This window comes from Phaenicophaeus curvirostris, chromosome 2 (assembly GCF_032191515.1).
Source record: "Phaenicophaeus curvirostris isolate KB17595 chromosome 2, BPBGC_Pcur_1.0, whole genome shotgun sequence".
NCBI lineage: Eukaryota > Metazoa > Chordata > Aves > Cuculiformes > Cuculidae > Phaenicophaeus > Phaenicophaeus curvirostris.
Window position 1 is genome coordinate 58,766,666 of NC_091393.1, and position 106,590 is coordinate 58,873,255.

The window sequence follows — 106,590 nt, forward strand, 5'->3', positions numbered from 1 at the left end:
CCTCCTCTCCACAACCTCCTTTCAGGTAGTTGTAGAGAGCAATGAGGTCTCCCCTCAGCCTCCTCTTCTCCAGGCTAAACACCATGCTTCACCTTCCGCACTGGAGCTGGTTTCCCTGCACCCTTTAGTCTGCTGAGGCAGCTTGTTCAGTCTGGGAACTGGGAGGAACCTTGCATGTTTTTAATTCTCTTTTGTAGCCAGGGAAGGCTGCCTTCCCTGCAAGGCAGGGTGGTTGGAATGTCTTTTTGCTCCCTCCACTCCTTACCCCTGCAATACCCAAACGGCAGCTCCCTGTCCTGTAGCTGCTTGTGTTCCATTTTTTGAGATATGAAACGTTCTGTCTCAATGAAATTTTGAGGATTATGTGGGGTTTTTTTTTCAAGAAATCCCAAATTCACCTACAAATATAGTTTTCACTGCAAAAATGGGACAATTAAAAAAATAATAATAATGAAGAGTTCAATTAAACATTTAAAAAACTGATTTTCTCTAACAATGGGAAAATGTTTTGGTTTTGTTTCCATGGGTATTACAACACCTCCTCTTGTTTCACCTCCTCTTCAAATCTGCTCATGCTGAAGACTGTGAAGTGTTCCTTGGTAATCTCATGTAGTGATTTGCAGTCTTTACAGTCTTGATAAGTCTGAAAAACATATTCACCCACAGAGTGCATCCCCTGGGGAGGATCTTGTAACTAAATTCCTGGGTTTCTGAGCTGTCCTACTGTTTCTGCTTTCAACTTGCACTCCCTGTCCCGTCCTAGGCTCTCTGAAGGGCTCTCTGAACGACTTCTCCGAGCATCATCTTCCTCCATCCCCCAACAAAGTAGGAGACTGGAGGGTTTGTGCTGCTGTTGGTGATGTTGAATGAAGCAGGAACTTAAATGAGCTTGAACGATAGCAACGTAAGAGATCTGTGTTTCACGCTGGTTTCTGATGAGGAATGCTGAGATGGTGGTAACGATGGTAGGGTCAGGCCTCATTCGGAGGCCTTTTTGGGACACTGATAGCAAGATCAGACTCAGGAGAACCACGAGGCAGGTAAAAGTTAGGAAATTTTTGTCAGTTGTGGAAATAATAATTGCAATGTTGCTCCCAGGTCCCTCAGCGAGCAGAGATTGTGTGTCCTTCATCTGATGAAATCCTCCTTCCCACTAAGCAGACAAGAGAGGCTTGGAAAATGAGCATGTATGCGGAATGAGAGGGGCTCAGGTCAAATGCATGGGTGCTGTGTGGGGACAGGACCCTCTGCACTGTGCTGTCATCTACCAAAAGGAAGGACCAGCATTGTACCCAGTGGAGGAAACCATGCCCAGCACTAAACTGAGATAGCTGAGAAGCTCCCCTGAAACAGATGACTGCAGGACCATTAATGTTAGGGTAGAGATTAAATCAATGATGGCTTGATTTAGCACATATAGAGTAAATTTGCTCCTTTTCATTCTGGAAGACAGAAATCAGAGGATGATACTGTTCCCACTGAACCCCAAAGAAGTGGTGGGAAGCACTGGCCTGACAAAGACTCTTCAGTAATAATATGCTGTCTTCCAAGCCCTTGGATTTGGTCTCGTTAGACTTTGCTGGGTCTGTAATGTGGGCAACACAGTGTTCGACCCTGTCATGGTGTCACTTCAAGTATGAGCTCTTTTCCATCAGCAAATGGGGTTATTCTGCCATCAGTTTGCATTACTGAAGCTGATGGAAAAATATCAGCGTCTTATCATCAAATAGGTATTATAATTCAAAGAGATTACAAAGAACTCAATTTCTCATGAGTCCAGTGTATGAGGAAGAGAATAGAACCTTTGCATGCTACTTTAATTAAGCAAGTGACTTACAAAGGAGAGATGTGTTTATCAAAAACCTCAGAATTAAAGCCAATACACATTTTGTACTGCATATTCCATGACAGCTGTTTTACTGAGTGATTCTTAGTTCCCCATTACAGCAGGGTTACAAAAAGCTCAGGCAGAAAAAGGGGGATGAAAGATAATATCTTGCAGAGATAAAGCTGCTCATTGGAGAGGACTTCTACAAAAGTTAGGGATAAAATTCTCCTTGTTGTAAAACCATCCAAGCTGACAGTATTGAGCTGATGGCATAGCAGAGATACTGCTTTAATTAGCACTGCATGCAAAGATATAACTAGAAAAAGATCTTACTTTTGTGTATGAGTATTAGGAATCCAGAGCCTCAAATCAACGAAGAATACTTCTCTGGTGATAAAAACCCAGCAAGTGTGACCATGTTAGCAAATCCTCTTTATTATAATACGCTTGGTCACCTACTAAATACTTTTTCATGGAAACCAGTCTGATAAAATCATAACTATCATCAAAGAAAAATATCACCACAGCTAAATAAAGTCTTGTTTATGGAACTAAAAGGTTTGTAAATTTTTAGAACACACAAACTCACCAATCAAAATTATTTGTGTCCCTCTGTGGCAAAAAGGCAATTAATACTTTGTGTTAATACATAAATATACACTGTATATATACATAACTCACAGTATCGCTTGATCTTGCAGCTTTTGCTATCTAGTGTAGTTTGCTCATGTTTATATAGGCTTGGGAAAAAAAGTACCAGTGATAATGTACCAAGTGTCTTTTACCCTGTTTATTGTAATAACAGCTGATAATACTCAGTGCTTTATGGAACTAGGGCCTATGTTTTTCACGAGTCATGAACTTCACTGTAATTTATCTCCAAGGATCTAACTAGGGGTGCAACACTGATCTCTCCAGTTCTGGTGTGCTGCTTTCTGTTGTTCTCTATATCCAGCTGATAAGGGGAGAGCCTGTTGGTGCCACAGGTTTGTGTGACACAGCCCCAGTGTCTGTTGTGAGGAAGGGCTGGGGACTCAGCCCTGTCACTGTGACCTTCCCCTGTGTGTCCTGGGCTATCTCCTGTCAACAAAGGTGAAGCACTGCCTTATCAGTCTGCTTTTAGACAGCTAACAGCAAATGACTGTGGGTACTTTAGAAGTCTATAATTAAGTATAAAACCCCTTTAAAAATGAGACTATGAAAGCTGGTGGGGGGAAAAAATTACGTTTGGGATGAAATCTTTATTCTGGTCCATTTAATCAGTTTTGAATGAAATGGCAAAACCCCTTTAGGCTGTTTAGACACCTCTTTGTATACTCCAATAATTAAAAAGGCTCAACAGATTTGAGTACTACATTGCACTGATTTAAAACAATAAGCCAACCAGTATTACAATTCAAATTATTTTTCTTTCATTAGCAAAGTAGGCTATGAGGCATTTGCTAAGACTCTTGTTTTATGCTGACAACACCCTAACCTACCATCCCCACGATGTCCTTCCTGGGGCAGGACATAAGCCTTGTGGCAGCCTCGTGCTTTTTTTTGGCTCCCTTGAAGGAGGAACTGCAGGCACCAAGGGCCATTGCAATTGTTTAAGGCTGCTCTGGTCTCCAGGGAGTTGCAGGAGATGGCTGCCTTCTTTTTCAGACAAGTCTCTTGCTTGCAAGACTTGCAAACCCAAGCAAATGGGATGCTGAAGGCTCCACTGGTTGTACAGGAACAGAAAGTCCCAGACATACCCATGGACTAGATTAAAGCTTAATAAGCAGACTTTATTAGTACCACTGCTGCAGACACAGCACTTGAATCTGGAATTCCCAAGAGCAGAACAGATGTAAAGGAGAAAATGCTGAATTTTTTTTTCCCTAAACTGAAGTGAGATGAATAATGTGCTGAAATAAGTGGGAATGCAGGACTAGAAGGCAGCTCTTACTTTCCAAAGCCCGATTGCTTGTTATTCCGTAGAAAAAAAATCTGCATATTTAAGACAATCATGCTTGTTCCTAAAAGTATTTAGGATTTTCTGCCCATTCTTATTGCAGCTTGTCCAGAAAGCACGGTCCTCTGGTGACCAGATCATTTTCCAGCCCAGGTGCTCTGTCAGGTTAGAAGAGATAGAACCTTGTCGGCCAGGCCAATGCACTCTGGTGCTTTTAGGTACTGTCTGACATAAGTAACCATGTAATTTCCTAACTGGAGGAAAAAAATGTGCTTCACAGGCAGTTTTCCTCAGTTTTTCAGTGAAAAAAATAAAAGTTAAGCTGCAGACAAGCTTCAAGCTGGGTCCTGTTACCAGTCAAACGGAGGGGTAAGATTTCCAGAGGTTTCGACGGGAGCTGTTGCAATAATTACAGCGTCGAAGATACATGCTTAAAAATAATTATTTTATCTTCAATAATGTCAGTGTGCTAATTTTTGATGGAAGTGTGTAGTTGTGCATATGAAGAATTGCACGCGTTCAGTGGCAGCCACTATGCTTGTGATGAGGGGAACCCTGGTTAATCCAGCTCACGAGTTCTTCACCAAGCAGGTTAGTGATGTCCCACGATCTGCAGACGAGCCATGTGGGAGGAAAAGCAAAAGGCAAGGCTGTGGCAAGTCACCACGTGCATTTAGACAAGCTCCAGGGCTGATATCATAACGGGGGGAAATGCACAAAGCCCCTAAGAAGGTAGAATTTCCTGAACGGTCAGTAAATCTAAAGGGTCGCGATGAAAGAGAAGGCTTCCTCTTCTGCCTAAATTAGGAAAAAGAGGAAACTTCTGAGATTCCCTGTTTCGTGCATACGTCTGTGTCCTGGAAGACCTGTACCAAATAAAGATCTCCTGTAAACAATTGGAGAAAAATAAATTCTTTCTCTGAGGTAGAAGGTCCACATTGTAAGAGGGGGTGAGGACAGCCCCCTGGAGCTGGTGGGTGGTTTTGGAATGAGTATGTAGGGAAAGAAGAGCTTTTGTTTTTGGTGGCGTGTCCAGAGAAGGGCATGAATCAGAGTATGATTAGACTGAGTGTGGAGAGCTGCTGGGTAGAAATGCAATGATGGAATGTTGCAGGGAGATATTGAAGATGGATGCTCTCTGTACTAGTTCTACTCGTGCATTGAGGGCTCTGTCTGCACTGAAGTAAAGGAAGACGTTACGTGGCTTTTTTCCATATTTGTTTTCTTTTCATCATTCTTCTCTTTTCATTTTCCCAGTGTCTCAAGCTTTGTCTGGCATTTCTAGTGGTCACAAGAAGGAAGTTAACCTCTCAAGGGAGAGCTACAAAGAACATAGATGATGTGAGTAAGGGCAGAGCAAAAAAAGAAAAAAGAGTCAAAAAACAGGCATAAAGGAAGGAGGGTCCACTGGTTGTATAGAAACAGGAAAGCTGTGGACATTTGAGTGATATGGATGACAAAGGAGGCAGAACAGCTGTTTTAGTGCTGCTTATTCTGCCCCTTTTTCTTGGTCCAATTAGATCTAAGGCTTAAAATTTGAAGCCAATGCAATAGCAGAAATACTATTTTAAGGTTTGTTTGTTTTCAAATCAGCTGTCAAACAGACGATTTGGCAGCCCAGGCCTTTGCTTAGCCCCAGGAGGACAACTCTGGCTTCCACATCCATCAGATTGTGAAGTTATCCAAGAGTAGAAGGCACCAGGGCAGAGGCCCAAGAAGGAAATGCTTCCCCTCCTTTCCCCACAACTGTTTCCAAATGCCCATCTCAGAGAAACAGCTTAGCTTTGGCATATGAGAAAGAAATGCCCCTAGAAGGGAGGGGCCACCAGAAAGATTTATTCTGTTATGCAACGTTTTCAATGGAAAGAAAGGCTTTTCAAAGCACAAACATGTAATTGTAGTGCTACAACAGCCTCATCCAGCAGTGATACAAGGGGTTGATCTACTTGTGATACAAGAGTGTGTTTGAGATATGTGAGGAACAAGCAAAACTAAAAGTATTGCCACTCTGGGAGATCGTGCCAGTTACTGCAGTCATGGAGTGCCCTTGGCAGAGAATATATCTCCTGTTGCATTAACATAAAGACCTGATCTGTGAAGCCAGGAGGTATAATTAAGCTTACTCAATCACGTTTCCACTGGGGAAGTGTATTTCACCACTGACACAAGGGGATGAATGCTTGAAAAGCCTGGCCTTGTTTTGTCTGGCACACCATGCCTTCGGGAAACCCGCACCTACCGTGTAATGATTGTCATGAGAAAATTTTGCATTTGCAATTATGGGACAGACAGTGCCGCCTCCTCAGCTGTTTCTTCCCAGGTGATGACATGTGAAGACTGAAACGTTTAAGCCTTGATTGAATGAAATGCCTGGACACAGGCTTGAATTTAGGCGATGTGTTTTAAACTGTGAGGTTACACCATGCTGAATTGAGCTTGCCTTTCAGAAGAGTTAGTTATTTGTATGCCATACAAAGCCTTTGTTTTCAGCGGCTCCACCCTGATCCCATCCTCAGGTACACATACCACCTTGCTGAAGTAGCTGAGAAGATGCATAAAACCCTTGTAAAACTAGTTAGCCGGGAACAGGAAGCACCCTATAGCCTGGAGCTCATTCCCTATTGTTGGGCTCACAGATTCTGTACTGTACTCTGCCAAAACAGTGTTAGTAGATGTACATGGAGACTATCACAGGTGACAGGAACAAAAAAAATGCGTGTTTACAAGTCCTGGCCAGCATTCTCCCACATTGTCCTCTGTCACAGTGCAGCCAGAAAGCTGACAGTCATGATCCAAGAGACATGGACTCCAGTGACTTGTCTGACAGATGAGGGACGAACCCCACTGCCTCCTCGTCCTGACATGGTGCTGTCTGTGGCTCTCAGGATAACTGGCCATTGTCTCCATGGCTCTCCGGGAGCTCCCTGTCACACACAGGTCATGACTAGCCTATAGTGGCAGGAGAGGGTGAGTGCCATGACCTCCCTCATAATCACTGTGCAGTAGAGCCTTTAGCACCAGCTTCAGAAATCCATTCATCTGCACAGTCCCTAGCACCAAAGCAATCCAGGGCGGTAGAAAGCAGGGCGGGCAGTGCACACTAAGGATGCCAGGGCAGTTCTGCACTGGCTCTGCCTGCCTGCACCTTGTCTACAGAGCCAACAGGGTGCTGCTGGCCCAGAACAGTGCTGACCTGCTGGCAGCTGACTGCTTTGAGACCATTTCCTTGCTCTGTGTTTTTGCAGTTCTGCTTCTCCCCTAGTAAACCAGTATATAATTTATTTGAAAATGAGGGGGCAGCCCATCACCCTTCTGGCATCTCTTTCAGGACTCTTGCCTCTGGAGTCACTTGGCAGCTCTGAAGGATGACACTCAATCTCTATCCAGTGTCAAAAGGCAGCTCTGATTATGGTCTTCAGCCATCACAATGTCTCCAAATCTTTCCAGTAAACGAATGATATGTAGTTCACCTAGTTATTTTACTAATTTATTTACCTGTCTTTTCTGACTAATATGGTTTCTACAACATCAATTATATTGTAGTCTCTTACTGGTTCTTCCTTCCACCATCCCTATCTCCCCCAAAACAACACCAGAAACTAAGCCTTTCTTCATCTGGGAAAGTAGCAAGTTTAATTTTGGCAAGATACCTGTATGTGCATAAATATTATGCATATTATATTCCATACAGTCCTTTGGAGTATTGGTATATTCAGCCTGAAGAGGAGGCGCTGTATAGCTCTGTGACTGACAACATGTTATCTCCTTCCATCAATCCATATTTGAAGGGCTACTAAGGAAATACCTTTGCTGAGAATATATCTCAAATCAGAGTCTGATTTCTTTGTACCACAGCAGAACAGCCCACACGATAATGTAGGTGGAGAAAATTCAATCTGTTACGGGTATTAAGTGTGCCTTGAGTCATGCTTGTAAACTCTGCTCTTAAATGAGAAGGCATGTTCCTATCAGTGGGAACGCCAATGCATGCAAACCACAACAAGGTATTAAGAGATTAGGCCAGGAACTGGGAGAAAACAACATGGGACAGTGAGGCAGAGAAACAGGATAGATGATACAGAGCTACCAGCCGTCTAGATTTTTAATCAAAACACCTCATGAGTAGTTAAAGTGTAGTCAAATGCTTCCCTGCCAAGGCTATATCACATGTGTGTTGCTATATCGGTGTGTTGCTTTGTAGGGCAAGAAAAATAGTGTGTCCTTGACATCGAAAGATAAAGGGAAAGCATGACAAGGAAGAAAAAACATAGTCCTGAGAAATGTGTTCAGCAGGAAACAGAGGCAGCAATAGAGCATCTCAGGTCTGAGGAAAGTATATTTTATTGACAAGACTGAGACTTAAAGTGTGTCTGAACACATTTTAATTACAAGTACAGCAAGAATGTGGTAGTGTCTGTAACCTCTCCACCTCAGAGGAAGAAGGAATGTGATGTTTTGATGCAGGAAGAAGTGGAAATCCTAAAAAATGCAGAACTTCAGTTTCTTTATCTCCAGCTGCAGCTCAGTTGATTGTTGTTCATTACCCAACTTATTCTGTGTTATCTCACCTCCGCAGAGCAAATGCTGTTACCAAATCAACCTATGAATGAAAGAGGACAAGTCAATACTGTTTCTGGAAGCAAACTGATGACCCAGCCAATATTGATGTCCATGCTGAAGCTTTGGCAAGATGTACCACCACACCACTGTGGGAGATGGAAAGCATGAACCTGGCATGCTCGAAAGCAGCCTTTATGCGTGTCCATGGACTTCTAGACCACTTTCATAGTTCAGATAGAAATTCCTTTATTTAACCCCAGCATCATATAGCAATGCATAGCGCTTTCAATCATGTCACTACAAAGATCTTGTTGTTTACTGCTTATTACCCAATTACATCCACACACAGCAGTTATATTTGTAAGCATGCCATTAAATGACTTGTAAAGGTGTTGCCCTGAGGAGTCACAGACCTATCCCAGCTGAGTATAAAGCGTGTTCTGAGAAGACTGTCAACAATTCCTGCGTCATCTACTTAGATTTTTTTAAGTAGTGGTGCTTCCATAGAGCAGTTATCATCCTTTTAAATAATTTTCAATAGAAGGGATCCTCAGCACCATAGCTGTTTCTCTTGTGTGTAAGAGCAGAGTGCAAGGAGATAGGTGGACCACCAGACCTCAGTTGAAAACCCAGTGAACCCAGCCAAGGAGACTAATGTTTCAGAGTAACAAGCATCCAGGATTTTACTTAACCACCTATTCCTGCCATGGAGAGAGCAAGTAAAGAATAGTGGCTAACTTCTGTGATAAGTTGAAAATGGATGTAAATCATAGAATAGAGTAGTTTGGGTTGGAGGGGACCTTAAATGATGATTATGTGATACAGAATACAAATTAAAAGAGGGTTAAAAAAAAAAGGAAACATGCAGATTAGTACCATCAGGAATAAAGATTTTTTCAAGGCAGTCTTTCTTACTATGGCAGGCACTTCATACAATTTAGCCTGAGGAGCAACTCTGCGTCAAGAAGGATTTGAAATGGGAGTCTCCAGAAATAACACAGGTTGAACCATGGTACCAGACCCTTCTTTCATTATCTTCATCAGTAATACAAAATGTCTTAGTCTATATGAGGTAACTGGACACGACCATCCTATCTTATCTCAACCTAAACAAAGGAAAAGCTAAATTTCCTGGCTACTTGGTGCTCAAACCACTTCTTCCAACCTTTTATCATGGAAAGCTCTGACTCCTCTCTGTCACGCATCTCTCATATTTTCTAATCCTGTAATATCTGCTTTGCACAACTGAAGATAAACCGTTTCAGCTGCCTATCCTAGTTACTCATATATGCCAAGTTATTACTTCCAATCTTATCCTATTCTCTCCCCAATGGTTTCCTGTATTGTCTTGCATACATAGAATGAAAATGTAGAATGAAAATACTCTTTCCTGTATTGTCTTACAGTATATAGTGGTGGTGGTCCTAATGCTTGGAAGCTGGTGGGGCTGCCAACAGGCAGGTGCGGTGTATTTTCTCTTCTGATGTGTGACGATGCTGGGTTTGGTTCTGGCATTGGTGCTATTTGTGACTGGCCAAGAAATAAGACTCGGAAGGGTTTTAGCGAGGGCAAATTTCTGCTGGGGACAGACTCCACTGCCCCCAAGGTAAAAGCTGCCATCTGCTATGCATGTTAGGACTAAAGGGTGGGTCAGACCACTGAAGAGCCTCTGAAAGAGACCTCCTCGAATTCAGTGTGGTTGTAGATAGGACCTGTCTGAATAAGAAAGGTTTTGGGAAGGAGTCGTTACAATTTCTTATGCAGACAGGGGAAAAAAATGTTGTGAGGCTTTGCAGGGAACTGAATGATAATGGCCAAGGCCTCAAACAGTCAAAGTGTAACCAGGAGTGGATTAGAGTGCGGAGAGATACGAGGCTGGCTGGTGAAGAAAGAAGACAGCTGCTCTGTATTTCATTAAGGCCCAGGTTCCCCTTCTCCATGACTTGGTGGGACACAGGCCAGGTGTGGGAACACATTTCCACTTGCAAAGGACACTTGTAAACCAACAGATACAGAAATATGTTATGGAGATTCTTTGAGAGGTGAACACTTGTGGGTTTCAGTAAAGACATGCATTCTTTTCCTTGCCCAGGGATACCTTTTCCTTTCATTTTTTATAACTTTAAAAATCTACTTTTATTGCTCCCCATTCCAAGAAAAAAAAAAACAAATGGAAAGATGGGCAATAGGAAATCTTGTTATTTTATATTGGTTTCTCCTACACCCACAGCATCACTAAGAACTCCTTGCTTTCCCATACTCTCTCTCAGCTCCTCACCCATCTCTGATTTGGGAATCTCTCTGCAATTGTTCTCCAGCTGCTTCCTCACCTCCACTATGATGGGACACAGAGTTGTAAGCTCACACCCAGAACACCATGCGTGCTGCACCCAGGCAGGTAAACGTGTCCACTTGCTATATGAATACGTCTGTGCAGCTTCTGTACCAAACTGGCTGATTTCTCCTCTGGTTGTGGGGTTGCTCAAGTAGAGTCACCTTGGAGTTGTCCTCCCCCTGGCATAAACGTACCCAGGCAGCACACACCTCACCCTGGCGTGGCAGAGCTGAAACGGTGCTCCTCCTGCTCTGTGACGTCGCCCCTGGGTGCTGGGTCCTGGCATGCCACCCAGAGATGTGCAGGTGGGAAAAAGAAGGTGCGGCTCAAGTCAGGAGTAGGAATATCTCCAAATCCTCCCATGCTCACGTGACAGCCATTCCATGAACTTACATGTAAACAGTTCCTCTAATTTGCCATCTCACTTTGCTTCCAGAGATTTCCAGAGCCCTGTACACTGTTTTTGGGCCTGTCTACCCCTAGCTTTCTATCCACTATTAACTGTCCTTTTCTCATCAGCTGTTTCGGAGCAGAACCTGAAATGCCTGAAAAGCCATCTCTGACAAAGAACAGAAAAATAATCTGAAAATAGCTTTGCCAAACTACTTTATGGGTCTGTATGACCCCAACAGTAACTATAAACTGCCCATCTTACTAGATGCTTTATTCTTACCTCAGACAAGATTCTTCACAGGTTCTCAAAATGCACCTAGCTTTCAGACCAGCTGCCATAGGCACTGAATTGTTCATAAAAAACATGCGGTAACCACTCAGAAAAAAAGTGTGATTAATTCATTCCTACCAACTTGTTAGATGTCAAAATCTCTCAGTAGGATTTCAGAATGAAGCAGTAATCTTTGATTTTGGAGTCTGTTGTTTCCTACTGTTGTCATAAAAAGCACAATCCCACCATTACCACTAGCAGGATTTTACAACTGCCTTTATAACAACTGAGCAGCCACCAAGGAGTCTTCATCGCAACCCTGATTCTGGACAGAGTCTTCTTAGTCTTTATTTTCTGTTTTCTTGAATCTTAGCTCCTATCATGTGTTACTTTTACCTACGAACAGATGAGCTCTGCTGGTCTCGAAACTAGCTGGAGACACATACTTTCACCTTGCTTTGCAGAAGCCAATAATAAATCTAGTTCTCATGCCTATTGCCTGTAAAACACAATCCACCAATTACCACCCTTTAGGGAACTGGGCATACGCTAGAATGATACGAACAGAGTAAAAGATATCTAGCAAGTTCTGTGGTGGGTTTTGGGTTAGGATAACAACCCTAAAGTTTACCCTAAGCCTAACTCCTACTTTAATCATACTTGCATATCACCTGTTGAGGAGTAATCATAAGCCATTCTGGCTGTCCTACTATCCATGAGCCTTAATGCATCTTCAGACACATACAACCTGTGTGTTTGTTCCCAATGTGCCTCAGAGTCCTCTGCTCCCCGTGGCACCTCAGAATCTCTGTCTGGGCTTTGGTGATCTTACAACCACCCCTCAGTTTTCCAGTGAGCCTCTCCACCTTCTGTTAGCTGTTCAAACCCAATTCCTCAGCCCACAATCCTCTGAAACCTAAGCACAATTCCTAACCTCTCTTTCAACTGAATAATTGTGGAATGAATTTCATCTGGAAAGTGGAGATGACTGAATGACCATCAGGAAAAATTGCACTGCCTGAAAATGCTGCCAGAGCTCATTCCTTACGGATTTTCATGATGGCTTGTGGAAGTACATAATTAGGAGATCTGACTCCCAGGTACTCAGACGCTCTTTTGTATATTGACATCTACATCAAGCACATAAACCCCTCTAATTTGGTTTATAAATCCTAAGTTATTGAGTTTTCTTTAATGAATGAATTGTAAGTTCTTGCCAGGTTGCTTTCTGCTTTCAAGAATTGGAGATATAAGAACATGGAATTATTCAAAGGCTCAAAGCGAAATGATAACAAGGTAACACCGCTAGCTTCATGCATACTAGATATTTGAAAGTGTTAGCACATTCGATTTACATCCACTGAAAGGCTGCTCTGTCCCACCTGGTTAGTGTATGAGAGAATTTTTTTAGGATAAATTGTCATTCATGTCATATCCTGCTGTATATTCAGTTTAGATTGAAATTAACAGAATATCTATATGGCCCATAAGGAATTTATTGCTAATACGAACTTCTGGTCCCAAGGTCTGTTGGGGTTCCCTGCTTTGTTATTGTAGTCCCTTTGTTCAATGTCTGAATAGTTAATCTGATTCAGAAACAGTCACTGCATTTCTTGGCAGCATCTGATATAAACACTTCAATGGTCAGAAGGCACAAGATCCCCCAGGGCTATTCAACCTTCCCGTTACTCCTGAAGTCACTAAGGACAAGCTGTGTTCGTGAGCTGTTTACCCTCAAGAACAGGTTTCACTCTGGTGCCCTGTCCTTACCGATGATGACTGATGGTACCCTAGGACCTGTCGTGAAGGAGGTGCTGTGCATGTGAGAGAAAGGGATCACAAATCACCCACCTCATGGAGAGACAGAGGCCAGGGCATCCCCAATTTTGGACTGTGCTTGCACAGCAGACTGAGTGGGCTATGAACCCAAGTAAGCGGTCAGTCTTGAAATATCAATATGTTCCTACAATGACCCTTCTCATTACACATATGCATGCCTCATTCTACAGGAAAGGAACATTTTTTTGTTCTATTTCAGAGGTAATTTGAAATTTTTGGTCCCATGGCTGTTGAATGTAAGGTATATTACAGCTTAAGCCAACAGACAGCAATTAGACGTTTTTATTTCACTCTGTTTCTTTCCTTACTTTATACTGACCCTCCCTTTTGGGTCATTTATTTCTCACATTAGTTAGTAGTTTCTCCCACTTGGGGATTTGGTAGTTTTAGTGAAACATCTAAAGGAGAAGACCAAGCAAACTCTCTCCTTTTTTGGCTAAGAATGTTTGTTCTGCTAATATCTGAATATAAAAACAACCTAATACTTGGGGTAAAAGCAGGAGACATCCTCAGGGGACTTTTCAAAGAGTTTCTCTGCTCCTAGGCCTGTTTGAACTTTTCAGGGCAGACTGCTTAAATCTCAAGAACAGATTTTCCCTTCACGTGGCTGTTTTCTTTCTTTTGGTAGATTATCTCAAGATACATATTTTACCAAGAGGAATGGATGCATGGGACTAACACAATGATGTGCCTATTTTCTTTCCTCTGTGATTTCTTTGTATTTTTTTCATTCTGTGAATTAGTTCTCTTGCCTTCCTTCCTTCCTTCCTTCCTTCCTTCCTTCCTTCCTTCCTTCCTTCCTTCCTTCCTTCCTTCCTTCCTTCCTTCCTTCCATTTCCTTTCCTTCTCTTTCTTTTCTTTCTCTCTTTCCTTCTCTTTCTTTCTTCTCACCTTCCATATTTTTTCTCTTTCTCTTTTTCTTTCTTCTCTTCCATTCTTCCTTTCTTGCTTGCTTTCCTGTTTTCTCCTATTAAAAATACAAGACAAATTTACGAATCAAGTTGTATTACTTTACATGGTATTTTGTGGTACAGTTCTAAATAGAGATTTTTTCCTTCAGATCTTATCATCCCCAAATAGATTTTCTACTCACTTCACGTTTGTTTGTTTAAACTATGTCTCTTGGTATTGTGGCAGCTCAGGACAGCTTTCCATATACTGCCATTCAGTTCCCACAAGAGTTAACTCCCAGGCTTTCAGCTAGATGACTTGCCAGTTACTGAGTGATGCCATTTGAAGCACGGCCCCAGTTGATGAGCCTGGGGGCCTTTGCTTGGCATGCCTCAGACGTGGAGCAATTGGAGAACTGCACATTTCTTTTTGAGGGAGTCATAGTCAGAGACACGATTTGCTCCCCTCTTACCAAAGGCAAATGGTTGGAGAAGGTAACCATCAGCTTCTTCAAGGACATTTTTCAGCAGCTTCAGGGAAATCTGAACAGACCATGGATGTATCTGGAAGGAGAGGATTCTTGCCATTCTCATCTCTGAATGTTCTCACGTGGGAATGACCATAGTAAGTCCAGAATTTTTTCCTTGTTTTACTCTCCAGAGAGGAATGCTCCATTTACACAGGGATACAAATCAAGACTCATCTTGAGTCTTTTCATACTTTGAGTCTTTCTTTCATACTTGAGTCTTTTAATTCTTCTTTTCCTTTCCCATTTGTTTTAACACTTGAAGTAGATAACCTCTTCTCTTCTTTTCTCTTCTGAAGCTTTACTGTACTCCACACAGCACAATGTTTGAGCACCTTCCCTCTGCAGTTTTTCAGAACACTGCTTTTGGGAAGCTTGCCACTCAGTCTGGTCATTGCATTCATATATTGCATTCACATTTTGCATTCACATTGACTTCTCTACCACACTTTCAGCTATGTTTTTTGTTCTCTCTGTCAGAGTCTCAGATGGTGTCACAGTCAACGCAATCATCACTAACATTTTTCTGCAGGCTTAAATGCCAGCAAGCCCTGAGGCTGCCTGGGTTGTTTATTGAATGCTCTTTTTTAGACTCTGGTGTTGTGTCTTAAGAAGTTGTTTCAAACCCAGGAAGCCTAGGGCTCATGAAGGAAAATTGATGGGTGAAATGAATGGCTCAGTTTAAATAATCATTGCACACATTGCTCCATTAAAACTTTTTATTTTGCATTTGATATTCTTAACTACTTGAGGATATGGATAAATTTCCATTATGGCACGTTAAAGAACCAGGCTGCTTATATGGATGAACCAAGCCAGCAGAGTAAGTTTACTGCAAAGATATAGTCCCTGTTAACATCAGTAAATCAGCAGGGGGCCTGAATGTGACTCTATATTATCACAGAGGCGGTCTGGAAGTTACATGGAAGGGGACACAAAATATGCATGTGAAAATCAGCTGAAAGAAGACATATAAAAGGAGAACTTGTTCCATGACTCAGCAAAACAGTTAAAACCACTATAACAAAAGACAAGGAACCCGAACCACTACTCCTTGTGATGGGTTGGATTTTTAATGCTTGCAGGTTATTTGTAGTTGTGCTAAGTGTTCAGAGTGTATAAACATTGTTAAATTATGTTATGCTATTATAAATGACAATTAAAGCTGATAAGAAATTACTGTCTCAAAACAATTTTTCTTTCCCTCCACCTCTGTACTTGGAGGGAATATGATGCTGAATAGCTACTACCTATTAATTTTACTTACTTAATTAAAGTTCTTCCTGTACAAAAGATGTTGGTATCAATTTTTTTAAAAAAACAACCAAAAACTTATGAGCCAAATTCACTTGAGATACACGTTTAACTTAAAATTAATATCATTAGCTTCAACGGGAGCTGAATAGACCTGTCTGGGAACAATTCAGGGCTCTAACAAGAACCGCTAATGCAACCTGTGACCCTGTATAATGAAACTTTGCAACATGATGGGAGATGTTGCTTGTCCAAGAGCTCTGTAGCTGTGGTTTAGCACTCATATCTTAAACCTCATAGAGAAAAAAGTTCAAGATTTCTGCTAGCATGATGAGCTTAGCAATCTTTAACACTGCCAAGAGTAGTTCCAGTTGGGTTTCAACTAGCATCATTGAATCAAAGCTAGTTTTCCTTTTGCTAAGGCTTTCAGATATGATCAGAAATTGATGGACCACAAAACAGAAAGACAAGGGGGAGATGAGGAGCACACAACACTCACAGTGTATTTTTATACATGTTTACAGAAGGAAGAGCTGTGCTATCCAAACTTGAGCTTTCCCCATGGATGAGTCAAACATAATGTTTCATCCCAGCGAAGGCACAGAGAACATCTCAATGCACAGAAACATTTCTACACAGGAAAGGGTCTGGGAGATATTGACCCCACTTTGGGTAATTGTGATCATCTCCTTCCTGGGTTTTTGTGAAAATGGAATTGTCCTCTGGTGCCTCTGCTTCCAGATCAAAAGAAACCCATTCACTGCGTACATCATGCACCTGTCCATTGCTGATATCTCCTTACTGCTTTGTACTTTTATTCTGTCAATTGAGTACATTGCCGGTTTTGGATTCGCATATGGATTATACTATTATATAACCACCACACTATCTATTATCTTCCTTCTTGGATACAATACTGGTCTGTATCTCCTGACAGCCATCAGTATTGAGAGGTGTCTGTCTATTGTCTACCCCATCTGGTACCGATGCCACCGGTCACAGCATCAATCGGCAACTGTTTGTGCAATTCTGTGGACTCTGTCTTTTCTGATGACAGTATCTGAATACTTAACATGCAAAGATGATTCAACGAAGGAACAATTCGACGATGGCAAACATTGCCAAGCACTGCTCATCTTCACATGGATCCTGACTTTCATGATTTTCATTCCTCTAATGATTGTATCCAGCCTGATCTTGGTTATCAGAATTCACCGTAACTCCCTGAGACCTCATTCGTCAAAGCTCTACATCATCATTGTGGCCACGGTCATTGTCTTCCTCATCTTTGCCATGCCCATGAGGCTGTTGTATCTTCTGAATTACCACCACTGGTCGTCTTTGCTCAGCCAGCAGAACCACGTCACCATTGTTCTCTCCACCGTTAACAGTAGCATCAACCCCCTTGTTTACTTCTTCGTAGGAAGCAGCAAGAAAAAGAGGTTCAAGGAAAGTCTCAAAGTGGTTCTTAGTAGAGCACTCGCTGATGGGTTGCGGCCGAGAAGCCAGGAAGTTGGCATGAGTTTGGATATAGCTGAAACAATTTTCTAAAGCTTAGCGGGGGAAATCTAGGGCCAAATAATTGGGCTTGGGAGATCTAATAAACCACTGCAAACCTAAAAGTATTTTTCTTCCATAGAATGTAAAAAGCAGTGGTGAAACAGTACTGTTACCTTTGGTGGTTGAGCAATGGAAAAATGTGGACTAAAATAAAGTTAACTTTTATTTATATTTTCTCAATTATTCAAACACATGCTACATCCTGATGTGACTATGTCAGTCAAGATACCACAGTGGAAAAGAGACAGGCCAACAGAGAATATAAAAAAAGGACACAAAAATATATTAAAAATAATGTGACATTTATACAAGCACTAAGCACCCATAAATGCTATTGAAGTCATCAGGGCCTGTGCGTATTCGCATTTTTGAAAGTCAAACCTACTAAATGCAGGATTCATGTTACAAAGCGCAATTCAGTTTCAACTGTTTCCAGCTTGTTTAAGTGCACAAAGGAGCTGCTCCCTGGGGACAAAAACAGGGAGAAATCCACGTGTGAGAGTAAGTCCCCATACATATCCACAAACATATAGCATAGCTTTGGTCTAGTAAGGCATTTAATAGTATATTAAATGGTCAAGTTCCTCTATGATTAAGGGGCTTTTTCAGAGTTTATTTTCAAAATATACATTGTGCCATTTTGAGTGATATCAACATTTCTATAGGTCCTTGGATAATTCAGTACCTGACACATGGGAGTAGCTGGCCACATATGGACGCTGTCAACTCAGAGAGGGCTTTTGCCCTAATTATGAAGGGTGGGGCTGGCTTATCCTCAAAATGTCAGTGATCCTGTAGGTTTAGTTATTCAAGGAGTCTATGAGAAAGTCAGTCCCAACACTTGCTGTCCCAGCCACTTATTTAGTATTTAGTTGTTCTCTGGAGAATATAAATTCCTTTTATGGTCTCTCTGTTTTATAACAATCCGTTTTGGATAAAGAGTGAAAAAGAAAGATGCCTTATGCAATGTAGGACTGGGGCTACACCCCACCCACACTGTTCCAGCTGATTACCTCCTCCTGTTGAAAGCCAGGGTACTGTGACTGGTATTTTGTGTTTAACTCCCCGGGCCATTTGCCCAGATGCAAAGTGCAGAGGACGACAACCGCAAGGAGGGGATGGGACTAGGTCAGGTTTATCACATAGACATGCAACACAAAAGATCCGGGCAGTCAGAGAGCTGTGGCACTTTCAAAGAGACATCTGGGAGATACATTTGTTTCTGGCCCCCATGGAGCTCCAAATTCAGCAGTAACAGAGACCTCCTGCCACAGGCAGAAGCAACATCTTCAGCTTCCCGCCAAGTTTCCATTGGCACATTTAATAGCTAACTGGGGAAAGAAAAATACAACCTACTCCTCCTTTGTTGAAAGATTGCCAGTCCTAGAATAAGGAATATGGTAGGTTAAGATTGAGGACTGGATGGGAATTCACATAGAGAATAGATCTCTGAAGGATAAATACTGTTTCTACGCATGTGCCCTTTTCTCCTTACATTAAAGTGTTGAAGTGTGTTACTGCAGCAAAAACTCAGGAAAAAGGAAGAACTTATCCTTCTATCTTCCTAGTTCACTCACTCCATCAAAACCTTTATCTATGACAGCCACCCTACTTGTTCCAGTTTTTTACTTTGAAGCTCTAGTCCCAGGCTAATCACCTCTATTGATTCAGGTGGTAGATGAGAGCAGCTGGCTTCTTTCTTAGGGCACTGATCTACTGTATTGCTGGAATGAAAGATCAGCAGAGCAGCTCCCCAGTGACAATGGTGAGTGCAGGATGGGGCAAGCAGGTCTGTGGACACCCTGGCAGGGTCGGGGGGAATGGGGTATGTGGGATGTGCATGCCACTCCTGAGGGTCTGTTGGGGAATTTGTCAACACTGATAAATGCTATAAACTTGAATGCTAGTGGAGATCTAGCACAGAAAACCCCCAGACTCTTCTCCAAAGCCATTCCCTACCCTTACCTCAAGACCCTTTAGAATAATCACATGCAGAACCAGAGAGAGGGACAAAGTCACAGGAAGCATGCTCAAAACATGCTTCCACTGTAAGCATGCATGTAATCAGTTCTCTCAAAATGAATCAGGTGAGACAAGGTATATTATTTACAATGCTTAAACATACCTAGATTATTATTAATAGGTTTGGGGTAAGGATCACTATGCATGCAGGGCAGTAGATCTGAAGAGTCAATAATATGGAGCAGGGCAATACAGATGTTCATGAGCTCAATAGGTGCTCAGGACTATTAGCTTCTCATCCTTTTTCACCTGTGTCTGGTCACAGCTTCAGAATTTGGACAATTACCCATAGATCAGTTCACAGAGCAGACAGAATAAACATTCAGCATGAGATAAACGTCCAGGAGGATGAATAAAAATGAACAGCTAGTAGCTGAAAAATGATTAATGTTTCCCGGTCCACAGATATAAATATCTTAGAGATGTTCCTTTCTTCTTTATTATGGCGCCTGATGACTTTTCTCTGTGCAGACAGGCTGCAGTACAAGGGGAACTGATAAGCACATTATTCCATGATTAAAAAATAAAACAAAAGCAAACCAAGCCAGGAAAATTTTGACACTTTATTTGTTGCAAAAGAATGAGGCTCTCCAGAAGTTTGCATTTTTCAAAATTATTTGCATTTGTGGAAGCGGGGGAAATAACCCTCTGTGGATCACGCAGATTTAATAAGCACATTGCAGTGGTCTTGCAGATAAGGTACAAACCACAGAGTTTAGAGATGTGGATTAGAGATGTTTGAATGCAGTCTTGGCATCTATTTTTTCTGTTCCTTCCTTTCCTGCCTGAAAAATGAGGATTACATTATTTTGTTTTCAGCATTGTGCCTTCACATTTATACTAGACACATTTCAGAACAGCAGCTATCTCTTGGCTAGCTCTTATAATGTTCAGGGCAATAAAGACTCAGTTTTGCTGTGCAAGCAAGACAAGGAATTATTCACGGAAGAAATGCCCAGTGTAGTCCTTATTTTAGTAAAACTCTCTTTACCACACTTCTGTTCTATTTCATAGTAATAAACGTTGTGGGATATAGAAGTGTGGTCAGAAATGCAGAGAGGGAAATCACTTCCCTCGGTACTGCACAGTCTTTTTTGCTGTCATAACTAGCTCCTGGGTGGAAAGGATAACAGGGACTAGGTTGCTGTGGGGGTTCAGGTCCACAAGGATGTGATGAGTTTATGCATCAGTTTTCCTCTAGAACTCACAGACTTTGTGAATTATACTTGTGACAGCAAAGGCAAAGCCTGGAGCTTACCCTGGGAAACCATGTAGGGGAAGTGGAAATATTTTCCAGTTGTTCTGGTCACTGACATAGAATAAAACTTCCCCTTTGTCCCCTTTCCTAGCATGAGAACAATCTATGAGTGCACAGCATTTCCTAGTGTGATGTCTCAGGTCATTATCTAGGGAGAGGATTGGAGGGACAGTTGAAGTGCAGGGTCCTCCAAAAAACGCGATATAGATGTCCAGCAAAGTCCTAGCCAATTTCATTCTTTTCATCCTCTAGGAGCCCGTGATGCTTGGCTCTGCCTGTACCTGTAAGAGGCTCCTTCCCATGTCCTCATGCTCAGCCCATTGCAACAGGAGGGTGATTCACACACTGGGTTTTGTGATTAGAGAAGTTCAGCACAAGGGATCTTGTATGACTCTTTGAGTTCCCCATAACATGGATGCCTGATGAGACAGTGCCCAGAGAGACTGTTCAAATCCTCAGCTGAATTTCATCCTCCACATTCTGCAATTCTTTTCCTGCACTGCTTTCTTGACCTGCAAATACCCAGCCTGTTATGCTAGACCTGGAAGGCATAATCCTGTGCTGGTGGTGGGGTGTGCATCCCTTTGGTAGCCCCAGAGGGTATCAAGGTGAAACCTAGCTGTGCACCCCCCTCTCCTTCCCCAGCACTGCCTGGTTTCCAGCAGAAAGGACAGCTGCTGCCTGCCAACTTCCAGTTACTCCTTGAGTTCAAGCAGTGGCATTCATGGCTGACTGATGTTGCAGTGATGAGTGGTCAGCAGAGGATATTCTCAGATGGTACTCATGTCAAGGGAAAAGCAGAAAATCAGTGTGAGCTTGTGTGTAGCTCCCATAATATGGGAGCTTCCACATGTGTACTTTGCTGCTTCTCCTCCTAACTCCATGCAGAAAAAAATTATTATTCTAACAACTGCTACTTGGAGCTTCTAGCTACCTATGCAGCAGAAAGAACAGTTTACTCTCCATTTAGTTGTCCGGGTGCTTATGTGATGGCTACGTGGAATTATTTTGCTTTTCTAGTTGACTCCTACAATCCTAAAAGATGAAGCACCAGAATGTACATTCACAGAAAAGTATTGTAGATCCAAAACTCTGAATTCAGAGAAAGAGATACTGAGACGAGGTAGCCAATGTGAAATATGGAGGGTAGAAAAGGAGAGGAGAGGATGTGGCAGTGTCCATCTGGCCCCAAATCCTATCTCCAGCAGTGGTCACAAGCAGATGCCTGCAGAGGAAAAGAAACAGGGCAAATATATCACAGCTCCTTCTCATCCTCTCCAAGCCTTCAACAGTTAACAGCTTGGAAATGTCCTGGTCTAGAAATCTTTGTATTTGGTAATTTTCAATAGATTTCTCTTCAATAGATATATCTGACCTCCACTGGAGATTTTTATGTCTTCAGTACTGTTTCAGCTAAATTAAATATTTCCTGAAAAATATCCTCCTTTAGCCTGTTTTGAGCTGCAACTTCCTAGATCTTTTAATGCCCCCTAATTCTTGTATTGGAAAAAAACTGTGACCAATCTGCTCCAACCAGTCTGTCTGTGCCACAGTCTGATGGAACAGATTTCTGTTGTACCACCCAACAGCTACTTCCTCTTCAACTTCTTTCTTTACAAGAAAACCTCCTCACATTAAAGGAGCTCCTTTCTTGACGCTGAGTACAATTGTCTACAGTTTTGTTACTCCTGCAAGGATTTATATGTATTATAGTAGCTACTGCACTGCAATGCTTTGATAGTGGCATTTTGAACCAGGTTCTGCATGTTACTTAGCAGAATTAGAGGATGCTTTTCTCCTTGTCAGCCCCTGTGTCAGCTACTCCATGGAGAGTCATTGACTAACTGAAACAGATGCCTTGGCCCCATGTTCTGATAAGACAGTCACTCTCCCATGAAGTGGCCCTGGCCACATATTACTGCCCTGTGCTTTGCCTTCACAGCACCTTTGATCTCCCTCAGCACCTTAGCTAGACAGTCAGTGATACAGAAAATAGAAAAAAAAAAGTATTTTACTTATTCCAGCCGGAATTGTAGTCCATAGGTTTGAAATCTAGACTAATACGTTAATTCATTATAGCAATTTTTACCCTAAATATTCTCCAATTTTCTGTAATTATTCCACCACTAACACTGTCTACTTACCCTTTATTTGTAGTTGGTACCTTAGTATTTCGTGGTCACCCTGAAGGATTGCCCTCAAGGGTTGGAGGATTCTTACTTGGATTCTATCATTCTAACACCACTAAACAAGAAGAGACACTAAGCAACTAATCTTGTTGTGGGTTTTTTTTAGAGCTGGACACAAAGTGTGTCTGGAATAGGAGTAACTTTAAATTACATATTTATTTATCCCATTAAGTATTTACTTCATGACAAATATGGTCCTTGACAATTAGACAGTATAGCAAATAAAAAATTAATTTTAATTATAAAAAGTAACAGATTGTTGAAGTAAAGAATAAAATAAAATATTTAAAGAAGCAAGTATTTTTATGTATAAAGAGCCTATAAAGAGTTGTCAATCTTTTAACTCTTATGTGCAGAAGATGGAGTGAACACTGTGGTGTCTCTCTTCTATATCAGAAGAAAAAGACGTTTGCCTAAATGCATTTGAGGAGGGTATTCAATGTTCTGTGTTGTCTTTGGTCTATCTGGATTTATTTTTTTGACTCAAAAAGTGAAATGTGTTTCAGATGTAACTATTTTATATTATTTATAGGAAAAAAGTTCTCTTTATTACAAGTGAAGATTTTCAGATGAACACATCCTCTAAAGTCACTGAAGATACTCAGTTACATACTACAGGAAAATGTAATTATTTTGGTGCAAATAAATATATACAACCAGCAATTTTTGTTTTGGCTAAGTCTGATAATTATTGCCCTGCGCTTGGCCCAGGAGGGACCTGTCTCTAGCCAGGGGACAGGCTGGGCCAGTCAGACTAGTGTCAGAGCAATGAATGATGTGTCTATCACTAACCTTGGCATGGCTGAAGTCCTCTGTAAATACAGCTCGACTCACTATATTCTTAATTATCAGCTCGCTTCTCATTCATTTATTGGTTAAAATATACCTTTTTAAGCATGACATTCGTCTCTGTTTCTTCGCAGTCTTCAACACTGAGAAACTTTTATCTGCACTTTTCCCTGTCCAGATTTGATATTGCCTCCCACAGCGTCATTCGGCCACTGCATGTGCCATCCTGTGGGCTCCCCGTTGTTTAATCCCTATAGCAGAAAACTTTAAGCCTACAGGACAAGTCTTTAAAGTCCTCAGACAGTCAGAGGAAAATATATGCCATGCAACTCTTACCTTTCTATCTTCCTGACTTTCCTACTGTGTACTCCACTCATACTTCCCTCCAGTTCGATCCTTAGCATAAGACTTATAAAATTATGCAGAGATCAGATGTCCCTTATCCTGTCTACTCAGAGTCACTGCAGCCATTATGTTCTTCTCTTGACTGTGCTCATGAGATGATGCATCTCCTGTAGCATCAGGATAACAAAGAGGATTGAACGAGCATTCAGAACTGCTGCCCATCATCAAACACGGTGTCAGTCTCTTCATTATTGCGTTTTGTGGGGCAGCAAGAAGAAAACAAGCAGTAAATACCTCCAAAAGGTTTCACTGAAGCCTTCGAGATGAATTAGTTCTAGAACATCAGAAAGCAGCAGCTCCTCTACCACCTGTTTCTGAGCGCATGAAGCCCATCAGAACACTGTGAAGGTAAAAGTTAAGGCAAATGATTTACAGAGAAAACTGTTTTCTCTCTTGTGTTGTACAAACCTTCCATGCTATTTAGGGAGAGAACATAAATGGTATTTCCCAATTTTACTTTATTTCAGCTGCTAAGGAAATAACTATCTGGAAATATCAATACTTATCACTAGTATATTTTTCACCACAGCCTTTATTCACTTTGTAATGGTGAATTGTAAGATTTTCTTCCCCCAATAATATTTATCATATCTTTCAATTTCATGCCAGTACTTGAGAAAATGCCAGACAACTCTTCAAGATAGTTGTTATTCCATGTCCATCTGATGCATATTTCCCAGCACATTCACTATGATATTTACATGTGTTCTGTTCATTTAATACAGATTCTGACTGAAAAAATGTAAGGAAGATCTTGATTACTTCCACTGACTGAGGTGGAGATATTACAGATTCAAGATAGTTCAGTTTGGAGACCTCTTTTGTGTCTTATGACCTATGTGTGCAATCCATTATTATAACCTAATGTGAATCTTTAACTGAACCACTTATACAATACTGTTATTTGGCATTAATTCTGTAGTGGCTTAACTGGGCCTTCATATATAAATTGCTACTGATATTTATCTTTCTCTCCTCTATCTCCTTCAGCAATTCGTGAACATAAAACATATGTGGAAATGTGTCTATCATTAAAGAACCATATTGTTAATCTTCTAAATGAATTTATATGTAACCTCATTTCTTATTTTTCTACTTCAGATATCTTAAAATGTTTTACAGATAAATGTAATAGAAATAAAATGCATATCTAGAAGACACTTAATACAGGTCTAAAGATATTTATGAATGTGGCTATAAAAACAAATGTGTATACATGGAGAGAAAACATAAACATATTCCCAGAATATACATTCTAGCAAGACAGGGTGATATAAGAATCAACTGAATATATGATACCACATATTTTAGTCCTCCACAAATAGCACATTATGCAAGAAATGTCTTGCATGGCTTCTTTCCCTGAGAGAAATATGAAGAAAGAAAATGTAGGTTGAGCCTTGATGCTTTAAGCAAAACCAATCTGATCATTTCTCTGTTGTGTATGAAGTTCACTAATTATTAAGAGTGATGATAAAGATGGCATTGTCATTTTAGTGTCTTTCAGTTACAAGCAGAAGTTGTCACGCTACATGCAGCCAGGAAAAAATGAAGCAAACCAGAAATTTATCAGCTGCCTTGTAACAATCTAGATGGAACAGATGACAACTTATTGCTGTACATAGCACTAATGAATCAGGCGGAATAACTCCTGAATTAGAAAAAAAAAAGTTGCTTATTGCCTCACAAAACCCACAACATGATGCGGCAGTAAGTTTCATTTACTCACTTCAGGTCCACAAGAGATACCTGCAGGTTTTTTCCTTTATATGCCTCGTACTAGCTTGCACTTCCCACAGTGGAGGAACCACAACTGTTTCCAGCTACTCTAGGCGAGGGAGCAGGAGGTTATCTTTTCCCATTATCATATCCTGCTGTGCTGAACTGCTTACACTGAGATAATCATATGACAGGTGAGCTCCTAGATGCAGGGAAGAGAAACACTTCATACCCAGAAGTTAAAAAGTGATTGTAAAAATCATGTTACTGGAAAGCAAAACATGACAGATTATGATATTGGGAAAGAGTTGGTGATATTTTTGGAGTACATGTTTAATGACAACAGATACAGCCTGGGAGACTGCTGACAAATGTAAGTCAGGGAGGGGATGGAGGGAAATGTAAAAAAAATATTCTAAAGTAACAAACATATTTTAATTTCTAAAGCTTGCCTTGCAAGTGGGGGCTGTGTTTGTACCACCACACCTATATCTGCTTGCCTGACAGAATGCTCTCTGGGAACACAGTGAGATCAGCAAAGGCAGGTTCAAATTGTATGCCCATCATTATTGGTATAGGTCACAGAACAAAAGGATGGTGGCTACCTCAAAGATGGGGGACAACAAAAGACCACAGTTACAAAAGCTCCTAGGAAAATAAGAGACAAAAGTGGGAAGACTAACACTGAAGTAAAAGTGCCCAGGACTGTGTAACAAGGTTTAAACACTGAAGAGTCTTTCACTCTACATTAATTTGAGGTTAAATAATTCAATTTCTAGTACATGCTTTGAATGAAACAGGATAGCAGAGAAATCAAATCACACTCCTCTGACACAAAAAACTTGTGCTAGAGAAATTTCATTGATTAGCAATGAAAGTACTATTGGTTTACTCTGTTGAAGTAGTTTGTATTTTACAGTTCTTGCTTTACTTGTTGCAAGTCCACCAAGTAACATAGGCCCTTAGTTAGTGAATCACATCCTTCATCATTATAAAATGTTGAGTTCAGACCCAAGCATAAGTAGCCAAGAGTCCCATTCCTTGCAAGTTAGATGAAAGATGTGAAAAGAGATGGAGAAATACAGAAAAGCTACTATAGACTTGCTCAGGGAATGACTCAAGAATGGCCTTTACTAGGGCTGTCTTCTAATCTTCTAAGCCATGGTACAAAACAGTGCCCTTTTCAGTGCACAGTACATCAAGTACAGCATGTAAGGTCTTTCCCAACACAACAAGGATTTCCATTAAAAGAAACATGTTTAGACTAAGTCAATATTCTTTCACAGTTTAGTTGAATAATATCAGCTAGATTACGCAATGTCATTAATTATCTCTCTAACCACATTGGGAAGCCTAAACCTAAGTCTGCCAAACAAGGTCATCAGGCACTGTTTTCCTCAACAGTCTCATTTTAAATCATTATAAAACAGGATAACTCATTATGACAAATCAGGAGGTAACTCTTCTCAAATGCTTGCCTCTGAAAAATGCTAGAGAGAAAGAAACAGGGAAGAGCAGAAGGGGAACAGAAAAGAAGGGTAAAGGAATAGAAATTAGAGAAACAGTGAAAGACTGAATCAACAGCAAAAAGAACAAGGAGTACTCATAAATAATTGCATAAGATGACGAAGACTAAAGTTTAGGTGCAGCGAGCAAGAAAAAGTCATAGAAGAGAGAACAACCGAGTGAGTGGTGCCTCTGTGCTTTCTGAAGAACAGCATGGCTCCACAGAAAAGCCTCACGAAGAGTTCTGACAAAGTATAGAAATAATCAGCTTATTATAGTGGAGCTTACAGACATCTAGGAATAAACCATCCAAACCTCACTGGAGAAAGAACTTCCCACAATTAAATGTAAAACCAGCTTTAGATTCTGAGAGGTTTTGTTACTATTTATTGAAAAGTTAGAGATCAGATATGAGTGTTAAAGGGAACCAAGACATTTACAGTAGAAATGAGCTGCCTCTCAGCCAGTCTGTACTGCACAGCTGATACTGGCCACATGAAGAAAGAGCGTGAATTGGAAGAACATGAAATGATGTGACATTTGACATCTGGCAAGCTGCAAGGAAGAATCGTAGAAAACCTTTGTACACATCACTTATTCACGATACTCTGCCTACTGAAACCCATCCATAACTTGGAAGTTTCAGCATGAGTTTCACATATACTGGGATTTAGTGCAACGTAACTAGCAGTCATCATGCTGAGCCTCTCCTGAGGAAAACAAAAAGGTAAGATTATGAGATTACAGTTCAGCATATTTTAACATTGTCTCATGTATCCAGTTGGCTGAGACGCCAATATCACTAAGCACAGGTGGCAAGTATTTATAAATGAAATTCAGAATGGAACATGGCTGCCTATTGGCAAAACATATTTTAGGATAAAAAAATGACTGACATACAGCTCTCATCAATTTTTATGTATTTACTTAGTTTTAAAGATGGGAGAATCTCCATGGATCTCGAGAGAACCACTGCATCCCCCAGAATATAAAAGTTAAGGAAAATATATGGGAAAGGGAAACAGTCCCAGGATTAGAATCTGCATGCTTTGTCCAGGATTGGAATCTGCAGCTTTTTACTTTATAATTGTATTTACAACATATATTTCAGTATTTCTGCAACTCCATAACGATCCTTGCTATGCTGAAACTTTGATTAACTGTATTTTACTAGTACTGCAGATGAAAGTAGAATTTCTGGGGGTTTTTCCTTTCTAACTGGCATTCTTTTTTCCTGATGTTTCAGTTTCTTCCCTTTTGTTAGGTAGCTGTTCAGATACTTTTCAGATACTCCTCTGAAGTCTCTGAGCCTTGTGCAAATATACAGCCCTACGCATACAAAGAAGTATGCAGAGTGAAGAATGCAACTCCTATAAGCTTCTCCATTCTTTTGTCGGTAAACAACTTTGAAGTAGCTCTTATCAGATAACTGAAATTAACTGTTTATATGCTGCCAGGCCCCAACACTGTAGATCTTTATGTGCATTCATAATGTTAGCAAGGTGAGCAGTCACATTCTCTTCATTGGAGTCACTCACATGCTTAAATGTACACAAAGATCATTTCAGGAATAAAACTGTTTGCAGAAATGTGAGTCCCTAATCAGATCAGAACCCACACCATGTCTGTCTGTACTGCTGTCTGCAGTGAAGTTTCCTGGCCAATATATTTTTAGTTCAACTTGCTAAGCAGAGACAGAATTTACCAGTGAACCTTATGTATTTGCACTGCTTTGTCCAGACTGAGCGATGCTGGTATTGCCAGCAGAGCAACAATGTTTAACAAACATAAACACAGAATTAATAGACCTGGTATTCCTTTAGTCTTCTGCTTTTGTCTTCTTTTGAGCCACTAGATCAGGCTCCTCAAGGCCCCATCCAACCCGACCTTGAACACTTCCACTTTTTTCTTAGGTTCTGAGCAGAGATAGATTAATTATTGTTTCATGTCACAACTCTTTTCCCAAAATAAAGAAGACCTTCCTCTTTCATCAGTTGAGGACATTGCTATTAGGTTAGGCTGTAACAGCTCTAAAAGCTAAGCTGCCACCACAGCTGAACAGAACAACCAAGGCACTCCTCTTTCTGTTTTACCTTCCTCTTGCTCCTCTGCCCATTTACCAGGATTCATCACTTCACTAAATGGCTACAATTGCTCAGCCAGCAGAAAACTATTCCTATTTTTTTCAGCAGATGAAGTTTCTGTTGGACTAATGAGTTAAACTGAGCTAAGTGGCTTTACACAAGTATCAGCACATCTTGTGCAAACAGACAGGCAGGGGGCACTGGGGGCCAAGACCAGGCGTGGCATTGGGGAGCCTTTGGCTTGACTTGAGCTGTAACTTCTGGCTTCTCTAGTTGGGGGAAATTTCACAGCAGCCAAAACTGATCTTACTTGGGGCCTCGTCCCCCTGCAGCAACAGCTATGCCTACCTGTCCCCCTTCTTGAGCTGGTGTCGATATTTGTGCCAATACACAGTGAGCCACCTAAGTCAGGCAACTGATACTGCTGAAAACTTAGCTGGAACAATCAAAGTAGTACATTAGGTTTCAGCGAGATCAGCATCTATAATCAGCTGACTGCCCTGTTGCAGAAGAACTAATGCTACTTAAAAGAAGGGAAGTAAAAAATGTAATGGGAGAAGAAGGATGAAAGTAGTAGATGGTGGCAGCCTGGAATCAGGTTAAACTGCCATACAGCCAGATCTTCAGTGCTGTCATACTCCTTTAGATGTCAGAGAATGAGGCAAAAAACCCAATAAACTATTTCAGGTGCGGAGCAATTTATTTGTCCAAATGACTTTTGGAAAGTATTCACCATTAGTGAACAGAATTACTTCACACAAATAAGACTGTCTGTTTAATAGGTGTAATTTTTATTTTTCTTTCACTCCTCCCACCTTTATGTCTCTTCCCACCCTCAAAGGTGCTTTGCTTCTTAACTGCAGTTTCATAAAAATTAAATCTTAAGTCCCTCTTTTGAATCTTAAGAACCCCAGTTAAAATTTGCTAAATCCTGGAAACAATCTGTTGCAGAAGCTCTGTGCTGTCCTGCTCTTCACAGTAGTCTAGGAGGCAGAGATGGTAGGCCAGTATCTCTTCTACTTCCCTCTGATGAAGCTGCTGCCTTGTGCAAGCCTCCCCTCCTGCCTGCTGTTTGAAAGGGGGGAAAATTTCCACACCATGCCAGCTTCCCTGTTTTAGTAGTACTTCTTGCAATACAACTAACCACATTGCTATCATTGCCTGCTCAGTTTCCATCCCTAATGGGTTTAGTTTGTTGCTCTCTCCCAAGACTTCAGAGCACATTTTGAGTAACTTATTTAAAATCTCATTTAACTTTTTCCAAACAGCATCCCTCTGATTCAGCCACCATGGCACCCGCAGTGCACTTCACAGGGTGAGCCTGTGCACAGGTAATCCAACCAAAACTCCAGCCAGTAGCTGGCACAGCAGAAGGCTTCAACTCTCCCTCCCAACAGCAGACGGCGGGGCAAGCAGTCTGCCTTCCAAGGCTGGTGCTCCAGAAGAGGGATGACTTTGCCCTGGAGCTGCGTGTGTAGCAATGAAGGGAGGCAGCAGCTCTGCCCTGTGGCCCCGCACACCACACCAGGGCACACGGAGCAGAAGCATTCCAAGCCACCAGTTTCCTGTCCACGGGTGGCAGGGATCCCACGCTGTCCGGCAGTGGCAAGGTCCGTGGTGGTTGCTGGTGGCTGTTATGTGTCCATTCTTGTCCTGACTGACTGATGGACTGGCTGATGGACCAGCTGGCTGGCTGACTGACTGCCTGGGGGACAGACTGGTTGAATGACTGACTGACTGGCTGTCTGGCAGATTGACTGACTGATGGCCTGGCTGGCAGATGGATTGATGGACTGGCTGTCTGACGGGCTGAATGGCTAATGGACTGGCTGACCAAGGGATGGACCGGCTGGCAGGTTAATAGACTGTCTGGTTGACAAACTGACTGGCTGGCTGATGGACTGACTGGCTGGCTGACAGACCAACAGATGGACTGGCTGCACGGCTGATGAAGCGATTGATGAATTGTCTGAGAAATGGACTGACTGACGGACTGGCAGACTGATGGACTGGCTGAATGGCTGACAGACAGACTGGCTGACCAACAGACAGACTGGGTGGCCAGTTAATAGACTGTTGACAAACTGGTTGGCTGGCTGACAGACTGATGGACTGGCTGGCACGCTAGCTGGCACGCTGGCTAATGAACAGTCTGGCTGACTGGCTGACAGACAGACTGACTGGCTGTGACCGACCGACGGCTGGACCAGCTGCACAGCCGACGGACTGGCTGAACCGCTGGCCGACTGACGGACAGAGGGACCGACTGACGGCTGGACTGGCTGGCTCGCTGACAGAGCGTCTGGCTGAGGGACAAACCGGCTGGACAGACCGACAGACGCGCCCTCCCCTACCCCACCCCGGCCCCGCCCGCGGCTTCGCGCGCCCTAGCGGGGCGGCGGCACGTGGCCAGCGCGCGCGCCCAGCCCGCGCCGGGCCGGGGGTGTGGGGGGCGGTGGCGGGAAGCCCCACCCACCCCGCGGCGGGCGGGGGGGGGAGGGGGAGCATCACGTGAGCGCCGTGCCCCCACGTGACGACGCTCACATGACCGGGTGGAAGGGCGTGCGGGCTGCGGTCACATGATACGGGGGGGTGGGCGCGCGGCGGTCACATGACGCGCCGCCCGTGGCCGGTGCCGCCTGACGTCCCGGGGCAGCCGCCTCCGCCCGGCCCGGCCCGCGACCATGGCCCCCGCCGGCCCCACGCCGCCCCGGCCTAGCCTCCTCCTCCTCGTCGTGCTCCTCCTGTCGCTGTCCGTCGGGTCGGCGGCGGCCGCCGCGGCCCTGAGCGACGCTTACCGGGACCTGTGCAGGTGGGTGGGCGGCCGGGTGTAGGGGGGCTCTCCCTGCGCCTGGTCTCGGTCCTCTCTGCCGCGGGAGCTGGGCCGAGCGGGGCTTGCGGTCGGGGCGGGGAGCGCGGGTGTTCCCGGGCACCGGATCGCGCTGCCCCGGGGCCTCTGCAGAGGCCGGGCTGAGGGGGGCTGGGTCGGGGGGGGACAGTCCCCGCTGGGCCCTCGTCGCCTGACTCTCGGCGGGCAGGGCGAGTTCGCGGACTTGCTCGGTTAGAGTTACCCGTGGTCAGGACTGCTCCGTGTCGCTGCATCGGTTCTGGTGTGGAAAAAACGCGGAGAGGTGTGGGAGGGACATCACTTAAGAGTTGTCTTTGTATGAATGATATTGCCGGTTTCCATGAAGTTACTCACAGGGGAGTTAAGAAAGCTCTGAGTAATGAGAACTGCTATGTGGAAATGGCACTATTCTTCGTGTTTTGGCACGTTCCTACTCTGAATTCAGCCATGAACTTAGTCTGGCATCTTCTTGCTTAATTTATTCGTTGTATAGACAGAATATGCAGTGTTACTTGCGGGATTACACTATCTCTATCAACAGCGCTGGGCGGGCACCAGTGTAACACAGTGTAGGACTGAGGGCAGAGGCTGGATCACAGGAGGGAATGGGCTCCCCTTCTGGTGTAAGATGGGGTGTGATACCCTTAAATGAAGGGAAGGAGTAGGTTTGCTTGCAAGGTTAACCCATGGCAAAAAACGGTTTTGTCAGATGACCACCCTAGTTGTAGAATTGAGACAGAAATGCAAAACTGTTGTGTGGCTTCTGGAGGGAATTTAACTTCTCTGATTCTAATGATTTTTTTAAAAAACCACTATCTTAAATGACTTGATTCTTAAGTAGTTCCTATTTTGAGAATAGTGTTAAGACCTATCAATGTCTGTTTTGTATTTGTTCCATGTGTGTGACTAGAGGAATGTTTGTAAGTGCTGTGGATTCGATGCAAATTACTGAAGCTAGTTTCATTTTGTTAATGGCAAGTGAAGATAAATTGTGAATAAATGGCATAATTGACAGCTTCCATTTTAAGATGAACTGCTTCAAAGGTATGCGCTTGCTGTTATGTCATGGTGGGAAAAAGTATTTTGACAGACTTATGCCTGGTCATCTGGAGTGGGTAAAGGAAAAAACCAAGAACTTGCACTCTGACTGGTGGGAAGACCCCATAGAGATCAGTGGTGTGTCATGTCAGGCACAGTTGCAGCAAAGCTATCAAGTGGAGGATGATGCCCATGGTTAGTGTGAACACTGACATCTCAGCCAAAAGAGACAATGTTGGTGTTAGAGGTCCCTGACTAACCTGTTTTTGCAGTGCCTTAAGACAAGGTTTTGATTTCTTTTATAACTGTTAAGAAAGCAATGCCCACGCTTTGTGTGGCATAATAGAACTGGTAAAAGCTGATAAAGCTGTAGCAGTCTCTGTCTGGTGTGTGGATGTCAAAAGGTAGTCAGGAAAGGAAAATGTTGGGGATTGGGTGAGGCACTGACACTCCTTTAAATAAGAGTAGAGTGATACTTGGGTTAGGAAGGTGGTGTTGCAGAGGAGCAAAGGTATCAAAACTGTTGGTGCAACAAATGTGGCAGGAGGTTACTTAAACTTGAGTTAGTGGTTTTCACTGCTTGTTTTGCGTAGCCTTACTGCTGGTATGCTTGGGCGGCCTGGGGAAAGAAGGAAAACTTAATGTTCTCTGAAACTTTGTCAAATGTCATGGCTTTTAGTGACTGTATTTGTCATGCTTCCTCCTTCGTTCTTGTATGCTGTGACAAATGACTGTGCTGTCCTGTGACTTGCAATTGGAATTCTCTTTTTATCTTCTGTGTAAAGGTGTTTCCAGGACTGCTGCAGTACAAGCACCTAGGAAGGAATACAGGGAGCTGGTTGGATATAGGAACTTATTAATCAGTTTTGTCTCTTTCTGTTTTTCCTTCCCCTTACATCTTTCATGTGACAACATGGGAGAGAAATAAATTCTGAAGTTAGAGTTAATTAAACCAATTTCCTTTGAAAACAAAAGAAAACTTGACAGTTAAGGTTCACCTTCTGTGTAACATCAGGGTAGTTACTGTAAAACTTTCCTTTCCCTCTAAAAAAAATGTAGGAAATGTTTTGAGTGTCATGGTAGAGCAGCAAATAGAAACTGTCTTTTCTGTGTGCTGGTTTGCCTGATAATCTACTGTGGATGAGAGGTGATTTGAGAACAAGTAGTGTTTTTGTCTCCTGTGCAAGGATAGGAGTTGGTGCATAACTTTAACTTTTCGACTCATGAATGGAAGGAAAACTCCTCTAACAGATGTGCATGACAGGATTGCTATTATGCAGACTTTCTGGTTTGGGGTTGTAAGTCAAGTCTACTTTACAGTTAATGCTATAGTTTTTAATAATACAACTCCTACAGCTGGCTGTGCATACAGTTCTGTTCATTCAAACGCTGTCTTTTCAGCCTTTGTTGTGAAACCACAACTGCTCTTGTGTACCACTGGAAACCCTCGGTTTAGCGTTCAGCTTAGCACATGCGTCTTCACTGAGGCTGAGTACAGAGAGGTGACCTTTAGGTGAACTTGCTCAGCCTCATTAAGTGCTTTGACATTTAAGTGGGAGATGTAATAAATAAGTCATTACTGGACTTATTTGCATATGTGTATGATTACTTCATGTGCCTGGGAAGCTGCCATTATAATGGTTTGAATGCGATTTCTCAGCACATGAGCTTCCTATAGCTCTTGTGTACTTCAAACTGCCATCCCTTTCCTTTAGTGTTGTGTAAAATGATGTAGTAGATGTGGTTTAGAGAGTAGCATGAAAGACCAAATGTCTTTTAGATGGAGAAAGCTGAACAGCTTGCGGTGTAACTGTAGGGCTATTACACATGATGCATGTGCAGGAAAACTTGCCTGAAGACGAACAGTGTGTATGAGGATTGGAAAGGGTGACAGGTGAGCTACAGTAGAGCTAAGCATGAGTAGGGATGCATTAAAAAGATCTTGGAGCATGACGATAGATGTGTACTATGTGCCACTCTCCCTTTCTTTAAGGAGAACTTGCTTTGACATTCTTCAGTGCATTCCCTAGAGAGCAAATGCATCTTTCTTTGTAACTACGTTTTACAGTTGTTACAAGTAGGGTGTACTCTTCTTCCTAGCGGTTATTCTTTGGGTAAGATTCTGAGAACTCAAAACTTGAACATGGTTATAGGAATGTTTGTAATAGTCTTTCTGGTTCTCTGTTGTGTTTGAAGTGGCTCTGGTGTGGGGATGCAAATTCTGTGACGGCTGTTAGCTATCTGTACCTTGTCAGACTTCAATGCCTGAGCTCCTGATTTTCAAGGTGAACTAGTCTTGCTTTTTCTTTTCATGTTAACTTTTCCGTGAGTTGCTTCTTTCATTTGTCAAAAAAAATGCAGAGCTCTTTTTGTTGTGACTTGCCAAAAAGTAGTTTTATTTTCTTTTTCATGCAATCCCTTCAGTGTTTTAAACAAAGCTAGGTAGCTGGAAAAGCTAACCAGTAGGCACGGTTATTCCCAGTAACTCGTCTGGACCTTGTTTGCACAATTGGTTTTGACAGTGGTCTCAAGTTGGTGCTGCCTCCCTGCTGCTTCTGGTGCAGGGCCAGAAACTGCTGTGAGCCAGACAGGGAACTGTCTAGGTTCAGTCCCCTCTCCACACACATGCGCAGGCACCTGTTGTTTTTGCTGAGTTAATTTTGAGAGAGGGCAGTCCCTGGGTCCATCTTGTGTCAGGTGTTGGGCCCAGCAACACGCAGGGGAGGAGAAGGGGAGGGGAGAGAGAAGAGCCTGCCTTGGAGTGTTAGTGTGGATGTGTTTCGGATCTCTCACCGTGGGACAGTCCATGGTTGGGTTTATCTGGAAACAGGTGTGATATTGTGTCTTTAGCAAAAATAACTGTGACAGTTTCAATCAAGGCAGGTTGATCCCAGATCTGGAACCGGCTGCTTGAATGGTGCTGTTTTGTGAGGTGGCAGCTGTATTGAGACCCCTGGGTCGAGGGCATGTCACACCCCACACCATGACCAAGTCTGGTGCTTTTTAAAGCTGTTAGTATAACAGCTCCTTAAACTAGCTCAACTGCATAGAATCGAGGATATCTTGAGTCCTTCAAACAAGTAAGTTTATCTGGCACTGGCAAAGGGGTAATTACATGAGGCATCACTGCTGGTGGAGTTGAGTGCTGAGCAGTTGCAGAAATCCAGTCTGTGTGGCTCAACCATAGTCAGGAGGGATGATGTGATTGCCAACAGACTGTTTCTGTTATGGGATACGATTGGAAAGTAGAGAACATGTGGCTTGAAAAACTGTTCCCAGGCACTGATTTAATGCCAGCAGTCTTACTTGTGAGAAGAATAATTCTTGTTTTTACTCTGAGAACAGCTGCTTAGGCTACATCCAACCTGCTGTTACTCCCAATGAATAAATCCTTCCCTGATCCTCCCACCCATTTAAAAAAAAAAAAAAAAGTCCCTCCAACATTCTTGAAAGTAATACTTCTCTGAAGCTGCATCAGATTTTCATTTTTGTGTGCCATTGAAGTTGTGCTTTGGAACATGATTGAATGTGGGGTTTTGTTATTTCCTTTCTGTGGACAGTTTCAAAGGACTCCCCAGCTTTCCCTGTTCAGGGGCCTGTGAAAGGGCAGAAGAAAGGGCTGGCTTCAGTCACTACTTTACTTCTGTAAGCTGCTCATCTTGTTTCTTTTTTGCTTCTGGCATGTGGGTGAACTGACTTGATGTTGATTTCCTCTGTTTCATAACATGGAACCGGGAAAGCAAAACCCTTAATCTCCCGGAATGATAATTCTGTTGCGTGAAGGACTTAGATTCTCATTCAGTTTGCAAACAGATTTCAATTTGCAGGTAAAAAAAAAAAATCACATCAAAGAGAACTTCAGATTGATCAAAACTGTTGTTCCTTAGTATTATAAGTTGCCTTCTCATAATCTTCCAGAACTAGACAAAAGAGAATACTAAAGCGGTTGGGAATTTTTCAGTGAAATACTAACTTTTTGGAGCTTCATTGTGAAAAAAATTGTATTTTGATTGAAATGCATTTTCTCCTGAATGTAAAAACGGTTTTAGTGTTAATCTCTTGCTGCTTTCTGAGCCCTTGAAGGTAGAGTTAGATCCTTCTGAACTATTTTGTATGTATGATAGTGTGTTGTCAAGCTTTATCCTATTCCTGGCTTTGGTTATTCTGTGCTGTAGCTAATTCTCATCATCCTGCACTGAGATTTTTTTTATCCACTTCAGAAATGCAAGAACTTGGCTCAGTGCTCTGAGCCAGTGTGACTGTAAAATGTGAGCTCTGCCTGCTTATGAGGAAACAATAGTTGCAAGTATTTGTCTAGGATTGAGACACAGTACTTGAATCTGATTTTAAAAGTAATTTTATTTGTATTTTGGGTATGATCCAGTACCTGGTAAGTTATTTTTTGAGCCTTATGTTATTTTATTTGAGCTTTCATATCCCAGTGTAATTAGGATATAATTTTTTTTTTCAGTTTGCAGAAAGAACTCTCTTGTAGTTGTCCCTAAATTGTCCCAGTCATTAGTAGACTGGAATTAATAAGACTGCTGTAGTACAAGGAAGCAAAGAACCCTATAGTTAGTAATTAAATGGAAAAGTGTGTGGTACTTCACTGGCGGCTGTTTGATTAGAGATGGGATACAGTGGATTTGTGGAGTTACTGGCTGACTCAAAATCTAGAGTAAAGTAACTGAACGGTTGTTGCCCCTTCCTCACCCAAGGATTGGGCTTCAGAGTGGTGCAAAAAGGAATTCCTGTCCTGGGAGGATCTGGGATAGAATAATGTTAAGTGGTGCTAGAGCTCAAGGCTAACAAACCTCATGGGTGAAGCATCTAGTCACCTTCTAGTTTATCGATAGCTGAGAGCAGGGAGCTGAGGACCCTCACTGGATTTGGTATTCATTTGTAGATTAAGACAGATGCTTCTATGAGTCAGGTAGGTTTATTAAATCTGGTGTGAGCTGTGAATAGGGAATACCTAGTAAGTCACCGTGCTGTCCTCAGTTTTCTGATGTGATGACTTTGTATTAAATCCTACTGAAGTTTCCACTTGGGATGGAAGGGAGGCTGGGGAATTTCTTATGTTGCACAAATCATTACTGTCCAAAGGGTGCCAGCTGGTGCTGGCACCAGAAGAGGTATAGCTGAGTCAAGCTGACAGCAGATGTTTACTGAGCTGTGCCTTTTTAACAGCTTGGCCACAGCACCGTGCTAGTAAGGCAGGCTGCCTAAAGAGCTCCTGGCTCTAACCTAGCTGGCCTGGGCCTGCCTCGAAACTGGGTGGTGCTGTGTCATGCGGCTGACCACATCTCACTGCAGTCTTAGCACCCGCTATGTGGGAAACGAATCCTTGCTCTGCCTCTGAACTACACTGAATTTAATTATTTTTCTTCTGTATACTCCAATTTATTCCCTGTTGTATTTAACCAGAGTTTCATGTTCCTCTCTCAGTTGTTAGATAGATGACTTTGACATGCCTGTAGCTAGCTAGTATCATCTTTCACTGAGTCTCTTGTGGATAGCTCGTCTTCTGACACCATCCTTCAGATGCTGTTCTTTCAATATTGATATATATTTTTATATTGTGTATGTAAATGCATAAATGTGCAACTGGGTCCTGATAAGCATTATTAGCATAATTCAGTCTGAATGCTGTGAGAATCTCAACCCCAGTTTTAACCCTGAAGTTGAGTGGCTCTGCTCTTGGCAGACAGGATATTGCTGGCTGCTCTATTCCACTTAGTCTTAGAACTTCTGCCACTCTTATTGCATGTTGATAAAATGCAGTAGTGTTCAGCCTGCCAAAAATGTCTTTGAGAGCCTCCTAAACTTCTAAAACAAGTGTTCACCATCTGCGTTTAGACCTAGTCAGAGTGGCCTTCACAGAGATTTGATGGGGAAGAATGGATGGTTGAGCCTTCAAGAAAAGGGAAAATGAACGCCATATGCACTCCTCAATTATTTAAATTGGTTTTATTCTTTACTCTGACACAATGGGTTTTTTTCTGGTATTTATGGGTATAGAACACAAATATGCAACTCAAGTTAGTGATGTTCTTAGCTTTAACTCAGTTGATTCAGGAACTTATATCTAGAAGATGGTGGTGTGTGTGGTATGAATACAAATTCACAGGCTTTTTTCTCTTTTCAGTTACACATGGGAAGCAATCGATACAGACAAGAACGTGCTTTACAAAATAAATTTCTGTTCTGGTGTTGAGAAGTGTGGAAAATCAAGTGCAGTCTGTGCATTTGACTTCAATACAAAGAAATATCTGTCTGTGGGTAAGTAAACAAGTGTCCTTCCTCATAAGTAGTTCAGAATCATGTTAATTGATGGTTGTATAACTATTGCAAACTTTGATCTGTTAGCAAAGATTTTTTCCTTTTCAGAACAGCATAAAACTTTATTCTGTTGTAGGTTTACTGAGGAGATTTGGGAAAGCTGATTTGATTGCAGATTATCACTTCACAGGACAGTGAAACTTATCGTGTGCTTTAGTTATCTGTACCCTAGTGTGAAACTATGCAAGGCTTTCTCAAGCAGAAATAATTGCATCTACCTGTGGCCGGATATGCACTGTGCACAGCCTTGTTTGAAACTTGATACTGAACACAGAATAAAGCTTGAGTTATATCTCTGAACTATACCACAGCCTAGCTTGATGTAACGTCAACTCTTTGTTCAGAGTCATGTTACTCTTTGTAATGCAATATTGGACTATTGCTAAGCTTCAGGGATGTCCACCTTACATTGATACATGCAGAATAGAAATCAATTACCTGCAGTCTTCTGTTTTCACTTACACTTGTCCAATCTAGTGCCCGCTTCACTAGTCTGCAAGATGTCCTTGTTATTCTGAGAAGTGGTGAACTTCTGCATGCTGATCTAAATATGAAACTGGCATATTCCTGTACACATGCTTGCACGTGGTTTCATCAGTTGGAAGCAGTTTGTGCTCTCAACAGTATATGCGTATTTTCATGGATGCTTGACTCTTTCAAGGTTGCTTCTGTACTTCAGCTAGTGCAACAGTGATATATGGATACTGATGAAGAGGTTTTCTGGTAGTTGACTGTTACTTCTAACAGAATAAAGCAATAGCTTTCTGAAGAGTAATATCTCTTCAGACTGCCTCTTAGTAGCTGCAGTTCTGAAGTCTGAATTTAACATGCTTGCCAGTCTTACCTTCCCTTAGCAGACAGCTCTTAAACACTATGACTCTTCAGTAAAAGTGTCTAAGCTTGAACTGCTGGAAGATGGTGATAAGGAAAATGTTTCTTGCCTGTATGCAGATGTACAGCAGGTGATTAGCTGCCATTCTCCCCATCCCTCTCCATTAACTGTAGCAATACTTTATTTTCAGGCTGCAGTCAATCTGTGCTTTTCAGACCAATAGTGTTGTGACCCAGGCTTATAAAATCACTGAGTGCATGAATAAAAGGATATCTCAGTTCATGACTGCATGTTTTTGGTTTTTAGTGCAGTATGTTCAAGGCCCAGAGTTTTCTGTAATAACTAGTTAGATGCATCTGAGTTCAAACTGCAATTGCACATAGTAGCATCTTTTACTCTGAGGAGCATATCATCTCAGGGGGAATGCCACTAATGTGTTTCATTCCAAAAATGTAGAGCAAGGAGGCTCTAACATTAACTAACATTAATGTGACTAACATTAACTGTGTGTCAATTTGATGTATTAGTGTTGGTTTTAGGACCCCAAAGACTTCTGCTAGAAAAAGCTCTTCAGCTTCATTGATTGACCTTAGAAATTTTCAAGGTACAGGCAAATGCTTAGGTCTAGGATGTCAGTGAGGATGGAAATGACATAGTACTTATTTAATTCAGTGTGACGTGTAATGACTTGTGTGCCATTTATCTGGATTAGTGGAAATATTATCATAACTGTTTGTTAACCAGAGTGGTGAAATATGAAGTTTGTCCAGCTGCAGTAGGAGGACTGAACATGAAATCGTAGCTTCCACCTAAATGCCCCCTTCTAATCAACTGATCAGATGTCTTCCGTGATTGACTTTTTCCTTCCAAACAACTGGACAGATAAAGGAGTGAATAAGTAAATAGTTTTGTGGACAGTGCCTTTCATACTGATTTAGCACAGTTGTGTAACGTGAGGTATCTGGTGCTAATTTCTATAAGCTGTACTGGCTAATTTTAGGGTATTGCTTGTGGAAGGAATGCGTTCCTAAAGTAATGAAGAAACACGAGTGATTGTTGAAGAGAAAGCTTAATATTATGGAAAAGGTGGTTGCAGGACTGGGGCTTTGGAAGGAGGCTCATGGGAAGCTGATAGTATGAAGGGGTGGTTCATGAGACTACTTGCTCCATGAGCAGGTATGAGAGGAGTCATGTGACACTGAAGAAAGTCTTGCTAAAACTTTTAGCAAGTTCCCAAACTAGTTTCAAGCATGCAGGGGGGAGGAATGCATGCATATTGGCCTGTAGTAAACAAGATATACTGGCTTAACTTGATTTTTCTTGAATATCACTTTGAGGAGACTGGAGTTCTCAAAAGGCCTTTAGAGCAATGTACTGCGTTCTCAGAGTTGAGATAAAACTAATGCTTATAGAACATTGAGGTAAGTCCTCGGGTGGTGCTGCTGTAAGTTCCCTGGTAAGCCGGGGCTTAAAACTGTAGACACTTGTAATCAGAGTTTTTAATCACGTATGTGTATTGTTACCTATATATAGCTCTTTTGACTAGAAAGTTGTGCTGGCTTCCTTCTGCTAATATAGGGGAGGAAGGATTTCTTGCCAACATCTTCTAAGCAGTGATGTGATAAGTAAAAATCTTGTTCTCATAGCAGCTACTTAGGTTTAAGAGGGCTGCATGGCATCTTTTTCAGCATCAGTGCTGGAAGTCTTAAAAACCTGAAGATAGCCTTTTGATAATGAGAGTGCCAGGAAATATGAAAGCATGAACCACTGGCACCCTCCAGGTGTCTGAAAGGTGGCCCTGAACTGCAGTGGTGGTAACATGTGCCGCTGTTGCAGGCTCTCCGTCTGTGCGCATGCATGTGCAGGTTTAGTCTGCACTGTTGTTCTGTGCTGGCGTATCTCCACTTTTACCTTCCTTTGGGAAGGTGGAGTTTTATTTAGTGATCTGTAACATTGGTCATTCCCTTGTTTTACAGGAAATGGCTGCTTCAGTATGAGCATCTTAATGTACCTTCCTGGAACGCAATTAGCATAAGCATGTGCACCATGGTAAAAGCTCTGAGCTGCTGAGGGGATGCTGTGTTTGGTAGCATTTAGTTTCTGTTCTAACCGCCACTGTTCCAGCTTCACCTGCGAGTTTAGTGGCTGTAGTTGCTTTCTCCCTGCTACAGTTCAACACAGTCTATGATCATCAGAAACAGTCACAAATGGATCTCTGCTCAGTTCCTTTGCAGGACTGGGTTGAAAAATAGTGCTGGGGAGCTTTTTGGAAAGATGCCAAACAGTGCCTGTCACTAGGAGAAGCACAGGCAGTTGGTAGAAGTACGGGTGCCTGGAGAGGTGTTTCTGCAGAATATTGCCTTGACTGTATTTTTGAGGTTCATGTACCCTCTTCCTGCTCAGTTCTCTTATGCTTCTTTTGCTTTCAAGACTATGTTACTTGGGTGTGGTGTAGTGTAGGTTTGCTAGCCTTGAGGAGATAACAGGCTGCATCAAGTTCCAGCAAGTGTGTTTTTAAGATGAAGCAACATCTGGCCTAGGTGCAGAGCTGGTGTCTGCAATGAATACAGATTTGTCTTGCTTTCTCCCTAGTGTAGACATCAACAAAAATGGGAAGGGGGAAGCTGGTCAATCCTTGCATTTTATAGCATTCTCTATAATTCAACCAAAACTCTTTGCAGAATTAAAATCTACCTATAAAAAATGGACATAGTGGAGTTAGCATGCTACTTCTAAAGCGCTTGGTGCTTAACACCTAACAGACTAGGTTTGAGCAGGAACGTTTCAGTGGCCTGAGCTGGTGCTCATCGTGACTTGAAATGTGCTCCACTTTTCCCCCTCTTTGAGTTGCTGGAGAGAAGGATGCACAGTGATGCAGCACTGACCCTGACCTGCATGCAGCATGCTGGCTGTGCTAAAGGAGATGGGAGCTGCAGGGAGATATGCTGAGGCAGTGGATCTGTGTTGGGTTTGTCTGCAGACGGTGCCAGTATAGTGGCTGTGCCCAGGCACCAATGGGTTCTTCATTAAGTAGACTTAAGATTAAAATGTGCACAGAGCTGGCAATGTGTGCACATAGACGAGAAGGCCAACTCTATCCTGGGCTGCATCAAAATACGCATGGCCAGCAGGTCAAGGGAGGTGATTCTGCACCTCTACTCCATGCTGGTGAGACCCCGCCTGGAGTACTGTCAGTTCTGGAATCCTCAGCACAGGGAAAGACAAGGACCTGTTGGAGAGGGTCCAGAGGAGGACCACAAAAAATGATCGGAGGGATGGAACGCCTCTCTTTTGAGGAGAGATGGGATTGCTCAGTGTGGAGAATAGAAGGCTCTGGGGGACCTTATTGCAAGTTTTCAGTACTTGAAGGAGGCTTATAAGAAGGATGAAGAGAGAGGCCTCTAGTGTGATAGGACAAGAATTAGTTTTATTAAACCAAAGGAGGGTAGATTTAGACTAAATACAAGGCATAAATTTTCTGATGAGGGTAGTGAAACTGGAACAGGCTGCCCAGAGGACTTGTGAGTGCCCCATTGCTGGAAATGTTCAAGGTCAGGTTGGGCAGGGATTTGAGCAACCTGATCTAGTTGAAGATGTCCCTGCTCACTGCTGGGGGGTTGGATTAGATAAGGTTTAAAGGTCCCTTCCAATCTAAATAATTCTATGATTCTGTTATAGACTCTCTGTGTGCTAATGCTATTTGTAAAAATGACATAAAGGCTAAAAAGCTGATAAATAGAAGCTGATGCGAGGAAGGAGTGAATTGTGGTACTTGAAAGTAGTTGGTAACAGTTCCTGGTGGAATCCTTTGTTCCTAAGACTGATTAGTTTGTAATGTCACTTGCTGTTGTGCTTAACATTCAAAGTGTTAGCTAAAACTTTTGAGAAAGTAGAAGTGTAATTAGAGATATGCAACACTACCTTAACTTGGATCTAGTGTTCCAGTTGCAAGAACCACAAAGAAGGTCTTCAGTTGTACTCTGATAAGGACTGTCTTCAAGTGAACTGGTATGTCTTGTACTGCTCGGTGCTTGAAATTAGAGTCTGGTACTGCAGTGTGATAAACTCCTCCTTTTTTTTTTTTCCTTAAACCCTAGGTGATGTAGGCTTGCAAAAAATTTCTAAAAATCTTCTGGAACTCAACACTACAGAAACCTGCTTGCAGCAAGGCAGTCAGCACCACGTTCAAAGCAACATTAACTTCCTGTGTGGGAAAACATTGGTAAGTCTAAATTGAATGTTCTTATCTTCAATGGAAATGGCATGTACTTCTAATTTGCTTTTTAAGGAGACTTGCTATATTCATGGATGTGCAATAATTACTGAGTGTCATAGCATAAGGAAGAGCCAGTTACGTTTTAGTACCAAATTAAAGTTGTGATCTACTCTGGCTTTAAAAATTCAGCCCCTGTCGAAAATAATTGCAGATCTACAGGTTAGCTCTGATCATGTTTTTTTCTGGGCCTTTAATGTTTTTACAAGGATTGCACTCTGGTATTGTAATGTGAAGAAATAAGTCAACAGTGTACAGGGTGCTGGAACAACAAGAGCTAGTGTTTAAATGCTGGCTGTGCTCAAGCTGTGGACCTAACAGGTCAGTTTAGTAGAACAGCATTGAAGAAAATGACTGACCTCTTATAAGTCAGCGTAGCTGACAACAATAAGCATTGTTTTGTCTGCCCATAGTTGAACTAACAGCACTTACAGATCCAGCTTGGCTTCTAGGGGAGTAGTTGTTTGTGAGAATCTGCTTGAAGTGTGAATGGAAATCCCCTAAAAGCTCCTAGGGGAGTATGTGTATGCAGTTCACCTCCGCATGCTTTTGTAGTTATGCTTTCCGCATGCTTAACTGATACCACAGCTTGTTTTTCTGTACAGGCTGTGATCAGTTTATGTATTTGGGTATCAGAGATAAAAGCTTGTTAGTACCACTGTTGATTGGCACCAATGATGCTGTTGCACACCCCTTTTTGGAATTCTAGCCAATTTAAACAAAATGCCAGTGCAGTGGAGATACTGAAATGCTTCCTGTTCTGTTTCAGCAGATGACTCTCTAAACTAAATTAAAGATGATTGCTCAACTCAACAGCTGTAACACCAGATCCTAATGATCTTCAAACTTCTTCTAGTTAGCATAGTTCTCACACCTGTGTTTCATGTGACATACTAAAAGGATTTTGTCTGGAACAACCTGTTTCCAACACTTCCATGGCAGGTTTAAACATGGAGGGAATCAGTTAAAATATGCTGAAGTGCTTCTAGCTGAGGTGATGGAGGGAGAATGGAAAAATCTACTTCTTTCTCGAAGCAGAGGCTTTCACTTGAGTATCCATCCCTCAACTCTGGTAGCGCCCCCATCTTGAAACAGATACAAACGTGTATAACATGAACCCATAAAAATAAGTAGCTGAGGTTGGAGAGAGTGTTTTCATGTAGCAGCAGAGATTGCTAATCACTCTTCTTCGTAGGATAAAAGACATCAAACTGGTAAGCTGTACATTGCCTTGCTGTTAGTCCATTTCTGTATATTTGTATTGGCTTTTCCTTTCCAGAAACTATATGACTGATGCTTCTGCCAGTATCAATTGGCATAGTGAGCACTTCTAAAAGATGTAGTACAATTACTGCATATCAGGACTGGCACATCTTAATTTGAGACTTGTTATATATGCAGACTGAGGAGGATTTGGCTCACTGCATTTTCCTGAGTTTATCAACTAACAAACTTGGTGCCAAGAAGTGCTTGCTCTGTGACGTGCTGTATTTTGTTTTTCTTAGTCTTGAATGAAATTCTTGCTGTGTACAGGGGTAAAATAAAATGTAAGTCTGGTTTTCAAAGCATTATTTTTTTTTTTCTCCTTTAAATAGGGTACTCCTGAATTTGTGACATCAACAGAGTGTGTACACTATTTTGAATGGAGAACCTTTGTGGCTTGCAAGAAAGACTTGTTTAAACCCGTGAAAGAGGTAATCTATGTACTGTCCATGCAGAAGTTATGCTTCACACATCTGGCAATTTTACTCTAACCATCTGCCCCAACCCCAAACAAATCTGAACAATCTTCATAGACCTTACATTTTCATAGGCATATAATGCATCTGTTGGAACTTGGTGGAGCGAGCTGAAAATTTTGAATAACTCTTCAAACTTTATGATCTGGATGTCTGTTTATAGTAAAACTCTTGTAAAAGCTAAAGCAGAACAGTCTAACTTTGAATGCCACTTAAAGCATATCTAGCTTTAAGTATTTGAACTTCCAGAACTGAAAACCTTTTCCGCATATTAACTTGGTTTGATATACTCCCTACTTGTGTACTGTGGATCATGTGTAATTTTTTGTTGTTGTTCTAGGTCCCTTGCTATGTGTTTGATGAAGATTTGAAAAAACATGACTTGAATCCTCTCATCAAACTTTCGGGAAACTACTTGGTGGATGATTCTGATGATGATTCCTTGTTCATAAACATCTGCAGGGACTTAGGTGTGAACACTTGCTTGTGTCACCTGTTGGTTTATAAATTTCTAGTAATGTGGTTCTTTTCCAGTGCCTCAGTTGATGTCCTATGGCCAAAGATCAGTATTTTGGGACTTGCACCCTTGTTTCAAGTTACCTTTGATGATCTGAAGGCTGCTTCCTGTGAAGCCAAGTCTTACTTAAGCCCCTTCTGGATGGGCAAGTACTGTTATAAAAGTTGACAAACTGGACTGAGTGAAAGAATTCAGCTGCTTCTCTTTGCTCCCAAGTAGGACTGAGATAATGCATAGCATTTCATATGCTCTAAATTTATTGCTTTGGGCTCCAGTTTCAGGCAGTTACTTAGCTTAGTTCCAAGTGAATGTCCTGAGATGCATCTAAAAGAGTGTTTAGGTGGTTGGGCACGTAATGATGCATAGCAAGCACTTTCATGTCATTTGGGAGCTGTATGTGGAAGGAAGTAAACCGGCAAAACAGCTCATTTGAAACTTGCTGAAAAGGCTAGTTTAGCTGTATATTCCCATTGTATTTTTTACTTTCTAGATAAATACGTATTTTATACCACTGATAAGGGTTTATGATTTTAGTTTTAGTGGCAGAACTATTCTTTTAAAAATCCCATTAGTCTGAAACTTTTTGCTGATAGCTTTGAATAAGATGGTTTATAGCAAACAAAGGAGGGGGGGAAAAAACCTTCCCCATGAGGAGGGGTTACCCATTACTTGATATCATTTTGTTGTTGTGAAAAAAACCTGAACTTGACAGACTTCTAGATGTTCTTAAAGCCCTGGGCATCCAGCATCTGTACTACCAACTGGAAACTAGCTGCAGTTACTTTGACAGGAGGGATGAATTTGCTGTCTCTGAGAAGAGGGAAGCATGAACTTCCCAGTGTATATCATAAGTGCTTCAGGTTCTGTCTAGCTTATCTCACATTTTAATGTAACGCGTTCGAAAAGGTTTTTTTAGAAAAGGGCAAAGCAATGAATGGTGAACTCGCAGATAAAATGGCAAGGTACTTGAGGTAGTGCAGGGTTTAGAAACTGCATCCTATATTCTATTTTCTATAATCTATAACAGGAAGGTCAAGTGGAGAGACCAGAGACTGCCCTTCTGGCAGTGCTGCGTGCTTGTTGCATGAAGGTCGGGTATATGATGTTGGCCGTCCACAGGAACAGCTGAAACTTCATGACAAAGACAGGTATGTAGTTTTTGTGGTGGTGCTTCTGTAAACACTGTGGGCTGGGAAAAGCAGTCTTGGTAACAGATGAATCTTTTAAAACTTAACATCAGTACCACTTCAGTTCTGAAGCATTGGCAGAAAACATTTCTTCAGATACTGGCAGGGCTGAGTCTTTTTTAGGCATCCTGTTGTACTGCCATAATAGATTTTTTTTTTATTATTTCTTCATTGTGAGACACAATTGCAAAACTCTCAGAATTGAAGTATGATTGCTATTCTCTGCCTGCAAGCAGAAGAGTGAAATTTGACCCTGTCTGCCTACTGTCTAAGCACCCACAGGGTAAATGCCCTATGCTCTCAGCGGGTTTACTTGCTGTATTTGGTAAACTCAGTACTACTACTCAGTACCAGCAGTACTTTTAAAGTTGAGAATAGGGCCCTATGTTGCCCTTTTGTATTTTTGCATTAATGAGTTCTTAATAGAAGAAATAGACAAGCAATGTAAGATTTATTGTTCCTGGTGCTGGCAGAGTTGGGAGTAGGAGAAACTATTTCCTTGATGCCACCTCTGTTTGCTGCCTTTTGTGCTAGAAGTATAGCTTGAAATAAAAATACCAAAACACCCAAATAATCCAGTGTGGCTCAGGGGACTTATTTACCAGCTGATCTTTCTGAGCTTCAGGTCACCTGAGCCTGCTTACCTTGTTTGTAGGTTCAATAGCACACTATTGATTTCTGCAGTACGCTTTTTATCTCAGATGCAAGCTGAAGAAAATAAACAGAATAAACCAGATTAATATCAGGGTTACTTAACTGACAGGGCTGTGACTGTTCTTTTGGTTTACAAATGAAGTTTGTGAGCCCTTCGTTGCAGGGCTTTTCCTCACAGGTGAAACAGGTGGCTGAGGTGTTCTGGACCAAGGCAGAAGCTTACCTTTGAGGAAACACAAGCTCGTTCTTGTGTTCAGGTGCAACTAGTACTCTGTAAAAGTGCATTGCAGGAAAGCTTTATCTTATCTCTGCTAGGATTGAACAGATCTTCATTACTTAAGGAGAATTCACTGCATGTGCTCAGTCAGACTAGGGTAGCCTGAGAAAGGAGTGAGATGATTGTATATCTGTGTCTTAAGGTATAAAGAGGTCAGTTAGAGGTGTGGCTAACCTAAAGCCAGACTGTACCCCTCTACAAGCTGTTGTCTTCTGCCTGTTAGACTACATAGAACAGTAATATGTAGTTGGGTAGTTGCATTGATCTCCTTGTACTGTCATCCAAGTCATCTTGCCATTTGCCTCTCTCTCTGTCGAATAGTTACCATGTTTCATTCTCCTACTCCTGCCTTGTCTCATCTACCCCAGTTGCCTTGCTCCTGTCAATTTGCTAATGAGTTTATTTTACTCTTAATTCTGGGGGCAGAATGGAAAGAGATTATACATACAGAGGTGGTAAAGCATAGGAATGTGGTAAAACGTGAGTGGTTATTACTTCAAAAAGTTGCAAGAGTGTCTTATCATATCTCCTCTCCAGTTTGAGAGCAAAGCTAGAGAGTTCTTATGACTATTGGCAAAGTTCTCACTGCGATATGGGTTACAGGGCACTGAGTGTAGTCTTAATTGGGGTGCAAGACAATGCTATGTTAAGTAATTTTGCTGACACTGTCTTAATCTTTATTTTGGTTAACTGTGAGATTAGAGGAAGAAAGACCCCCATAAAAGTTGTTTTCTGGAGCAACGCTACATTGGTAAATGTTGCCTGTGTATGTAGTACAAAGTGGATGTTCTTTCAAGAATATCCTTTGTTACAGTGCACAGTGTCTGAATTGTATTTTTGGTTTGCCATTTTCTGTTTCTAGGCTGGTGTTGAGTTATGAGAAAATATATAGTGATGAAGAACGCCCAGACTTCTGCCTAGGCCATAATCCAGCAGTGACAATCACGTTCGTTTGCCCATTAAAGAGAGGAGAAGAGGTAAATTTGCTGGTTTACTTTGTATTGAGTGGTTGGTCTTTAACTTTTGTGTGCATTATCTTTCATTTTTATTCAGGGATGAAGAGAACAAATTCTCCTAGTTTGCAGTTTGTAAAGGGTGTGAAATCTTAAATATACTATTTGAAAAGCCTTTTAGAACTTAAGCGATAAATGAGAACTTGAATAAAGTTTCCCCAAGGGAGTGTTCTTTCTTGTCTTGATGAATTTAGTTGTTCTGTTCTGGGCTCAAAGCTTTTCTCTGAGAGTAGGACAAAGTACATAGTGTCAATCCTTGGCACAGAGATATGCTTGCTGCTGAACACTTTTCCGTCATCAGTCAGGCTACGTGTGCTTATAGGTGTTGTCTGTAACTCTTTTCTCTTAATCTGGCTTTTCCCAGGAAATAAGTAGCAAGTGTTATTGCATGGCAAAAGTCTGTCACTTGGTAAGCAGGCTCCTGAACCCCTTTTAAGTTAAAGTAAAATCTCTAGTGTTAAGCATGAACTCAATTTTTGCAAGAGACAGTTTTAGCCTAGCTTCAGTGCAGTATAGTGATCACTTTGCTGGGTAATCTCAGCAACCCACATTCCTTGAAGTGGGCCAGGGTGGCTGTTGCTAATGCTCTGCCATTTGTTATTGTGATGTTTTTGGTTGCAGGTTAGTGAAGGGGGAACTCTTGCCTAGCAAATTTTTGGTTTAATATGAGGACCTTGTCCCTCTTCTGACCTAGATAAGCACCACACTTCATTCTCATTGCTGCAGAAACAAACCATAGGCCTTTCTCTCCTGTCACCTTGAAATACTTCACTGCAGCTGTGCACACTTGTAGTATGAGTGGTATTGCTAAAGTTACTTGTGCCTGTAGCTTGTCTGATATATACCTGTGTATCTGTCTGTTTTGGTAGGTGGCAGAAATAGAGATTTATGAAACAAAAGTGAATCTCTAAATGTGTCACTTTAAAGTGAGGAAAACCAAAACTTACCTCTTCTTCCAGAGGTGGCAGAATATTTCACTACAGAAAATACATCTGATGGATATGTTGACTAAGGAATTCTCAAACGTCTTTCAGTCTTGATTTGGACTGAGGAAATCAAAGCTGTTAAAACAGCAGTGTCTGAGAGGCTGCCTTCCTTTCAGTGAACACTTGATCTCTGCTCCCCTCTTTGACTCCTTTGAGGGAAAGACGATCCAAGCTGTGCCTGGCAGTATGGGCTCACGTATATCTGTTTTTTGCCAACATGTTAAGGAAAAGTGCTTTTTAAAGTACTCTTACTTCTACTGTCCTTCTGCTAATGGCTAATACTTCTTCTCTGTTTATACTTCTAGTAGTTTGCCCTACCTTTAATAAAAGCTGTTTAATTTCTTCTCAGCATCTATTTCTGAGAGGCCAGAGACAATGTTTGTGCCTCTTTAGCAGTCTGCAGGTGAAGTTAGTAGTTACTGTCCCTAAAGTAATATGATACTGTTGCTTTAAAGATTATATTTCAAATAAGTCTCTACTTATAATATAAACTCTATTCACTTCTGTATCAGAGTGCAGGTCCCAAACTCACAGCAAAAACAAATTGTCGTTATGAAATTGAGTGGGTTACTGAGTATGCCTGTCACAGAGATTACCTGGAGAGTAAGGACTGTCTTCTCACTAATGAGCAACATGATATCTCCATTGATTTAAGCCCACTTACTCAACTTCCAGGTAAGCTTACTATTTTGTTTTTGTATTTGTGGTATTACTAGCCAGTTTTCCGGTTCCATGGTTCAGGACAGGAAGGCTGTTTTCTGTAAATATTTGGGTTTTACATCTGTTCTGCTGTGTATTAGAATGTTTTTCCTTTTTTCATTCATTCAGATTATGTCACACCATATTACGCCAAAGATGACAAAGAGGAGTATTACTATTACTTGAACATATGTGGGAAAACCACTGCAGGTAACTGCAAGGACCACACAGGATACACTTCATCTTGTCAAGTAAAGTCTTCAAATAACCAGCAAAAAGTGGCAGGAAGATTTCAGAATCAAACCCTAAGGTGTGTAAAGGCTTTTTAGCTCTGCTAACTGATCTGATTAATTGGTATTGGTTTCTTTCTTTGATGCCCTTAATTTTAAGCAATACTTGATAAAAAACTGTAGGTATTTTTTCTCTTATTTTTAATAAAAAAACTGCTAACAATAGGACAGGATAGCATTAGCAAATGAAGGAGCAGGTGTGGTTGATAGAGGCCATTGGCTGGATGGAGAAGGAACTTTCACTGACTTTGGTGTCAGAATTGCAGATTATGGTCTGCTGCCCTTTGCCCTCTTTTAGTTTTGTGTGTGAAGTGGCACCAGGACTGGATGTTTTAGAAGCTGTCCTCAACAAGAAAGCATCTCTGCTCCCTTTGCAGGAGCATGTATGAATCATTTCCAAGACTACTGAGGTCCAGGATTTTGTGGTATTTTTTTTTTTTTTAATTTTTATTTTTTAACAACTTCAGGACTCCCAAGTGGCATATAGGGACAATAGTTTGCATGAAACTGCAGAACAGAGATTGTTCACCTAGGTATGATCTTCTGTTCTGTTTGTAAGCAGGCTTGTCAGAGTTATCTTCCAGGAAGCGTGACTTTTTCCACCTGCCAAAATAGCCATACAGTGAGCTAGTGGGAACAAATATTCTACGACAACTAGAATGGCTGTAGATTGTTCTTTAAACTCTATACAGATTCATGAAAAGTAACCAGAAAAATCAATGGATGCAAGCTTTTGTTGCAGTAGAAATGTCAGTATGTTGAACAAGCATTTGTTTTCCTTTGGAGCAAGACAACTGATAAAAAAAAGTGTAGCTTCTGTTATTTATGTGAAGGACACTACATGATTGTGTCTGATTGCATGTTTCTATCTAAAACTGACTTTTTACTCAGATACTCTGATGGAGATCTCACTTTAATTTATCCAAATGGGGATGCATGTAGTTCCGGCTTTCAGAGAATGACTGTCATAAACTTCGAGTGCAATGAAACAGCAGGTGAGTTTTACAAGCCGTGATGACTCTGCTCAGGATTTGATTTCCATGCTTGTTAGTAGACCTTAAGTTCAAAGAAATGCATACTTTGGACCACAGCTAGCACAGGGAATAAATATCGTTAGAGTAAGCATTAACTTCTTTGTCTGGCAGGACTGTTTTGTGCTGTGTAATAGCTGTGCTATTCTAAATTTACACTGATGACCAAGAATATTGAGGTATAAAAGAGCCTCATTTCTTAGCCAACATTTAAAACAAACAAGCAAACAAAAATCTTTTTGCTGCACAGGAGTTGTTTGTGGCTTGGATTTTTTGTGGGAGTGGCTTTTGTTTATCTTCTTTGCTTACTGCTAATCCTCATGTCTCCTTGCTTTTCTCCCCTTCCCCCACTGGAAACCTAATATCGTTTTATCAATTTTCAATGTTAAGGTAATAATGGTAAAGGAACTCCGGTGTTTACCGGTGAAGTGGACTGCACCTATTTTTTCACCTGGGATACAAAATATGCATGTGTTAAAGAGAAGGAAGATCTCCTTTGTAGAGTTGATGATAAGAAAAAACACTATGACTTATCACGGCTGACCCGCAGTTCAGGTATGGCAATGAAAGCTAGCTATCAGTTACTTTTTGTCCTGTGTTTACATGCAATTCTTTAGCTGAAGGTTAATGAGCTTTTGGTTTTCTTAGTGAATTTCTGGATCACTGTTGTTCGCCTTCTTGTATTGAAGGGAGTGAGTGCCTTGTGGAAGTAGTGGTATCAATGACTGCCTTTGTTGCTCTCATCATAAATGGTCTTAAATGTGGGTCCTACATAGTGATAAAAGGCATTTTGGCATGGAGAGGCTGGTATGGTTAAGCCAGTTGACTTGTTCTTAACTACTCCTTGTATTTCAGAGCTGGCCCAGAACTGGGAAGCTGTGGACAGTAGCTTTTCAGAAGCAGAGAGGAAGCATTATTACATCAATGTCTGCCATAAGGTATGGAAGAGAGGAGGAGCTTCCAGCTGCCCAGATGGTGCTGCTATTTGTGCTGTAGGTGAGTCTTTTTGGTGTGCTTTTTTTTTATTTTAAGACGCTGAATGCTTGGCAGTTCCTCCGTGAACAAATTTGGTTGCCCTGGGTGCCTTCATTTATTTGAGAAAACAGTAGTTAGGAGCATGTTTCTTATATTCCCAAAGACTCTAGAAGAAACGATGCAAGTAGCCTTTTCTAGCTAAAGTGCTTCAGGCTTTGTAGCATGGTTTTGGTGAGGTAACAACAAACTCCTAATGATATACTTTCTCAAGACTTTCCATTTGGCTAGTTAATATTACCTGAACAGTGTAAACTTCACTTCTTTCCAGGGAAATAAAAGTGATGTTTTTTCTGTCTTTACAGATAAACAAAACAACAGTAAGAATCTTGGAATGTTTGTATATCCTCCTAAAAAGGTTGGAGAAAATATTCAACTTACCTATTCAAATGGAGACAGATGTGATGGAAACAAAAAAATCAAAACTGTCATCACTCTAATATGCAGACCAGGTGAGAATATTCACACCCTTTCCTCTGATCCAGTTAAAACCTGGAGGTCATTTCATACGTCCAGACATGAGTGATAAATATTAGCATGTGCTTTTTTGTTTTCTTCCACACAAAAGCGAAGCTTTGGTTTGTTTGCTAGGATGATAATGTAATTGCAGGTTTTCAGCTCTGTTCACTTCTTATACAAGTACTCTTTAAAGACTCCTGAGTAAGTCTCTTGAACTAAGATTCTCCCAAACACAATGAAAGTATGTTGAAGTGTTTAGTGTTCAACAAATACCTGGAAGGTATAAAAAGCACTTTCTGTTCCTAGATTGTCTTGATGGGAAAGACTGATTCTGAACTGAGATCAGATACTTTATTCTTCTCTTCTATCAAGTATGTTTTGTCCGAACTGTTGGCAGTTTACAGAAAGCATAAGCATTTGCAGAAGTTGTTAGTGTTGTTCATCTCCATATAGTAGCCCACTAGCTTAACTGTCTCCCAGGGCAATGGGAGACCTGTATTCTTCAGCCTGAGGAAGCTGGATCCTCAGAGTGTGCTGGCTTTTAGGATCAGGTTATCACAGAATCACAGAATCACAGAATAACCAGGTTGGAAGAGACCCACCGGATCACCGAGTCCAACCGTTCCTACCAAACACTAAACCATATCCCTCAGCACCTCGTCCACCCGTGCCTTAAACACCTCCAGGGAAGGTGACTCAACCACCTCCCTGGGCAGCCTGTTCCAGTGCCCAATGACCCTTTCTGTAAAGAATTTTTTCCTAACGTCTAGCCTAAACCTCCCCTGGCGGAGCTTGAGGCCATTCCCTCTTGTCCTGTCCCCTGTCACTTGGGAGAAGAGGCCAGCACCCTCCTCTCTACAACGTCCTTTCAGGTAGTTGTAGAGAGCAATGAGGTCACCCCTCAGCCTCCTCTTCTCCAGGCTAAACAACCCCAGCTCTCTCAGCCGCTCCTCATAAGGCCTGTTCTCCAGCCCTTTCACCAGCTTTGTTGCTCTTCTCTGGACTCGCTCCAGAGCCTCAACATCCTTCTTGTGGTGAGGGGCCCAGAACTGAACACAGTATTCGAGGAGCGGTCTCACCAGTGCCGAGTACAGAGGGAGGATAACCTCCCTGGACCTGCTGGTCACGCCGTTTCTGATACAAGCCAAGATGCCATTGGCCTTCTTGGCCACCTGGGCACACTGCTGGCTCATATTCAGTCGGCTGTCAACCAACACCCCCAGGTCCCTCTCCTCCAGGCAGCTTTCTAGACAGACTTCTCCCAGTCTGTAGCACTGCATAGGGTTGTTGTGCCCCAAGTGCAGGACCCGGCATTTGGCCTTGTTAAACCTCATGCCATTGGACTCTGCCCAGCGGTCCAGCCTGTTCAGATCCCTTTGCAGAGCCTCCCTACCCTCCAGCAGATCGACACTTCCACCCAGCTTAGTGTCGTCCGCAAACTTGCTCAGGGTGCACTCGATGCCTTCATCCAGATCATTGATGAAGACATTGAACAGGGCTGGACCCAGCACTGAGCCCTGGGGAACCCCACTTGTCACTGGCCTCCAGCTGGATTTCACACCATTTACCACCACTCTCTGGGCCCGGCCATCCAACCAGTTTTCCACCCAGGAGAGTGTGCGCCTGTCCAGCCCAGAGGCTGACAGTTTCTCAAGCAGAACGCTGTGAGAAACTGTGTCAAAGGCTTTGCTGAAGTCCAGGAAGACCACATCCACAGCCTTTCCTTCATCCAGCAGCCGAGTCACTTTGTCATAGAAGGCGATCAGGTTAGTCTGGCAAGACCTGCCTTTTGTGAACCCATGTTGACTGGGCCTGATCACCCGGTTCTCTTGCATGTGCTTCATGATAGCACTCAAGATCACCTGTTCCATGACTTTCCCTGGCACTGAGGTCAGACTGACAGGCCTGTAGTTTCCTGGGTCCTCCCTGCGGCCCTTTTTGTAGATATGTTCTTTTTGTTTGTTATGTTCTCCTTCCTAACAAAGCAGTTGTTTTGTAGTGAAACAGCAGGCTTGTGTATCAAAGCAAATGGTTTTTAGTTGTTTTTTTTTTTTTTGAAGAGTGATAGTACTTGGGAACAGACGGAACAATGTATCTTCTTCTGGGATAAATCTTTACTCTGGGCAGGAGGATGTAAAGAATTTGTGTAAGAAATTTATGGTTCTATTTAATCTTCATTTTCAGGGAAGAGATAAAGATAACTTTAACACTTATCTTGGCCTACCGTTGGGGAGGAGTTAGTATTCCTAGGCTTAAATTCCTAGTTCCTTTTGGCAGTCTGACTGTCTGTCTCTGTGTAACACACTGCTCTTGTGGTACCAGGTGATCTGGAAAGTGCTCCAATCTTGATGTCTGAGGGTGTATGTTCATATGCGTTTGATTGGTATACTGCTGCTGCGTGTGTTCTGTCTAGAACTGAAGGAGATAACTGCCAAGTCTCTGATCCCCAAGCAGGTATGTACTTCTGTTCAGCAAATCAAAAGGTTATGAGGGATAGAACTTGTCACAGCACTTGTCACTGAGCCCTTGTTGATGCACAAGAACAATGTGAGTTCAGCCTAAGTCTAAGCACCCATAGCATTAGAGCACAGCAATTTTAGGTATGAGTGTATGGAAGATCAGAACATCATGAGCTTAACATTTCCCTAGTGTGTGTGGAGGAAAATAGGTATAAGGTGTGTTTCACAGAATCGTAGAATGGTTTGGGTTGGAAAGGACCTTAAATATCATCCAGTTCCAGCACCCCTGACATAGGCAGGGCCACCTTCCACTGATCAGATTGCTCAAAGCCTTATCCAACCTGATCTTGAACACCTCCAGGAATGGGACTTCTGTGACTTCTCTGGGCAACCTTTTCCAGTACCTCACCATTCTCACAGTAAAAACTTCTTCCTAATATCTAATCCAAATCTGCCTTCATTGAGCTCAAAACTATTACATTCGTCCTATCCCTATTATATTCCCTGATAAAGAACCCCTCCCTGACTTTCCTGTAGGATCCTGTTTAAGTATTGGAAGGCCACTGTAAGGTCTCCCTAGAGCCTTCTCTAGGCTGAACAATCCAAACTCTCGCAGCCTGTCCTTGTATGGGAGGTTCTCCCTTCTGATCACCTTTGTGGCCTTCCTCTGGTCTTGCTCTAACAGATTCATGTCCTTCCTGTGCTGAGGACTCCACTCACTGTAGTAAGTCTCCTTGTGTAAGAAAAAATGCTTTTAGTGTGTCCAAATTATTTCTGGTAATAATTACATGGAAGGAGGCTTATATGAGGGGTCATGAATTAGCTGTGTGACTAGCTGTGTAGAATCAAAACCTGTGAGAGTTGTCAGGGAAAAAATAAACTGTTAAAACTTACTCTTTCCCAATTAGGTTTCTCTTTTGATTTATCACCTTTGGGCAAGAAAAATGGGTACTATACAGTTAATACTACTGAATACTTATTTTACCTAAACATCTGTGACAGTGTGCCAGATGAGTTGTGTCACACAAAATCAGCAGCATGTCAAGCAACACAAAGGTGAGTAACTCTAGTTCTGTAGATCTTTTATTGCATGACGTGTTGTCTGTGTAACAGTGAACAATTTGCATGTACAATAATTACTGTGCTGCTTGTAATTAGACTCGGGTAATTTGCACGTAAAATATTTGTTAGTGCAGTCATTGTGCTGGCAGCTGTTTCAAGCAAATGTACACATGTAATCTTGCTTAGAGCTGGCTTCTGAGACTGAACGAGTGTATCCATTGCTCTGCTTTGTTTCTCATAGGGACTGTAAACTGTAGATTAACTACTGCAGCTGTATTAAGCCATCCCACAAATTGGATTTGGGGTCAGCTGGATTCCCAGAGCTGTCCTAAAGAAACACTGCTGCGCTCAGGATGAGTAGTGACTGCCTTATGCAGAGGTAGAGCCCAGAGTTTGGATGTTCCACTGTATTTCCATTACTAAAAGTACGGCGCAGGCAGAGTCCCAGTGTGTACTGCTACTCTGACAGCCTCATTGCTGTTATCTTATACACACTGTGTTTGAGATATTATCTGTACACATCAAGCTCCAGGTCACCCTGTTGCCAGAGATGTTGTAGAGTGAGAACATATGCAGGTTGTATGCTTGAGTTGGTTCTATCTGAGTTACGTTCCAGCCAAGGAGAGTTTTTACTGCAGACACTAAAAACGTTCTTCAGGGGAAGGTGGTCAGGCTAGGTCTGATAGAGCCAGTGTTAAGTCAGAGTAAGGAAGCCCTCCTGAACTAAAACTGGTCCTGAGCTAAGGGCATATGAAGGCAGTTTTCTTCCCTGAATGAATGGACTTGCTGTTGTGCAGTGCCAGATCTTCACTGACAACGTGTATTTGCACAGAAGCAGTTTGAGCCCAGCATTAGGATGTTTGCAGTTCAAATTCAACTCTGAAGAATAGGAACTTGATCTTTCTGTCATTTTTCTAGAGAAATTTCGATTTTCTAGATACCTAGGCAAGTTTACAACTTCCTTTCCTTTCTGATGGATACGCATTCATGTGTTAAGTTTCCTTTTGGCAGTGTTCTTTTCATACTAGCTCAGTTATGTCTAGTCAACCTTATTTAATTCTTCTGTTTTATCGTGTTGTCTTCTATAAACTTACCTGTGTGCCTACTAGTTGTAAGACTTCTCTTAGGGTGAATTAATTATGCATTCTGTTTGGTCTCAAAATCCACTTTTTTTTTTTTTTCCTAGTAAGGATCAATCTTGGAGTCTTGGACTGCCCAGTTCCAAACTTTCGTATTATGATGGTCTAATTCAGTTGACCTACAAAAATGGTACAGCATACAATGATGAGAAGAAAACACAGCGATCTACCCTCATAACGTTCTTGTGTGACCGTCAGGCTGGAATAGGTCAGCCTGAATATCAGGTGAGAAGTTCTATATGAAGGGAAGGATCTCCATCCCAAGATCCTAACAATAATTGCTGCTCGGCCAGTGGAAACAGAATAATGAATGGAAATATCCAGTATCTATAAAGCATACTAAGATAAATAGTTATTTCTGTTTGTATATCTGCCACTAACAAGCTTGTCTTGACCACTGAGCTGTAAGCTGTTCACCTGGATCCAGGTTCTTACATCAGTCTTCTCTAGTCTCTGGGCCATGGATATAGTAGTGCTTTTGATCATCTCATGTTTCTTGCAGAAAAAACTCGAACTGGCAGTAAAGTAAGAGGTGGTAGGACTGTATCTCCTGTAACACAGTAGACAGCAGTTATATTGCTCTAGGTGCTCTGATTCTGTTGCTTTTGGAAAGAGAATTTTGATTACACAGCAAATTACAAGTTCTATGACGAAACAGACCTACATGAATCAATCTGAGAAGTTCTGTCCCAAAACTAAGGGGAAATAACCAGCTTAAAATGTAAAAGAGTAGCTGTGAGTCACAAACTGTTGTGTGGAAAACCTCACTGACGCATATTGTTCTTTTAGAGAGAAGATAACTATACATACAACTTCAGGTGGTACACTGAACATGCTTGTCCTGAAATACCATTGGAATGTATTGTGACTGATCCCAACACCATGGACCAGTATGATTTGTCAAGGTAGGAAAGTAACATACATAAGGTAACTTGGCTTTTCTAGGTTAGTGTTCTGGCTGATTGCTTTGCACTGGGTGAGGTTGGTTTCCTGTGTAGGTGGCACTAGAAACTTCATCTGTTGTGACAATCTTCCTGCAGATATCTTGAAATGAAGACATCATTTCCTCTAGTGTATCAACTTACCTTCCAAGATGCAAGTTAAGTTTTTGGAATGGTTTTGTTTAATAAAAACTTATTCCTGGGTCAACTGTGCTCTGCTTCCTAGAATATTATTTTTAATTGTAACTCTTAAAAATAAGTTATTCTGAAATGCCTTACGGTTGTGTTGTTTCTTGAAGCTGATAGGAAGCTAGAGAGAATCTGTGAAAATCGTGTTCTTAGCGTAGAATTTTCTTTTCCTGCTCAGCTTAGCAAAATCTGAGAAGAGAGGTGAGAACTGGTATGCCATGGATAATTCAAGACCAAATGAGCGCAAGAAGTACTACATAAACGTTTGTCGACCACTAATTGCTGTCCCAGGATGTGACCGGCGAGCATCTGTCTGTCAGATGAAATATCAGCGTGATCATGTGAGTAGGCTTTCTGTCCCAGCCCAGAGCTGGCTTGTCAAGTGAGTGGGATTAAGAAGGGGTATGCAAGGTAGGCATGTGAATTCCGACTTCGTTGTGTAAAATACAGTGGTGTTCCATCTACCTGTAATGTTGGCATAATCATTGCAGAATGGTAGACCCCTGTCCACCTTTTTAAAGACCAAAGCTTTAACTTTTACAGGTGTACTAATGTTGTGTTTGACATGTATGATTCTTTGTCCTGAGTTGCAGAGGCAGACAAATTGCATCTCTCCTGTGTAAACTGCTGCAGTCTGAGACTGCTAGCATTGCTCTCCTGGGCATCCTGTCTTGCTTATGGCTTGTACTAGATTGAACCATGGAAAAAATATATTTAAAAATCCTTTGTCAAACCTCTCTGAGCTCTTTTTGGCTTTGAGGAGTAAATGAAGCAATAAAAGAATAAAAATGAAAATATGGGTGGTGGCGGTCATGGGCTTCTACATCTCTGTTTTGCTGTGTTTCTCCAAAGCGTAACAATTTATCATGAAAATGTTGGTGCTGACAGGCTCGATGGATGCTTTGCTCAAGGCCTTGCCTCAATGCTACTCAAAGCTATAGGAAACATTGAACTAGGAGATTCACAAACCTATCCTAATACTTTCTGTAAAATGGAGAAAATACCTTCCCTCCATACTATTGAAGAGAATGTTAAAGTGACTGAATCTATAACTTGCTATCGTGGCACTTGAGCTAAGTATTACTAGTTCCTGTGCTTGCCTGTGTCCTTGTTGTGTAAGGCTGCTTTAAACATGGAGGCTTATTAGGGCTTCATTACTTCATCACTGAAGACACTGGAGTGAAAAGTGAGTGCACTGGGTCACCCCAAATGCAGAGCTTTTCCAAAAAGAAAAAAGGTGGGGGGAAAAAAAAAGCTGAAGTCTTTGTGGACAGTGTATTCTTTTGTTTGTTGCTATTGCTAGCTTAAAATCGTTTCTTAAAAATAGAAAACACCAGTTACCTTGCAAAAACAAAGATTATTTTGGACCTTGGTAGCAGCACCTGCTGTTGTTCCAATGCTCTGTTTCTGGTAGTGTTTTGTAGGCTTTGCTAAGCATGGCAGATCCCTAAGGTCAATTGTAAGCAAGCCTGGAGGCTTCCACATACCATGTTTTAAAGAGCAGTACAAATTAAATCTTACCTAACTGTGCATGAGACATAGGCCTCCCTAAATTCCTAAGCTGTGTAGCTGATAGGCTGAGGATAGCAGTTGTCAGGCTCTGCAGGTGGCTTTATTTTACTAAAAGTAGGAAAAGAACCATGCCTACTTTTGGAGCTTATCTGTTAAATATGTGAAACCTAAGTATAGGATGGGGGAGAAATGTGAGGAGTTCTGCACACCTTTGTTATCTTCATAACTTTCAAGATAACGTTTTGTATTGTGGTAGGTATTTTCTTCTTTTTGTCTGTCTAGAACTCATCTCTTGAGTTTAGAATTGCTGACAAGCTTTTCTTTATTTCTAGGTTTCTTACTCTGAAGTCACCTCCATTAGTAATCTTGGTGTTGCCAGCAAAGAACTAGTAGTTGAAAGACCTGGACGCCTTTTTCTAACCTATGCAAATGGCTCTTTGTGTATCAATGCTGATGGAAAGAAAACTACTTATACCACCACCATCCACTTCATCTGTTCCAGGGGTACTCTTGTAAGGATAAGTAATCTTTCAGTTGTTGCTTTATCATAGCAGGTTTTCCATCATATATCATGAAGCTACACGAAGATGTATAGTGTATAGGAGATTCATGACAAAGGAGACTTCTTGAGGGCTTAAAGTAGAGATGTTAAAATCAAGCTGACTTAGATGCTGGAGAAGTGTCTCATACTGTGTATTTTATCATAAGCAAGAAGTATTTAAAAACTAACAGCCTCAGTGAACAGCGATATTTAAGACTAATCTAATTAGCATGAAAAATGCATGGGGACTTAAGACTGAGGAGTGGTACATGCAAACATTGCAGACCCTCTTAAGAAGGAGAATTGTGAAGTGCACGTTCCAGCTTATGCTCTGCATCTTCTGTAGCTTGTTGTTTGTAGGCGAGTTCTTAAATCTATAAAGCTTTTGCTGATACAGCTCCACATGCTGAAGTTTAGACTGAGGGGATTGTTAGACTGAAGTTTTCCTAGACTTGTTCTTGCTCATTTGTGAATCTGCAGGTTTTACTCCCTTAACTCCCATGATCTTCAACGCGGCAGGTGTGGTGAAAATCTGTGATAAGCAGTTATGAACTGCTTTCTTTTTGCCTGAAAATGCTGAAATGAAGTGTGTATAATTAATACTTCTGTTACCTTATTACCTCAGTTTACAGAGTTTTGTGTTGCTTGATTTTTACTTTTCTAATAGTGAACTATGCATTTTACCCCCAAACTCTTCAAAGCTTAGGCTGAGGCAAGTTCTGGTTATGTATGTCTAGATTCTATATTGATTTTAATCTGAGTGCTTGGATGTCAGATTCATGTTTTTGCTAAAGCTACATGACACATTAATTGTTTAGCTAGACAAAGTTTTCAGCCGTGACCTTCAAAATAAATAAGGGAGAGAGACGTAGGGTGGGAATTGTGTGTGTTTGTAGTGAAGTCTTTTAGAAGAGCCTGACAGTTTCTCACAAAGTGGAATCTCAAACATGAGGAGGTGTTGGCTGTTACTTATTCTGGTTGTCTTTCTGCAATCTGTTTCCAGAGTAGCAGCCCACGGTTTATAGCTATTCAGGAATGTGTGGCCACGTTCTTATGGGAAACTGAGGCTGCTTGTCCAATCAAGGAAACAAAAGATGATTCTCAGGTGAGAAAGGGGGAGATTATTGCATACGTGGTCTCAACATACATTTTTTTTTTTGTAGCACTCCTGGCTGCTGTGTTTAAATGACTCTTGGAGAAAACTAACTGCATTGAAGTCTGAGGTTGATCATGATGGAGTCTTAGAATATATTATTGCTTTTTTCTTGAAGTGTTCCTGAAATGTGTAACTTCTGATTGTGTATTTAAGTGCTCTTTCTCAAGAACAGCCTTACTTGCTGTAGCACTGAATGTTTAGTTCCCTTACAAAGCTGCTAGTAAAACTGACCTTATAGGTAAGGGTACACATTGTTTTCGTAAAGATCATCAAATGTGTAGAAGCTAGTCAGTTGCTTCTGCTTTAAAGGTCTCAACATAAACACATTGGTGAGAAAACAACCCTCACTTAAAATTTCTGTGCTCTTAACTAACCTGATAGATGTCATCTCTTAAATCACGCTTTGACATGTTGATATGTCACCAACAGCAACGGACAACCGTGCAAAAGAATTCAATGAAGTGTTGCTAATACCAGAGCTGTGTTCTGGTTGTCCAGATAAAATTGCTGGTTGGTATCCCTAGCCTGCATATGTGTATATCAATGCTTTGGCTCTTTAAGTAAATTAGAGGTAAAATTTAAAATACATGCAGAAGGAGAAAATAATACTGTTGTAATTTTTCTTTTCAGTCCTGCTCTGTGCGAGATCCAAACACTGGCTTTCTGTTCAATCTGCAGCCATTAGCTTCTGAAAAAGGCTATATAGCTTCTGGAATTGGGAAGAAGTTCTTGGTAAGGATTCTGCCTGTACAATCTGTTGTTTATGAATGCTGTTGTTGCATTTTTCCATACTTGGTTGGTGAGCAAGTGGAGTTTTAACTTGGTCCTCTTATGAAATTTGAGTTGGCAGGAAAAATACTGTGCTTGAGGGGAGGAATAGAAGATAACTTGATTAATCTCAGGTGGTCTTAAAAGTGTGAGACTTCTGGTTCTTAGCAAACACACACTATTGAGACTGTTTGGTTTTTCCAGTTGTAGGCTCTGTTGCATAACAGCAGTGTGTCTGCTGGTGCTTGAAGAAATGGACAGGAAGGGATTTAATCCATCCATGTTGATGTTCCTGATGTGATCTGCATGTGTCAGAAATCTTGGGCTGTTCACAAATACTACCACAGTGTTTTTTAATCAAAGAATAAACTTGCTAAACCACATCCTGTAATTTTAGAGGGGAGAATTTGTGAATCCTGTAAGGATATTTTTTCTATATTATAGTTGTCTTGCAGTCTAGAAATGATATGCATTTCATGCTGTTTGAAATATTTCTTGACTAGTGAGTTCTGCTGATGTAGAAATGGCTATGTGGACCTAATTCTTCTGATGCAATTAATTCTGTGTACACCCACATGTTTTCAAAATTTCTAGCTAAATATTTGTGGACCCATGCCAGATTGTGGTAAAATCAATGGCAAAACAGCTGCAGGATGTGAAGCAGAAAATCTGACATCGGTGAGGCTGGTAGCATTGGACAAAACCCTGTATCTGTCTGGTGAAGGGTTTCTAACTCTTACATACAGAGGTCTTCTTCGTGTGCAATCAGGTGAGTTCAGGTAGAGGTGGATGCTGATATTGCACAAAATTTGTGAGTGGTCTTCATTTCTCCCTTTGTTCATGTACTAACTCACTGGGCTTGGTGCTGTGAACCAGCTTGTTTAGGTGACTGTGAAAATTTTAGGAAGAAATCAAATCATGCAGAATGGTAATGGCTTAGTTTTCAATAATACGTGTGCATTTCAGAACTCCTGGAGACACACAAAATACAGTACAGGATTTTTTTTCTTTACTGAGTAGATGAAAAATATCGCTCCTTGCCTGCAGAAGTGGATAGTCAAATTGGGAAAACAAGCAAAATGAACTCTGGCTCTTTTTCTAAGTGAAGTTACTGCTTTAATGTTCAATGAATAGTACTCTCTACAGTTCTTTCATATCTGAAAGGTCATTTTTCAGTAGAGTTTCAGTTGGAATTTCTTGAATAAATGCTCTAGTACTTCATATGTACCTACTTCATGAACTTAAATCTGTTTAGCACATAAGGCTAAAGAAAAAAGTCTAGTTTTTAGATTTTACATGCTGCCCAACTATACTGAAACTGAGTTTTTGTAGAAAGGCATATGACACCTTAACAACAGAAGGTTTTTAGGAGAACAGGATTTGGATTTGAAACCTCAGGTGTTCTTGTGTGTTCATCCTCTGTACAAATTGCTATGGTGATATCTCTTTGTTTTCTCAGTCTTGATGTTTTCATACCTAATGGGAAACAAGTTTTGAAGTCTCATGTGTTTTGCTTTGAGAGCTTTCACGATTTTAATAATACTAGGATACAATGACAAATGCTACTCCCCTCCATAATTCTACCATTATTTCTGGGCTATAGAAAGAAAGACTAAATGGAACTTAACATACACTGCTTAAATAGCATCAGTATTATTTATTCTGCAGTATTACATTGAACTTCTTGCAAACAAACAAGCCCCCCTAAACTTTGCTATATGTGATATAATTTAGAGGCTGCTGGTACAGCTGACTTGATGTTTCATAGATTTTCTGTTTCTTTGAATATATCATGTCAAAGACCTAGAAAGCATGGTTCAGTGAAGGTAACCAGTGCGCTTGAAATGCGTCATGGCATTCTGGTCTCCCATATGGAGAGTCAGTTGTGGCTGCTAGGCAATTTAGCACAAGTCTCTAGAGAAAGAGAAAACTAGTGTATTTACTGTTTAAAAACATAAACAATAAAGTAGTGTTTCCCTTGAAACACTTACTACTAAGAAACTGTTAAAAAATTTTGAAGTCAAGTGTTAGCTTGAATTTAAATTAAAATATTCCTGACTGAACCAGCAGCAGATACGTGTTTGTTTTACAGGATCATCAGACACATTCACAGTGACTTTCATTTGTAATGATTCATATCCTGGAGAACTTAAGTTTGTGCGTGAAGAGATAAACAGTGCACTGAATATCCATGATACTTTTTTTGAGTTCCACACAGCTCTGGCCTGTGCTCCTGCTCCTGTAGACTGCCAGGTTACAGGTAAGTACCTAAAAATTTGTGTGGGCTCCATCCAACGAATGTTGGAAGCATTAACTGAATGGTAAAAGTCTGTGGAGGAGGGCTTTAAGAAGACCTATTGTGAAGACATTTGTAAAACTTGTAGAGAGGGAGTGGAAGTTAAGTTGTTTGAAGCAGATTCAGCTTTTGAAGACAAGCGACAAGTCAAGGTGGAACCAGCGGTATATACAAGAGAGCTGGTAATTATTTTGAAATCCTTGTGTGTGACTGGGTGCTGCTATAGTCCAACTCTGAAGAAAATGAGTCAATTTAATATTGGCTTCTGGAAAAATGCATCTTGGAATTGTAGAGTAGTTGCTTTTGGGAAGTAACTGTCAAGGGAGCTGTTCTACATTTGATGTAGTGGTATTTTTTGATGGCCACGGTACCATCTCACAGTCTATATCTAAGGGGGTTCTGAAAATTACTTTGTATTGTATGTATTAATTGTTTGAAATGATACAAGTTTCTAACAGCTTATTGTATGTATCACATCTCTTTCAGATGCTGCTGGTAATGAGTATGACTTAAGTGACTTGAGCAAAGATGGTGAGCCATGGGTTGCTATAGACACTTCAAAGGAAGCGAAGAAGCGAACTTTTTTCTTGAATGTCTGCAAGCCTTTGCCCTATGCGACTGGATGCCCTGGTAAGCCAACTGGAAAGAATTTCTTAACTTTTAACTTCTGATGCCAGACCTTGTATGTAGAGTAACACCTCTGGTTATTTTAGTAGGGTTTCTTGAATCCTGCCCATTCAGACACTGAACTTGCATAGACCTGAGTGAGACATAGCAAGGCTATAATAAACACTCTTTCTCAAACTGAGAGCAGTTTTTACGCTCAGGACCCTTCCACTGAGATGTGTGGGAATGCACTTGGTAAAAGTGCATTGAGTGGAGTATTTTTGATTTTATTTTAACTTTTTTAAAGAAGTTAAATGTTGTTGAAGCCTCTGAACTGAAGCTGGAATGAGAAGCTTGTACTTATTGCACTTCTAGCTGGTTTCATTTATTTAACCTGTTGGTGTAGCATTTTATCAGTCTGTGGGTGCAGATAAGTTAGCACACTTTTAAAGATTTCAGTGAATGCAGGACAGTAACTTGTTCTGTTCTTCAAAGGTTTTAGGCACACAATGTTTCTAGCTATATTTATGAAAACACTTCAGTTGTTATCTGCTTCAAGAGTTTGAGACAGTCTGCTTTAATGCTCAAAGCTCTCTTAAATCTACTCCATTATGTTATTTTACAACTAACTATAGTTGTAACAGCTTTAAACTAAAACATAGGCTTTTTCTTTTTCCTGTAGGTGGTGCTGTAGGTTCTTGTGTGAAATACGCTGATACAAGCAAGAACCTTGGAGTCATTCAGATGAACCCCCAGGCTGCTACTGATGGGTCATTAAGCATTACTTACTTGAATGGTGACACGTGCAAAGATAAGCAGCGTTATTCTACACGTATAATCTTCCAGTGCGATCAAACAATGGTAATTTTCTGTGCCAATTGCTGTTCATGAGGATTTTAGAGTTTGGACCTAGAATAACAAAATACAAAACCAAAATGTTTATTTCTCTTTGAATGGAGAGGCTGTTTCTAAAAAAATAGTACCCTTTATACAGACTTTTCCCTTGTCTCTGCTTACAACTGCTTTCCTGAACCCGTAGAACACAACAGTGAGCTCTATTGTGAAATCCTGTAAGCCATCAAAACCAGCTCTTTGCTGAAAATGAGTATTGAAATCTGATAATAGAGATCTTGGACTCTGCAACTGCAATAAAGAAGGATTCTGCATATACATTTTGAGTCTTGTGATGCAATTGTTAGTAATCCTCCTTCATATGGCCCTTTCTGTAGGGATCACCAGTGTTTGAGCAAGAGGATGACTGTGAGTTTGTATTTTTTTGGAGAACCTTGGCGGCATGTCCTGTTCACAAAGCAGAAGGTAAGTGTAGGTGTTTGAGCTTTAAAGTACCACACAAGTCTGTGCAAGTAAATACTTAGTGAAGCTATGTTTGTTTCTTGCAATATGACCCCTTCTGTAAAAGGTCCTGGCTTGTGGAGGGATGTCTCTTCTGAGCTTTAAGCCAATTAAGAGTCATGTCTAACATTAAAAGTAACATTGAAATCATCGGGTTTCACGAGAATGCAGTTGATCCTATGCATGGCAAGTCTTTCCCTCTCCCCCACTGAAGACTGAAAGCTTGTTAGACAATGGGGAAAAGAGACCAGCGAGGAGGGAGAGTATCGGGGTTTACAGTTGACTGTAGGACGTGAAAGACGGAATTGCAGGTTCTAGCTCCATTACTCATTTGGTTCTTAGATAGGCAGTTGAATGTGCAGGTATCTTCTCTGTACTTGTAGCCCTTGTTTTGCAACTTGTAGATAATGCCTTATAAAACAATCAAACTTCCTGTAAGGGATCTGTCGCAACAGTCCTAGACGTTATTGAAACTGCCAGTGATCTCGCGTGGCGTAAGAGGAATCTTACAAGCCTTCTGCTCCATAGGACCAATTACTGCGTAGGACGCTGGTGATGAGTTGTGATTTTGAAGAGAGGGAAACTGATATCTTGTCTCTAACTTGGAACCACTGAATAATTGAGGGGAGGATAATAATCATGGGATACAATCTGATGTTTTTTAAAAGCTTCAGAATATTAAGCGAAGGGCCACTTCAAAACTGAGGACTTGATCAGCAGCGAAGTTACTGGTGTATATCAGCTGATTAGATTAATTAAATTAGAATTTCTCAAACCTTTTCTGTATACATCGTGGCAGACCCATAAGCTGCAACTAACATCAATTATTTCCTAACTTGATAAATTATTTCTGAACTCGTCAAATCATAGCTGTTAAAAGAAGATGCAAGACTGACACGTAGGACAACTATTGCTTAGGTCTTGTGACCTCACTGTTCTTTCCAGATAATTAAGCAACTGCTGGACTTAGCATTTCTGGTTCTCTACTTGACCTTCAGTGTAGCTGAAGGAGGAACCTGTGAGGCCACTTTGAGGTAGTTCTTGAAGTGCAGTGTAACTTTCGTTTTGCGTCTTGCTTTAGTGGCAGATATAAAAGAGGTGTCCCATTAGTTTCATAGTTCTAGATATTGATGACTTCCTGAAACGAGCTGCTTAGCTGAACTGAATGATTCTTCAGTGTCACTGCCCTCACGTGCCAACTACTCATTTTTGTGGCGTTATTTGTGCCGTTAAACCTTAATTGTTCTAAGTGTATTTGGCATGGCTCATAGATATTAAATTGTATTTTAAATTCTTAATTTTCTTTAAAGGAGAGAATTGCCAAGTGAAAGATCCAAGATATGGTCATGTTTATAACCTGAAGCCACTTTCTAATAAAGACATAAAAGTGAGTACAGATGAATATGACTACTACTTCAGAGTTTGTGGAAAGATAACAGAACCTTGCAAACCAGAGGCTAACGCTGTGTCATCGTGTCAAGTAAAGAAGACGGACAGTAGTTTCAGAAAAGTAGCAGGTATAGCATTTGACTGCAAGGAACTTAAAGAATGGAAGATGAACCAGAGTGTAAATGAAACTACTGTGTGATACATTACTGCGTGAGGTGTTGACTTCTTTCAACTCTTTGCTTCTAGGCTTGATTACAGAAAAACTGACTTTCAAAAATGGTTTAATAATGATTAATTACACCAGTGGAGAAAAATGTCATAAAATATATGAACGATCAACAGCCATATTATTCTATTGTGACAAGACTACATCTGAGGTTAGTTTCAAAACATATGCTTCACGTACATGCTGTCTTCCAGAGTTGTTCTCTTTCAAATGTGTGGGAGGATAAGGTGAAGAACATGAACTAGCTTCTTCCTTCAGGGACTGCCTATTCACTTGCAGATTAGGCAGGAGATTGAAAGGTCCTGTGAGTTAATAAAAAAGGAGGAATGTTTTGAATTCCCTATTTATGGAAGATACTTTTGTCATGCCCCAGGAAAGTCAGGGCATGTTGTTTCTTTGAGGGATGTCTGCCATTAGCAAAGCTCTTGGAGATGTTGATAAAGAATGTTCTTCCAGAAATAACAGCCATTTCTTTGTAAGAAATGAAAGGTAGGAGGATGAATCTGCAGGAAAAATGTTATTACATGGCCAGACCAAAATAAGCTGTTTACTTGCTTTTAGTATCTCTCTATGTATTTGTGCTTTCGTTCCTGTTTTTAAACAATGGTGTCTAGAGTTATTTTTGCTCTTACCTCTAGTTCGTGGAGGAGGCAGGAGCTCTTAATGGCTGCCCAGAAGTGTGCATGTGGCTAAACTTAGGCTTTCAACTAGTCAGAGACATAGTGTGGATCTAAGATAATATTCTGTAAATGCAAGTTCCTGGAGCATCTTAAAGCAGACAGTCGTTTTGGTTGCTTCAGTACATCTAAATGTGAAAGTAAATATCTTTTGTATTTTGTTTTGTCAGCCTGTATTTTTGAAAGAAACTTCAGATTGTACCTACATGTTTGAATGGCATACACAGTATGCTTGCCCACCTGTGAAATCTACAGAGTGCTCCTACAAGTAAGTTGTTTCCACAAATTTACAATGGAACTGTTTGACAGAAACAAATACAGCCTTACTGCAACTCAGTGCAATACAGCCACTTCAGCTACTGTGTTTTGACTCACTAATGGCTAATGTGGCATTCAATGCCAATGCAATGTGTTTAAAGTAACTTTAGCGATTTGCACCTCCTAAAACTAAATTCACTGAAGAAAAATAGTTTCTTTGAGCTTCTTCTGGGGATTAAGCTTGATATCAAAGTGAACTGCTGGCTACACAGTTTTTAATGGTTGAACTCGAGTGTGTTAAGTTGTTACAAGTGTCTAGTTATTATCTAACTACAGCTAATTAAAACAAGAGTACAACTGCTGTCTGTTTGGAACTTCCACGAAACAAAGCTCCAGGAAAAAGTACCATATATTTCTGTCACAACTAAGTATTAGCTCATCAAGGTTTGGTAAGCAAGGTCAAGTGTGGCTAGCAGTTGGCCCAGATATTAACAACGGGCATTATGATGGGTTTTTACCCTAAGGTAAATCCACTGCAACTATGTATTCTTGCCCTGCAGTGGAAGTCTACATGCTTCAATGAAAAGTCAGAATTACTTTGTGTTGACTGAGGTCTGTGTGCTTGTGGACAGTTACTGTGGGGTGTGGCTGGTGCAGTGATATAACTCTGTTCTGAATTTGAGGGTGCAATCAGTCTGGTACAGACTTCTTTTCCAGCATAATGCTCTGTTTATAGACTTAATAGGTTAAAATTTATTGTAGTAACTTACGAATTGTAACTTAAAATTACTTGGGGTTTTTTTTTTTTAAGTGCTTCTGAATTTGAATCATTTGTCATTCTTACAGGGATGATGAAGGAAACTTCTATGACTTTTCATCTCTGACACGGCATAGGGAGAACTGGGAGGCAATTACTCTAACTGCTTCTGCACAGAAATACTATATTAATGTCTGCAAGCCCTTGGTACCATATGGTGCTGCACGTAAGAGCAAAATAAAAATATATTCTTGCTGTAGCTAGGAGAGGCAAGTGGTAGGAGAGGTGTTCAAAGTGGAAAAAAAAAAAAAAAAAATCACAAAGCAAAGTGTGTGAAGACAGAGTGCCAGAGGGAAGGGTGGATCATGGGTCTAATTTCCATACACTTGGCAGACAAGATTAACTAGCAGCTTTTATCTTCCCTTAATAACTGCAGCACTCTTACTCTTCTGTCCTTATCCAAAGTCTGCTATAGCTCTTAAAGGTTAAAGTAACCTTTAGGTGCAAGATGTTAACTTCAGAAGTTTCTTTATTGCATTGTCTGACTGCTTCCACTTTTTGTGCAGTGGAAGACCAGCTAACAGACTTCAACCTCTCACTCTGTGTAGCAGTCTGCTTCTCCAGTAGTAGTTGCCACTGTATTCTGTGTGACCATGAGCGAGGTGAGGTGGTTGCTGCTACTTTTGATTTTGGAGAAACAACCACCTCAGTGAGTATGGTTTAGAGAGTGGCTTGTAGGTAATCAGCTGTGACATAACTGAAAGTAGAGTAATGGAGGTTTATTCCAGGCAAGTAAGCCTTAACATTTGAAGTAATAACACAGCTTTTATTCATCTGTATAGGTTCCTGTCCTTCTGATGCTGCTGCCTCCCTTATGGAGGGTGCAAAATGTACAAGTCTTGGGGAAGTGGCTGATGGTCCCCGGTGGGAAAATGGCATTTCTACTTTGAAATATATCAATGGGGAGCAGTGTCCAGATAAAATTCGCAGGAAAACAACAATATTGCGCCTCAAGTGTGATGAAAGCAAAATTGTAAGTGGGCTCCTCTTGGCAAAGTTTTTACATTTTTCCGAGTTGTTCATATCACTGTATCTGCATGGAGAATGGTTGGCAGTTCTTATCTATTCTTTAGTAGTCTGTAGTTACATGGGAGCCAGTCTTGTAAGTAGTAGATATTGAGCAGTTTTTAGGAGATCTTTTTGTATAATCTACTAGCATAGATTTTATCTGTAATACCTTCTAAGTGTGTCTCTGTCTCAGAGTACTTCCTATCTTCAAGTAAAAAATAATGCTGTTGACAGTGTAGTTCTTAACTCTTGCATATCTGTGTGCCTTGCCATTAAACAGTCTTCTGTTTGATGTGTCTTATCCTCACCTTTTGGATTTTCTGTTGACCAGCTAGACTGCCTTCAGCTCTGTTTTCATCAGTGTTATTGTTCCTAATAATGATTTTATACTCAAATATACTTGTATATTTGAAATAGCCCCAGTTAAATACTCTGTCCTTTGGTTAATTCATTGGACCACAATTGGCTGTTAAGTTCTAGGGCTGGCATTTGAATTGAGCTCAACTAGAGGCTTCAGGGATAATCCTGTGGCATTAGATCTTACAGTAGCAGTGTGTAGAGATGTCACTTTCTCCACTGTTTCGTTTCTAGGAATCAAAGCCAGAACTTGTAACGGCCATTGAAGAGTGTGACTATACCTTCCTATGGTTTACTGCAGCTGCATGTCCTCTTAAAAGCAATGTGCAGAATGACTGCAGGGTAACCAATCCTGCAACAGGTGAGGAGGAGGCCTCAAGATTTTCTGTGTGAGAGAGGCTGCTGGAAGCAGCAATACTATATTTGTATTCTTGAGGGACTTCATTAGAAAAGGGCCTTGTGACACATCCTATGGATAGTGACTAATAAGTTTATTGGTGAGTAGAACGTCTTGTAAGGTACTGCAATGTCCCTTGGAACATAAGTAGTCTATCGTTTTGAAACTAGTTTTACCTCTAGTTATTAATACAAATTCATAATTGCCTTTCTTAGCTAGCAGTCAACAGAGGCTGGCTGACTTTCCTGCTAAATTAAGTTAGTAAAGTTTTTTAATACAAAGAAATGTCTTGATTTTGAATCTGAAAAAAAAGAATGATTTATTTCCTGATCTGCCTACAGGCCACCTCTTTGATTTGACATCATTAAAGCGAGAGTCTGGCTATACCATCACTGATTCACACAACAGAAAAATTGTCTTGAATGTTTGCGCTGCAGCTGGAAGTTCCTGTGCTAACGAAGCTGGTAAGCATCTAGTATTGTGATCACTATCTATAAGGTACCCAAATACTTATGATATAAGTTTAAATTAACATGTGAGGTGCAGGTTGTACTGCAGATGTCGAATGAGTGAAGAGAATGATTGTATGGCTTAATTGGCTAGGAAAAGATCCTAAAACTTAGGAAATGAAGTGATGTGTTCCTGTCAGAGTCCATTACTGATCTTAAATAGGTTCACTTTCAGTCCATTCCATTTAGAGTGTGTATTCTTTTGGACATGAGGGCAGGAGAGGAGTGCACCTCTTCTCTGTTGTGAAAAGGGAGAAGTAGGCGAATTAAAGTGAGACTAAAATCTTAAGTTTCCTGCTGTTTATGCTGTACAGTGCAATTTTGAAGGGCTGTTACATCAGAATTCATCTGTTTTGTTCATTTTTCTCATTTACTTTAGCTGTCTGCATCACTGGTGGTCTAAAACCCATTAATGCTGGAAAACCAAGTAAAACTTTAACATATGAAGATCAAGTGTTAAAGCTTGTCTATGAAAATGGAGATCCTTGCCCTACAGACCCTCAACTGAAGCATAAAAGCTATTTTAGTTTTGTGTGCAAGTCTGATGTTGGAGATGACAGCCAGCCCGTATTTCTGTCTTTTGATGAACAGACATGCACTAGTTACTTCTCTTGGCATACTTCCTTGGCTTGTGAGGAAGAGGTAAGAATTGCTTCCATGGCAAACACTTGAGTGTCTGAATTTTGAGGGGATCTAGGCATAGTGGCAGTGTAATTTTTTACATTACTTGAAGAAAAGTACAGAACCTAAGTTCATATAGAAGTTCTCAAATACTTTTCTTACTGACTCTTTCAGCAGGAATGAACAATATTTGACAAACTTCTGGTCTACATGGTGAGCCAAGTTAAAACTTTTAACACTTCAGAACAACCTCTCTGTAGAACTCGCTTAGCTGCTTTTCTGTACAGCTGAAATGGAAACCATAGGGATCTTTCAGGGAATTGATGGTTAAGATCCTCCAGTGCAGTATTGCAACAGAACTTTGGTTGAGTTGAGGATGGATGATAGCATCTTTGTGCATGGGGATAGTCTTTATTTCCAAGCAAGTGACTGGAGGCTGGACAAGTGTATGATCAGTTTGCTCAGTGCAAAAACTGATCAACCTTGATAGCATGAACTTCGGATCTGCCTCTGCTGCGTAGCACGTGCATAATTTGATTTGGTTGCTTCTGGGTGGTGTTCTGCACAATACTTTGAGCTAGTCTTTAGGTAATTTTGGCTAGTTAAATTGTTACCAGTAGTGGATCTACAGAGTGAAAGACAGCAATAGGAGCAGAAAGCTGAATGAGTTAGAGTGAGTTCAGATCTTTTCTTAACACCTGAACATTACATTTTGTGTATCTGCCTAATCATTCATTTCACTGCCTTGGTTACTTCTAATGTGACCAGTATTCTCTGTGACAAGTTTTTCCTCTTCGCTGTCTCAGTACTGCCATAGCTCTTGCTTCCATTTAAGAAAAGCATTTTCCAGTTTTCCCCAACAGGAATTGTCAAATGTCCCCTCCTTCTGTAAGAATTCTCTACGCATAGCTTTGGTTTCCTCTTCAGTAGTATGTGCCATGCTGCAATGCAAATCAACAGTCCTTAAAACCATCATGTTTCCTAGCTTATCAACCCTGTTCATTGATTGTTTGTGCATTTCTTATCAGTTTACGCGACGTATCCACAGTTACCATAGCTGTTTTGGTTTGATGATAGCTAGATAACAATGATGATTTGTCCTGAAATTAAATGGTAATTTTGTTAGTTGCTCCTTATCTGATATCTAAAGAGTAGAATTCCCAAGTTCCAAGTGGGTTGTCTATAAACTTATGTTTTTTAAGAATGTGTGAAATGGATTCTGAGGAAACACAGTGCTCAAGCTGTCAGCTTGCTGTACAATAACTTCACGTTGTTACTACAAAGCTTGTTTATTGGAGGTAGTCCAACGATATGTGAGAGACGGGGAGAGGAAGGAACTGTAGGTTCTACTAATCTTAGGAAGACATAGTTAGTGACTTATGTGTGCTGGACTCTGCATATGTGAGCTTTGTCTTGGTATTATTCTGATGCAGACTCCATTCACAAGAATGTTTAAATGATTGAGGTTTTTCATATGCAGCTTGTAGGTGTTTTGTGTGTGTATATATATATATAGTAACAAGTGCTGCTTTACTTAAAACAAATTTGAAACTTTTAAATGCAGCCACACTTCTGGCCCTGTGAAGGACAGGAAATTTGTTAATAAATCAGAGCAAGTAATAGAAGACTAAGAGCAATAAAACTGACTTTCTTGTAGGTGAAGTGCTCAGTATTGAATGGCAGTTCCCTTATTGACCTGTCTCCTCTGATCCATCGCACTGGGTATTATGAGGCATTTGTGGATGAAGATATAACGGAAGTTTCTCCAGACTTCTACATCAACATTTGTGAGCCTCTCAATCCCATCAAAGATGTTAATTGCCCACCTGGAGCTGCTGTTTGCATGGTTCCTTTTAATGAATCACCAGTAGTAAGTACTGTGCCTGGAATCATTGAAATGTGCATTTCCCTGCTAGTTGAAAACAGTAACCCTGCTTAGAGACCCAATTTGAACTGGAGCCTTGACAGGGCGTTAAAGACAAGGAATAAAAAGTTAACTCTAACCTGCAAAATTCCCTTTCATCACTTTTCCCTATGAAGTATTTTCCTGTCATGAAACCCAGTCGTTTTTTTGGGGTGTCAGAAGGTTCCATACTGTGACAAATATGAAAAGCAACTACTGAGAATTTTTTTTGTGTAGTGATGTGTGCCAAATATGGAGCCTGGGAAGCAGAACTCCTCTTAGTCTGCCATTCTGTGGCACAGAAATGGCATACTTCATCCTGTGATAACCTGTTGCAATATGAAGCATGCTACAAAATGTATTTAGTACTTTCATGTAAGAAATTTATAGCTGCATGAGTAGCAAGCCTGTGACAGAATATTGGTGAACTTGTCTTTGTTATGATCTTGAGATGTAGAGGTTCTTAACCTTTTGAGGTCTTGTTTGTGAGCTATGTAAGATGCACATAAAAAGTAAAGATTGTTTTCCATTAAATTCCAGGTGATCTAGGGACCTCACTCCATTGTTAACACTACACTGTTTTTAAGTGCTATGTTGTTATTTTGGCACGATGATTTAAAGAAGAATCTACCTGACTTTGTTCAAACTTAATCAAAGAGCGTGTTGAGCTGCCCAAATTCTGTTTTGTTAGGATTGAAATATAACAGATGTTCTTTGAGTATAGAATGCAGTTTTCAAAAGTGGGGTAGTTGTGCTCCCATATAATCTGAATAGATGAATCTGAATTGATCTGAATTTCTGGGCTGATCTGAAGTCTAGGTGTGTGTCATATGTCTCTTAATGTATATTTTTGCTTGTGTAGGATATTGGTCGTGTTACTGAACCTCCCAAGTTAAATGAGGCAGTAAATGAAGTTTACATCACTTACAACAGCACTACTCCTTGTCAGATAAACAACAAATTGAACTATACTACTCTTATTGTATTTCACTGCAGCCAAGGAACTAGTCTGGTAAGAAATCTGTTAAACTTATGTTGACTTTGGAGTGCAATGGGAAGTGGGTAGTAACCAGTGTTAGCTTTGTTTAAAATAGAATCAAGGATTTTTCTAGCCTGTAAGGATGGATTTGTTTCAACAGGAAATATACTTAGTGTTTGTATTCTTAACCAAGGGAAGTTTCATAGAGTGCATGAACTTTAGGCTTGGAAGGAGCACGTTCTGATGGTTTCAAGGATCAAAGTCCACTGAAGTAATGTAGCGATAACTTATTGCTGGCATTAATGCTGTATTGCACCTTGTCTAGGTTCAAAAGTTTGTGCTTATGCTACAAGCTAACCCAAGAAATGAGTGCAACTGCTTGTAAACTTATTAGTGTGAATTACTTCCCCTATCTTGTAACTCTTTCCATAGTCATACACAGCTTTAAAAATTTGCCTTTAGATATTTTTTTTTATTTTGTGTTGACACACAGACACTAAATTGAGGTTGCACGGTGCTATGAATCTAATACTGGAATTTTTTGAATGTTTTAACAAACTGTAGAGAAGCATTTAGATCGGATGTTTGACAAACTAGAGCTTGTTGAAGAGACTCAGTGGAACCATTTTCCATCAACATGGGGTATGAAATAAAATTCTAGGCAGCTCTGAATATTAACAGGCTGTACTCATTGTTTTATTTAAAATATGACAAAGGAAACATCATTCTTTCTAAACCTCAACTCAGTGAACTTGATTAGTGTTCTCTACCAATGAAAAACACAGTTCTCTCACACTTTTATTCCTGCTTGCGACTAAGCTGAATATCAAAATCTTGACCTTTAATTAATAAGAAACCTTGTGTACTTCAGTTACTGTTTTGATTGTTTTTTGGAGCTAGGTAGTGTACTTCAGCTGTAAATTTTCTGATGCTGGTCATAATATGAAGGCATGGTATTCGTCCTACAGTCAGTCAAGTCTAGCTTCAGTAATAACTGAGGTTAAGTGTTGGAGGGGGGAAAAGTAGACAGAACAACAAACCCCCAAAATTAAACCTAGTGTATCTTGCTGTTTTCTTTGGTAACAGGGCAAACCAAAGATGATAAGGAAACTTGACTGCAGTTTCGTGTTTGAGTGGGAAACTCCGGTTGTGTGTCCTGATAAAGTGAAAACTTTAGGCTGCTCTGTGACTGATGAACAGCTACACTATACTTTTAATCTGACCAGCCTTTCTGGAAGATCGTTTGAGGTAATGCCTTTGGGTGGTGTGGTTGTTTGTTTGGTGGTGGTTGTTGTTCTTATTATTATTTAAATAGCCCATTGCTAACAACATTTTAAAGCTGAAGCAGAGGCTTAAGTATCCCCAGGTGTGAGAGGAGATGGACATGTGCTGCAGCTTTGGTAAGTGTTGGTATTTGTTTGGCCTCTGACAGAAGGAATAATATTAGAGGGAATAACATTATTTTTTTAATGTTTTTGAGAGGGAAATTCATGGATATAGTGATGGGAAAAGGAAGAGGGTATCTTCACCTATGACAGAATCCTGAACACAAAGCCAGGTCTAGTGAACAGGCTATCCTCAGTCCCGTGGGTGTACTTAATCTGCCATTGTGCCATATTAAGGAAGACTAGACTTGCAGAATTAGTTATTGTATTTTCTTCCTGCATTATGCAAGTACTGCATAAGACTTGATCTTTATAAAGCACTCCACTGGTTCTTCATAAGTATTTACTATAAGCTGTGAGGCAGCCGTGTTTATGATGCTTCTGGATGTCCACACAGGTATTTTCTGGATCCAACAGTTACCACATTGGTGTATGCAGTGAGGCAGTAGACTTGTCCCAGGGAAAGTGCAAAGACGGGGCGGTGTGTCTGTTGTCGGAAAGTGGTGTGTCATCTTTTGGCGACATAAAGCAAATGAAAATGGACTATAGCCACCAGGATGAATCAGTCATCTTGCAATATACAGGAGGTGATTTGTGCCCTCCAGGTGAGATTGAAGGAGACAAGTTCTTTATGTAAACTTTTCAGCTCCTTTGTTACCCTTAGGAGCTTTTGTTGTGATAAGAGAGAAGCAATGTGGGTGTTGAATAAGTTGAATAGAAACACGTTTCTTTAAATCACATGCACCATACTAGTTGGCAACGTGAATATGTATCTCCTAGAAAAGCGTGCAACTTTTCTGTAGGGATGATCGTACCTAATTGTACACTACATCCTAGTCTTCTAAATGAGTTTACTCAATGTTTCCCTATTTGTTATCTGCCTTTGCCTACATATTTCCTTGAGTAGCATTGAAGTACAGATTTTGGATATGCCTGTTATTTGACTATATGTGATTAAGAGGATATACCTTTCTTTCTTAGTGACTGAAAAGGGAGAGCTTTGTGTTTTCCCCTTCAAGTACAAAGGGAAGACACATGACAAATGTATTACAGAAGAAAAGAATAGGCCGTGGTGTGCTACAACTGAAGACTACCAGGGAGATGAAAAGTGGGGATTTTGTAGTAATGGTAAGAACTTCCTATACTTCATGTGCAAGGGTCTGAGTTAGCCATTATGAGGTTGGGCAAAACTCTCTGGTGCAGTACAGTGGATGTAGAAGGATATAACTGGGCAAGACAAGGAATCAATGGAACAAACCTGCCTTTACTCAAATGAGTGGATAAAATACTTCTGAAATAAAAAGTTCATGCGTTTAGAAGATGAGTGTTCAAGCCATAAGTGATGCTCTGCTTTAATGGAGATCTGTAATTTTGGAAAGAACATTGGAAAGAGCATTTAAGTTAACCTAGGGAATTAAATTACTACATAAAATATTTGTGCTTCTGCTGTCTGAAACAATACCTGATAAAAATTTTTGTTAACACCTCAAAATTGCTACACTAACATCCCATATGTGCCTGGAAGCCTTTTATAAAGTGTATTTTCCTTTTATTCTTTTCCAAACTTCCTCCTCACAGCAACTGCAAGAAGGGAATCTACCATTATCTTCACATGTGATGAAAACGCTGGTGTTGGGAGACCACACCTTCTGAGTGAGACACTTAGCTGTGCTGTGGCATTTGAATGGAAAACTCAGGCTGTTTGTCCTCCCAAGAAGATGGAGTGCAAGTTTGTCCAGAAACATAGAACTTATGACTTGAGACTGCTCTCTTCCCTGACAGGATCGTGGATTTTTTTCCACAATGGAAACTCGTGAGTAACAAGCAACTCCTAGGGAGCAGCTTGCTAATCAAAGCTGTCAAAGTTGTAATGTGGCATAGTACTTCTGTTGGTTCAGTCTGTTTAAATTGCTGACAGTGTCTTAAAACTGCCGATGCTTATCACCACATGTACACAAAAAGAAAAAAAAAAAAGCTCTGCACCAATGCACACAGCATGGGCAACAAACAGGAGGACCTGGAAGCAATTGTGCAGCAGGAAAACTAATGTAGTTGCCATCACTGAAACGTGGTGGAATGACTCGCACAACTGTAGTGCTGCAGTGGATGGCTACGAACTCTTCAGAAGGGACAGGCAAGGAAGGAGCAGCAGTGGGGTAGTCCTATGTGTTAGGGAGTGTTTGGATTGTCTGTGGCTTGATGATGGTGACAGTAGGGTTGAAAGTTTCTGGGTAAGAATTGGGAGGGAAGGCCAACAAAACAGATGTGGTACAAGTCTGTTACAGACTACCCACCCAGAATGAAGAGGCGTATGAATTATTCTATAAGCAGCTGGGCAAAACCTCACCATCACTAGCCTTTGTTCTCATGGGGGACTGCAGTTTACTAGATGTCTGCTGAAAATACAATGCAGGAAAGAGGAAACAGTCTAGGAGGTTTCTGGAGTGTGTGTAGATAACTTCCTGACACAGCTGGTGAGTGAGCAGCTAAGGAAGGTTCCCCACTGGACTTGTTTAGGAACAGAGAAGGCTTTATGGGTGATATGAAGATTGAAGGCCGTCTTGGGCACAGTGGTGTTATGAAATGATTGAGTTTTTAAATCTTGGAGAAGTGAGGAGCAGGGTCAGCAGAACTGTCACCCTGGACTTCCAGATGGCAGACTTTGGCCTGTTTAGGAGACTGATTGGCAAGAGTCCCATGGGAGGCTGCCATGAAGGGCCAAGGAGTCCAGGGAGCCTGGACATTTGTCAAGGAGGAAGTCTTAAGAGTGCAAGAGCAGACTGTTCTCATGTGCCAGAAGATAAGCCAATGGGGAAGAAGACTGGCCTGGCTGAACAGAGCTCTGACTGGAACTCAGGGTGGGGCGAGGCGCGGAAAAGGAGAGTTCATGGCTTTTGGAAGAAGGGGCAGGCAACTTGAGAGGAGTACAAAGATGATCTAGGGTTATGCAGTGAGAAAATTGGAAGGGCCAAAGCCCAACTGCAACTTCATCTGGCTGTTGACGTAAAGGACAATAAAAAAAATCTTCCTGTAAATGTATCAGCATCAAAAGGAGAGCTAAGGAGAATTTCCAGCCTTCAGTGTATGCAGGGGGAAATGTAGTGATAAAGGATGAAGAAAAAGCTGAGGTACTTAGTGAGTTCTTTGCCTCAGCCTTTAATAATAAGACCAGTTCTCTGCGTACCCAGCTGGAAGACAGGGATAGGGATCCAAGAGGAAACAGTTAACGACCTGCTACTCCATCTAGACATGCAAAAGTCTGTGGGGCGGGCTAAGATCCACCTGAGGGTACTAAAGGAACTGGTGAAGTGCTTACCAAGCCACTTTCTGTCATTTATCAGCAGTCCTGGCTAACTGGGGAAGTCCTAGTTGACTGGAGATTAGACAGTGTGATGCTCATCTACAAGAAGGGCCGGGAGGAGGATCCATTGAACTACAGGCCTATCAGCTTGACCTTGGTGCTGGGGGAGGTTGTGGAGTAGATCGTCTTAAGTGACATCTCGCAGCACTTACAGGATAACCAGGAGATCTGGCATAGTCAGCATGGGGTTAGGAAAGTCAGGTTCTGCCTGACTAACCTCATCATCTCCTATGACAAGGTGACCTACTTAGTGGATGAGGGAAAGCCTGTGAATGTTGTCTACCTAAACTTTACTAAAGCTGTTGACTCAATTTCCCACAGCATTCTCGTGTGAAAACTGACTGTTCATGGCTTGGACTGGTGTGCTCTTTGCAGAGTGAAAAAAAACTGGCTGGATGGCTGAGCCCAGAGAGTTGTGGTGAATGGATTTAAATCCAGTTGGCAGTCAGTCACAGGTGGTGTTCCCCAGGGCTCAGTACTGGGGCCAATATACTGTTTAATATTTTATCAGTGATCTGGATGGGGGGATCAAGTGTACCCTCAATCAGTTGACAGCATCAATTTGTGCAGAAGTGTTCATTTGCCTGAGGGAGGGAAGGCTCTACAGAGGGATCTGACAGGCTGGGACAATGGGCCGAGGCCAAGAATATGGGGTTTAACAAGGCTAAGTGCCAGGTCCTGCACTTGGGCCACAGTCCCCCTGTGCAGCATTACAGGCTTGGGGATGAATGGCTGGGAAGCTGCCTGGCAGAAAAGGACCCGAGGGCATTGGCTGAATATGAGCCGGCGGTGTGTCCAAGTGGCCAAGAAGGCAGTAGCATCCTGGCTTGTATCAGAAGCAGGGTTGCCAGCAGGATTAGGGAAGTGATCATCCCTGCTGTGCGTTGGTGAGGCTGCGCCTTGATTATTGGGTTCAGTTTTGGGCTCCTCAGTACAAGATAGACGTTAAGGTACTGAAGTGTGTCCGGAAAGGGCAGCAAAGCTGGTGATGGGTATGGAGAACAAGTGTTATAAGGAGTGGCTGAGGTAATTGGGGTTGTTTGGTCTGGAGAAGAGGAGGCTCAGGAGAGATGTTATTGTTCTCTACAGCTCCCTGAAAGGAGGTTGTAGTGAGGCGAGTTTTTTTTCTCCCAGGTAACGAGTGATAGTACAAGAGGAAATGGCCAGCAGTTACACCAGGGGAGGTTTAGATTGGATATTAGGAAATATTCATTCGCTGAAAGGATTTTCAGGCACTGGACTGGGCTGCCCATGGAAGTGATTGTATTGCCATCCCTAATGGTATTTAAAAGGAGGCTAGATGGGGCCCTTGGGGACACTGTTCAGTAGTGGACTTGGCAGTGTTTGATTTGTGGGTGTGATCTTAAAGGTCTTTTCCAACCTGAATGACGCTGTGATTCTGTAAATACCAGCTTAGAGAAAACTGTAAATGTCAGGAAATCATCAACCTCTCCAGCCTTCCCCCTCCAGTTAGCAAATAGAAATGAACTGGCAAGGGTGAGAGCATTTAACTCTAAACTTATGATAAACTGTGGGATAAAAGAACTTTCACCCCATTTCTATAAATCCATCTGTTCTAATAAAACTTAACTGATGTTGCTCCAAAGAGATGCTGAATTGAAGATCACAGCACAAGCTGTAACCTTTGTAGCTGAAAACTTTTGAACACTTCTTGACTTAGTTATAATTTCTAGTTTTTACCCAAGTCAGAACTAACTAATGAACTGATCTGGTAAATGATTAATTTTTTTTGCACAGTCATTTACATGAAAATTACTGTTAGGAGTAATCTGCTAAAACCTCAGTACATGCTTTATTCTGTCAGCTAATTTGAGTATTTAATTTCTTTCACCCTGGCTAGCTTCCTGTGAGAATTCTGAAGTTTATATTTGACTTCTTCAGTGTAGCTTAAGTGATTTTAATGAAGTTCTTGTCTACCACATTCTCTATAGGTACTATGTGAATCTCTGTCAGAGGGTGCATGAGGGACCCACAGGCTGCCCTGAAAGAGCCAGTATTTGCAGGAAAAGCAACAATGGAGATGTTCAAGTTCTTGGACTTGTTCATACACAGAAGCTAAATGTGACAGGTAGAGTTACTTTTCCTTGTGTGAAAAACATGGATGGTTCAATGTTAAAACCTTAAGTTATGAAGAAGCCTTTATTTTGTAATGTCTTTACCAGTGAATCTGCTACCAGTTAATGCTGCTACTCAAATTTAAAAGTGGTATTGAAGCCATCAGAAAACATTGTAGCAAATAAATAGCGTTGTCATTAAAGCTATATGAAGTGAATTGTTCATCTGAATACTTTTTTTACTGAGCACTGGCACAGGTTGCCCGAAGAGATTGTGTCTTCCACCATAGAGATATTCAAGAGTTGTATGGATATGGTCCTGGGCAGCTGGCTTCAGGTGGCCCTGCTTGAGGAAGGGGTTTGGACTAGGTAACCTTCAGAGGTTGCTTACAACCTCAGCCAGTCTGTGATTCTATAATTGTGGGAAGGGGAATTATTTTTGTTCATTCTGTTTTAAGGGTTGTTCTAAGTCCACTAACTTCTTCAATTAAAGCAGCATGTGAAAGATCACCAGTTGGCTTCACTCTTAAAGGAAAAAAAGAAAAAAACAAACCTTGGCTTTACCCAAGTTCTTAATGTAAAGAATATTTTTCAAATCCATCCCAAGTCTGTGAGACTGAGGGAAAATTTCCATCCAGCTACAAAAAAAAGTGGGATGTATTGTGTGTAGTTTATTGGCTGGGTTTGTTTGTAAGAGGATGTCTTCATTTACTCCTATGTTTAAAAAAAGGGTATCTTAAATGTAAGCATTCATTATGGGCATGCTGGTGGCCTGAACACATGGTATGAGGTAAATACAAAGGTGTTTGAGAAGTGATTTTTAAACTATTATCAGTGTGAAGGCTTCACATTACCAAAGTACCATGATTGATACATGGTCTATTCAGGGGAAAGAAAATAACAAATAAGCTTGGAGAATGAGCAGAGGGAATTTCTGACAGCTGCTTGCAAAAACGCTGAGTGTCACCGTTTTTCATTTTTAGGTGATACAGTGTACATTAGTTATTCCAGTGGGCAGGAGTGTAGGAAAAACAAGAAAGTAACAACAATTATAGAACTGAAATGTGCAAAAACAGTTGGCATGCCCATGCTGCAAAGGTAAGTAGCAAATTAACGTACCACTGATCTTTATTGTTTTCATCCTTTGTAATTTTCTAGTAAACTCTACATCTCGAGACAATGACTGGTTTGGGGACTGTCCAACCTAACAATCTTTGGTATATACCTGTAAGACATGGATTTTCTGCAGTTTCTGCATCTGTTCACTTCCATAAACAATTGTAGTCTATTTTTATCTTAATTTCTGTGCAAAAATTTAAGCATTCTACTTTCAAATTTTTTGACGATGCTGTTTTCAATGTCAATTGTAGTACAACCACTCTTAAGTTTGCTACAAATCTGTTCAGTAGAGAACACTTAGTGTAGAAAAGTGATTGAGCTATAACAATAAAGTGATTGAGCTATAAACATCGTTTATTGTTGCACCAATAGAGATTATTTAGCTAGAAGTGAGATGTATATACATGATATCAAATACTAAGAAAGCTTGATGGATTTTTGCTCTGTCTTGATTTGGTTAACTGTTTATTGTCTGTAGAACTGAGAAACTGAGTGATGTGCTCAGTATGAGTCAAAGAACAAGGCGGCAAAATCTGACTAGCTAGTGCTCCTTGTCCTAGTTAATGTCCAGTATGTTAAGCCTGCCAAGAGCAGCCTGATGTGTTTATTAGATAAAATCCTTTGATATACTTCATGACTTCTGGAACTTTTGAATTAGGAAGTTTGAGTGGAGCCAGGTCTTTTAAAGTCTTGGAACTGCAGAATAGTGCAGTGTAATCTTTAAATTTGAGTGCGGCTTGACTGTTTTAGCTTGAACTCTCAGCATGGTGCTTAGACAGGACATTCCCATGGGACAGGACATTAACATGGGTTAGCAGCTGTATTTTTTCCCTTTTTCAAGATATGAAGCACTTGTTACTGTTCCCTGGAGTCATCAGTTGTGTGTGTTATTTGGTAGGTTTGATGAAGAAAACTGTGCCTACTACATCACTTGGGACACACGTGCAGCTTGTGCTGTGAAGCAGCAGGAAGTGGAAGTGGTGAACGGAACAGTTATTAACCCTGCAACTGGGAAAAACTTCTCTTTAGGGGATGTTTATTACAAGTAAGTTAAAAGAAACCAAACCAACCCCCTTAATGCCCCATCAATCAGAACACACAACACCGTAGTCTTATACTATAAGACAAAAGCTTGGTATCAATATTCTGTGTTGCCTTAACAGTTCTTAGCTGCCAAGTGCAAGTGGAAGGAGCACTGAATTCACCTTGCACCAGTGATGGGCTTAAAAACCTGATAAGTGTGGCTCACAGCTGGGCTTATAGCCGTGAGTGTGTTCATGTGTATTCAAGACTAGTCTAAAGCCTTCACGTACTCACCTTGGTGTTAGGTCTTTTTATTGTGGGTTATTGTTCTCTTCCATATTGTGTAGACTTCCATATTTCAGTGCCAGAACTTGATTCACCTTTCACTTATTTAACCTAGAGTAGTCCTTGGCTTTTTACATAGCACCTTTCTTCTTTCTGAGACAATCCATGTGGAAGTAGGAACTTATCCATCGAAGAGCTGTAGAAGTGATGGAGGACTGCTGTGGAGGAATGGTCAAGCATGACTGAACTCAAGAGAGGCAGGGAAAGATCAGCAGTTACACTGACTCTGCTACACATTGCACGTAACTCTATTCCAGAAGCTGTTATAAACTATTATATTTAACATCAATGTTAGTGTCACGGAAGGAAATCTGCCCATTCTAGCATTATGGGAAGACTAAACTCCACTTGCAGGGCAGAAAGCATTAGTGTGTGGGATGGGAGTAACTGAGCAAGAGTGTTGTGAATAAACCTGCTGTGCAAATGTGGATATAGCATTACAAGCATAGAGGAAAAAAACAAACCAAAACTCGGACCTGGGTGAAGGAGGAGGGGAAATCAGGACAAAATTCAAAACTTGGTGTAACGTGTGATTAAAGGCAAGTCATATTTGAGCAAGCTTAGGCTTCAAGCAGATGGCTGGAACAAATGTTTATGAATATTATAGGATTCTGTCTCTGATCAGCAGAGAAAAAGCATACTATTGTAAATAGATAATATGATACAACTAGTTACCCTTATGGAGAAGTCAGCTAAGCTATGCTTTTTATCATAGCTGTGGAGCGTACAGTATTGTTCTCACAGTCAGTAGGCTAGCTTCTGTATGAACTGCTGAATGATACTTTTGTCTCCAATTTATCTTAATCCGTTGGAGGTATTTATGTGCTCATACACCCACTGAGGGCAGTATAAGTGGAAAAGTTTTGGGTTTTGTGCTTTCTTAGGTTAAATTTAAATTTAAATTTTAATTTCCAATGTTCTGGAAGGAAACCTCAGTCCTGCATCTTTTCTGGTTTCTAAATCAGCTGCTCCAGCTTGCTCTGGAATCAGCCAGTGGTTGCAGCTACACTTATTGCTAGTCTTGTGTCTTTGGAATAACCTAAATCTGTGAGTTTAGACTTGAGGATAGACCTGCCCTCTGTTTCCTCAGGTTGTACACGGCTTCTGGCGACATACGGACAAATGGTGATAAATATGTATATGAAATTCAACTTTCTGGTATAAGAAACTCAAGTTCCTCGGAATGCTCTGGAGCTAACATCTGTCAAGTTAAAACTAATGAACGCCGCTTTCGCAGAGTTGGTTCCTCCAGCAAAGCTAAATATTATGTTGAAGGTAAGTGCTTGCTCGCTAGCCAGACTTGCTTGATACTCTGTGTGAGTTGCTTTATCAGAGACTGGTTCTTGTTTTGTGGCATCTGTTCTAATCCAGTTCTGTAAAGGTATCCAGAGATCAGCTTGAAGAATTTAGGTTTCTTTTTTCATACTGTGTAAGCTCACATACGGATGTAACCTTAATAGGGTTGACACATGTTGAAAGACTTTGGTAGAAACAATGCAGGACTTGGTCTCCTGTTTTCCTCTGTGCTTGTGCTGCATAAGCAGCATCTCCTTCACCTGCCTACTTTTTCTTGTGATGAGCTTAGCCCGCTGTTCTGTAGCAACTTATAGAATCAACTATGTAAAAGTATAAGCCCACCTGCAGTTACTGCCAAGGGTAAGCTGTTACTGCACAACAAATTCATAACTTACCAGAGTCTAGTGTTAATAGAATGTTATGAAGGAAGCAGTAACCTATGAGATTTTCTCTTTGTTGTAGATGATGACTTGGATGTCATATTTTCATCAGACTCCAGATGTGGTAAAGATAAATCAAAGTTTGTGTCTTCAACGATTTTCTTCCACTGCCGTCCACAAATAAAGGAAGGCATCCCTGAGTTCCTTCATGAAACAGCAGATTGCCAGTATTTATTTACCTGGTACACATCTGCTGTGTGTCCATTAATGTGAGTAATTAACCATTTTCTGAAAGAAGCTCTTGTTAGCACTTCTCAGCTAAAGGTTTTTTGTATTTGTTCATCACAATGGTTGTGAAAAAGGAAAAGAAAAAAAATGCATTAGACTCACGGGTAGGTGGAATTAGTGTTCATGTATGTGAAGTCTAATACGTGACCACTTAAAGCTTGCCATGTTGATCTGGACCTAAAGCTGCTTGTTTGCATGGGAAAGGGAGAGGCATGGTGGAATTAATGTTGTTTTTTTCCCTAAGACCTACTCTAGCTGACAGAACGTGCTGTTTCATGTTACTGAGAGGAGTAACCAGTAAGTTGGTAAAGTTTTTGTGCTCCTTGCCTTACTGTCTGGCAAGCTTTAGAGCCACAGTAAATACCGGTCATGCCATCTACCTGCTCAGTTCTTTAGGCTAGAGTGAAAATCATTACAGATTTTGGAGGAACAGTGAGGTATTTCTGCATTTAATTACGATCAGCTTATTCTAAAGATCCAAAAGGGAGTAATGAGATGGCCAGTATTTAAAAGCAGACTGACTGTATCTAGGTACTTCCCAGCATTCTTGATTTGTAGGCAGCTTTATTGCAAAGAATGGAGTGACTGACTGTTCACTTTCTGGTGGCTCGTTTGAAAATATATGAAAGCTATCTATTTTGGTTTAAACAGACAATTAACTATTGAGGGAGTTTGGTCTGTGTAGTGGCATGATCAGCTGGAAGGTAAATAATTGCTGTAGCTTTTGCAGCTTGCTCAGGTGAAGGTTTGGTTCTAAAATAGCAGCTTTGTGTGGATAGGTGCTGCTGTGTAAGCTCTAGAGTGCCTAATCATGCATTTCAGTCTTGAATGTTATCAGTTTTATGCACTGTTTGAAAGCATACCAGGATGTAAGCACAGTATGTACATTTTTATTTTTTTAGTAATTTTTACTTGGTACAAAATCTTCTAAATTCAGTTCTTTAAACCTGCTAGGTGGGAATGACAGGATGGTGTGGCATGTTTAATTTCTTTGGATCTGCTGTTTCTAATGCAGTTTGGTGTAACTGATCTTACTTGCCTTTTTTTTCCGAATTTATATTATTAGATCAACCAATGATCCAGAAAGCAATAAGCACCAGACTGATCAGGAGGCCCAAATGCATAAAGGCCTTTCAAGGAGAAGTCAGGCTGTTGGTGCTGTGCTGAGTGTCCTCCTGGTTGTTCTTACTGCATGCCTAATAATCTTGCTGTTCTACAAAAAAGAGAGGAGGTAAGAAATGGGAATGGTTGGACTTGATGATCCAGTGGGTCCTTTGCAACCTAGTGATTCTATCATTCTAAATGACTGGGAGGCTTTACAAGTTTCTGTGGCAGAATTTGGTTTCCTCAGTGAAAGGGATGTAATGAATTTTAGACATTTAAGTTCTGTTTTTCATTCAGCATCAGCTGTCAAACCACTGATTTTTCTAAAATACCCCATTAGTGTCTGAAGGCTGTGAAGGGGGATGGAGTACACAACTGAATTGGGCTAATCTGAATTTTGTTAGAGTGGTTCAGGGTCAGATGTTGCCTTGAGGTAGCTTGCAGCTTGCGTGGTGAAATGCCCTGTGTTGATGGTAAAAATCCAGTGAAGAAAAGGGAGGGCTATTAAGGGGGATACAGTATCCGTAATGCAGTATTCTTCTTCTTCTTTAGGGAAATCGTAATAAATAAGATAACGAACTGCTGCAGAAGAACATCCGGTGTTTCCTACAAATACACGAAGGTAATACAGTGGCAGAACTTGACAAGAAACAAACCCTTTGATTTTCTTAGTATGAAGCTTTTATTAATAAGTAGCCCCCCTTAATGTCTAGTTCCTTCAGTGCATGGAAGCCTTACTGTAGGGAAACCACACAGCTGAGGTATCTACATTTATACTGTGAAATTAGGAAGGAAGACAAAGTTGAGGAAATGAAGTCCATAAATAGACAAGTCACATATAAATATATAGGAAAGGAAAGAGAAGTCTGTAGTAACAGCATGCTATTGCAGTCTTATTGCCTTAAGATTCAGTTAAACCCAAGGCCAGGTATGGTGTGGGGTCTGATGGGGAGATCAGCGTGTGGCAGAGTCTGGAGTGGTGCATACAGTCTCCTCTTGCATTTTATTTTCTTGCAGATAAGCAGTGAAGAAGAGGCTAATGAGAATGAAACGGAGTGGCTTATGGAGGAAATTGCAGCACCAAATCACAGAACAGTAAAGGGAGGGCAGGAGAATGGTCACATCAGTACCAAGTCTGTTGCATCTGAAGCCTTTACTTCTCTCCACGTGGATGACCTGGACAGTGAGGATGAAGTGTTAACCATTCCAGATGTAAAGATTCAGACAGGAAGAGGACTAGAAAAGAGCAAACACCCCCAGAAGAAGCCATCCAGTCTTGGAAGTGATGACAAAGCTTGTTTGTTGAATGGGGGAAAGGAAAGGAAAGCAAAAGCCAAGCCAGGCCAGCAGCAGGCACAGAACTCTACAAATACAGTATCGTTTCATGATGATAGTGATGAGGACTTGTTGAATGTTTAATAACCCCTCTTGTGCCTAATCAAATATATAGAGAGATTATATATAATGGGACAACATTTCCAACCAAATATGAGGACTTCAGCCTGAAAGATTTTTCTGAATTTTGCCTTTAACAAGAAACCATTGAAAAGGGAAGAGGAGAAAAATTTATTGGTTGTTTACAATGATCTGTTCGGCAATGACTGGATTGCTGCCATCCAGTTGGCTGAGTTATATTGACTCTCTTTAGCCTGGACACACTTTTTTTTTTTCTTTAAGCCTCAGCATACATGCTTGCTTAAAAAAGAAACCTTTGAAAGGAAAGGATTAAGGCTCAGTGAAGCCCCTGGCTCCTGAGACTCAAGTTATCTGACTACTAGCATTTTAACTCCTTGTATTTATTGATCCTCACTACTCAGGTTTGCTTAATAGCAACATGTTCTTCCTGCCGGCAGGGTATTATTCTATGGGTTCACCCATCTTAAGACAAGGAAAAATATAACTTTTGTGTGTTGGGATGATTTGATGTAAATTTTGGAACTGGCCTAATTTATCATGTAAATTTGAATATCCATTCTAATTTAAACAGATCATTGGTTCAAAGGTATTGACTGAAAGGTACAACTGTATAGCTTTAGCCTGAAATGGTTGCTGTTCTTTGCATGATGTTTTTTTGGTACTGGTGTCATATGACTGACTTCATCAGTATTTGCCTAAGCAGCTGACAAACACCCAAAGAATTTTTTTTTCCTGCGTTATGGCTGGACTAGGCCACCTGCACAGAGAACCAGTTTTCAAGACATAGAGGCAGAATTACTGTAATACAACTTGCACTGCCCAGTTTGTCATCACCAAGAAAAGTGCAATGACTAGAGGAGCCCTGGTTGACCCAATACCTCTCTAGTATTAACTACAAGAAAAAAAAATAGGGCCAATGTTTTCTGATAGCTTAAGTCCTAGCTGTTGCGCTGCAGTCCTGGCCATGGTCATTGATTTGAAATGTTGCTGGCAATGAATGCAAGTCAAATTTCCTCTAGCAGACTTGCTCTTCTCCAGGTGTTTCCTAAATTAACTTATGGGCAATGATAGGGGTTCAAAGCATTGTACAAGTACATACATTGGTCAGAATTTTTTGAAACTACTCATTGTTTCTTTTGGCTGGCTTATTCAGTTTCAACAATGGTTTCTTTTTATAAAAACTCCATTTTGAATCAAAATAGTGTAATATAAAGTATTCAGCAATTTCAATAAAAGATATGAAGTGGGTATTCCAAATCCCATATCTCAAGTCTGGAATCTTTCTTATGCTAGTCTGTAATGCTGCGCAGCCTGGTGATACCCTTTTGTGCTGTGGTAGCTTATTTCTTAATTGCATCACTCAGAACCAGAACTGATTATTTGATGATGAAGATCAGAATATGTAGGTATGTCCCAGTGGTGTATTCTTTCTTTCAACATTCTTGGATTTTCTTCCTCTTGTATTGTTACCAGTGAAGGTGTAAATCATTTTGGCTAATGCTGTATCTTGTTATGCTTAAGACAAACGCTTTTATGGTTTTCTTTCTGATGGAAGCAGCTGCTGTCAGCAACAGATTTTGGAATAGCACTTATCTATCCTTAGACAGCATCAAGTACCATTAGAGCCTGATATAACTGGATTTTTTTTTTTTTTGAGTGGCCTGCAGTGAATTCTGCCTAAAGTTTTTCAGGTCTTCTACAGTAAAAAAACAGTCGTTTTGGCTGTACTGTATAATGGCTTCCCAAAGCTATTCCCAGTGCCATAATTTTTTAGTGAGTAATTTTTACAGAATCATAGAATCAGAATGGCTTGGGTTGGAAGGGACCTTAAAGATTACCTAGTTCCAACGCCCCTGCCGTGGGCATGGACATCCCACTACATCAGGCTGCCCAAGGCCCCATCAAGCCTGGCCTTGAACACCTCCAGGGATGGGGCAGCCACAGCTTCCCTGCAACCTATGCGAGTGTCTGATTGTAAAGAGTTTCTTCCTAATATCCTGTTCAAATCTTCCCTTCTCCAATTTATAGCCATTTCCCCATATCCTATCACTACATGCATCACTGCAAAAATATGGTCAGGTGAAAATTTGTTCCCTGATGTAGGTGAAGAGCTTTTCCTTGGTAGTGGAAGAGTGGGGAGAGTGGAGGTGGCCACAGGAGTGAGACAAACAGGAGCTTGCAGGAGAGCTGTTCATCTTATGTGGCTCAGCATGGGCACACTTCTGTTTCACAGTGTACTTGCTTATTCTTTATAGAACTGGGTTGATAAGCTTTGTTCATACAAGGTGCCCAGCAACTGGTACACTAGACTTTTCATTTGCTTGCACATTGTTGGAATTCTCCATCTATGCTTGCTCCTTAAAATTTCTATAACTTGAGCTGGTTTAGCTAGTAAAAAAACCCGGAAGTGATGTGGCTATTCTGGAGAAAGCAAACATATATGCTCTGATGAGGAGTTAAATATGAATTCTCCCTGGTTGAATTAAGGCCTGATTTCAAATGAAACCTTAGAAAATAAAGCTTGCAACATGTTGTTTAATAATTTATGGAGTTAGTCTTGACTTTTGGTCAAATGCCTTTGTTACTTAAATAGCTTTGCTGCCAACCAAATGTATCAGTGCTGCAAAGAAGACCTAGGATGAAGTTTTTGAGGTGGTTTTGATGCCAAAATGCCAACACTAGATGACATTTTAGAGAATGTTGGAGAATTTGACAGGTTTCAGAAGCAAACCTTCTTTGTCCTGTGTTTGCTTTCTGCTGCCTTCACCCCAGTGTATGTGGGTGTTGTCTTCTTTGGGTTCATCCCTGAGCATCGCTGCTTCAGTCCTGGAGTGGCTGAGCTGAGCCAGCGGTGTGGCTGGACCCTGGAGGAGCAGCTGAATCACACTGTGCCAGAGTGGGGTAACTATGGAGCCAGTTTCAGCAGCCGCTGCAGGAGGTACGAGGTGGATTGGAATGCGACGGGCATCAGCTGCACTGACCCCCTTGGCACTCTTGTGGGCAACCAGAGCACTATCCCTCTTGGTTCTTGCCAGGATGGCTGGGTCTACGACTCTCCAGGAACCTCTCTGGTGACTGAGGTAAAAATCAATGCCCCCTTTCCCTTGTCTCACGTGTTACAGACAAGCTGAGGGACACGGGAGTGGGTTGATGTAGCCTGTGCTGTCTTAAAAAGACACTTGCTTACCTGAATGAGGGATCCTTTCTTGCTGTGAACTTGTGCAGGACGCTGCAAATTGCCTTCCCTCTGTCCTTGCTGTGAGGCGTTGCCTTGGCTGCTCAGGAGGTTTTTATCTCCAGTTTGAGAGCAAAGCATATTTCAACAAATAAATTCCCAGGTAGATAAAGTCCAGTTCTGAATGAAACTCCCCTCACATGAGAGGGTTGGATTGGTGGTGGTGTGTAAACAGTTCCTGTGAGGGAGCAGCAGCTCGCAACACTGCAAACAACTGATCCCTGAGCTGGTGTGCTGCACAGATCTCCCAATCTTCTTGGGATTCACGTCAGTTCTTGACTTTTTTTTTTTCTCTTCTATATTTAATGAAGAAAGTCTTTTAAAGTTTGTTTCAACTATGAATGACTTGGGGTGGGGAAAAAGGTAATCGGCTCCCACAGTTAAGCAGCTTAAGTCAGGAATAAAGTGCAGAAAAGCCAGTGGCTATTTTGTGTTCTCAGAATATGTGCAAATAAACTGAAAATGGTATTTAAGCTACCAAGAGTACTTTAGGGTGTTTGGTGCTTTAACTTTAAAAATAAGTCAGTATCTGGGATGATAAACTTGATTTTGTCATAGAAAGTTCCACCAAGTGGAAGTTGAGGTCTTCCCCCCCCATACATCTAGCACAAACCTAAGAGCAGATAGATTTTGTATTCAAGCAACTTCAGCATTTATAGTTTTGTAAAATGTTGGAGCTAGATCTTGAATGTACTGTAAGTGTGCTTCTTTCCACAAAGTATGGACTGTGTAATACTAAAGTGAGGAAATAAGGCACCAAATCTCTTCAGACTGTTATGTGCATCCCTCAAACAGAGGGTGACCCAGGACTCCTACAAAGCAGCAGCACAGAAAGCAACTCTTGCTGCAAAAAGCTCGAGCAGATGCTGTGGTCTGGAAGCCCCCGTTATGATCTCTTGAGATTGTGGGAATCTGAAAACTTGCAGTCTGTGCGGATTTGTGCAGTCATGCTCTCACATCAGTTGCCTTCCTTTTTCTTCTGAAGGTAGTGCGAGGCCAGGCCTGCCAGTTGTTTCCTTCACAGGGTAATCAAAGCGGACACACACTGGGTGCTTTTTGGCACTGTGCGTTGCTTCTGAATGCAATTGCTCCCACAAAGGTTCTTGGGTTCTGTTATGGCTCTGGAAGCCAAGTGAGGGAAAGGGTAGTGCAGAATAAAGCATGTTACTTTGCTTGAATGAAAAAATTAACACATGGAAGCATATCCTTATGGGAATATCTGGGTTTATGTTGATTAAAGATTCATAGTTTTAAATAAACCCATCTGCCGGCAGGATGGGAAGGGATTCTCAGTCATATTAGGGCAGGTTTTTAGATTAATTTGTTTTTCCAGTAGCTTTTATGCATGTATCTGCTTAAGTAAGATATGAGAAGTAAGGCCAGATGGCAAATATCTATGAGTGCCCCTCTGTTATAAAGCTTGGCCCTGGATGCAAAATGCCTGGTTTCCCGGTGGGTTAAACTGTAGGAAAGTTCAGCTGAGCAAAAGGTCAGATCAGAGAGAAAATGCTGTGGCTTTGGGGACAGATGCAGATACCTCTTCCCACCCTCCTTTGAGGAGCCATGCTCTACAGGAAGCTGGACAAGGTAGGCTTCACCATTTAGGATACCATTAGTGAAGGCATCACCTTTAGTCCTGAGGGCTCTGCACGGATTACTGTGGCGTGTGAGGCATGAGACAAACAGAACTGCTTAGAAATGTCATAATTGGCTGCAAAAAAAAAGCTGCTTGAAAAGCCCGAGGTGATCATCAGGTCCACACTGATCCACACAAACTTGGGTCCTGGTCTTGACAGCCAGTAATTCTGATTATATTCTTTCCAATAGCAAGAGATGAGACATGAATAGGAAATACCAGAAAACTGCTCAAGGGCTTCATCCTGTTTTTTTAATGTTGGACACTTAAGTCAGTAGGGTTTCTGTGTGCTGATAAAACAGGCGTTGACCCAGAAACAAGTTTGAATCTTTAACTGAAGTGACGGAGACTTGTTGGATGTGAGCCAGCTTCTCATTTCGCTCTTTTACTTCTAACTGTGATTGATCTTTTAGTTTAACCTGGTGTGTGAGGACTCCTGGAAGCTGGACATCTTTCAGTCTTCTGTGAACGCTGGCTTTTTTATTGGCTCCATAAACATTGGCTACATAGCTGACAGGTATGTGTGGGTAGACGGTAAAACCCTCTGACCTCCCTTATCAGTGTTCAGCCGCTATGCTTAGGTAAAGGCAGAAAAAGGTTGTGGTGTCCCCTCTATTCTTCTCAAAATAAGTTCAGCTGCCTGGATGTTCAATCACAGTATTAGGAGTGAGTACTCTCTCTTAGGTCATACCTTGTGGTTTGCTCTAATCTTTCCTGGTCTTGAGTCCTGCAAGGACTATTTTAGGACCATGCACCCTAAACTCCCTACCGTACCACACCAGAGCCTGAGGGTGTTAGCCGAAGCCAGGCAATGCTGGTTTGGATCTTGGAAACATCTTACTTCATTTGGAAAAATTTTGAATGAGTAGCTGCAGAGATTGCCAGATAGATACAGCAGGATTGCTGGTTTGGTGCCCTGGCATCCTTAGCAGCCCTGTTCAAAGCTAGAAGAGACAGCTACTCTTGCTCAGGTGGCCAAGGTTAAAAAGAAACAAATGCTGACGTTTGAAAGCCCTTTTCCCCTAACCTTGTTCTTCTTTTGTCTAGAGACTGTTGGTACAGCAGGTTCTGAGCTGCTCCAGCTGTGAAATGCAGCTCATTCACAGCAAGATCCAGACGTATAAGATATTTGAGGATGAAGATTGGGGTATATAAATCTGTTACCCCAATGCATGCAGACATATCAGAATAATAATATTACCATCATATTAAGTCATCCTTACTTTTCACCCCATTACGAAAACCAAATTACTAGGCTGCTTATTCTGAGATTGAGAAAAGTCATAGCCCAAGTATATGCAAATATGAGACTACTGCTGCTTTTTAATTTGGGATTTTTTTTTTTTTCCTTCAAGAAGCCTGAAAACCTTTGTGGAATTGCAGAGCAATTGGCACAGTAATTTTTCAGGGGATTGAAAAGCAGATAAGTGAGTAATGGGCTAAGAATAAAAGTCAATATGCATCTATCCCTTGTATAACAAAGCTGGGCTTTTTTTCCAAAGATGCACAAAGCTCTTATTATGTTAAAATGCCTATGTTTTCATGATGAGTATTTTGCTTTACTTGTATTATCTTCCAATCCAGATTTGGCCGCAAGTTTTGTCTCTTAAATACAATCCTTGCAAACTTTGTCTGCGGAATCCTTCTCGTCTTCGTGCCCACCTACCTGTGGATAGTCATCTTCCGCTTCTTGCAAGGGCTGGTCAGCAAGGGCTGCTGGACTGCAGGCTACATCCTGGGTGAGTTCAGGCTCTTTTTCCAGGAGCAAGACTGGCTGCAGAAAATGAAGAGAAAACCTTCCAAACAAAAGCTGTTTAAAAAATACCTCCCATTGCTTTTAAAAAGCATGTATACGTGGTGATGTCAAAGAGTTTTCTTCCTCCCTGACTTCTCAGGATTTTTTCCAAACACTATTACTGGGGAGAATCATAGAATCACCAGGTTGGAAAGGACCTTTTGGATCATCAAGTCCAACCAGAAGCAACACTAGCCTTCAAAGCTCAAGCAAGCAGTATTATTTTAGAGCTGTTACCTCAAAGTAGGCTTTCCCTGACCGTGCAGCTCCCATTCGCAGATCTGGGCTCTCAGGTTCCCCTGCCTCCCCTTGCCCAACAGTTGGGAAAGTCGGTGGCCCCAGGGCAGCTGCTCCAATCTCCCAGACAGGGTGATGACAGAGGAGGCCATAAGAGAAAACAGGCAGAGGGTGGGGAAAACTGGAGGCATTTTTATGACCCAAAGAGCATTAAAGGGCAAACAGAGACTTTACAGCCTAAAAATAACCAAAGAACAGCATGTACTTGTGGAGAAAAAGACAAGCTGCTTGGGTATCTGGGTATTTGTCTGAGTGGAGGCCAACCTAGGGGAATGCAAAGTGATGCGAGGAGCCAGGCTGTGTTGTTGTTTCTCCCAGCATCTTGCAGTGATTGTATCTGGTGGTGAAGCACGGCTGGAGCCAGCTCGGGACTGCTTTCTGGTGCACAGCAGAGCTGCCTGGGACTTCTCTGGTGTGGAGTTCAGGCTCTTGTCAAAAAAACTCCAACATGAAACAGTGACTAAAGCAACAAATGAAAAAAAGAAAATTAAATTCTACCCAACAGAGCCTTGTCTGGACTAGAATGGCTAGTGGCACTATCAAATAGCTCCAAGTGTTCCAGTTAATGGTGATGGTGGTAAAAATGTAAATGTCGAGACAGTCTCAGTGAGGATGTCTTGCTAGTGCAGTTATCCAGACCTCTGTCATAAATAAAAACAAAATCATTTATTCCACAATCCAGATTGACTTCTGCCAAGACATGATTGTTCCTTCCTGTGAATATTCTAGATGCTTGCTTGGCATCTGAAATCTTTTCCTGGCACAAATGAAATGTTCATCACCTCCTCTTGGGAACTTTATATTATTTCAGAGCATAAAATTGCTTTCAGGACAATGACTTGCCCTATGCTGATGTTTTCCCTCAATTATACCTTGTTACTTCTGGATCCTCCTGGAAATTCTCTGATGAGAAAGAAGTCACTGAAAGAGAGAATCAGCCCCAAAGCCTGTTTAAATTTGTATTCTCTCCCTAAAGGTTGCCAATAACAAAAGCTTAGGGAAAGGTACAGGGACAGAGCAACCTTGTTATCATGCTCCCTAGGACATCTGTCTATCATTCAGCTACTTTTGGCTCAGTCCTGCTGATCACAAGGAGGTGTCTTTGTCTCTGTGCATTGTTTGGCCCAGCAGTGTTAACTAATTTGTGGCCCCAAAACTCAGCACTTTCTTCAGTTGCTAAACAACTGCTTTCTGTTCTTTTTCTATTGGTTTACTTTGAAATCACACAGATGGATGCAAAATTTCAAGTGTACTTGTGCCTGCCTGCAGGAATATTTACTTTTAGCTCTGTATATGAGCAAGACAACCTGTGGGGGCTATCCTGTGGTGTGCAGTTGCAAAGCACAGATGAGGTGTGAAGCCATCCATACGGGGAAGCTGCTTGCCTTCCCGTGGTACGAACATTTCTTATGCACTCAGAGTGAGATGCAGCCTGCAAAGGTGCACTTAGAAAACAATGTATTCTGCTTTGTTATTGGGTTAAAGTTGTTATCTAGGCTGATGTTTTACTAGAAGATCCATCTATGCATTTTGAGTAATGTTTGATTTTATTAGAGATTTCCACACCAGAGGACAGTACTGGATGCCTTAGGCCAGAGGAAGAGTGGAAGCAGTGTTCTCTCCTCTGGTGAGAGTTTGAGTGATGGAAAAGCAAACCTTCCTCTGCAAACACCACGGGATTTGTGCCCAGAGGCTTTATGCTGGAAGCCCAGTATTACTAAAATGCTTCAAGGTGCTAGTGCAGCATGGGTCTTCCAGCATCCTGGCAGGACAAATTACTTGTGTGCTGACTGGTTGTGTCTGGGCAGTTGTTCACCCATCTCTGTGTGTGTTTGCAGTGACAGAAGTTGTTGGTCCGAAGTACCGGAGGACAGTGGGCATCCTTTACCAGACAGCCTTCTCTGTTGGGCTTTTGATCTTTGATGCCATCGCTTACGCCATCCCTCACTGGCGGTGGCTGCAGCTCACTGTCACCCTGCCGAGCTGCTTCTTCCTGCTTTACTACTGGTAAATATGCTTTCATCCTACCTTTGCCCATGACCCAAACCCTAGATTGTCCTACTTTCTGAGGCTTGATACTGTAGGAGATTTGGCACTGCTTTTCAGTTTTGTGTACCTGTTAGCGCAAAGAGGAGGTACACAGCAAAAAGAAGAGGGAAATAAGACCCCTCAGCAACTCAGATTTCATTGCGTCTTTGCCTGTGCACCACACCTGATTTGTGTTTAAAAGGCAAACCACTGAAAAACACTGAGGGAGAGCGGTTTAATATAACTAATTATCTTCATAAGCATTTCATAAAGTAAAAAATACCTTGACATAATTTAGTGGATTCTACAATGAAACGGTGATTATTGAGAGGTTGTTGAATGCTAACCTAACCGTAATAGGTTGCTTACCTGTCCTTTTGAGAAAAGAAGTTGCAGCTTTTTGTGGTCTAATCAAAAGAAGGCACATGGCTTTACCTTTATTTTGGATTCTCTCCTCTCTTTTTGATTGATATGTTAAAGTTTGAGCTCTTTGGATTTGAAAATTTTTCTGCATGGGTCAAGAGGTTAGGAGTAGTAGAAAGAAATTTGTTGTCTTTCTTTTTCCATATCTGTGAATTTTTAAGCCAATTCTATCTTGTTTACTGCTTCTTAATCCGTGATGGTACAACTGAAAAATGGTCCTCTAAGAGGGACCAGTGTGTGGTGAACAGGCTGAGTAAAATGTTAGCACTGCTCTTGCTCAAAGCACTTCCCTGATTTATCTTTAGTAAACTCACCTCTGACTAAAGCCACTTCAACAACTACTTCTTTTACCTTTTAATCAGTGGAGCATGATATGTTTCCTGACTGGGACCTCTGTGGGTGTGACTGGACACCCTGTTTTGACCCCAAAACACCCACACCCACCCACCCTCCCTCCTCCGCCACCTCAATCAAAGCACTCTCTCGGCAGTCTCCGTACACGGCTTTGTTATGGTATATAACAGCATCTACTCACATTGTAGGTGCCTGCCAGAGTCTCCCAGGTGGCTGATATCCCAAGGCAAAAATGACAAAGCTATGAAGATTATCAGTGATATGGCTAAAAAAAATCGGAAGAAGATGCCTTCCCATATTGAGGTGAGCTCAGGGTTTGCTTGTACATGTAAAGGTGAATCACAATAGTTCCTTCCATCTGTTCCTCCCAGTAGAGACTTACTGTGCTACATACTTTGTACTGGCTCTCCTGCAGGATATTAAATTTGAAGAGGAGGATGATGGAAAGCAGAGTCCTTCAATCATTGACCTTGTTAGGACACCACAGATGAGAAAAAACACATTAATTTTGATGTACAACTGGTAAGAAGCTAATGTTGGAAAGCTGTTCTTGAAGCTCTGTTTTTGAAATCTCCAGCAAGACACAGGTTTCTTCTCTGATTAACTAATAAAGCTGGGATGTTATTCTCTGATCAGGTTCACAAGCTCTGTCCTCTATCAGGGGCTTATCATGCACATGGGAGTAGCTGCTGGGAACATGTATCTGGATTTCCTCTATTCTGCACTTGTTGAGTTCCCAGCTGCCTTCATCATCATAGTCACCATTGACCGTGTTGGGCGGCGCTACCCCTGGGCTGCAGCAAACCTGGTAGCTGGGGCTGCCTGTCTTGTCACAGCCCTGATCCCAGAGGGTAAGTCACCTGCATGAGGCCACGCAGTGGCTTCCTACTGTGGTGTTGTCGCCTGAGAACAGCATCCATCTCTTCTTCCCTCTTCCTGAGGTCCAGCCCCAAACGTCCACAAACCCATGCCAGTTATTGAATCATAGAATCACCAGGTCGGAAAAGACCTCTTAGGTCATTGAGTCCAACCATTCCTATCAAACACTAAACCATGCCCCTCAGCACCTCGTCCACCCATGCCTTAAACACCTCCAGGGAAGGTGACTCAACCACCTCCCTGGGCAGCCTGTTCCAGTGCCCAATGACCCTTTCTGCGAAAATTTTTTTCCTAATGTCCAGCCTGAGCCTCCCCAGTGGAGTCTGAGGCCATTCCTTCTCATCCTGTCCCCTGTCACTTGGGATACTGACTTTTAGGAGCACTCTTGGTGCTGCAGAAGTGAAATGAGGTTGATTCGCAGGACTGCTAGTGATAAATCTGAAAGCACTTGGGAAGGGCTCTGGGTCACAGTGCATGTAGTTCCATTCCCTCATTCATAGCTGAAAGAAATCTCCTCAAAAATCAAGTAACATGGCATTAGAAGCCCTCTAAAATAACACTGATGTATTAATGGATGACAACCAAATCGCTGGGTTATTTTTAAATGTGTTGAATACATTTTCTCTGCAGACATACATTGGCTAAAAGTGATTGCTGCTTGCATTGGGAGAATGGGAATCACAATAGCTTTTGAAATGGTTTGCTTTGTAAACACTGAACTGTATCCAACATACATCAGGTAGGTGCATCCTCCTCTCTGTTGGTGTTTGGCCTGGAAACAAATAGTTGAAGCTAATGTGTGTGCTACAGTTTAGCATAAAATAAGTTATCCTCAAATACTTCAGAGCTACACAAGTACTGCTGAACATAAAGTAGGTGGAGCACAATCAAAATGCTTTAAAAAGGTAGATTAATAAAGAAAACAGATGTATTTTAAGGCAGGTGAAAACTCCTGTGACTGAAATAAAGGGGAAAGACTGGAGAAAAACAGGGTGTGGATGAGGGATCTGAAGTCCTATGGTAGGGCTTGGATTTGTCCTGTGCAATGGTCAGAGTTGTGATCCATCCCCTTCCTCTGATACTAATGTGATCACTTTGCTGCTGAACCAGGAACCTCGGGGTGATGGTCTGCTCCTCCTTGTGTGATATTGGTGGAGTCATCGTGCCATTCATCGTCTACAGACTGACGGAAGTCTGGCATGATCTGCCACTGATCGTCTTCAGTAAGTGCCACCTCACCTCCTTCACCAGCTGTTCCTGGGGTTCAGCAGTGAGGCACAAGATTCAAAGGGATAGAAAAGCAGCTGAGGCAGTTGCCCCAAATTCAGCAGAAGCCCATTCCTGTCTTCAAAAGCTGTAGCCTTCAGCTTACAACAACCTAGAGCTTGCTTATGCATTCATGTCTCCTTTGCCCTTATTGTTCCTTGCATTTTAAAGGAAGATAGAGGTGAATACAGGTTAGACAGATGACGAAGAACTGAGAAGTATTCAAACAGTTTGAGATGAATATTTTTTTGAATTCAAATCTGATGAATTATAGCTCTTCTGTGAGGTATATTGTCTGAGTTCTAGTGCCAAACCCTAGAATTTCGCATAATTGTCTATTTAATGGAGCACAAGTGTGGCTGTTACACTTCAGCTTTTCTGGAAGATAACTGGCTGTTGTTCAGCTGTTTGGAAAGAGTTTGGTAAATAAATGCAAGATGAGTGTTTGCAGACCAGTGACCTGAACTCTCAGGTCAGGGTCTGCAAAACTTTTCTGAATCTAGAGAAGTTAATCATATTGTGTAGGAGATAATACATTGTTCATGTGTTTTCTAAATCTTCTTATGTAAATAGCAGAAAAATTGAGTCTGTTTCCTAGTATGTACTCAGACCAGAAAGGGTTCTATCCTTTTTTCAGTTGTCTGTCCAGCTGAGATGCCCTATTTTGGTGCATAACTTGCAAATGAATTTGGGTCATTGCTCTCTCCACGTGGCTGCTACATCTTCAAGAGATGGCATGCTGGTCTTGCATACAGACCCTTGATGTGCTCATCTTGACTGAAGAACAAAATAAGACTGTTTGAGTCCTTTGTGCCAGGCAGTATAAAATGTATTTATGCTGTAAATTGGTGTAAGCTAACAAACTCTTTTTTCATCTGTTTTTTTCAAAGCTGTTATTGGTTTGGTTGCGGGTGGATTAGTACTGCTTCTACCTGAAACTAAAGGAAGAGTTTTGCCTGAGACTGTTGAAGATGTTGAAAACTTTCACAGGTAAGTTAGGATGATGAACTCTTGGCACTTTTCACTTGAAATGGTGCAAAATCCCTGTGCAGAACTCCTTGGGGAAGCCCAGGGCTTACTTGGCTGCCTCCTAGAACTGCTAGTTATGTCCCAGACTCCAGCTGGAGAGATTGTTTACTCTCTTTACCAGGGCATCTAAAACAAAGCAGCTTAAGCCTTTAGTGACCTGTGTGTAACTGCACTAGACTCTCAAACCTGCGGCAACACTATTATAAATGTTATTTGTGCTTAAAAAAAGGGCAGTCTTTATAGCAGCAACTTGTGTGGTGAGTGGAGGACAAGTATGTACTGAGGAGCCAGAGAAAATTTAGAGGGTCTGAGGTTTAGATCGTAGAATCACAGGATCATAGTATACTTTGGGTTAGAGGGGACCTTAAAGATCATGCAGTTCCAACCCCCCTGCCATGGGCAGGGACATCTCCCATGAGGTGACCAGGCTGGCCAAGGCCCCATCCAACCTGGCCTTGAACATCTCCAGGGATGGGGCAGCCACAGCTTCCCTGGGCAACCTGTGCCAGTGCCTCACCATCCTCATGGTGAAGAAATTCTTCCTTACATCTAGTCTAAATCTGCCCCTCTCCAGTTTATACCCATTACCCCTAGTCCTATCACTACAAGGCTTTGTGAACAGTCCCTCCCCAGCTTTCTTGTAGGCCCACTTCATGTACTGGAAAGTCACTATAAGGTCTCCTCAGAGCTTTCTCTTCTCCAGGCTGAACAAGCCCAACTCTCTCTCAGCCTGTCCTCATAGCAGAAGTGCTCCAGCCCTCTCACCCTCTTTGTAGCCCTCCTCTGGACCCTTTCCAACAGTTCCATATCCTTCTTATGTTGAGGATTCCAGAACTAGACACCATACTCCAGATGAGGTCTCACAAGAGAGGAATAGAGGGGCAGAATCCCCTCCCTCACCCTGCTGGCCACGCTTCTTTTGATACAGCTGAGGATAATGTTGGCCTTCTGGGCTGCGAGTGCACATTGCCAGCTCATGTTGAGCTTCTCATCAACCAGCACCCACAAGTCCTTCACTGCAGGGCAGCTCTCAATCACGTCAGCCCCATCCTGTATTGAAATTCGGGATTGCCCTGACCCAGATGTAGGACCTTGTACTTGGCCTTGTTGAACCTCATGAGGTTTGCACAGGCCCACTTCTCCAGCCTGTCCAGGTCGCACTGGACATTTTCTTTGAGGGAGAGGGAGAGCAAGTGAAGAACTTGAAGTTTAGGTTCTCACTGAACATCTTCATTCCTGGTTTGTTGCTCACATTTTGTTATTCTTGCAGGCAAAGTGCTCCAAAAGCCAAAAAAATCTATCTTCATGTGCAAACATCAGAAGTAGCACATGACTGAAGAAGGCAGCACTCTTCCTGGACAGTCTGCTTTAGGATGCTAGCATGGAAAGGCAATTTGAAATAAATATTCTTGAAAGTCTTGTCTTTTTTTGTCTGCCTATCCTTTATTTATGATGTTTGTATTTTTCTGATGGGATTGTCCCTATTACTGCATTGCTGCTTCCCTCTCTGTATGCTATTCAGGGCTGGGAAATTTTCATAGCAGCTGTATAGACCTCAATGTGGGGACAGATCTTAACTTGGGGATGATGGGGCATATCCCAACAAAACTGTTTAAACCTTCACAAACCCTTAGAGAGCTGTATCTTTGCCTGTTTGGAGGAAGCAGCCCTGCAAGGGCATCCCCTTGGAGTGAACTGGACTCAGGTTTGGAGACCTGCAGGACTCTGAGCAGGGATTTGGCCAGGGCTCCTGAGCATTAGGGATGACACAGGGTCTGTCAGGAAATATTTGGCAGCTTTCACAAATTCCCTAGTCCATCCCATTCAGCAACTGTAACAGTCTTGCTGCTGCAGAGTAAAACAGGTACAATGGTACTTTGGCTCCCCTTCACTGTTTGTGTTGCTGGTCCCTAGCACTGCTGGGAAACACTGGTTTTCAATAAGGATGCTATTGGCAGAGGACAAGATACTACTACCCTTTAATGATCATCTGCAGGGAGAGAGCTCCCAGCTAAGCAAATTCCCCCAGGATTGCTTCTTGGTGTGGTAGTACAGTGACCTTGTTCTTGCTTTCAACTGGTTTGAGCCTCACCTAGTGTTCTGTGCTA

The 106,590-nt window shown here is 41.5% G+C and overlaps 3 protein-coding genes across 3 annotated transcripts; all 3 read left to right on the forward strand.

The window, feature by feature from the left end:
* The first annotated feature begins 14,545 nt into the window (after positions 1 to 14,545).
* Positions 14,546 to 17,401, forward strand: MAS1 (MAS1 proto-oncogene, G protein-coupled receptor). Its single transcript, XM_069850992.1, has 2 exons — positions 14,546 to 14,680; positions 16,361 to 17,401. The coding sequence occupies exon 2, from the start codon at positions 16,398 to 16,400 to the stop codon at positions 17,385 to 17,387; it is 990 nt and encodes a 329-aa protein (XP_069707093.1). The 5' UTR covers positions 14,546 to 14,680; positions 16,361 to 16,397; the 3' UTR covers positions 17,388 to 17,401.
* Positions 17,402 to 32,001: 14,600 nt separating this feature from the next.
* On the forward strand, positions 32,002 to 92,810 carry IGF2R (insulin like growth factor 2 receptor). Its single transcript, XM_069852187.1, has 48 exons — positions 32,002 to 32,180; positions 39,403 to 39,536; positions 44,526 to 44,650; positions 46,297 to 46,395; positions 46,781 to 46,910; positions 47,985 to 48,105; positions 49,938 to 50,052; positions 51,587 to 51,749; positions 51,903 to 52,083; positions 52,955 to 53,058; positions 53,485 to 53,649; positions 53,950 to 54,090; positions 54,432 to 54,578; positions 56,908 to 57,039; positions 57,953 to 58,100; positions 59,293 to 59,470; positions 60,035 to 60,150; positions 60,554 to 60,716; positions 62,220 to 62,399; positions 63,432 to 63,533; positions 64,215 to 64,316; positions 64,947 to 65,121; positions 66,445 to 66,612; positions 67,135 to 67,278; positions 67,937 to 68,115; positions 68,484 to 68,571; positions 69,918 to 70,124; positions 70,243 to 70,373; positions 71,070 to 71,167; positions 72,004 to 72,140; positions 72,757 to 72,947; positions 73,574 to 73,700; positions 74,078 to 74,200; positions 74,625 to 74,887; positions 76,524 to 76,736; positions 77,632 to 77,781; positions 78,835 to 78,996; positions 79,531 to 79,738; positions 80,115 to 80,261; positions 80,712 to 80,946; positions 84,447 to 84,583; positions 85,553 to 85,667; positions 86,587 to 86,733; positions 88,147 to 88,331; positions 88,815 to 89,001; positions 90,087 to 90,251; positions 90,677 to 90,746; positions 91,142 to 92,810. Exons 1-48 carry the CDS (start codon positions 32,053 to 32,055, stop codon positions 91,541 to 91,543), a joined length of 7,428 nt encoding a protein of 2,475 aa, XP_069708288.1. The 5' UTR covers positions 32,002 to 32,052; the 3' UTR covers positions 91,544 to 92,810.
* A 1,312-nt stretch (positions 92,811 to 94,122) lies between these two features.
* On the forward strand, positions 94,123 to 105,906 carry LOC138718042 (solute carrier family 22 member 2-like). Its single transcript, XM_069852188.1, has 11 exons — positions 94,123 to 94,620; positions 96,825 to 96,928; positions 97,996 to 98,150; positions 100,342 to 100,510; positions 101,497 to 101,611; positions 101,724 to 101,830; positions 101,945 to 102,159; positions 102,818 to 102,926; positions 103,298 to 103,410; positions 104,344 to 104,443; positions 105,753 to 105,906. The coding sequence occupies exons 1-11, from the start codon at positions 94,210 to 94,212 to the stop codon at positions 105,817 to 105,819; spliced, it is 1,665 nt and encodes a 554-aa protein (XP_069708289.1). The 5' UTR covers positions 94,123 to 94,209; the 3' UTR covers positions 105,820 to 105,906.
* Positions 105,907 to 106,590: the final 684 nt, after the last annotated feature.

What these genes read in the sequence shown, in the direction of transcription:
- MAS1 (XM_069850992.1), top strand. Translation starts at nt 16,398, where the DNA reads ATGGATGAGTCAAACATAATGTTTCATCCCAGCGAAGGCACAGAGAAC.
- IGF2R (XM_069852187.1), top strand. Translation starts at nt 32,053, where the DNA reads ATGGCCCCCGCCGGCCCCACGCCGCCCCGGCCTAGCCTCCTCCTCCTC. An exon ending in TTAGGGGATGTTTATTACAA is followed by an intron (nt 86,734 to 88,146) that starts GTAAGTTAAAAG and finishes CTGTTTCCTCAG; the next exon opens with GTTGTACACGGCTTCTGGCG. An exon ending in TTCTACAAAAAAGAGAGGAG is followed by an intron (nt 90,252 to 90,676) that starts GTAAGAAATGGG and finishes CTTCTTCTTTAG; the next exon opens with GGAAATCGTAATAAATAAGA.
- LOC138718042 (XM_069852188.1), top strand. Translation starts at nt 94,210, where the DNA reads ATGCCAACACTAGATGACATTTTAGAGAATGTTGGAGAATTTGACAGG. An exon ending in GAACCTCTCTGGTGACTGAG is followed by an intron (nt 94,621 to 96,824) that starts GTAAAAATCAAT and finishes TTGATCTTTTAG; the next exon opens with TTTAACCTGGTGTGTGAGGA. An exon ending in GACTGCAGGCTACATCCTGG is followed by an intron (nt 98,151 to 100,341) that starts GTGAGTTCAGGC and finishes GTGTGTTTGCAG; the next exon opens with TGACAGAAGTTGTTGGTCCG.